Raw genomic sequence first — 125,162 nt, 5'->3', positions numbered from 1 at the left:
TAGTCAGTTTGTTTTCTTTGTCTGAGCTAACAAATTACTACAGAAGAGTGGCTTGCTGTTGCTGCTGCTAAGTCCCCTCAGTCATGTCCGACTGTACGACCCCGTAGACGGCAGCCCACCAGGCTCCTCCATCCCTGGGATTTTCCAGGCAAGAATACTGGAGTGGGTTGCCATTTCCTTCTCCAGTGCATGAAAGTGAAGTGAAAGTGAAGTCGCTCAGTCATATCCGACTCCTCGTGACCCCATGGACTGTAGCCCACCAAGCTCCTCCGTCCATGGGATTTCCCAGGCAAGAGTACTGGAGTGAGTTGCCGTTGTCTTCTCCGAATAGTGGCTTAACACCAATTTATTAGCTTACATTCTGTAAGTCAGAAGTCTGACAGTCTCAAACTGGACCAAAATCCAGGTGTTGGCTGGGCTGCCTTTATGGGGGCTCTTGCAAAGTGTTTCCTTTTCCAACTTCCAGAGGCTGCTTGCATTCCTTGGCTTCTGAGGCCCTTCTTTTTATCTCAAGGCAGAAATGACAGTTTGTTATTTCTCATGTTACATCAGACCAACTGTTAACCCTTTAAGGAGCCCTGTGATTACAACAGGGCCACTCAGATAATCTAGGATAATCTTCCTATTTTAAAATCAACTGATTAGTAACCTTTAGCTCACCCGCAACCTTAATTCCCCCTTGTCTGTAACCTAATATATTCAGGTGGCAGTAGTGGTAAAGAACCCGCCTGCCAATACAGTAGATGCAAGAGACGCGGGTTTGATCCCTGGGTGGGGAAGATCCCCTGGAGAAGGAAATGGCAACCCACTCCGGTATTCTTGCCTGGAGAATCTCATGGACAGAGGAGCCTGGCAGGCTACAGTCCATGGCGTCACAAAGAGCCAGACATGACTGAGCATGCATGCTCATAGTTGATCACATTCTATTTAATTTATTCACATGTTTCGTGGATATCCTTGGGGGGATAGCATTATTCTGCCCCCCTCCCCATTCTGTCCTAGAACTTTTGATATACAACTCTAATCTTTCATCTATGACTTTCACATTAAAGTTCAGTTTTTTCCAATCTAATAGTCTTGCGTTCTTTTTTTTTTTTTTTCTGGCCTCATTGGACAACTTGTGGGATCCCAGTTCCTGACCAGGGATTGAACTCTGGCCCCTGAAATGGAAGTGCTAAGTCCTGATCACTGATCATTTCTGTGGTATTCTTGCTGAATGTATAATCTCATTCAATCACGAAAAAAAAAATTAGGCAAATTGAAATTGGGGGATGTTCCAAATAATTTCTCAATACTCTTCGAAACTGTCAAGATCATGAAAGACAAGGATCTCAGGGCAATTATAGACTGCTAGGGACTAGGAAGAAATAACAACTAAATGTAATATGGTATCCTGTAAAGAAAAAAGGACATTGGTGGGAAAACTGGTGACACGTGTATAAGGTCTCTAATTTAGCTCCTAATGTACTAATGTTCATTCCCTTGTTTTGATTACTGTGCTAAGGTTCAGTTCAGTTCAGTTGCTCAGTAGTGTCCAGCTCTTTGTGACCCCATGGACTGCAGCAACACCAGGCCTCCCTGTCCATCAGTAACTCCCAGAGTTTACTCAAACTCTTGTCCATTGAGTTGGTGATGCCATCCAATCATCTCATCCTCTGTCATCCCCTTCTCTTCCTGCCTTCAATCGTTCCCAGCATCAGGGTCTTTTCAAATGAGTCAGTTCTTCACATCAGGTGGCCAAAGTATTGGAGTTTCAACTTTAACATCAGTCCTTCCAATGCATATTCAGGGCTGATTTCCTTTAGGATGGACTGGTTGGATCTCCTTGCAGTCCAAGGGACTCTCAAGAGTCTTCTCCAACACCACAATTCAAAAGCATCAATTCTTTGGCGCTCAGCTTTCTTTATAGTCCAACTCTCACATCCATACATGACTACCGGAAAAACCATGGCCTTGACTAGATGGACCTTTGTTGGCAAAGTAATGTCTCTGCTTTTTAATATGCTGTCTAGGTTGGTCATAACTTTTCTTCCAAGGGGTGTCTTTTAATTTCATGGCTGCCATCACCATCTGCAGTGATTTTGGAGCCCCAAAAAATAAAGTCTGACACTGTTTCCCCATCTATTTGCCATGAAGTGATGGGACCAGATGCCATGATCTTAGTTTTCTGAATGTTGAGTTTGAAGCCAACTTTTTCACTCTCCTCTTTCACTTTCATCAACAGGCCCTTTAGTTCTTCACTTTCTGCCATAAGGGTGGTGTCATCTGCATATCTGAGGTTATTGATATTTCTCCCGGCAATCTTGATTCCAGCTTGTGCTTCATCCAGCCCAGCGTTTCTCATGATGTACTCTGCATATAAGTTAAATAAGCAGGGTGACAATATACAGCCTTGACGTACTCCTTTTCCTATTTGGAACCAGTCTGTTGTTCCATGTCTAGTTCTAACTGTTGCTGTAAGATGTTAACATTGGGGAAGTTGAGTGAAGAAAATACAGAAAATCTTTTTTCCACATTCTCTGTAAGCCTAACATTAGTTCAAAGTAAAAGTTAAATACTTTTTAATTCCATTTAACTTTTCAACTATATTCATCTCCGTTATTGAAATATAGTCTTCCGTTGACTTTGGAATCACAATGGTCTGGTTTTCTTTTTCACTTTGGAGAGTTTTTTTTTTTTTTAATAACTGTAGCAATTAGTCCACTAGTTCATAGATTCCAATCTTGACAAAATTAGGGATATGCAGGAACTTACATGAGAGTACAAAACTATTTTAAGACACACTCTGGACTGTAGTCCAGTGGTTAAGAATCCACCTGCCAACACAGGGGACGGGTTCAATTCCTGGTTTGATAAGATTCCACATGCCATGGGGCACCTAAGCCCTTAGGCCACAACTACTGAACCCTGTGCTCTAGAGCCTGTGCTCCACAACAAGAGAAGCCACCGCAATGAGAAGCCCGCTCAGGGCAACTCGAGAGCATAACCCACCCCCCCACTCTCCAAAACTAACAAAGCCCACTTGCAGCAATGAAGACCCAGTGCAGCCAAAAATTAATTAATTTTTAAAAATAGACATACTCTTTTCAAATTCATTACCTAACTTGAAATCACAGGAGACACAGAGGGACTTCACTTGGGAGGAGCTGGAAGTCTAAACTCAACCTCTTCTCAGATGTAGCAGAAAAAGAAAGGCAAGCATATGAGCAATAATAACCATGAAACTGCCCCCACCAAGCATCAGCTCCATCCAGAAAAGGGATACTTCACACCATGCTGACTGCTAACAAGAATTCCAGGGAAAACAGTGAAGTGAACAACAAGGGCATCCTGCCTGGTATCTGTAACGTACACACTTGAAACATTAAAGCAAGGGCCAGAAACTGATGGTTATTGGCCATAACTGGTTTGTCGTAGCTTTTCTTCCAAGGAGCAAGCATCTTTTAATTTCATGGCTGCAGTCACTATCTGCGGTGATTGGTAGTGAACACTTAGAAATATTTGATGCAGGAACTATCCCAGATGAAATAGTGAAATGAGTTTTATCACACGGTAAGCATGGAGCAGCCAAAATCATACTGGAAGAGAGTTGTTCAGAGTGGAGAATGAAATGTTCTGACAGTTGTAGAATGAACGTCAGCAGGAAACTCAAGTCTTCTGAGAAGGAAAACAAAGCAGTTGTTGGAGGATCTTTGAGAAGTGTAAAGAATTAATTACAGAAGCTTGTTACTAAAGATACTTTCTTTCTAGAAAGGCAATCTGGCCAAGTTGAAGGAAACAGCAAATAACTACTAACTGTAAATAGTATCTTTCACAGCAAGTTTCTCAGCATTTAATATCTACAGATGAGACATGTATAGCTAAACTGATTAAGAAACCTCCACATATATCTGGTATTAATGTTATATATTCCATTCACATTCATCATCTCATATGATACTGTAAAGGTGATAGTATGAACATTTCCATTTTACGAATGAAAAAAAGAACCTCAAGGAGATTAAGTCTAAAATCACAAATCCAGTCAATTAGGAAATCCAGGATTTGACTCAAGACATTTGAAAGAAATCCACAGCATTGTGGTGAAAAGCTCTGAGGTACAATGCAGAAGATTTTTATCTCCTTAGGGCATGCTGGAATTTTAAGATATATGTCAAAGTACCAAACAAATTCAATATATTTAATGATAATGACAACAGATCCCTTTTAAGTTGGTGCTAGAGGGACTTAGCAGCAGCAGCAGCAGAGTCAGCAGCATGGCAAGAAGGAGGATGTAAAAAGGAATAAATAAATTTAGCCATGAGTGATAAAACATGGCCTATAGGAAATTTTATAAATAGCATTATATGTTTAGCTTCTTTTCTTCTTTGTGGTTATTTTATAATAGGGAAGATGTAACAGGGAGAGTTAGATTGTTATGAGGATATATTTAAATATCTATAGAAAGATAATTTTTAATATTGCCTTAAAGGTAGGTGAAATAGATAGTTCTAATGCCAATAATATATTTCAGGTGGCTTGTGCTTTCAAATATCTTATATGATGTGATAGTCTGAGTTTCTACCTTGAAGTTGGAAGACTATGAAAACCACCATGTGGGTAGGTGAGTGGAACACTAGAAATAAAGGACAAAAACAGTGTGAAATGGTGTAGCCACCGTAGAAACAGTCTGGCAGTTCTTCAAAAAGTTAAGTACATTGCTACCATTCGATCTAGCATTCCACTCCTAGGTATAGACACGTATGAAAACATATGTCCACATAAAAACTTCTATACAAATGTTCATAGCAACATTATTAATCATAGTCAAAGTATACCTAAATGTCCATTAACCAATGAAGGGGTTTACAAATGTATATTCACACAATGCAATATTATTCAGTAATAAAAAGGAATGAAGTACTGATACATGCTGCAACATGGATGAACCTTGAAAGCATTACACTGAGTAAAAGAAGTCAGTCACAAAAAACCACATATTACATGATTCTATGCATGTGAAATGTCCAGAATAGGCAAAGTTCTAGAGATAGAATGTAGACCAGTGGTTGCTTAGGGCAGAGGAGGTTGTAGGAAGAGACAATAATAGCTAAAGTATATGGGGTTTCTTTTTTGAGGTGATAAAAATATTCTAAAATTGATTGTAGGGATTTCCCTGGCAGTCCAGTGGTTAAGACTCTGCACTTCCCCTGCAGGGGGCATGGGTTCAATCTCTGGTTGGAGAATGAAGAGCCTGCAGACCATGCTACACGGCCATAAATAAATAAATAAAATAGATTGTGGTGATAATTGCATATACCTGTGAATATACTTGGAGAAGGCAATGGCACCCCACTCCAGTACTCTTGCCTGGGAAATCCCATGGGTAGAGGAGCCTGGTAGGCTGCAGTCCATGGGGTTGCTGCAAGTCGGACACGACTGAGTGGCTTCACTTTCACTTTTCACTCTTATGCATTGGAGAAGGAAATGGCAACCCACTCTAGTGTTCTTGCCTGGAGAATCCCAGGGATGGGGGAGCCTGGTGGGCTGCCGTCTATGGGGTCGCACAGAGTCGGACACGACTGAAGCAACTCAGCAGCAGCAGTGAATATACTAAAACTGCTAAATTGCACACTTTAAATTGATGAGTATGTGAACATATCTCAAGAGAGCTGTAAAATAGAAAAGGAGCAGCATGAAGAACTTAGAGACCAGATCTCGCCAGCAGCATCCTCAAAAGCCCTCTTTTTTTCCCCTAGACAATGCTTAAAGCAGAACAACAACAACAACAAGCTAGAGGTGTTCTCCATATGACCCAGCAATCCCACTCCTAGGCATATATCCTGAGGAGACCAAAATTGAAAAAGACACATGTACCCCATTGTTCATTGCAGCACTATTTACAATAGCTAGAACATGGAAGCAACCTAGATGTCCTTCAACAGATGAATGGATAAAGAAGCTGTGGTACATATGCACAATGGAATATTACTCAACCATAAAAGAACCTAGAACCTATTATACAGAGTGAAGTAAGTCAGAAAGAGAAAGAGAAATATCGTGTACTAACACATATATATGGAATCTAAAAAGGTGGTACTGATGAATTTACCTGCAAGGCAGCAATGGAGAAACAGACATAGAGAACAGACTTATGGACACAGGGAGAGAGGGGAGGAGAGGGTGAGATGTCTGGAGAGAGTAACATGGAAACTTACATTACCATACGTAAAATAGATAGGCAATGGGTATTTGCGTTATGTCTCAGGGAACTCAAACAGAGGCTCTGTATCAACCTAGACGGGTGGGATGGGGTGGGAGATAGGAGGGAGGTTCAAGAGGAAGGGGATGTATGTATAACTGTTGGCCACGGGCTGGGTTTGGGCTGGGGGTTGGGGGTCGCTGATGACAGAGGAGCGTGAAGAAACATTTGAACGATGGAAATGTTCCATATATTGATTGTGGCACTGTTTGTCAAAATTCGTAGAACTACACATTCAAAAGGGTGAATTTTACTGTGTAAATTTTATCCCAATAAATCTGACTTTTAAAAATGTTAAAAAAAAAAAAAAAAAACTATGGCTGATTCATTTTGATGTTTGACAGAAAACAAAATTCTGTAAAGCAATTGTCCTTCAGTTAAAAAATAAATTAAAAAAAACAACTAGAGGCATTCTTAATCAGATAGTGGATGTGTCCACATTTTAGCTGTTCAGAATAATCCCAGCATGGTTATGATTTGTATAATAGGACAGCCCAGAGGCCAATCTGGTTCTAACCCAAATCAAAGATCCTGTGAGGCTACAAGAGTATTCCTTAGTTGGTCCCTAACAACCCTGAGTACCTGTACATGTTCCACACCTATCCTAATCTGAATTCATACCCCATAAGTCTAGACCATATCCAGACAGATGTCAGGGACAGAATGAATAGCACTCATTATCTCTTCTCTTTGCCAGTGCAGGCAATGAATGCCTGGGGACTGTTGTGTGTCAGATCTTAAAAAAGGGAGAAACCAGTTTGACTTCATGCCAACACTAGAGGTGACATGCCTAAGAAGGCTGGAGCTGAACCATGCATGCACTCTGAAGGAGAAGAGAGGACTCTTGGGTTTTTGCTTTTTTTTTTTAATTTATTGGAGTATAGTTGATTGACAACGTTGTGTTAGGTTTAGGTATACAGCAAAGTGAATCAGTTACACATGTATATACATCTACTCTCTGCTCATTTTTTTTTAGGATTTTTTTTTTCCATGTAGGCCATTACAGAGTATTGAGTAGAGTTCCCTGTGCTATACAGCAGGTATAGTTAATCTATTTTATATGTAGTAGCGTGTACATGTCAGTCCTAATCTCCCAATTTATCCTTCCTCCACCTCTTATCCCCTGGTAACCAGAAGTTTGTTGTCTACATCTGTGACTCTGCTTCTGTTCTGTAAATAATTTCATTTGTACCCTCAAGATTTAAAGCAAGAGACAAACCCAACAGGCTCTAGGTTGTTTCTGCTGTTGCTGCAGTTGTTGAGTTGCTAAGTTGTGTGTCTGACTCTGCGACCCCATGGACTATAGCTCACCAGGCTCCTCTGCCCATGGGATTTTTCAGGCAAGAATACTGGAGAGGGTGGCCATTTCCTTCTCCAGGGGATCTTCCATACCCAGGCATCAAACCTCTCTTGCATTGGCAAGCAAATTCCTTACTGCTGAGAAGCAGGCCAGCTAGCTTGTTTCTACAACCACTATTTTCTTTCTCCATGTCAGAAGCATATTGGGCAGGGTTTAGAAGAATTTCCATGTACTTATTTCCCTTTGACGTGTGCTCAAAGCAAGTCTCAGAGAAAGCAAACCCCTTACTCCCAGAGGGGCAAATCCAGCTGGTTCTTGACAGGTTCACTCATCCTACAAAAAGCATGAAACATTCAGGCAATTTTCCAGCATCCTCTCCACCACAGTCAACTCTTAGAAGTCCTCTTTGGGTTTCAGGCTCTTCCCTCACCAGTGTTTGGTCTCACCTCACCTCAAGGAGACACTACGTTGCATTTCATCAACAACACACTTTCCACAGTACCCTTTGCCCTACCAAACTCCATTTCTGGGATTGTAAAAGCATATTGGAGCAGAGTTCAAAGAGGATAGGGACATTAACCAGAATGGAGCATCTATGTGTTCCATCTTTTCCCTAATGTCTGTGGTTTTTTGTTTTCTTTCTTCAAGATCCAGCTCGTAAATTTGAGAGAAAGTTAGTGAGAAAAAGGAGTCAGTCAATGAGAACCAAGTCTGGAGTGTGAGGCCCAGGGAGACACTGAATTCATGCCAAGGATGGGCTATCCAGGACTTCCCAGATGGTTCAGTGGTAAAGAAATCTACTTGCCAATGCAGGAGACATGGGTTTGATCCCTGGACTGGGAAGATCCCCTGGAGGAGAGCATAGCAATCCACTCCAGTATTCTTGCCTGGAGAATTCCATGGACAGAGAAGCCTGGTGGGCTACAAACCATAGGGTCACAAAGAGTCAGACACGAATGAGCAGCAGAGCACACACACACACTGGGCTATCCAGCAGACTGGGCTGCTATCCACTTTTTGGCCTTTTATGGTCTACCTTGAAACTGTCAAGGCATAAAAGGGGGAGTGATTTTTAGTATTACGATGAAGGCATAATGAGCTAAAGATCAATGACAGAAATATTCTCAGTCACTTTGGTTGCAGCCAGTTTTTATTGCATCCTAACAGCTGCACCCCTTCTTCATTTATCTATCGGTTGCGTCCAGCCACTTTCCCTCCTCTCTCAGAATCACCAAGTGGGGTCCTTTCCACTTAGGAGGGAGCTGATTTTGAGGGTTTTTAGATACACCTAGGTCCTGGTGGGAAGGAATAGCACTTGGTTACCATATTCCGTGAGAGCTTTCATGGTTTCTTCTACCTGGAAAGCATACTTGAGTTGTTCCATTCAAGGGAATTAAGGTTTGAGTCCCAATCTGAGTTACACAGTTTCAATCCCATTCAAAAGGATCATCCTTTCCTTTCAACTTTTCATATAAAGGCCTAGATATTAGACCATATTTAGGGATCCAGATGGAGAAGGCAATGGCACCCCACTCCAGTACTCTTGCCTGGAAAATCCCATGGACAGAGGAGCCTGGTAGGTTGCAGTCCATGGGGTCACTAAGAGTCAGGCACAACTGAGCAACTTCACTTTCACTTTTCACTTTCATGCATTGGAGAAGGAAATGGCAACCCACTCCAGTATTCTTGCCTGGAGAATCCCAGGGACAGAGGAGCCTAGTGGGCTGCTGTCTATGGGGTCGCACAGAGTCAGACACGACTGAATCGACTTAGCAGTAGCAGTAGGGATCCAGATGTGACAAAACCCAGCCATCCTCAAGAAACTCCTAAGCTATTTTCCAGTTTTGGGTAGGTGAGGCTGAAAATGGCTTCTTTTCTTTTCTGGGGTAGGCTTCTCTGACCTGTGAGAATGAAGCCTAGATAGGACACCCTAGTTTGTGATATTTGAGCTAAATCTGGGACAATATATGTCCAGGTTTTAGATGGACTATCACAGGACTGGCTCCTGCAGCTAGCCTACCCACACACCCATCCCTGGGCCCAAACCTCGGGATTTAATCCTAGGAGGTCCACTTGTTCTGCCTAGGTAAGGTTTTCCTCAGCCATTACCATTATCTCTTTGTGCCTTGGTCTAGGGGAACACCAATCTCCAGTTTGTTTCCCATTAGGTGGATAGTAGCCCCAATGTTTGTATGATACACAGGGGTACAGGGTGTTCAGGGACACATAGAAAGGAATGGGTGAGAATGTGTGCATGCAGTTTATATTCTAATGGTTCTGTGAATGCCCGTTCTTAGGCCTCTCCTGATATCCCCAGGCCCTTTTATCCTCTGACTTTTCCTCCTCTATATCTTGGTTATTAAACACCTGGTAGGCAACCTTGCTGAGGCGAGAGGCCGGGAGGGCTATCTGGTTCCGCTTCCACTTTCTGAAGTTTTCACCTCATGTCCAGGTCACTTTGGGAAGTTAAACAGGACCTCAGGATTGCATTCCCTTCTAATCACTCAGGACCAGTAGTAGTATAGATTTGGTGATATTCCTTGGGGCACTCCAGGAATGCTGAAAGGTTTTGTGTTGGTTTCTAATGATTTCCTTTATCTTATTATGATTGAGTTTTTTTTGTTGTTGTTTGTTTGTTTTTAATCCCTGCTGCATGGTGTGAGTTTCTCTGAAGTAGGCAGGGGAGCCCTGTGAGCCCTTTGTAAGACCGGGAACCCCAGTACCTGGAAGACCTGTGAGTTGCTGGCCAGACAAGAAACACTCACTGCCTACCTGGCCCCTCTGCTTGGCAGGCGAATCTTGGGTGATTATCAACTGAGGTTCCACAAGTTCTCCTGCTGGTCTCAGCACAGAATACCAGGTGCCTTAGTGACCTGGTAAGCACCCCATGGGACTCCCTCGTGCTTTTAGCACTCACATGGTGTGAAGTCTGAAACTCCTTCTTTTTGGTTGAAAGGAGAAAAGAGAACACCCTTGACTCAGATAGCTGTGCCACTTCCTAACAAACAAGTAGGTTAAGAACTAACGTGCCTAAATGGCTGTGGCTCTGAGGCAGTCCTGTCTAACCTGTGGGTTATTCTGACTGGGGAAGGACTGTCTTAAGCACAGGCTGTTATAAATTCAAGGGGGACCCCCAGTCACATCAGTCTGCCCCATTGGATACCGCCTATTTTGGTCTTTCGAGGAATCCATTAACAGTTCGGCATTGGTTCCAAATTTCCTGAACCAGAAATCTTATTTGGGTTGAATCTTAAGGTATTTGTGTGACTAATTTCCAACCAGGGTCCAACAAGCTGGCAGGACTTCCTTTGAGGTAGGTCCCCCATGGAAAAGGAGGCCTCATCCAGGTATCAGATCAGATCAGATCAGTCGCTCAGTCGTGTCCGACTCTTTGCGACCCCATGAATCGCAGCACGCCAGGCCTCCCTGTCCATCACCAACTCCTGGAGTTCACTAAGACTCACGTCCATCGAGTCAGCGATGCCATCCAGCCATCTCATCCTCTGTCGGCCCCTTCTCCTTCTTCCCCCAATCCCTCCCAGCATCAGAGTCTTTTCCAATGAGTCAACTCTTCGCATGAGGTGGCCAAAGTACTGGAGTTTCAGCTTTAGCATCATTCCTTCCAAAGAAATCCCAGGGCTGATCTCCTTCAGAATGGACTGGTTGGATCTCCTTGCAGTCCAAGGGACTCTCAAGAGTCTTCTCCAACACCACAGTTCAAAAGCAGCAATTCTTCGGTGTTCAGCCTTCTTCACAGTCCAACTCTCACATCCATACACGACCACAGGAAAAATCATAGCCTTGACTAGATGAACCTTTGTTGGCAAAGTAATGTCTCTGCTTTTGAGTATGCTATCTAGGTTGGTCATAACTTTCCTTTCAAGGAGTAAGCGTCTTTTAATTTCATGGCTGCAGTCACCATCTGTAGTGATTTTGGAGCCCAGAAAAACAAAGTCTGACACTGTTTCCACTGTTTCCCCATCTATTTCCCATGAAGTGATGGGACATTTATGAAGACATGTGGCAACCTATGAGTGAGACTAGACTAAGCACAAAGAGGAAAAAAAAGATTTTATTTTATTATCCAGATCCTATTTTTATTCCCTGGGAATTGTTACTGGGATTTGCCAGTGACAGTATTTAAGACAAAAAAGCAAGCTATAACACTGAAGGCATGCCCTCAAACACACACACAGCCCTTTGAAAAAGTCTGAATTATAGGTTCAAGGCATGTAAAATTTTCTCTGCTCATAACTTGACTATTAAGCTAAGAGGAAGTATCAGACAAAAAAAATTAGGTTGTTTCTATATCTTGACTATTATGAATAATGCCACAATGAACATGGGAATGCAGGTATCTCTTCAAGATCTCATTTTCATTTTCTTTGGGAATACTCAGAAGTGGGATTACTGATAATACAGTAATTCTACTTTGAAGTGTTTGAAGCTCCTTCATAGTGGCAGTACCAATTTCTAATCCCACCAATAGTGCATAAATATTCCCTTTTCTCCACATCCTCACCAGGACTTGTTAGCTCTTGTCTTTTTTATAATAATCATTTTAACATATAAAATGATGATTTTGATTTATATTTTCCTGATGATTATTGATGATTAGCACCTTTTCATGAACCTATTGATCATTTGTATGTCTTCTTTGGAATAATGTCTATTCAGCTCCTCTGCCCACTTTTAATATCAGATTATTTGTTTTGATCTGTTACAAGGCAAGGGTCAAGGTTCATTTTTTTTTAACATATGGATTTCCAATTGTTTCCACAATATTATAGATCCTTTGTTTTTTCATATAAATTTTAGAATCAGCTTACCAATTTATATCTGAAAAGGCTACTGGGACCCTGATAATATTTATGTTGAATCCACAGATAAACTTGAGAAGCATTAACAGCTTAACAATATTGACTCTTCCAATACATAAACAAAGTATGTCTGTCCATTTGTTTGTCTTCTTTATGTCATCAATTGTAATTTCAAAATATTAATACCAATCTTGTACATATTTTCTTAGTTTCACCCCTAAGTATTTCATGGGTTTTTTGCTCTTGTAAATGATATTTTTAGCATTTTAATTTCTGGTTGCTTGTTGCTATTTTATAGAAATATGATAGGTTTTTATACATAAATCTTATCTTCCTACAACACTGTAATATTCACTTACAGATCTAGTAGCTTTTTGGTAGATTCTTTGGGATTTTCTACATAGATAATCATGTTGTCTTTGAATAAAGATATATCACAGGGAAATATTCAGGCAAGTGTCCTCAATATATGATGTTCAAGCTGGCTGGTGAAAGTTTGAAGAAGAAGATATTTTGTTGTTGTTTAGTTGCTAAGTCAGATTCTTTACACAGTCTCAAAATATCTTCCTACAAAATACTTATTAACTAAAAAGGTAAAAACTTCATAGTGGAAAAGCCTGGGAATCATCACCTTAACCAACTGATCAAAGCTAACAAAGTTAATATCACTGGTAATAATACTAATTGAAAGCATGTGCCTTCTGCTATGATGCACTTCTGTGGAACTATGGATAAAGTAGTGTAACCCTAATCTAATCATGAAAGGGTATCAGAGAAACTCAAACAGAGAAACCCTGATCTTGGACCTTCTGCCTCCAGAACTGTGAGAAATAAATTTCTGTTGTTTATAGTTTATAAGCCACTCAGTCTATGGTGTTTTGTTATGGAAGCACAAATGTGCTAAGACAATCACTGTCTGATGTTCTAAATATATAAAGAGGAAATACAAGAAACAACAATGCTAGAAGTTCAAGAAATGCAAAAAGGCAAGAAAATAAAAGTCATTCCAACTGGAAAGAAAGACATAAAATTGTCCCATTTGGAGATGACATGACTATCTACAAAGAAAAATCAAAGAATTTACTAAAAAAAAAAAAGAAAAAGAAATCTAAGAACCAACATGTGAGGTCATCAAGGTCTCCAGATGCAAGATAACCATAAAAAAATCAATTGCATTTTTATATACTAGCAATAAACATGTGGACACTGACATTAAAATACAACACCATTTATTATTTTTTTTTACAGTTTTTACAAATATTTTGTTTATTTTAATGAAGCTGGTACAGACACTGTCCATTTAAAACCCATATCCCAGGCCAAAAAGTACAAATAAAGTCAAAAAGAGCAGTGTTCTGTTGTATACACTTCTGCATGAATAAGTTTAACTGCTAATGAAAATTAGATCTTTTCTGGGATATTCTGACAAGATTTTTCTTTCATCTTAAAATGCTTTCTCTTCAGTGAAGCCATCTTTGGAGTTAGTCATTATTCTCTGTCATTTTGACTTCAAATGGATATTCCTCTTCTTTTGGTCCAGACCCTCAGATTTTAAAAGTAGCTTCAAGTTAAGGAAGGGTCATTTTTCCACAGTTCTGTTTTCCGAAAAACTTCCACCTCCCACTGAAAGTCATAGTCCAGGAGTGAAGCAATCACATGCTAGAACGTCAGGGCCAATTGGAAAGTCATTAGGAACATTCGCATTAGTTGATCTTATTTATCACAAGCCTGCAAATGCACAGTCCTGGAAAAGGCGGGCTCTCTATGCACACATGTAATTTTTAAAAAGGAGAGAGTGATATGAAGGGGGCTGAGGTTTGATCACCAAAAATCAGCACAATGAAAAGAAACAATAATGAATAATGGGCACTAGAATTCAAATTACCAGATGTTTTAAAGAGATGGGGTGCCAGTTTCAATTATGTTTTGAACACCACATTACAAAAGAACTATTTTTAAAAATAAAAAAGGATTAAGGGGAAAGAAAAAAAAATAAAAAGAATATCTAAACCGTTGAATGACCCCGTTTGTTCCTGATAAACTTCAATCACATCTTCTTCCTCCATTCCCAGTTCTTTTGGAGTGTGATTATCAGCAATTCTCTGACCTTCAAAGAGAAACCTGAGTGAATTCATGGGAACTCCCTGTCTTTGACAGTATGATTCTTTGAGTTTCTTGAGATGTGTCGTCATTTTCACTTTGAATTGACTCTCACTGCTATCCTGTCTAATGACTTTGAGTTTAATATACTCTTCTTCCTTCTTATCTCCCAAGTCCTCGGTTGAAGGTTTTGCTTCCTGGTCAGACATGGTGACAGTGGTTCCCCCCGGGGTCTCCGCACACCAGCAGCCTCGGGTAGGTAGAACCTCGATCCGGGGTTTACAAATCCATCTCTCTACCGGACAGCACAACACCGCGGCTGGAGGGACTTCCATTTCTCCTTGCGTTACTTCCTTACAACACCATTTAAGTCACTCAAAAAAAAAAAAAGAGAGAGAAATACTTGGGTGTAAATCTAGCATTGTATCCTATAATGCACAAAGGATACTAATTTGTATAAAGTTCAATTACTACATATTTTTTCTTTCGTTGCTTGTGCTTTTGGAGTGATACCTGGGCAAGCATTGCCTAATTCAAGATCACAGACTCCAACTGAATTGCAAAAGCAAATCAATGGAAGAAGAAACCTTTTCAACAAGTGGTGTTGCAGTTAACTAGACATTCACAGGTAGAAAAACGGGCCTTGACCTAAGTTTCACGTCACATGAAGAATTAACATAAAGTCCATCCATCATGGACTCAAATGTAAAGTGTAAAACTAAACAACTTTTAGGAAAAATATAGCAGACAATCTTTGGGATAGAAAATAAAGCAAAGAATTTTTAGACTTTAAAATTGTTATCCCTAAAATTAAAAAAAAAAAAAAAAAGTATCCCTAAAATAAACTGATAAATTTTACTTCATCAGAATGAAAACGTTTTGCTTTATGAAAGACCCTGTCAGGAGGACGAAAAGACATGCTACACTGGAAGAAAATACTTACAAAGCACATATCCAACAAATACAAGTATCTAGAACATATAACAAATTCTCAAAACTGACCTTTTGCCTTGTCGCATCCATGAAAACAAGATGTGTTGGCAGCAATTCTACTGAAGTCACACATGAAAATTCAGTCAAGGTTCTCACTCTTGCTGCCACGCTCCCTAAACCTATACCCTTGATCCAGAAATGCATGCCACTGGTGTCTGCATCAGTATGCAAAGGATTGGGGTTTCATTCACATTGTAATAAGTGCTCTTCCTTGACTGGCTCATCCTAAACATCTACCAGTCAAAAGTAAACAATGCTAGCTCTTCCTACAACAAAAGCAAACTCCACAGTAATAAGGAAAACAATCCAAAAGCAAACTATCCATGGACAAAAGACGTGAAGAGATGTTTCACCCAAGAAGATAAATGGCAAATGAACACATGAAACGATCTTCACCATCATTAGCCATTAGGGAAGTGCAAAATAAAATCACAATGAAGTACCACCTTACCCTACTCACACTCTAAAAGAAAAAATTACAGACAGTATGTACAAAGTGTTATTGGTGATTTGGATTACTCATACATTGCTGCTGGAATGCAAAATGGTACAGCCACTTTAGAAAACAATCTGGTAGTTCTTCAAAAACTAAACATGTAATTGCCATGTGACCCAGCAGTTTCTCTCCTGGGCATTTATCCCAGAGAAATAAAGACTTACATTCATGTAAAAACCTGAACACGAATGTTTAGAGCACCTTTATTCGTAACAGTGAAAAAACTGGAAACAACCCAGATGTCTGTCAACAGGTGAATGATTGAATACACCATAGTATATCCACACCATGGATGAATCTCCAGAGAACTATGGTGAAAGAAAAAAGCCCATTAGTAAGTAGTTCTCTTTATCTAACCTCATTGAAATGACGAAATTATGGAAATGGAGAACAGATTACTGCTTATCAGGGTTAAGGAGGGGTAGGGATGGGAGGGAAATGGGGGAGGCTCTAAAAGAGCAACATGAGGGATCTTTCTGGAGATGGAAATGTTCTGAATCTTGACTTATCAGTGTCAGTATATTGGTTCTGATATTGTGCTGTAGTTTGGCAAGATGTTACCATTGGAGAAGATGGGTGAAGGATATATGAGATCTCTTTGTATTATGCTTTACAAGTGCATGCAACTCTAGAATTATCTCAAAATAAAAACCTAATTTAAAAAATAACTTGCCTATATTCTTCAAAATGTCATTGTCATGAAATATGAAGAAAGATTTGGGAATTGTTCCAGAATAAAGAAGACTAGAAAGACATGATAGTGAGTGCAACAGACATTTTTAGATTTTCTCATGCTAATCAGGATATTATTGGAACAGCTGGCAAAATCTGAACACAGTCTTTAGCTTATAAAATAGTGCTATATCACTCTCATCTCCTGATTTTGTTAAATGTACTCTGGTTATATGAGAGAATTTCTTTTTTGTTATTAGGTGATATACACTGAAGTATTCCAGAGTAAAGGGATGATATGTCTGCAACTCAACATGATTGAGAAAAGAAGTAGAGAGAGTGAGAGAGACGATAAAACAAGTGTAGGTAAATGCTAACACTCAGAGAACCTGAATGAAGGATATCTAGAATTCTTTAAGCTATTCTTGTAACTTTTCTATCATCTGACATTATGTATAATTGAATAAAAAACATTCAAACAAAAAAAATAAGCTATTGTATAAACATAGAATGAAATGCTATTCTTCAACAAAAAAGACCAAACTATATGGGACAACAAGGATAAATCTCAAAAACATTACACTAAATGAAAGAGGCATTACAGAAAAGAGTACATGCTGTATGATATGCTTACATGAGGTTCTAGGATAGGCAAAACTATGACAGAAAAAATCAAAACAGATGTTGCTTCCAGAGGGTGGAGGAGAGAAAATTCCTACTGGAATGGTGGCATTAGATGATTGGTTAGGATGCTACCTGGTGGTTAATAGGATGAGTACGTGTGTGCTAAGTCACTTCAGTCATATCTGATTCTTTGAGACTCCGTGGACTCCACCAGGCTCCTCTGTCCATGGGATTCTCCAGGCAAGAATACTAGAGTAGGTTGCCACACCCTCTTCCAGGGGATCTTCCCCACCCAGGGGTCAAACCTGCATCCCTTAAGTCTCCTGCATTGGCAGACATGCTCTTTACCCCTAGCACCTAATATGGAGTCAGGGCCACACTTTATATTATGGGTGTTCAAGTGTTTGGGGTGAAGTGTTCTGTTATGTTTAACTTCCTCTGAAAACCATCAAAAAATAAGGTGACACCAATTGTAGAATCTGGGTATGGATGTAGTGTGTGTATGAAAGTCACTCAGTTGTGTCCCACTCTTTGCGACCCCATGGACTGTCCATGGAATTCTCCAGGCCAGAATACTGGAGTGGGTAGCCTTTCCCTTCTCCAGGGGAATCTTCCCAACCCAGGGATCGAACCCAGGTCTTCTACACTACAGGCAGATTCTTTACCAGCTGAGCCACAAGGGAAGTCCAAGAACACTGGAGTGGGTAGCCTATCCCTTCTCCAAGGGATCTTTCTGACCCAGAAATCAAACCGGGATCTCTCCCACGTTGCAAGCAGATTCTTTACCAACTGAGCTATTTGTGCACATATAGTAAGATTATGTTACAGGAGAAGGGGAAACAAGATGATGGTCACTTCCCAGGTCTGGGGTTAGCTCCTGGGATGGGCTGCCAAGTGAGGGTCCTTGACTTTATGTAGGAAAGAATTCAAGAGCAAGCCAGAGTAAAGTGAAAGCAAGTTTATTTAGAGAGATACACATTCTATAGGCAGAATGCAATCTCTCTTAGTGAGAGCAAGCCTTGGCATTTGGGGTTGTTAGTTCTTATGGGTTGGGTAATTTCATACAGTAATGAGTGGGAGGATTATTCCAACTATTTCAGAGAAGGGATGGTAATTTCCAGGAACTGGACACCACCTACATTTTTGGCCTTTTATAGACAGCCTTGAAACTGTCATGGCACCTTTGGGTGAGTCATTTAGCATGCTAATGTATTACAATGAACATATAATGAGGCTCAAGGGCCACTGGAAGTCAAATCTTCTGCCATCTTGGGCCTATTTGGTGCTAACCAATTTTTGTCGTATCCTCAATAGCTGTGTCATTCTTTTAACTGTTGTGCCCTGCTCCCTTCTTTCCTGTCTCTATACCAGGAAAAAAAGTCACTAAAATAAAATAGTATATATTCAGAAATTGTTATTGAACACAAGTTTGTGTCACACAGTGAAGCCAAATAAACATTCCAAAGAATTTGGAGCAAAGAAAATTTTATTGCAGGACCAAGCAAGGAGAACGGGTGGCTCAGGTTCAAAAAACCCAGACTCCTCAATAATTTTCAGGCAAGAGTTTTTATGGGCAAAATTTGAGGGCTGCAGGGTGTGTCTATGTGGCTTTCTTCTGATTGTTTAGAGGTGACGTAACAGGGCGGTGTTATCATCCTCCATCTGGATGGGGGCCTCAGCTCCTGCAAAACTCAAACACATTATTATGTATATTCCTTCCTGAGGAACCACGACCTTGCCCTAAATTGAAGTGTAGTTGATTTATGCTATTGAGTTTGAGAATTCCTTATATATCCTAGAAGCAAGTCCTTTGTCAGTTTTGTGGTTGCTTAAATTTTAACATAACTTCTCCAGAAGAAGAAACAAGTAAAATTTGCTGAGTCTTCTTACATGGTAAGTCACTGACTTAATTTGCGTTCTTATGTGTTCCATTAAGAGAATTAAGATATATGAAGTAAACACACCTAGTAGAAGGATCCTGGATCGAGTAAATACTGGAAAATATTTGTTGTAAAAGCAAAGCCAAGAATCACTTTGGGACATATGCCTGCCTAAAGGCCAATACTAATATGAGTAAGAGAAAGTGTGGGTACAAATGACCATGTTCATTGACAGTAGTGACATATAATATCACTTGACATTTTCCCCATTTCTCCCACTAAAGTGGGTGGGAGTTTGTCCTTTCTGTCATCTCTCTTTTTTTTTAAGCCTACTGACTCTTACAGGACTTGTCCCATTGCAATGACAAGAATTACAGGACTTCCGGCTGTGCAGCTTGCAGTTATGAAGCAGCATATTAGAATTATGCAATTATGAAGCAGCATATTAGAACACTGTTGTGATGACCTGGATAAAGTACCAAGGGGGAAGGGGGGCAAATTATGTTGCTGAAATCTCAGCCTGTTCTGTTAATGTTTCAGCTACTATAAACCCAAAAGGATTTTTACCCTCTTTTGATTCCCTGTACGAATTCTTGGACTTCCCAGGTGGCTCAGTGGTAAAGAATATGCCTGCCAATGAAGGAGACATGGGTTCCATCCCTGGGTCAGGAAGATCCCATGGAGAAGGAAATGGCAACCCACTCCAGTATTCTCGCCTAGGAAATCCCATGGACAGAGTCTGAGCCTGGTGGGTAATAGTCCCTGGGGTCACAAAGAGTTGGACAGGATTTAGCCAGTGAGCACACATTGTTTCTTGGCTGCTCCTCCTTTGTTTCTGCATTCCTTCACTTCCCTGATTAGCAACTGTTTAAATTTGCCCTCTGGAACTCAGGGAAGGTCTAGGGGGCTGAAGCCTATTCCCTACAAACAAGAAATGGGGAACACAGAGAGGATATGTACCCAGGAGGGCTCCCCAAAGGTTCCAGCTTGGTTTCAGATTTTTGAAAAAAATCTAGGATTCCATTGCATACAAATAGTGAAAATAACTGTCACTAGGCTACAATTTTGATGAATTGCTTACATAATCTGAATCATGAGAAGGGATACAGATGTGACCTTGTTAACTTAGACCAGTAAGTTTCATTTTTCATACTGACCATTGATTTCTCAAACTCTTTTCAAATTCTCACTCCTCCATGAAACTTTTGTTTCCCCCTACTCTCTTGTTAACTCATCCAATTGGATCTATACCTGTCTTATGCAGAAATTGCACTCTTTCATGAACTGCTTCCTGCTTGTTCCAGCCCCTGTCTCAGACATCTGCAGGCACTGAGAGCGTGCTCTTGCAGATATTGTCCCACCAGCTCCAATGAAGACCTCGCCTGGCACGATTTCTGTTTCTTTTCTTCTAATGAGGACGTGTCTTCTGCCCTCAGCCTGGCGTGAACAGTCTTGGATGTCTGCAGGAACACTGAGTTGAGTCTTCTTGTTTACCCCTCCAAGGGCAGTCCAGACGAAGACGTCTGGCCTGGGTTGTTGGTTCTCACGCCGGTTTCCTTCCAGGATTGCAGCCTGCCCCTGGAGCCTATTTCTCAGCCAAAGCCCTGACCCCTTACACAGTTTCAAACCACCCTTTCTTGCAGTATTGCTTATCCTGATTCAAATGACTCTCTTTTCTACTTGTTGGCCAGTCTCTGCACTTGATCTCAGGTGGCCTCAGCCTTCAGCAGCCTGAAATGGGTCTTTGGTTCCCAGCCAGAGATTGAGGCTGGATTGAAGTGGTGAAAGCACCAGATCCTAGTCACTAGACTAGTCACTAGACCAGTGGTCAGTGACAAGGCCCTGGCCCTTCAGCTTTGCAGAAAAGAATTTCCACAAAGACAGAAAGTAGTGAAACAAAGTATTTATTAGGAGGAAAAATAGTATAGTATGTGTGGATAAAGAAAAGGGAAAAGAAAAGAAGAAAGGCACCAAAAGACAGATGAATATCTTTTGGCCAGATTCAAAGGTGATGATGTGAAATACAAGGCCAAGCTAACTGGCATTGATGATGTGCCAGTTGCAAGAGAGGATAAAATGAGCCAAGATTCTGTGATGAAACTAAAGGTAACAGAGGAAAGCATAATTTATCACTATGTTAAGCAAATCTCCAACAGAGGAAGTTAATATTAGAAGTTTGTATTTACCTATGGCTACCTATGGTAGCTCAGTGATAAAGAATCTGCCTGCCAATGCAGAAGACTGGGGTTCAGTCCCTGGGTTGGGAAGATTCGCTGGAGGAGAGCATGGCAACCCACTCCAGTATTCTTGCCTGGAGAATCCCCATAGACTGAGGAACCTTGCAGGCTACAGTCCATGGGGTTGCAAAAGAGTCAGACACGACTTAGAGACTAAGCATCATGTGTGGATAGACACAAGGGCAGACTCAGGGAGGACCCCTGAATTGTGCTCGCATGGTAATTCAAATTACTTTTATGGGGCATTTCTTCTGGGTCTCCTTGGCCAATCAATTTGATTTGCCTGGTTCAGAGGCCATATTTGGTATACATCTGGATCCTCCCATGTGTGCACACACATCTCTTAGCCAAGATGGATTCTACTGAAAAGGCCTAAGGGTAGAGCATCCCTTAGCATCACTCTCCTTTGACCTCTAAGGAGCCTTTCTGCACATGTGTGGTTGGGGAGGTTTCCTGACTTTGAGAATGAGAAATATGTGGTTTGGGCAGGGCTCAGCCTCCTGTCTTAACTGTCCTGCAAATCTCCAATCACTTTGGGGTGGGGGTGGGGGTCCATCTACCTCCTGCTTCACACTGATGAGAAATCCTGCAACCATGTCCTGACCCCTCACTTTGGGACCGTCAGAAACCAACCCCCAAATTATGTTCTTTAGACTCAATGATGGGGCTTCACCCCAGCACCCACTGCTGGATCCTGATCTCCCCTGTTCTGAGGTCCTTATTAGAAGGTCCCAGTGAATATGAGAGCTGTGCCACTGCAACAATTATTTTCACACATCTTTTTTTTCTAACTATAGGAGTGTTAAGCATAAAAGCTATGTCTAATTTCTCACAATACTCAGCACACTGCACAGAGTGGCCAAAATATATAACCAATTGGAGATTTCTAAGACTATTTTCATCAATCGCTGGAGAAAAAAATTCTCAATCTCAGTCAAACTGGACACCTAGGTATGTCCAAATAGATTCTATGCTTGCTGGGCTTACACCTACTTTTTAAGTACATGTATTCTCAGGATTCACCCTAAACTTACTGAACACAGATCTCTAAGGGTAAAGTCCCAGTGTCTGTTGTATGGGTAGGAGCGTCACACACAGTTTTGCACAACAAATTATTACAGAGGGTTCAGATTCTAGCACTCAATCACCTACTCCAGAGGACCCTCACTTTAGGATACCACCTGGGGAGCTATTCAAAGGCAGCTTCGTTGAACCCAGTACCAGAAACTAGAAGCACTTGAGAGGAGGCCCAGAAATCTGTATTATAAATCAGCACACAGGGGTTGTGATGTTGGCAGCCCTGTGACTGTGAAAACACTGGCTTGAGAAACTATCTTTCCACCATAGAAATCCCTGTCATTCCCTCTTGGCAGGTATCATCAAAGGGGAGGCTTTCCCAGTGTGCCATTTGGTCTGTCCGAGAGTCTCACCTCTAAAATCTGATACACATTCCCTTAACTCCCCAGTGTGACCACCTGCCAAATCCCCTCTCTGAATATCCTGTCACATCCTATTCCACTCTCACCAGCCTGCCATCTAGTACAAACTCTTCATTATTCATGCATTCACTCCCCATTTATTCATCAAACATACCAAATACTAACCATTCACGTGATGACTGGGTATAAAGTTGAGCAAAGCCTGATTCTCCCTTAAAGAGTATAGCTTGATAAAGACAGTCTCCAAAACCAATCATTATGACTCAATGCAGTGGATAGAAAGATAGTGGTAAGTATGGGGAGCTAAGTGACATACCTAACTCAGTCTGGGGTGGGTGGTGGGACAGAGTTTTCCTAAAGGACAGAATACCTGAGCAAGAGTTGAAGGATGAGTAGGAGTTATGAGTTCTCTCTCTTCCTCAGGGAAATCACTTAAAAAAAAAAAAAATTCTGTAAGACTATACCACTCCCACTCAAGAACTACCTCAGTCAGTTCTATCAACTCAGATATATGAGACATACCAGCCTGAAAAACATTATCAACTCAGCCATCACAAACATCCTAAATGTAGAAGATAACAGCTGCAATTCCAATCCAGAGGTCTCTGGCACATACTCAACAACGACTTGAGAACTCCTTCTTGGAATGTAATCAAATGGGGAACTAAGAACACATACTTGACATTATACCCTTCCTTTCAGCTTTTAACACTATCTACCTTCAAGATACATGATTTTTTTTTCAGTACACACTGCTCTTTTTCATGTTCAAAGAGTATTACTATGTGTTCATTACAGGAAATTAGATAAAGACCTTAAAATCATGGGATTTCCCTGGTGGTTCAGTAGTTCCCTGGTGATTCTGAGCTTCAGCTCTAAGCTCATGGGTTCAGTCCCTGGCCAAGGAAGTCCCTGGCCATGGAACTAGGATCTCAGATGCCACAATGCACAGCCCCCTCCCCCTCAAAAACCCACAATTTTGCAATACAGAGATGACCACTGATAGTATTTGGGTGCATCGTCTTCCTATCTTGTTTTACTCTAGATTTTTTAAAATAACTTTATTTATTTACTTTTGGCTGTGCTGAAGCTCCAGTACTTTGGCCACCTGATACGAAGAACTGACTCATTGGAAAAGACCATGATGCTGGGAAAGACTGAAGGCAGGAGGAGAAGGGGGCAACAGAGGTTGGACGGCATCACTGACTCAATGGACATGAGTTTGAGCAAGCTCTGGGATTTGGTGAAGGACAGAGAACCCTGCATGCTGCAGTCCATGAGGTTGCAGAGTCAGACACAACTGAAAGACTGAACTGAACTAAACTGTGCTGGGTCTTTGTTGTTGTGGAGGCTTTTTCTCTAGTTGTGGCAAGCAGGGGCTACTCTATGGTTGCAGTGTGCTGGCTTCTCATTGCAGTGGCTTCTCTTGTTGCAGAGCATGGGATCTTGGGTGTACAGGCTTCAGTAGTTGTGGTACATGGGCTCAGTAGTTGCAGTTCCTGGAGTCTGGAGCACAGGCTCAATAGTTGTGTCACACGGGCTTAGCTGTTCTGAGGCATGTGGGATCTTCCTGGACCAGGGATCAAACCCAGGTCTCCTGCACTGGCAGGCAGATCCTTTACCATTGAGTCACCAGGGAAGCCCTACTATAGATTTTTTAAAACAATTTGATTTATAATTCTGATCATTGCTTTCTAAAACATAATGTAGTATATGTATTTTTCCACATTGTTAAAAATTCTTCAAAAATATTTTAATGATGCATCATGTAGGTTTGCTGCTGCTGCTGCTGCTAAGTCTCTTCAGTCGTGTCCGACTCTGTGCGACCCCATAGACGGCAGCCCACCAGGCTCCCCCGTCCCTGGGATTCTCCAGGCAAGAACACTGGAGTGGGTTGCCATTTCCTTCTCCAATGCATGAAAGTGAAAAGTGAAAGTGAAGTTGCTCAGTCATGTCTAACTCTTCGCAACCCCATGGACTGCAGCCTACCAGGCTCCTCTGTCCATGGGATTTTCCAGGCAAGAGTACTGGAGTGGGTTGTCATTGCCTTCTCCATCATGTAGGTTTATCATAACTTATTTAACTCTTTTGGATAAGGATACAATAGCACAGTTACACAGGTAGTTGTAGAAGTCCCGGAGAAGGCAATGGCAACCCACTCCAGTACTCTTCCCTGGAAAATCCCATGGACAGAGGTGCCTGGTGGGCTGCAGTCCCTGGGGTCGAGAAGAGTCCGATGTGACTGAGCAACTTCACTTTCACTTTTCACTTTCATGCACTAGAGAAGGAAATGGCAACCCACTCCAGTACTCTTGCCTGGAGAATCCCAGGGATGGAGGAGCCTGGTAGGCTGCCGTCTATGGGGTCGCACAGAGTCGGACATGACTGAAGCGACTTAGCAGTAGCAGCAGCAGTAGAAGTCCCAATAGGGGATTACGGATAGAGAGGGAAACCTAGGAAACTTTGGGAGACCACTGTAAGTTAATGAGAGTTCAAGAAAGCTACTGGAATGTCCTGGAATGAAGTAGGCTTGCTTAACTATAAAGCTATAAGTAAAAGCCCAAGATATGTCCTAGGCCATTAGGAAGTCCAGACATCAGGTGAGTTATTCTAATTAAAAGGTTGTGGATTGAGTCACAAGCAGGATTTTGGCCAAGTCTGAGTTCCAGGCACATGGGTTCAAGTCCCAGTCTGAGTTTTGGCTGGATTCAAGTCCCAGAACATGGGTTCAAGCCCAATAAGATAAACGGTTTCAGCCCCATAATGCCTAGGCTATTTCTAAATATTTTCACTGTTAAAATAACACTGTGGTTAACATATGTGTCTACACTTCATTTTTAATTTTTAGAATTGATTTTTAAAAGTAGGATTACAGAATCAAAGGGCTCAAACATCTTTATACCCCTTATATTACCATTGACTTCTCACATGTTTCCACTGAAGCTGTTTCATCTTACTCTCCTTTGTGAACCCCTTTTAAAAATTCTAGATATACTTTATATACAAAATTTACCCTTGTGCAATGTATAATTCAATGAGCTTTAGTGTAGTCACAAGGTTGTGCAATCATCACCACTATCTAAATACTGAACATTTTCATTACCTGCCAAAGAAACTCTGTGTCCAGTATTGGTCACTCTCATTCTTCTTCCCTCTAGCCCCTGGCAACTATTAATCTACTTGTGGTCTCTATCCATCTACCTATTCATTTATTCAACAAACATTTATGGAGTACCTCTTATACATCACACAATCTTCTAGATATAAAAGATATGTAAGACTTCTACGGGAAAAAGTATAAAAGAGAGAGGTGTTAAAACAATCTAAATAAATAGAGAAATATGCCAAGTTCATGGTTTAGAGTTCATTATTTAGTAACAATGTCAATTCTCCCTAAAGCAATTTATAGATTCAATGCAATCCTAGTCAACACTCTTAAAAATTTTGTGGTACTTACAAGCTTAACATTTTTAGGGATATACAAAAAGCCAAAGAGAGCGAAGGTTCTTTTGAAGAAGAAAAAGGAGTTGTTCTGGAAAACCAACATCTATTATAAAGCTATAATAATTAAGATAGTGTGTTATTGACATATACCCAATCAAGAAAAGAGAGAACTCTGCAGCAGATATTGACACTGGATGCCAGAGTGTATCAACGCTGGATATCTGATAATAGGAGTGAAATGGGAGGGAAGAGTACAGGGTACAACCTTTAAAAGAATGACATAGCCATATGACACGATAAAAACTGGTTAGAACTGGGGCTTCTCTGGTGACTCAGTGATAAAGAATCCACCTGCCAATGCAGGACACATGGGTTCGATCCCTGATCCAGGAAGATCCCACCTGCCGTGGAGCAACTAAACCTGTGAGCCACAACTATTGAGCTCATGTGCTGCAACTACTGAAGCCATGCACCCTACGGCCCATGCTCTGCAACAAGAAAAACCACGGCAAGGAGAAGCCCACCCATCATAACCAGAGAGTAGCTCCCACTGACCGCAATTAGGTAGAAGACCATGCAGCATCCTCAAAAATAAATAAATAAAATTACTTTAAAAAACACTGGTTAGAACCAACTAGGTCCAAGATGGCAGAATATTTGACTTCCAGTGGACCTTGAGCCTCATACATTCACTGTAATACCCTGACACACCCACCAGCACCATGACAGCTCTGAGGCTGACCATCAAAGAGGAAAAAATGGGCATTGGCCCAATCCCTGGAAATCTCCGCTCCTTTCCCCAAATAATTAAAATAATTCTCCCACTAATTAGCCTGTGAAAAACTAACCATGCCATATTTGGGGGCCTCCTGCCTTCTGAGATGGCCCACACTCTATGGAGTGTGTTTCTCTCTAAACAAGTCCACTTCTTACCTATCACTTTGTCTCTCACTGAATTCTTTCTGTGATGAGACATCAAGAACCTGAGCTTCATTAAATCCTGAGACCAGGTATGTGATCTCAATTAAAATACCATGGGTTCAAGTCCCAATCTGAGTTGTATGGTTTCAGCAGTAATGCAATTTATCAATAAATAGTGCCAAACAATCAGGAATCTGTATAGAGAAATCAGTAAAACTGGATCCACACTCATATTTAAAAGTCAATCCCGGGTGTATTATAGACTTAAATGTGAGTGGCAAAACAAAAAGAACATAGCAATGGCGATATCTTTAGAAATTTGGAGTATAAATGTTCTTAAACATGAGAAAGAAGCATAACTGCAAGAAAATTTTATATTGGACATCACCAAATTTAAAAATTTCTACTCATCAAAGGATACCTTGATAAGTGAAAAAGGAAACAACAGAGTAGGAGAAAAATGGGCAAAAGATCTGAATAGCCATTTTAAAAATTCCTAGTCAATTAGTGTGTAAAGCAGTGTTCAATCTCTTTGATATCTGGAAAACACAAATTAAAATCACAATGAGCTATAACCATTTACTCACCAGAATATGTTACCTAAAATTCAAAACCTTTCGCCTATAGTTAGTGAGGATGTGGCACATTTGGAACTCTTATACACTGTTGGTTGGTATGTAAAACCATTTTGAAAAACAGGCATGTGTAGTAAAGTTGAAAATACACATCTAGGGGCTTCCCTGGTGTCCAGTGGCTAACACCCTGTGCCCCCAGTGCGGGGGGCCTGGGTTTGATCCCTGGTCAGGGAACTCCATACCCCATGGCGCCACCAAGTGTTCACATACCACAACTGAGATTCTGCATACTGCAACTAAAGATTCTGCATGCCACAACTAAAAAGGACAATAAATGCTGGAGAGGGTGTGGAGAAAAGGGAACCCTCTTACACTGTTGGTGGGAATGCAAACTAGTACAGCCACTATGGAGAACAGTGTGGAGATTCCTTCAAAAACTGGAAATAGAACTGCCTTATGATCCAGCAATCCCACTGCTGGGCATACACACTGAGGAAACCAGAAGGGAAAGAGACACGTGTACCCCAATGTTCATCGCAGCACTGTTTATAATAGCCAGGACATGGAAGCCACCTAGATGTCCATCAGCAGATGAATGGATAAGAAAGCTATGGTACATATACACAATGGAGTATTACTCAGCCATTAAAAAGAATACATTTGAATCAGTTCTAATGAGGTGGATGAAACTGGAGCCTATTATACAGAGTGAAGTAAGCCAGAAGGAAAAACACCAATACAGTATACTAACGCATATATATGGAATTTAGAAAGATGGTAACAACAACCTGGTGTACAAGACAGCAAAAGAGACACTGATGTATAGAACAGTCTTATGGACTCTGTGGGAGAGGGAGAGGGTGGGAAGATTTGGGAGAATGACATTGAAACATGTAAAATATCATGTAAGAAACGAGTTGCCAGTCCAGGTTCGATGCACGATACTGGATGCTTGGGGCTGGTGCACTGGGACGACCCAGAGGGATGGTATGGGGAGGGAGGAGAGAGGAGGGTTCAGGGTGGGGAACGCATGTATACCTGTGGCGGATTCATTCTGATATTTGGCAAAACTAATACAATATTGTAAAGTTTAAAAATAAAATAAAATTTAAAAAAAATTTAAAAAAATAAAAAGGATCCCACATGCCACCAACTAAGATCTGGTGCTACCAAAATAAATAAATATTAGGGTTAAGGCATATACCCAGAGAAAAACATGGTCCAAAAGGATACATTCACCCCAATGTTCACTGCAGTACTGTTTACACTAGCCAAGACATGGAAGCAACCTACATGCTCATTGACAGAGAAATGGATAAAGAAGATGTAGTACATTTATCGGAGAAGGCAATGGCACCCCACTCCAGTACTCTTGCCTGGAAGATCCCATGAACGGAGGAGCCTGGTAGGCCGCAGTCCATGGGGTCGCTAAGAGTCAGACACGACTGAGCGACTTCACTTTCACTTTTCTCTTTCATGCATTGGAGAGGGAAATGGCAACCCACTCCAGTGTTCTTGCTTGGAGAATCCTGGGGACGGTAGCCTGGTGGGCTTCTGTCTGTGGGCTTCCGTCTATGGGATTGCACAGAGTGGGACACAACTGAAGCGACTTAGCAGCAGCAGCAGCAGCAGCAGCAGCAGCACATTTATATCATGGAATATAACTCAGTCATTTACAAAAAATGAAATAATGCCATTTGCTGCAATGTGGATGGACCTAGAGATTGTCATAGTGAGAGAAGTAAGTCAGAGGAGAAATATCATGTGATATTTACATGCAGAATCTAAAAAGAAATAATACAAATGAACTTAATTTACAAAACAGAAACAGACTCAGGGACTTAGAGAACAAGATTATGGTTTCCAGAGCAGGATTGGGGGAAAGGATAGTTAGGGAGTTTGGGATCAACGTGCTATACTTAAAATGGATAACCAACAAGGTCTAGTGTCTAGCACAGGGAACTCTGCTCAATGATATGTGACAGCCTGGATAGGAAGGGAGTTTGGAGGAGAGTGGATATATGTATATGTATGATTGACTGAGTCCTTTTGTTGACCACTTGAAACTATTAGAACATTCTTAATTGACTATACTACAGTATAAAATAAAAAGTTAAAAAAATACACTTAACTAGCAATTCCATTCCTGAAGAAATTCATGCTCAATTGTACAAGGCTACATATACAAGGAAACTCACAGTAAGACGGTTTGTGATAACCAGATATAAGAACATTGATAGTGGTGATGAATTATACCATATTTCCTATTTAGAAAACTATACATCTTTCCCCACCATGTGACCTCCATGCCTCCTGTAGAAGGGTTATGCATACCACCTAATTAGCTTTTGGTTTGGACATGAGATATGCTTTGGCCAATAAACTATGGGCAGAGTAGACATGTATTAGACTCGTGAGTTTCTTTCAGAGCTATTGCTTTTATCTCTTCCACAAAAAGGCATGTCCTAAACAGAGTTTGCTGCTTTATTCTGTGTCTTGGAATGAAAAAACACATAGAAAAGAACCAAAGCTGATACAGTTTACAATATCAAGAGCATGAAACAAGAGTTTGTTATTGTAAGCCAGTGAAATTAAAGGGTTGTTTACTACAACAAAATTAATACACAACAATGGGATAGCTAAATTCTGGTATATACCAAAATGGGATATCATATAGCAATGAAAATGAGACATACACTCACACAATATAACAACAAAATAATATTGAATAAAAAGAAGCCAGATACATGGGAGTTTCCTGGTAATCTAGTAGTTCGGATTCAGTGCTTTCACTGCAGTGACCTGGGGTTTAGTCCCTGGTTAGTAAACTGAGATCCCACAGCCCCCTCCCCCCCAGAAAAAATATACAAAAGAATATATCCAATGTGATTTCATATATATAAAGTTCAAAAACAGGCAAAGCTACTTGCCTGCTAGAGAATTCATAGGTAGAGGGCGACACTGTCAAGAAAAGCAAGGACATGATTGCCATAAAATTCAGAATAGTAGTTATCTCTGGGGATGGGGAGTTGTAATGGGAAATGGAAACAAGGTAAGGTTCTATGCTACTGGCAATGGGCTAATTCTTGACCTGGGTGATCATTTCAGATTTTTCTTTAAACAATGCATTTCTATTATATAAATGCTTATTTCACAATAAAAAAAATTGTAAAAAATTCCCTGCCATTGCTCATTAATTCCTCTAAACCTTCTTTTAAAGTTTCCAGTTATCACTCTCACCTGGAAATCACTATAAATTAATTTCGTAATTGAGATTTCATAAGATGCTAGCTTAAAATGCTTTACTGACTGCCCAATCTAGAATATCTAGTACTTCTTTTCTTTTTGTTCCTGGAATTTAAAATCCAAAAACCCCCCAGAAAACCACTCACGCCAATCTGGCAATGTCCACTATTTATAATTAATCACTGCTGTTGATTAGTCAGAATTCCTTCATCCTTTAAAGGCTTGCACATTTTTTCTTTTTAAATATTTATTCCACTATTTTATTTAAGGTTGAGATCATTGTTGCATGATGATTTCCAGGAACATTTTTTGAAATTCATGTATTTATTCCTCATTCTTCCCTAATTCCTATTACTTATTTAGCACCTGCACTACAGATGGAAATGAAAGAAAATAAAATGATACACTGTTGAGATTTTAGAAAAATTACAATAAAGAGAATATTTAACCCATGTAATATAATGAGAAGCACTATTTATTAATGGGCAATGCTTTGATTTCCATGTTGTTTTTTAAACATTTTCAGTGAGTCATATGATAGTACTGCTGTTTACAGTTCAACATGACTGGGCCTTTTTCCCTCCTTACTGAAGGGAAATTTTCAATGGACATTCAGCTTTTTAGTCATCTGCTTGACTTTAATTTTCTAATCCCTCCTTGGTTATAAAGTTTTGTCTAATTTTATTAGATATCACTCCAAAGACCACTTCCCCTCCTAAAGTTATAATTCATTAATATATTCAATACCATTTTCTTGGTATTGCAACATCCTTGCAAATTATCCTCATATAATTCCAACTGCATCTCTGAAAACAAGTTTCTCTTATACCTCCAGGCATTACATGGGTGGCAGGACACAGATATGACCACACAAATCCATGAAATATAATTTCCTGTCTCTGGGAGAAAGCATAGATGATTGCAGTAAGCACTACATGTACCCTCTTAGAATATATTTCAAAAACTATGTGGTATACCCCTATAGCAGTCAGGATCTAACCAGAAAAGCAGAAAGCACTCTAAGTATATGAAACAGAGGGCATTTAATATAGGAAATTTATTACATAGCTAATGGAGATAAGCCAAGAGTGGATGGTGAGGCAGTCCCGGAGATTATTAACAGCAGGAAGACTCTACTACACCTAGACTGGAGGAACAAAAAGCAGCAGCAGTGGGCTTCCCTAGTGGCTCAGCGGTAAAGAATCCACCTGCCAACACAGGAGACATGGGTTAACCCCTGATCTGGGAAGATCACACATGCCACACAGCAACTAAGCCTGTGTGCCACAATTACTGAGCCTGTGCTTTAAAGCCTGGGAACCACAACTCCTGAGCCCAGATGCCACAACTACTGAAGCCTGTGTGCCCTAGAGCCTGTGCTCCGCAGCAAGAGAAGCCACTGCAGTAAGAAGTCCATACACTGCAACTAAAGAAAAGCCCACACAGCAACAAAGACCTAGCACAGCCAAAAATAAATAAATAAATACAATTATATATATATATATATTTATATTTATATTTTAATGAAGAAGTGGTATTACTGGGGCCAGGATCACCTTGTAGAAGTTGAAACTATGGCAGGCCTGTCAGGCTGGTAAAGAAGCCATGGAATAGATGCAGTCAATGTTGGAGATACCACCCAGGGCAGAAAGATAGAGATATGAATAGCTTTGCTTCTCACCCTACAACCTTCTACTAGAGCTTCCCATCAGCCATAGCTAGCTGAGAAACAACAGAGCAGGAGAATAAGGAAAGGGCAAGAAATGGACTTGGGTGACAGGGGGATTCAAAGAAGTCTTACCACTTGTCTCCAACTAGTCAAAGGGCTACCACTTCGGAAAGGGAACAGATTTATTCACCATGGCATGATGGGAGGATCGACAGATGGAAAATTCAATAAAATGAATTTCAATTCAAAATAAGAATATGTCACAATGGTGTGATCACTCACCTAGAGCCAGACATCCTGGAATGTGAAATCAAGTGGGCCTTAGAAAGCATCACCACAAACAAAGCTAGTGGAGGTGATGGAATTCCAGTTGAGCTATTTCAAATCCTGAAAGATGATGCTGTGAAAGTGGTGCACTCAATATGCCAGCAAATTTGGAAAACTCAGCAGAGGCCACAGGACTGGAAAAGTCAGTTTTCATTCCAGTCCCAAAGAAAGGCAATGCCAAAGAATGCTCAAACTACCACACAATTGCACTCAGCTCACACACTGGTAAAGTAATGCTCAAAATTCTCCAAGCCAGGCTTCAGCAATACGTGAACCGTGAAATTCCAGATGTTCAAGCTGGTTTTAGAAAAGGCAGAGGAACCGGAGATCAAATTGCCAACATCTGCTGGATCATCGAAAAAGCAAGAGAGTTCCAGAAAAATATCTATTTCTGCTTTATTGACTATCCCAAAGCCTTTGACTGTGGGGATCACAATAAACTGTGGAAAATTCTGAAAGAGATGGGCATACCAGATCAACTGACCGGCCTCGTGAGAAATCTGTATGCAGGTCAGGAAGCAACAGTTAGAACTGGACATGAACAACAGACTGGTTCCAAATAGGAAAAGAAGTACATCAAGGCTGTATATTGTCACCCTGCTTATTTAACTTATATGCAGAGTACATCATGAGAAGTGCTGGGCTGGAAGAAGCACAAGCTGGAATCAAGATTGCCAGGAGAAATATCAATAACCTCAGATATACAGATGACACCACCCTTATGGCAGAAAGTGAAGAGGAACTAAAAAGCTTCTTGATGAAAGTGAAAGAGGAGAGTGAAAAAGTTGGCTTAAAGCTCAACATTCAGAAAATGAAGATCATGGCATCTGGTCCCATCAGTTCATGGGAAATAGATGGGGAAACAGTGGGAACAATATCAGACTTTATTTTGGGGGCTCCAAAATCACTGCAGATGGTGATTGCAGCCATGAAATTAAAAGACGCTTACTCCTTGGAAGAAAAGTTATGACCAACCTAGATAGCATATTCAAAAGCAGAGACATTACTTTGCCAACAAAGGTCCATCTCATCAAGGCTATGGTTTTTTCAGTGCTAATGTATCGATATGAGAGTTGGACTGTGAAGAAAGCTGAACGCGAAAAATTGATGCTTTTGAACTGTGGTGTTGGATAAGACTCTTGAGAGTCCCTTGGACTGCAAGGAGATCCAACCAGTCCATTCTAAAGGAGATCAGTCCTGGGTGTTCTCTGGAAGGACTGATGCTAAAGATGAAACTCCAATACTTTGGCCACCTCATGTGAAGAGTTGACTCTGGAAAAGACTCTGATGCTGGGAGGGATTGGCGGCAGGAGGAGAAGGGGACGACAGAGGATGAGATGGCTGGATGGCATCACCGACTCGATGGACATGAGTCTGAGTGAACACCAGGAGTTGGTGATGGACAGGGAGGCCTGGCGTGCTGCCATTCGTAGGGTCACAAAGAGTCGGACACGACTGAGCGACTAAACTGAACTGAAATAAAAAGAAATACTTAATATGAGGAACATTTTGCCTTGGAAAGTGGTGGTCCTGGAGTCCATAATTTTGTAAACATTTTGAAATATTACTAACAGACTGTCATTAAAAGTCACAGGAAAACAGTGATAAAATCTATGTGGTGGGTATAGGTGTTCTCTATAAAATCTTTTGATTTTGCTGTATGTTTGAAATTTTCTTTAATAAAATGTTGGAGAAACATCACTGAGCTCAGTAAGAGAGCTAGGCCCACAAAGTGGGATCATTTGTTCATAATTGTATTTGTTATTTCTTACTGAGTAAAAAAATATCCCCAAAATTACTTGCCTCAAGCAGCAAATATTTGTTATCTCATAGTTTTTGAGGATTGGGAATCCAGGATCAGTTTAGGTGAATGGTGATGGTTCAGAGTTTCTCATGAGGTTGCAATCAATTGGCTGGCAGGGGCTGAGGTCACCTGAATGCCTGACTGGGGAAGATGCACTTCCAAACTCACTCATGTGATTGTTCGCAGGACATAGTCTCTCACAGGCTACTGACTGGAGTTTTCCGTTTGTTGCCAGGTTGACCTCTCTCTGAGACTGCCTGAGTGTTCTCCCAACATGGCAGCTGACTTTCCTCAGAACAAGTGATCTGAGAGAATCCCCAAGGAAGCCACAGGATTAGACTTCTCAGTGGAAATACACATATATATCTAGATTCTGGGACGATGGCAACAGTGATTATAGTGGCATAGTTTCTGTTTATTTGTTTAATGTTTTTCTAATTTATTTATATTTATTTTTGGCTGCACGAGGTCTTCCTTACGATGAACAGGCTCTTCGTTGTTGGGCTCGGGCTTTCTCTAGTTGCAGCAAGTGGGGGCTACTCTCTAGTTGCAGTAGGCGGGCTTCTCATTGTGGTGGCTTCTCCTGTTGTTAAGCATGGACTCTAGGGCTCCTAGGTTTCAGAAGTTGTCGCACACAGGCTTAGCTGTCTTTGCAGTATGTGGGATCTTAGTTCCTGGACCAGGGATTAAAACCGTGTCCCCTGCTTTGGCAGGCAGATTCTTGACTACTGGACCACCAGGGAAATCTCAGTGGCTCAGTTTTTATATCTTCCCCAATTCCCATACAAAAACAGAATAATTAGACAACAAAACCCAAGGCCTTTGAAAAGTATTTACAACAAAATTTATAGCAAAGTATCCAACTGTGGACCTAGCTGTCTTGTTGAGTTCAGTGATGTTTCTCTGACATTTTATTAAACTAAATTTCAAACATACAGCAGGTGAAACTACAAGCAGATGGGCCCAAATCACTAAGAGCCACTAGCATTCATATAAGAGAAAAAAGAGGGAAACAATGGAGCATCTGACAGACTTAAGAAGAAACCCCTAGAATAGCCAATAGGTATTCACTTGAAAGTGGTAAGGGCCAATTTGAAAACAATGTCTGAAACCCAGAAGGGTTTTGCCCATTACAACAGCAAGTGAGTGTAAGGACCTCACAGTATGAAGTCGATATAGGCTGGAGAAGTTCAGACTCCCATATTCTAGAAAATAAACAACCATGGCTACTTCCTAGCACAAAGTCCCAACTGAACCAAGCCTCCTAAAATTTTAGGAAAACTAATTTTACATAAATAAGGGCAACAGAAAAGTGTGCCACTCAAATCCCGTACAAGTTTATTGTAAAAAAAAAAAAAAAAGAGAGAAAGAGAGAGAGAGAAGAAGCAGAATAACATACCAATGAAATCATGCCAGAAAGACACAGTCAAAAAACAGATCAATACTCTAATGGACTAATGCATAAAATGATAAAAGACATTAAACATATATGAAAAAACACAAGAATTATAAATATTCAAAAACAAAGTGATATAAGCCCCCCAAAAGAAATACCATTAAAAAAATAATTTAAAAAATGACTAAACTAGATGCAACACAGGAAAAAATCAACACAAGTGATATTTTAAGAAAAGCAGGATGAAAAGATGGTACATTATTTAAATAAAAAAGGAAGAAATTTAAAAGATTTGAGAGAAGACAAATATTGAAGACAGGCAAATAAAATCCAACACATGGGTAAAAGAAGTCTTCAAAGAATAAAAACCAAACAAGGGAAGAGAGTAAATACGAACAATGTTACTCAAGGTAGCATTTCTGTTCTGGGCTCTTGTCTAACACTAGGAAATGAACTGTCTGAGGAGACACATGTGCTGACAAAGCAAGAGATTTTACTGGGAAAGGGCACCCGGGTGGAGAGCAGTAGGGGTAAGGGAACCCAGGAGAACAGCTCTGCCACATGGCTTGCAGTCTCCGGTTTTATGGTGATGGGACTGGTTTCTGGGTTGTCCTTAGCCAATCATTCTGACTCAGAGTCCTTCCTGGTGGTGCACACCTTGTTCAGCCAAGATGGATGCCAAAGAGAAGGATTCTGGGAGGTGGTCAGACAGGTGGTGTCTCCTTTTGACCTTTCCCGAACTCTTCTGGTTGGTGGAGGCTTATTAGTTCCTTGTTCCTTACCAGGACCTCCTGTCGTAAAAAACTCATGCAAATAGTTACTATGGTGCCTGGCCAGGGTGGGCGGTTTCAGTCAGTGTGCTTCCCCTAACATTTCTAGAATAAAAAATAAATGAATTAACTTAAAACTACACATTGGAAAAGCATACAGTGTACCTGAAAATGATGATCCAGAGTGACCAACACCAAGATATAATCTAGTAAAACTATTTGGCTTTAAAGAAAAAGAAAAAAAAAATACTTTGGGCATCTAGGCAAGAACACCACATGACATAAACTTCGAAATATTAGACTAGTATAATTGACTTCAATAGCAACATTTTGTGCCAGAAGAAAATGGAGTATATATTTAAGACACTCAAGAAAAGAATATATGAATCAAGGATTTTATATCCAGAAAAACTGATTTTTTACATCATCAGGAGACCCAGAAATGAGAGTTCGATCCCTGGGTCAAGGAAGATCCGCTGGAGAAAGAGGTGGCAGCCCACTCTAGTATTGTTGCCAAGAAAATGCTACAGACAGAGGAGCTTGGTGGGCTACAGTCCATGGGGTTCCAAAGAATCAGACACAACTTAGAAACTAAGTAACAACAGGAACTCAGGCATTATTGTTCCCATGAGTCTTTGCTAATGATTCTACTAGAGGAAGAGCTTCAGACAGTCAAAATGACTAGAGTCACTGACAAAAGAACCAGTGGTAAACATTAATTACATAGCTCCTTGTAGAAACTAAGACTAAATGAAGATAAGAGATAGACTGTAGTATGTAACAGCTATATGATCTGACAATGTAGATATAACATGATAATCAAAAAATGTGCAGAGGATGAGGACAACACAGGCAGAAAATATTTTCAGTAATCATAATTTGGTGGTGGTAGTGGTTCTAGGATCACTATTATGAAACTTCTGTATGTATAATACAATTATCAGAATGGTGCTATTTTTAGAGAGAAGCTAGGAACTGTGATGGATTTGGGGCATCTGAAGGATATACTAAGATGGCTGGCAAAGTCCTATTGCGTGACCTGGGTGATTTCTACAAGGGTGTTCATCTTATTTCAGTAAGCTATTGAAATGCCTATCTCCTAAAAGTACTTATAAATCCAAAGTATTAACTAAAGAAATCTTTAAGATAATTTGTGGTTAATGGTGCAGTCACTTTGAAAAAACAGCTTGGCAGTTCCTCAAAAAGTCAAATGTATAGTTACCATGGATGGATGGATGGTGTGTGTGGATTCAACCCATGTCTCTTGGGTCTCCTGCATTGGCAGGTGGATTCTTTACCACTGGAACCACTGGGAGCCCCTTAGTTACCATATGATACAGCAATACCACTCCTAGGTAATGAAAACATGTCCATACAAAAACTTAAACATGAAAGTTCATAGCAGTTTTATTCTTAATAGCCAAAAAGTAGAAAAAAACCCTAAAAGTCCATCAACTGATGAATAGACAAAACATGGGATATCTATATAACACAGGGTTATTCAGCAACAAAAAGGAATGATGGACTGGTACATGCTACAACATGAATGACCCTTGAAAATTTATGCTAAGTGAAAGAAGCCAGCCACAAAATTACACATGGTATATGATAGCATTTATACGAATAGACTGTTGGTTGCTTAGGTCTGAGGAGAGGTGTGAGGGAGGTGAGGAGTAACAACTAACAGGTATGGTGTTTCTTTTAGGGGAGAGAAGATGTTCTAAAATTAGATGTGGTAGTGGTTACAGAACCCTGAGGATATACTAAAAAACTGAACTGCATACTTTCGTTTTTTAAATATTTATTTATTTATTTTTGGTTGTGCTAGGTCTTCACTGCTGCGCACTGGCTTTCTCTAGTTTCCATGCACAGGCTTCTCATTGTGGTGGCTTCTCTCATTGTGGATCATCGGCTCTAGTGTGCACAGGCTTCAGTCATTACATCTTGCTGGCTCTGGAGTGTGGGCTCAGTAGCTGGAGCAGATGGACTTAATTGCCCCATGCATATTGAGTCTTCCTGGACCAGGGATCGAACCAGGTCCCCTGCATTAGCAGGCAGATTCTTAACTACTGGACCACCAGGGATGTCCTAAATTGTACACTTTAAATGGGTGAATTGTATGGTATGTCAATTATATCTTGCTGCTGCTGCTAAGTCACTTCAGTCGTGTCCGACTCTGTGTGACCCCATAAACGGCAGCCCACCAGGCTCCCCCGTCCCTGGGATTCTCCAGGCAAGAACACTGGAGTGGGCTGCCATTTCCTTCTTAGAAACAGTTTGTGATTGATATGTTTATAGTAAGGGTTCATCAAACCACAAGTGAATTATTTTCTGGTTTACATGAATTTTCTTCCTATTTGTCTTCTCCTTCTTGGTATCTGTGAGTATCTTGTTCTCCTTACCCTCCTTTTAAAATGTGACTCTCATTCCTTTTCTTTTATATTCCATACTCAAAACCTAGAAAATATGGTACATGTCCGATAACTTCAAAGACAATTTATATAGTAATACCCTCCAAAGCTCTCTAGCATAGATCTTTTTCCTGCTCTCTATCCCCATATATTCAACTACCTATTAGATATAACAATTTCAAAATTCCAATGTATCCTAAATGGGACACATGTAAAAACCAACTTACTATGGAAGCTCTATTCCTCTGACTGCCCTCTCAATGGATTCTGTCTATAAATGACATCAACTTTCAAATAGATATTCAGAACAGAAACCTGGGAATCAACCAAGACTCTTCTTGTTTACCACCCATATTCAATTGGTCTTTCAGTTTACTCTACTTACTAAATATCTTTCAAAAGCATATTCCTCATTAGCTTACCAACTTCTATATCCCTATCAAATGCAAACATTCAACATTTCCCCCAATCAATGCTAGAGTTTTTGTACAAGTCTCCCTCATACTATTCTTGCCCCTTTTCAGTCCATCCTCAAACCAGAATGATCTAAAATCTACATTTCTGATCATCTTAGTTTCTTGTTCATAATTTTTCAGTGATCTCCTTTAGTCTACAGGATAAAATATAAACTCAACAATACAAATCCTCAGGGCCCTCACATTCTTTTTGCAAATTACCTTTTCCCCACGGTGGACAATGTTGGCAAAAAAATAAATCAAGGTGCCCTGGATGGATGGATTTATGACATAAAGTCAGTTATACCCTCTCAGGATTTTGAGTCCTGAATCAAATTACACAGAGATAGAAAAAAATGTATTGGCACCCACTCACTCTGACAGACAGTTGAGTAGTTCCTGCTGCCTAGAATTTGCAGCTGCCCCTGATTCTATTTCCAAGCCTAGTTTCCAGCTTTCCCGTCAATACTATGAGCCACTCATCTTTCCAATAAATCCTTTTTGTTTACATTAGCCCAGTCAGTTCTTTTGCTTATGACCAAAAAACCCTAACAGAGGCATGGACCCTATTTCCCAGCCTTACCTCTCACCATTACACCCTATATGTTTTTCTCTTTTATAATAGTGAACTCCTTGTAGTTTTCTTAGCCAAAATGTACCCTGCCCCCATCTCTTATGAAGCCCTTTGACACACAACACAATTGCAAGGGCAAGTGCTATCTCCTATCCAAGGCTACTCTGCCTCCTCCAACCCAAACCCCACCAATTCACTGGTATACCTTAAACATAACTATTATTTCAATTATAATATTCTCTTACTAGACTCTAGGTTCTTTGGGAGTGGGGACTGTGTCTTTATCTCTGATTCCCCAGCACCAGCCCAGTGCCTGGCTCCAAAACGAATGCACAAATGAAGCCTACTATGTGAGACACTACACAGAGGAAGCTTTACAGCAATGGTTCAGTGTTATCTCTTTTTTAAAGCCAAGTATGAGTACATGCTATTCATGCATGCAATATCTTCATTTTACTTCTTTTAAGTTCTCCTTCTCAGAAAGAAGGATTAAGCACGAGTTTCCTTTCCTCTATCAAGATTTTGCTATTACATTGGCTTCTTAAAAAGCAAACTGTGGATGGCATCCCAACAAGTTACACAATAATGAAGAGAGTTTCTTTCCCTTTTCTCCCTCATTCCTGGAACTTGCCATTTTGGCTCTTCCTAAGGAATGTTTTCTTTAGAATGTGTTTCTATTACAAAGCTTTTATTTAGCCATCAGGTGGCTTTCAAGTTATAAACAGTAATGCTCTTTGGGGAATTTGAGAACTCCAGAATGTGGAAGTATCTCATACGAACCAGAGAGGCTATACTGTTGCTTTGTGGAGCGATCAGTAGCACTGCGCTTAAGTTACTGGCTCTTCTGGTTTGCATTACAATTAAATGCTTTTTATCCATTGTTCTATATGTACCAGTTTACACTCTAGTTCATTGAAGAAAACAGAGGAAAATAAAATATTTAAAGCATTGGGACTTTCCTCATTGTCCAGTGGTTAGGACTCCATGCTTTTACTGCTGGGGCCTGGGTTCAATCCCTGGTCGGGGAACTAAGAAAGATCCCAGAGCTGTGCAGTGTGGCAAAAAAAAAAAAAAAAAATCTTAAATGGCAAGAATACACAGAAGAACTATACCAGAAAGATCTTAATGACCTGGATAACCACGATGACAACACCAAAAAATGTTCGAACTACTACACAATTGCACTCATTTCACATGATAGCAAAGTAATGCTCAAAATTCTTCAAGCTAGTCTTCAACAGTGTGTAAACCTAGAACTTTCAGATGTACAAGCCAACATCTGCTGGATCATAGAAAAATTGCCAACATCTGCTGGATCATGGAAAAAGCTAGAGAATTCTAGAAAAAAAAACATCTGCTTCACTGACTACACTAAAGCCTTTGACCGTGTAGATCACAACAAACTGTGGAAAATTCTTAAAGAGATGGGAATACCAGACCACTTTACCTGCCTCCTGAGAAACCTGTATGCAGGTCAAGAAGCAACAGTTAGAATCAGACATGGAACAATGGACTGTTCCAAACTGGGAAAGGAGAATGTCAAGGCTATATACCGTCACCTTGCTTATTTAACTTATATGCAGAGTACATCATGAGAAATACCACGCTGTATGAAGCGTAAGTTGGAATCAATACTGCCAGGAGAAATATCAATAACTTCAGATATGCAGATGACACCACCCTTCTATGGCAGAAAGCGAAGCGAAATTATAGAGGGCTTCCCTGGTGGCTCAAACGTTAAAGCGTCTGCCTGCAATGCAGGAGACCTGGGTTCGATCCCTGGGTCAGGAAGATTCCCCTGGAGAAGGAAATGGCAACCCACTCCAGTATTCTTGCCTGGAGAATCCCACGGACGAAGGAGCCTGGTGAGCTACAGTCCACGGGGTCGCAAAGAGTCAGACACAACTGAGCGACTTCACTTTAACTTGATGAAGGTGAAAGAGGAGAGTGAAAAAGTTTGGTTAAAATTCAACACTCAAAACTTAAGATCATGGCATCTGGTCCCATCACTTCATGGCAAATAGATGGGGAAACAATGGGAACAGTGAAAGACTTAATATTTTTGGTAAAAGGTAAGGCCACTCTTACCTTCTGAGATGGCCTACACTCTGTCTGTGGAGTATGTTTCTCTCTAAATAAATCCACTTCTTACCTATCACTCTGTCTCTCACTAAATTCTTTCTGTGATGAGACATCAAGAACCTGAGCTTCATTAAATCCTGAGACCAGATGTGTGATCCCAATTAAAAGAGTGGGTTCAAGTCCCAATCTGAGTTGCATGGTTTCATGGCCATATAAATTTTGGAATCATCCTGTCAATTTCTATGGGGCTTCCCAGGTGGCGCTAGTGATAAAAAAAAAATCCACCTGCCAATGCAAGAGATACAAGACACAAGTGTTCTATCCCTGGGTTGGGAAGATTCCCTGGAAGAAGAGATGGCAACCCATTCCAGTATTTCTTGCCTGGAAAATTCCATGGACAGAGGAGCCTGGCAGGCTACAGTCCATAGGGTCACAAAGAGTCAGACATAACTGAGTGTGTCAATTTCTATATAAAGCCTGCTTGGATTTTGACTGTGATTGTAATAAATCTATGGATTTGGAATAAATAAATAAATATATTAGAATTTGGGAATAATTTACATCTTAACAGTACTGAGCCTTCAGTGGTATTTTTCATTTATTTATGTCTTCTTTAACTTCTTTCAGAAATATCTTGTAGTTTTCAATACACATCTTGCACATGTTTTATTAAACCTATCCTTAAAGGTATCATGTTTTTGTACATGATTGTAAATGGTATTTTTTAAAATTTCAGTTACTAATTGACCATTGCTAATATTTTTTTATACTCACAATTTTTTTTATATTGGCAGTATACCTTGTAATATTGCTAAATTCACTTATGGATTCTAGTAGCATTTTGTACATTTCTTAGGATTTTATGTGCACATGATCATGTCTTGCAAAAATAAATTTTACCTTTAAAATTTCTAATCTATAAGCTTTTTCTTGCCTTATTGTACTAGTTAGTACTTACAGTACAATTTTAAATTGAACTAGTGAAAGCAAATGTCCTTTCTCGTTCTCCATTATATGGGGAATACATTCAGACTTTCATCACTGTAAGTGTGATGTTAGTTTTTCTCCCCAATTTTAAAAAATGTGCTAAAGCATATATAAAATTTACCATCTCATTCATTTTTATGTGTACTGTTCACTGGTATTAAGTACATTCATATCATTGTGCAACCATCACAACCATCAATCTCCATAAATCTTTTCAACTTGCAAAACTGAAACTCTATAGCCTTTAAATAATAACTTATAATTTCTTCCTTCCCCCAGCCCCAAAAACCACCATTCTACTTTCTGTCACTATCATTTTGATTACTCTAGACACTTCATAGTTACTTTTTGTGACTGGCTTATTTCATTGACCATAATGTTCTCAAGTTTTATCCATGTCATAGAACATTGCAGAATTTCCTTCCCTTTTAAGGCTGAATAATATTTCATAATATGTATATACCACATTTTGCTTATCCACTCATCTATTGACAGACACTTAGGTTCACCCTTTGGCTATGTTCATAATGCTGCTATGAACATGTGAAACAAATATCTCTTCAAGACTCTGTTTTCAGTTCTTTTGGGTATACATCCAGAAGTGGAATTGCTGGATGATATGGTAATTATGTTTTTAACTTTTTGAGCAACCACCATGCTATTTTCTGCAGTAGCCGCATTTTTATACCACCATCAGTGGTGCACAAGAGTTCCAATTTGTCCACAACCTTGCAAACACTTACTTTCTGTTTTTGCATAGTAGCCATCCTAGTGGGTGTGAGATGGTATCTCACTGTAGTTCTGATTTGCATTTCTCTAATGATTAGTGATGTTGAACATTTTTTCATGTACCTGTTGGCATTTTGTATGTCTTCTTTGGAGGGATGTCCATTCAAGCCTGTTGTCCATTTTTTAATCATTTTTTGTTGTTGTTGAATTTTAGGATTTCTCTATATATTTTGGCTTTGATTCCCCTATCAGATACATGCTATATATATATATATATATATAACTACATACTATATATGTATATACTATATATATATATAAAAAACTATGCAGGGGGGGAAACCTAAGTATAAACACTGATATTAATAAAAATATTACCTGCTTTTTCAATGTGGTTAGAGAAATAATATATTTTTTCTTCAGTTCAGTAGCTTATTCATGTCCGACTCTTTGCGATCCCATGGACTGCAGCAAGCCAGGCTTCCCTGTCCATCACCAGCTCCCAGAGCTTGCTCAAACTCATGTCCATTGAGTCAGTGATGCCATCTGACTAAATTTAGGGGAAGCCAAATTTTTTCTTAGTTTCCCATTTTCCGAATTCTATTTAATAGCACATTAATTTTAAAATGAAACATGCTTAAAATGTTGGTTGTAAAAAAAATAATAAAATGTTGGTTGTTAGGATTATAAAATGGAAAAAGATATAAAAACACAATAAATGTATTTATGGTATGGTTATGACTGTGTGTGTGTAGAGATAGAGAATGAGAGAAAAAATTGACAGAAAAGTGCCAAAATGTTAGGAAGGGTTGTTTAATATGGGATGATTGTTGAGTAGTTTTTTTCTCTTTATTTTCTAAATTTTCTGTAAGGTGTTTATTGATGTTACCTTTATAAAAAATATAAGTATACCAGGATAATCATCCTCAGGTCCCCAAGTTTGCACTAGGTCTTATCTTGGCTTTCTGCTGAGACTTGCTTCACATCAAAACAATGATAGGCCTATATATAGTGCATTAAAATTCTACTGTGTAATATTAGCATTTACCAAGCCCATAGCCAGATCCCAGGCAAAGCTGCTTCAATGATTTTTCACACTATAGTTGAAAGAACACTGAATGGACCAAGAAGCAAGAAACATTGTTTCTATTCTCAGAGCAGGATCCTTCTTCAGGGAACTATGAACTCAACTCTGTTTCCTAATTCCTAAGGCAAAAGGATAGATTGCTTGTGAGACTCTGTAACTGCAGATCACATATAGAAAGGTCAGCTCATAAAGGTGAGATCTGAGTAGGACAGATGTAGAAACTTGGTGCAGAATGAAGCAAGACTCCAAGAGAGTTTGGGAAAGCAGGCAGTATGATTTATGAACTCTCACCTAGAAAAATACTGAGTAAGAACTCAACGAGTTGGGTCAAGAACCAAAGATTTCCCAAAATTCTGAGCAAACTTTAGACATCTGAGTAATGGCAGAGAGCATTAACAACAGGGCTTGAATCACCCAAGGATTTTTGTACATTCTATCCAGGAAAGGACAGAGTTTCATGGTAGGATCTGACCGTGTGGAATTTAAGTAGGGACCCCAGGCTAGAAGGGAGAAATGTATGGAGAAAAATGCAGTTCCAGTTATATAAGCGTTTCACTAAGAAAATACTATGCTGAAACCCAAAAGTTTCCTTTAGTTCTGGGAGTGAAAGTACTTCTCAAAATAGCACTGTCCAATAGCACTTGTTGAAATGATGGAAATGTTCTGTATTTGTGATATTTAATACAGCTACCCAGGTAGCTCCTGATTATATGGAACTACTGAGTAGCAAGTAGTAGTCACTGGGTTTATGGAAACATATAGCAAGTGCAACTGAATTTTTAATTTTATTTCATTTAATCAATTTAATTTAATTTTAAATGTAAATAGCCACATATAGCTAGTGGCTACCATATTGAGCAATACAACAAAGGTCCAACAGAATCCTGTTGTTCTTTACAGTCATAGAACATAAATAATGAAAAAATTCTTTTTTTAGATATGAAGAACATTACATTTTTCTTTGTAGCCTGTATACAAACATGTATAAATGTGTGTGGTATGGTTCCATAGGTGCTAAATCAGTTCTACATATTTCACAGAAATCCATGCCCTTCCCAGAGTAAACCTAGATTAACCACTTTCTGGGATCAACCTGAAAATGCATTCATCCAAGATGAACCAGAAATCACCTTTGCTCCAAATGAGCTTCTAAACTATGGATAAAGTGAGACACAGCACCCACAGGGCTGAATTGACAGCTCTTAGGCCTGCCGTCATCTTAAGCTCAGGCCAGATCTGGGCTCTGGGGTTTGGAAGGCACAGCTGGACGTTCATTCAGTGGTACTCACGACAGAATCAATGAGCACAGACAAGGATGTTCCTAACTGAAGACTGTCTCTAAGTGCAATAAATAATAGAGGCCTGTATAGTAGTCAAATTAGCAAATTTCTAGGGAATTCCCTGGTGAACCAGTGGTCAGGGCTAGGCACTTTCACTGTTGGGGCCCAGATTTGATTCCTGGTCAAGGAACTAGAATTCTACAAGCTATGTAGTGTGGAAAAAAAAAAAAAAACAGATTTCTACCCCAGATTCTAGACTTAGAAATGCAGAAACATTCTAATTTATTCCTACCCTGACACAATGAAGAAAAGTGAAAGATAACCTAATGCCAAAACAGGTTTATTGCTTATTATACACAAAAGAATGTGAGCAACTTGCAAGTATTCAATATAAAAAGACTCAGGACAACTTGCCTTTTTTTCACCCTAAGAAAGCACACCATCTCCAGGCAAACACAGTGCAATCAAACTTAAAGTTTACATAAAAGACAATACTTTAAAGAAGTCCCTGCTTTTTAGGAAAAAGGATAAAATTGTCTAAAAGTAAATGAAATGAAATGAAACTAGAACAGTTATACTGATTCCTGTAGTAACATTAACTATTGTTTGTCTATAACATAAGACAGACTGAAAATTTAAATTGAAAAATAAAGTTGGATTTTTCAGCTTTATTGAAGTATACCTGATAAACTTACTTATTAGTATTTTAAAAAGGAAAAAAGTTCTGATAAACTTGTTGGGTATCATTTTTTTTAAACTTCTGGCTAAGAGTTTTACCAACCCCCTTCAAACCAAAAAATACAACAAAAAAATTTAAAGTATAGGTTCTTCCAGACACTAAGTCCAAAATTTTTCCCTTCTTCAAATCTTTTAAAGCCAAATTATGAGAAATACTTTAGTCTGGCCACAGGGAACATTTCTACAGAATGACATAATCAGAAAATCTACTTCTTCCATTATTTAACTTATTCGTTCCCATCCTAATCAAATTCCAGGAATACAGAAAGTAAGAGGATATAATTTTCCCTGAAGACTGTGACTGAGACAAAACTGAATTTACAACATGAGAAACTTAAGCACTGAGGAAGGCCCTGATAACAGTGGAAATAAACCACCTTAATGGCCTCAAAAACAAACTGCATATCTCTAAGGCAGATTGGGAGAATCTGGATTTAACCAGGAATCAGTCTTTTCCAAAGCTGGGCAGGGAGGAAGTGTGGGAAGCACAGCTTTCCTAAAAGGATGAAAAATGTCACTTGGAGACACTCTGGTTTCCTGAGGAAGGGAAGGAGACACTGAAACATCTTGTTTTGTACCTTTTAGATCTTCCTTATTTTCCGCCATCAATAACTGTTCTATCTCCTCTTTCAAAGATAAACTTGTCTGAAACTCTTGTTTAGGTATCTTGAGGTGTCTTTTTTGAGTTATTCTCTGGTCTTTAACCCCCTCTGACTCAGGGTAATTTAGGTTGTAACTGGAATCCTCGCTGGCATCTTCCTTTGTGAGGGGTAGATATTGAGGCTCTACTGTGGTTTGTCTACTCTTAGATTCTTCTTTCAGTAAATCTACATCCTCACGAGATGTAATATTTGGGGCTTTATCTTGTGTAGAATTTTTACAAAGTAAGAAACCTCGTACCTTTCCCTCTTTCCCTGCTGTCTCTGTCACCGATTTCTTTGGATGTAGTACTGTTCTTATTAGGAGTCCCTGCGCATTTACTCTATATTCTTTTGCTGCTCGCTCTCTGCGCTGCTTCTGGAAGTCCTGGAGTTGAAGCAGTTCCTCCGGGAGCTCCATACATGTAGGCTAAGAAAAGAAAATGAACACAAGTCTACTATAACTAAACTTCTAAACATAGTCCTTAAAATCACTTCTACTAAACAGTATTTGGCAAGCAAGCATCTACTCAAATGTGTTCTTATGGCACCCTCTAGTGTCTTCAACTATAGCAGTATTCTTTTTCGAGTAATTTAAATATGTTGAATCCAGTTTTGCATGTTGTGCATGTGTGTATACATAAAGATTATAGGAAAAAAGTAAGGGTCCATTCCAATCTTGCCCCAACTGCCTTAGCAGGTATACCCTGTAAAAAGCCTTTGCATATTTGATTTCTTACTAAATATCTTTTCATTGGATTATATTTTTCAATTTTTATTTTCCTCCAACTTTTTATTTTGATAACTCTAAAAATATTTTATACAATTGGTAATATTATATTTTTTCCATCTTGATTTTTCCAACTAAAAAAATCTGTCTTAAGAAATTTTTCCATGTTGGCAATTTTAATGGCTGTATGGATATACCATAATTTGTTTAACCAACTGTTATGGATGGATATTTGGGTTGTTTCCAGTATCTTGTCATCACATAAATGCTACAATAAAGGATATATTAAGAAAATGTGCTCTCTGTTACGAGGCAAATACTTTTTCCCGGGTTGCTTGCCCTTTGACTTTGTTCACAGTATTTTCACTATACAAAATTTTTGAAGTCAAATATCTTTTTTGAATTCTGAGTATTTCTGTTGCATAGAGAAGCATTCTCTCATACAATTCAATAGGAAAAAAATAAATAATCTAATTTAAAAGTGAGCAAAGGACTTGAATAGACAATTTTCCAAAGAAGATATTTAGATGGCTAACAGGTACATGAAAAGGTGCTCAATATCACTATTCATCAGGGAAATGCAAATCAAAGCCACAATGAGATATTATTAACATTTCTTAAGATGCCTATTATCAAAAATACAGAAAACAAGTATTGGTGAGAATGTGGAACAAAGGGAACTCTCATACACTGTTGAGAGGAATGTAAACTGGCACAGCTACTATGGGATGCAGTATGGAGGTTCCTCAAAAAATTAAAAATACAACTATTATATGGTCCAGCAATCCTATGTCTGGGTACATATTTGAAGGATTATGAAAACAGGATCGCAAAGAGACAGGTACATTCCTTGTTCACTGTGTCATTATTAACAATGGTCAAGATATGTAAACAACCTGTGTCTATCAACAGACAAATGAATAAAGATGTATACACACACAATAGAATATAATCCAGCCATTAAAAAGAAGGAAGTCCTGCCATTTGCAATAATATATTTGAACCTGGAGGGTTATGCTAAGTGAAATAAGCCAGAGAGATAAAGACAAATGATGCATGGAATCACTGATAGATGAAATCTTAAAAAAAAAAGCACCAAACATGTTACTTCTTAAAAACAGAAAATAGAATGGTGGTTCCCAGGGGTTGAAGGAAAGGGAAATGGGAAGATATAAGTCAGAGGGTAAAAACTTTCAGTTTTAAGAAGAATAAGTTCTGGGGATCTAATGTACAGCATGGTTACTATAGTTTCTATTTGAAAGTTGCTGAGAGTGTATCTTAAGCATTCTCAGCACACACATAGAAAAAAGGTAGCCATGAGGTGATAGATGTGTTAATTATCTTAATCTTGGTAATGATTTCACAATGTATGTTGTATAATAATGATGTACACTTTGAGTTCAGTTTAGTCCCTCAGACGCGTCCATCACCAACTCCTGAGTTTACTCAAACTCATGTCCATTGAGTTGGTGATGCCATCCAACCATCTCATCCTCTGTTGTGCCCTTCTCCTCCTGCCTTCAATCTTTCCCAGCATCAGGGTCTTTTCAAATGAGTCAGTTCTTCGCATCAGGTGGCCAAAGTATTGGAGTTTCAGCTTCAACATCAGTCCTTCCAATTAATATTCAGAACTGATTTCCTTTAGGAGGGACTGGTAAGGGACTCTCAAGAGTCTTCTCCAACACCACAGTTCAAAAGCATCAATTCTTTGGTGCTCAGCTTTCTCTATAGTCCAACTCTCACATCCACATATGACTACTGGAAAAACTATAGCTTTGACTAGACGGACCTTTGTTGGCAAAGTAATGTCTCTGCTTTTAATATGGTGTCTAGGTTGGTCATAACTTTTCTTCCGAGGAGTAAGCGTCTTTTTATTTCATGGCTGCAGTCACCATCTGCAGTGATTCTGGAGTCCAAAAAATTAAAGCCTACTACTGTTTCCCCACTTATTTGCCATGAAGTGAGAGGACCAGATATCATGATCTTAGTTTTCTCAATGTTGAGTTTTAAGCCAACTTTTTCACTCTCCTCTATCACTTTCATCAAGAGGCTCTTTAGTTCTTCACCTTCTGCCATAAGGGTGGTGTCATCTGCATATGACATTATTGATATTTCTCCCGGGAATCTTGATTCCAGCTTGTGCTTCTTCCGGGCCAGCGTTTCTCATGATGTACTATGCATATAAGTTAAATAAGCAGAGTGGCAATATACAGCCTTGATGTACTCCTTTTCCTATTTGAAACCAGTCTGTTGTTCCACATCCAGTTTTAACTGTTGCTTCTTGACCTGCATACAGATTTCTCAAGAGTCAGGTCAGGTGGTCTGGTATTCCCTCTTTCAGACGGAATTCTCTTTCAGAATTTTCCAGTTTGTGGTGATCCACACAAAAGCTTTGGCAAAGTCAATAAAGCAGAAATAGATGTTTTTTCTGGAACTGTTTTGCTTTTTCAATGATCCAGCAGATGTTGGCAATTTGACCTCTGGTTCCTCTGCCTTTTCTAAAACCAGCTTGAACATCTGGAAGTTCATGGTTCACATATTGCTGAAGCTTGGCTTAGAGAATTTTCAGCATTACTTTACTAGGGTGTGCTGCTGCTACTGCTGCTAAGTCGCTTCAGTCGTGTTCGACTCTGTGCGACCCCACAGATGGCAGCCCACCAGGCTCCCCTGTCCCTGGGATTCTCCAGGCAAGAACACTGGAGTGGGTTGCCATTTCCTTCTCCAATGCATGAAAGTGGAAAGTGAAAGTGAAGTCGTTCAGCCGTGTCCGACTCAGCGACCTCATGGACTGTAGCCTACCAGGCTCCTCCATCCATGGGATTTTCCAGGCAAGAGTACTGGAGTGGGCTGCCACTGCCTTCTGTGAGATGAGTGCAATTGTGCGGTAGTTTGAGCATTCTTTGGCATTGCCTTTCTTTGGGACTGGAATGAAAACTGACCTTTTCCAGTCCTGTGGCCACTGCTGAGTTTTCCAAATTTGCTGGCACATTGAGTACAGCACGTTCACAGCATCGTCTTTCAGGATTTTGAAATAGCTCAACTGGAATTCCATCACCTCCACTAGCTTTGTTCGTGGTGATGCTTCCTAAGGCCCACCTGACTTCACATTCCAGGATGTCTGACTCTTAGGTGAGTGATCACACCATCGTTGATCATCTGGTCATGAAGATCTTTTTTGTAAGTTCTTCTGTGTATTCTTGCCCCCTCTTCTTAACATCTTCTGCTTCTGTTAGGTCCATACCATTTCTGTCCTTTATTGTGCCCATCTTTGCATGATATGTGCCCATCTTTGCATGATATTTCCCTTGTATCTCTAATTTTCTTGAAGAGACCTCTACTCTTTCCCATTCTATTGTTTTCCTCTATTTCTTTGTACTGATCACTGAGGAAGGCTTTCTTATCTCTCCTTGATATTCTTTAGAACTCTGCATTCAGATGGGTATATCTTTCCTTTTCTCCTTTGCTTTTCACTTCTCTTCTTTTCATAGCTATTTGTGTAAGGCCTCCTCAGACAGCCATTTTGATTTTTTGCAGTTTTTCTTGCGGATGGTCTTGATCCCTGTCTCCTGAACAATGTCACGAACCTCCATCCATAGTTCTTCAGGCACTCTATCAGATCTAGTCCCTTGAATCTATTTGTCACTTCCACTGTATAATCATAAGGGATTTGATTTAGGTCATACCTGAATGGTCTAGTGGTTTTCCCTACTTTCTTCAATGTAAGTCTGAATTTGGCAATAAGGAGTTCATGATCTGAGCCACAGTCAGCTCCCGGTTTTATTTTTGCTGACTGTATAGAGCTTCTCCATCTTTGGCTGCAAAGAATATAATCAATCTGATTTTGGGGTTGACCATCTGGTGATGTCCTTGTGTAGAGTCTTCTCTTGTGTTGTTAGAAGAGGGTGTTTGTTATGACCAGAGTATTCTCTTGGCAAAACTCTATTAGCCTTTGTCCTGCTTCATTCTGTATTCCAAGGCCAAATTTGTCTGTTACTCCAGGTGTTTCTTGACTTCCTACTCTTGCATTCCAGTCCCCTATAATGAAAAGGACATCTTTTTTGGGTGTTAGTTCTAGAAGGTCTTGTAGGTCTTCATGTAATCGTTCAACTTCAGTTTCTTCAGCATTACTGGTTGGGGCATAGACTTAGATTACCGTGATATTGAGTGGTTTGCCTTGGAAACGAACAGAGATCATTCTATTGTTTTTGAGATTGCATTCAAGTACTGCATTTCGGACTCTTTTGTTGACTTTAAGTATACATAATTTTGTCAACTCTTCCTTGATAAAGTTGGCGAAGACATTTTCCTGCTGTGAGATAATTTTCTTTTAATACTTTTTGCCAATAATTTCATAATTCCATTTTTATATAAATGCTTGATCTGTGGGATTTACTTTGGTGTAGCAAAAGATGTAATAATACAACTCTGATTCTCCTTCTTCCACAATGATTAGTCAATTGTCTAAAGCCATTTACTAAATAATCTTTTTCTCACTGATTGGAAATTCTACCTTTATCCCAATCATTACTGATATATACGAGATCTATGTTGGGGTTCTCTCCTCTCTTCCACTGATCTGCCTATACATGTATCGCTGACATTTAACATAGACATATAATATGTTTTAATATCTGACAGGACTATTCTTCTTTATGCTTATCTATCCCTATAAACATTATAATCACAGTTTACCAAAATAATTACAGTTTTAATATTTTTCCTAGAATAAAGTTAAATTTAAAAGTTAATTCAGGAATAATTGATAGACAAAAATACTTAATGTCCCCATGCATTTAAATCCTCTTTTACACCATTCAGTAATACTTTTTCTTTAAATACTTTAAAACATTTTCATTTCTATATAATCTACTTTTTGTTACAATTATAAATGAATGTTTTTCTCCCATTATATTCTCTAGCTGTATAAATGGTATATTCTCTAGCTGTATAAATTATAAATGGGTATATTAATTTTATGTTATATTTGTACCCTTTACCAAATTGCCTTTTTGTTTGTGGCAGTCTTTTCCAATCGATTCTCTTTAGTATTTGAATGTATCATGAGCAAGTCCTAATTCCTGTTCCTCTTGTTCAATTTTTATAGTTCATTTTTTTTCCTAATCCCACTGGCTAATAGCTTCAGAAACTACTAAAGTATTGGTTACAGTCACCAATTTTGTATTTTTTTTATATTAATGTTCCCAATCAAATATTATGTAGTCTTCTTGCTTGAGATATGTTTTATCATGTTAAAGTATCTATTCCAACTTTAATCAACAATGTACATAGAAAATTATCAAATTTTTTCAGCAAATAACAGTGAGGGTAAAATATTAAAAAGATAAAAAACTGTCCTTTACAGTGATAAATGAAAAACATTAAAATTCTCCAATCAAACTAACTATGCAAGGACTTTTATGTTGTTCTTTTCTTGTTAAACAGTGAGAGAAAAATACATAAAAGTTACAAAATAACCTTCTCAGCATTTATGAGATAATCATAAGACATTCTTGGCCCTAGTAAAATACAGAATTTAACATAATATTGTCGCTCAGTCATGTCCGACTCTTTGCAAACCCATGAACTGTAGCCTGCCAGGCTTCTCTGTCCATCGGGATTCTCCAGGCAAGAATACTGGAATAGGTTGCCATGCCTTCCTCCAGAGGATCTTTCCAACTCAGGTATCAAACCCAGGTCTTCCACGTTGCAAGCAGATTCTTTACTGTCTGAGCCACCAAGGAAGCCCACAATATTTTCTATCAATACTAAATATTATGAACATAATATTAAAGCATGCTTGTAACTATAATCCATAAACATATTAATAGAAGAGAAAAGTATAGGGGTTTCCATGGTGACTCAGTGGTAAAGAATCCACCTGTCAATGCAGGAGACATGAGTTCTATCCCTGATCCAGGAAGATTCCATATGTGGCAGAGTAACTAGGCCTGTGCACTACTATTACTGAGCCTGTGCTCTAGAGACCAGGACCCCGCAACTACTGAGCCCATGTGCCATAACTACTGAAGCTCACATACCCTAGAACCTGTGTTCCGCAACAAGAGAAGCCACAAGAAGTCCAGATACCACAGTGAAGAGAAGCCCTTGTTCTCCGCAACTAGAGAAAAGCCTGTGCAGCAACAAAGATCGAGGACAGCCAAAATAAAATAAATATTTGTAAAAATTAAAAAGCGCAATACATTAAATGGAGTTTGTATCAAAAATGCTATTATTTTATTTAGGACTTTGCATCAATACTCCTAAATAAGAATGGTTTAAAGCAGCAGCCTGTGAACTTTTTATGTAAGGAGCCAAATAGCAAATATTTCAGGCTTTGTAAGCCACAAACATGGCTTCTGCACTTTTTTTTTTCTTTATGGTAAAAATTTTATTTACTATTTATAAATACATTGCAAGACAAACTTTTCAAAAATACTTTTTTTTTCTCAAAAACACTTTTTTTTTTCTCAAAAACTTAATTAAAAAAATAAAGGAAAGCTAATAGGTAGGCGGAACATCTTTGAGATCCCTTTGTGGGGGAGGGCTGTGTGCAGCATGGATCCAACCAGAGGCTGTAGAGGGGTGGCCAGGGACCCCTCCCTGCTCTCCTGCAGACTTGAGAGGGTGCCCCCGGGAGAGTGGCCGAGCCCCGTGCACAAGCCCCCTCCCTGCACACTTTTTTTTAAACAATCCTTTGAATTCAGTTCAGTTCAGTCACTCAGTCATGTCCGACTCTTTGCGACCCCATGAACTGCAGCACATCAGGCCTCCCTGTCCATCACCAACTCCCAGAGTTCACTCAAACTCACATCCATCGAGTCAGTGATGCCATCCCGCCATCTCATCCTCTGTTGTCCCCTTTTCCTCCTGCCCCCAATCCCTCCCAGCATCAGAGTCTTTTCCAATGAGTCAACTCTTCGCATGAGGTGGCCAAAGTACTGGAGTTTCAGCTTTACCATCATTCCTTCCAATGAACACCAAGGACTGATCTCCTTTAGAATGGACTGGTTGGATCTCCTTGCAGTCCAAGGGACTCTCAAGAATCTTCTCCAACACCACAGTTCAAAAGCATCAATTCTTCGGCGCTCAGCCTTCTTCACAGTCCAACTCTCACATCCATACATGACCACAGGAAAAACCATAGCCTTGACGAGACGGACCTTTGTTGGCAATGTCTCTGCTTTTGAATATGCTATCTAGGTTGGTCATAACTTTCCTTCCAAGGAGTAAGCGTCTTTTAATTTCATGGCTGCAATCACCAACTGCAGTGATTTTGGAGCCCCAAAAATAAAGTCTGACACTGTTTCCACTGTTTCTCCATCTATTTCCCATGAAGTGATGGGACCAGATGCCATGATCTTCGTTTTCTGAGTGTTGAGCTTTAAGCCAACTTTTTCCCTCTCTCACTTTCATCAAGAGGCTTTTTAGTTCCTCTTCACTTTCTGCCATAAGGGTAGTGTCATCTGCATATCTGAGGTTATTGATATTTCTCCTGGCAATCTTGATTCCAGCTTGTGCGTCTTCCAGCCCAGCGCGTCTCATGATGTACTCTGCATGTAAGTTAAATAAGCAGGGTGACAATATACAGCCTTGATGTACTCCTTTTCCTATTTGGAACCAGTCTGTTGTTCCATGTCCAGTTCAAACTGTCACTTCCTGACCTGCATATAGGTTTCTCAAGAGGTAGGTCAGGTGGTCTGGTATTCCCATCTCTTTCAGAATTTTCCACAGTTTATTGTGATCCACACAATCAAAGGCTTTGGGATAGTCAATAAAGCAGAAATAGATATTTTTCTGGAACTCTCTTGCTTTTTCGATGATCCAGCGGATGTTGGCAATTTGATCTCTGGTTCCTCTGCCTATTCTAAAACCAGCTTGAACATCTGGAAGTTCATGGTTCACATATTTCTGAAGCCTGGCTTGGAGAATTTTGAGCATTACTTTACTAGCGTGTGAGATGAGTGTAATTGTGCGGTAGTTTAAGCATTCTTTGGCATTGCCTTTCTTTGGGATTGGAATGAAAACTGACCTTTTCCAGTCCTGTGGCCACTGCTGAGTTTTCCAAATTTGCTGACATATCAAGTGCAGCACTTTCACAATATCATCTTTCAGTATTTGAAATAGCTCAACTGGAATTCCTTAAGACTCTACAAATCATTTTTAGCTTGTGAGCTGTATAAAAATGGGCAAGATTTGGCCTTAATGCAATAGTCTATCAACAATATAAGCTTTCTTATATTGTGTTGGGTTCATAAAAATAACTAACGAAATATTAAATTTACCCTTTCTTTGAAAGATATATTTACTGGAAATATAATTTAATATTGTGAAAAAGTTTTTACAAAATTTAACAAAGGAATTAGGACTTCTAGCACATCAACTTTTAGTTTTATTGAAATGCATGTCACCAGTTGTATCATATAAAATAAGTGTCAGTGATCATAAAATATATATATATATATTTATACATATATAAATACATATATATATACATATATATATGGTGTAAAAAAAAAAAAAGTGCTCAAGTAGCTGCATTAAGCCCTTCAAGAATATTTCTCATCAAGTCTGCTGAAAAAAACCTGGTGCAGCTGTGAAGAGTGCGTATCACTGTGTGTCCCCATGAGAAAGCAGAAGTCTTTAAAACAAAGCCACAGAGTGGTACCTACCTCCATGCCTCCCAGTCGGTCTGCAGACCCTTCTCGGTAGGTGTTTAGGTATCCATCCACCAGGGTAGTTAGGTCAGACATCATTTCATCCAAGAGTACCAAGCGAAGAGGGAGCAGGTAGGTAGCTTCCAAAGCCAAAATTTTCAGCAAAGAAGGTGAAAGAGGTCGTGTGAACCACAGTTCTGGGTTTTCCTAGAGATATCAAAACAATTTTCTCAGAATCTTAAAACTTTAAAGAATGGTTTATTTAAGTGTTGCTTAACTCCAATCCCCATTACTGTCATTTTCTTCAGTTATTACCTTCTACTTTCACACTATGGGTAGCCTTCTGATAATATACACACATACACAAACATACTGTGTGTATACATTTGAGTGTCAGTATGTAATGGGGGAAAAATGTGGGGGAGGGAGGGAGGGTATATGGTGGACAGGGGGAGAGAGAGGGCTTGAGAGAGAGATCAGGGCTTCTCACGCAAAACTGGAAGCAGCAGGACTGATTATATGACCAAAACTGCAGCCAATATGATCATGACTTAAGTTTACATGCAAGGCTGTTAGAAGCTGAAGAAAATCTATCTAACTTTGGGAGAAGTAATTGGCATGATTTTTGTTCCAGTGCCTTAAGCCAAATTCCCAATAAAATCCCCTCTTATCCAACTTGAAAATTTATTTTAAAGTACTTTAACCAACAAATCTGGATGCTGGTCTTTTCCCACTTGAGACCACAAACTGCTCCCATTTGAAACAACTAAGATTTTGGCAATGTCCATATGAACACTCTGATGCTGGGAGGGGTTGGGGGCAGGAGGAGAAGGGGACGACAGAGGATGAGATGGCTGGATGGCATCACTGACTTGATGGACGTGAGTCTGAGTGAACTCTGGGAGTTGGTGAGGGACAGGGAGGCCTGGTGTGCTGCGGTTCATGGGGTCGCAAAGAGTCAGACTTGACTGAGCGACTGATCTGATCTGATCTGATATGCTTTTCATAGAAGCTGTCATTTTTCTATATAAAATGCTAATAATCCCACTCACAAAGCACTTGAAAATATTAATGTCATATGAGACATACTTTAATACTCACTCGAATCCATTTTTGTCTCACTTCCAGAAAGGAGAGATGTTTAGGGGCTATTTTAAGGTGTCTGATTAAACTTTCCTGTAAAGTACTAATGCAGTTTGGAAGAAAGCCTCCCGTTTCCACGGAAAATTGAAGGACATCTGCTACCTGTGGCATTCAAAAAGAACAAACAGACCAATTCATAGAATATATTATAGAGAGCTATCTCATGACAGAAATATATTTGGAGAAATGTCATTAAATACCATTTTTCCCAAGGACCCATGTGATAGACAATGCCATCAGAAAATTTTAAGTTGTTAGGTTAACTTATTCTTAGAAATTAGAAACAAAAAAAGGACCACGCAACTTTAATGTGTCCCTATTTTCTCTTCCACTTCTTTTAATTGCCTGCGTTATGGTTATTTATTACTCTTTGGTGCCTTCAATGAATGGGGAAAGGAAAATAAAATTAAAGGATCACTTATACTTATTAGCAACTCTAGTAAAGTTTTGGTAAGGAAAGCTAATAAAATTAAGAATTATAATCATTATTTATCTGTGTGTGGTATGCTAAATAATGGCCCCTGAAGATATCTACATCCTAATTTCTAGACCTGTGAATATTATCATAAATGGCAAAATGGACTTTGCATCTGTGATTAGTTAAGGATACTGAGATAGGGAGATGAATTTGAATTATCTGGGTGGGCCCTAAACATAATCACAAATGTTCTTCTTATAAGATGAGGCAGAGGGAGATTTTATTACAGGCAGAGGAGAAGGTGGCGTGATGACGAAAGAGGAGATTTGAGTGATATACTTGGAAGATGGAAAGAGTCACAAACCAAAGTACAGGCGAAAGCTGAAAAGGCAAGGAAACAGATTGTTCTCTCAGAGCCTCCAGAAGAAACCAACCCTGAGGACACCTTGGCTTTCACCTGGTGAAAATGATTTCAGATGTCTGACCTCCAGAACTGTAGGAGAGTAAATTTATGTTTTAAGCCACAAAGTTTATGGTGATTAGTTACAATAGCAACAGAAAACTAATACACTGTGTTAAAGGAAGACAAATTGAAATAATTCTGAATTCTTGCTTCTTGAACTATGAAAATCTGGAAAGAAAAATATGGAAAGACATGCTAGGGATTTTCTGGTGGTCCAGTGGTTAAGACTTCGTCTTCCAATGCAGGGGATGAGGGTTTAATCCCCGGTTGGGGAACTAAGATCCCACATGCCTCATGACCAAAAAAAAAAAAAAAAAACACTCCAAAACAGAAAATAGAAGCAATATTGTAACAAATTCAATAAAGACTTTTAAAAATAATAATTAAAAAAAAGACATGACAATGTCTTCATTAGACAACATATATGGGCTCTAATCAAGAAGCTGAATGGCCTCAAGAGAATGATAAGCAATTTTTTTACATTCTGGAGTTAGCAAAGAAGCAATCTCTATACAGTGAATGCTCTTGAAAGAAGGTCCTCTGGTACAAAGTTCATTATAAGCAGATACATAAGAGTAAACTTCAACCACATACAATAACATAAAATTGAACTTTTAGGAATTTGTTTAAAAATAATTGGCTAACTCATTATTTTAACCCCCCTCAAAGGTTCTAGGTTTATATATTCAAGATCTTCCTTTCATGGTATTAATCTAGAAGATTAGAAGAATTTAAAGAATACATAATGAAAATTAGTAGTTTTATGGCTCTCATAGACAAATCAGAAACCCAGATAAGCTCTAAATCTAGTATAGTCTAGGAATTTCTCTAGGTCCTTTATACCAGAGAAAAATCACTTATCTTCAGGCTATTTGGGGCCAGAATAGGCTTTGGGGGCACATCTAGGACAACCTGTATCCCTGAGCTAGAAGCCCATTAACCATTAGCCTTAACTGATACCCGGTAGCTTAGATGGTAAAGAATCTGCCTGCAATGCAGGAGACCCAGGTTCAATCCCTGGGATGGGAAGATCCCCTGGAGAAGGGAATGGCTACCCACTCCAGTATTCTTGCCTTGAGAATTCCATGGACAGAGGAGACCGACAGGCTATAGCTCATGGGGTCGCAAAGAGTTAAGACACAACTGAGCAACTGTCACTTTAACTGATACATGTGTGGTAAAGGCATAGACATGACTGTTCACCTCACAGTAAGAGTCCGTGTCAGATTTCCAAATGACCCCCAAATTGTTCAAGTTTCTGAATGTTATAGAGCTTAGAGCTTGCTTCTTACTTGAAAAATTCTGGAGCAAAATGAAGGGAAAAAAACCCTAAATACTTACAAATAACTTTTCTGCAGTGCTTCTACAGTTCACCAAATGTTCTCACATATTGTACAAACATATTACAGGATAAGTGGGCAGGAATGAGGCACACACAAAAAGACTTCAATAATTCATCAGACAATGCTTATTTTCTAAAGAAACCATATGTACAATGGATTGATTCTAGCATTTCCCTGCATGTACCTGGGTGTCAAAGACATTATTCAGCAAAATTCCATACTGATGAGAGAGGCAATCAGAAAGCCAACGACAATCATGAATAACCTAAGGAAATCAGAAGACAGAGTTATTAGAACCTTGTTATTACTCTTACTAGCAGATGAATCAGCTGACACACTCACCTTCAAAATTCTCTTGTCTTCTAATACCATCTGAAGTCCATTGTTGAAAGCACGACTTCCCAGAAGGAAAATGTCAAACAAGTAAACCCGGCTATTTGTGGCCACCTGCAATAGACCATCCAGACACATATTATAGGACAGAACTAGGGAAGAGGAAGACATGAAAGAAGGGGTCAAGAAAGACCTGAAAATAACATTTAATATCCACATTTTTAAAGTAAACAATACATACTCATTGACTCTTAGGGAAATAGGTTTAAATTTATCTTAAGTTAAAGAAAAAAACCCACACTGGGATCAACAAGTCCACATTGCTATTTTTCTTTCACACTGCTATATTTAAAATGGATAACAAACAAGGTCCTACTGCATAGCACAGGGAACTCTGCTCAATATTATATGGCAGCCTGGATGGGAGAGGAGTCTGGGAAGGAATGGAAACGTATATGTAGGACTGAGTCCCTTTGCTGTGCACCTGAAAATATAACATTGTTAATCAGCTACACTCCAATATAAAATTAAAAAGTTTTTTAAAAACCCACAAATACACTATCTCTGTGATCTTTCAAAAGAAAGAAAAGGACAAGTTGGTGGTTTGGCCTTTAGCTTTTTTCTTTTTTAATGTTTTATGTTTCACCTGTGGCATCCTAATATTCCGGAATATAGGTTTAAGGGGAACTAACATCAATAACACAAAATGCTATTTCTCTGAATTCCATAACATGCATGGTCATGTTAGGTGTTACATAAAATTACTCAGAAGATCCTTGTCCTCTAGCAGTTTAAAACAGGCTGGAACAAACGGTAGGATGTGAAATACTGTCACTTTGATCAATTTTATACAATTTTAAGAATTATAGGTTGTTTCTGATCATAAAAGTCACAAAGGTTATATAGATGTATAATGTACTGAGTCAAATAATAAAGGTAAGAACAGATCCAAATAGGTCTTGAGAGCCAGTTATGGGACAGGTGGACGGCATCTTTGTCATTTCAGGAGCTACTCTTGGTACAGTTACAATTACCAGGCCAACCAGGCACCCATTCTCAAATCTTTCACGTTGTTGCTAGAATGTGACACCTGAAATAGTCAATCTCTGCTCTTTCTCTACCTCTTTAATTATAAAAATTGAATAGATACATTATAGAAGCTTGGAAAATAATTCTTTGCTAGACTGTAAACTCTGTGAGAGAAGAGATTGTGTCCAACTCACTACTTGTAACTGAAGCAACAACTAGAACAGAGCCAGGCCCACGGACGGCTGTTATCCATCTTTTCAGTGAATCAGTGCATCATGCAGTACAATACTCCCTTCCTTTTTTTCATATAAAAATGTATATGACTCTAATAATATGCATTCAGATCTATACCCTGCTTTTTTCTCTCATAAACTTTCAAACATTTTTCTATACTATATTTGTCAACTTTTGGCAGCCACATAAAATCTATCAAATATACTGTATTATCTCCTACTGTTAATTATTTAAGTGGCTTCTGACTTTTCATCACTATAAATGCTGTCAAGATGAACAGGTTCACACAGAATTTTTTCTCCATGTTTTGAATTATTTAGGATAGATTCCCAGAAACAAACATGAGAAGTGTGCCAAATGATAAAAAAAAAAAAAAAAACACCTTTATGACTCTAAACAAATATTTGCTACCTTCACCTTAGGACACAATGTTATATTTGAAAATATTTGACCACAGATGAAGGTTAAATATTTAAATAATTTAAAGAAAAGCAGTGGGAAATACTGACAGAAAGAAAGCAGATTAGGAAAAACAAAACAGAACAGACAAAGAAACACAAAATGAAAATAAAGGTTTAGGAACTGAAGGTGCCAGATACTAAGAAAAGTGAGGAGCTAGAAATAAGGCGATGGGCTGAAGGTCTGTATAAGTAAGTCTCTAAGTTACCCCTTTCCATTCCCACGGAGGACAGAAGATATATTCTCTGGATAAATCCAACGAGAGAGGCTCTAGGGTTGGGAATATAAGATATAGAAGAGGGCAGGGGGTTGGTAATGGAGTCAGAAATGAGTCTGCACACTGAATTCTGAGCCTCCAGGCCTCTTCCCTTGTAGCTTCCAGCTTTACATCACCAGCTGGCATTGGAACAAGAGGATAGAGGGCTCCAGGGAAGATGGCTTCAAGACAAAAATGCAGCCCAGGTTATCAGAATAGATGTAAGCAGCATATTGAAAAGCAGAGACATTACTTTGCCAACTAAGGTCCGTCTAGTCAAGGCTATGGTTTTTCCAGTGGTCATGTATGGATGTGAGAGTTGGACTGTGAAGAAAACTGAGCCCTGAAGAATTGATGCTTTTGAACTGTGGTGTTGGAGAAGACTCTTGAGAGTCCCTTGGACTGCAAGGAGATCCAACCAGTCCATCCTAAAGGAGATGGGCCCTGGGTGTTCTTTGGAAGGAATGATGGTAAAACTGAAACTCCAGTACTTTGGCCACCTCATGCGAAGAGTTGACTCATTGGAAAAGACTCTGATGCTGGGAGGGATTGGGGGCAGGAGGAGAAGGGGACGACAGAGGATGAGATGGCTGGATGGCATCACTGACTCAATGGACGTGAGTCTCAGTGAACTCCGGGAGATGGTGATAGACAGGGAGGCCTGGCACGCTGCAATTCATGGGGTCGCAAAGAGTCGGACACGACTGAGCGACTGAACTGAATTGAACTGAACTGAAGATGGCAATTATCAATTCTATGAAAAACAAAAAGTTGGGCAAGAAAAGAATAATCTTACTGGCTCAACAGGGAGCAATGGTTACATAGTCATAATCACATACAGCCTGAATCCTGTCTTAGTCAAAAATTGGGATATAAATTCCCCCACCAAAAAAAAAAAAACACTCCACCAGAAACACTACTTTAAAAAGACACACAACCCAATGTTCAAAGCAGCATTATTTACAACAGGTTATTACCTGGAAATAACCTAAGTGTTCATCAACAGGTGAAAGGAAAAAAAAGTGGTGGGAGACACACCCATACACACACAATGGAATACTACTCAGTTATAAAAAAGAACACACTTTTGTTATTCACAGCAACATGGAGGGGCCTGGAAGGCATTAACAGACACAGAAAGAGAAATACTGTAGGATATCACTTACATGTGGAACCTAAAAAATACAACAAACTAGTGAATATAACAACAAAAAAAGTCAACTCACAAATACAGAGAGCAAACTAGTGGGGGAATATAGGGGTAGAGGAGGAGAAGGTACAAACTATTGGGTGTAATATAGGCTTAAGAACATATTGTACAACATGGGGAATACAGCCAACAATTTTGTAATAACTGTAAGTAGAAAGTAACCTTTAAAAATTATATAAAAATATGGGTTTCTCTGGTGGCTCAGTGGTAAAGAATTCGCCTGCCAATATAGGAGACACAGGTTCAGTCCCTGATCCAGGAAGATTCCACAAACTGAGGAGCAACTAAGACTGTACATCACAATTATTGAGCCTGTGCTCTAGAGTTTGGGAGCCGCAATGACTTAGCCCACTTGCGTTAGCCCAGGCTCCATAAGAAGAAAAAGCACCACGGAAAAAAAAGCCTATGCACCACAACTAGAGCGTAGTCCCTGCTTGCCACAACGAAAGAAAAGCCCATGCAGCAGTGAGGCCCCAATACAGCCAAATTAAATAAATTAATCAAATTATTTTTAAAAAATCAGTTGTATTATTATAAAAAGTTATATGCTGCTGCTGCTAAGTTGCTTCAGTCGTGTCCGACTCTGTGTGACCCCATAGATGGCAGCCCATCAGGCTCTGCCATCCCAGGGATTCTCCAGGCAAGAACACTGGAGTGGGTTGCCATTTCCTTCTCCAATGCATGAAAGCGAAAAGTGAAAGTGAAGTCACTCAGTCGTGTCCGACTCTTCGAGACCCCATGGATGGCAGCCCACCTGGCTCCTCTGTCTATGGGATTCTCCAGGAAAGAGTACTGGAGTGGGTTGCCATTGCCTTTTCTGGAAAAAGTTATATAAAAATAAAAATTCTTAAAATTGGGATATAGCTACATTGGTAGGCTCTATGGAATGTGGGTGTTATAGAGAGCAAAATCTTTATTTCACATAATAAAAGTTAATAATTTGTAAAACTAATAAAGAGAACAATGACAAATTATTAGAAAAAGGAAAACAGAAATATTTCAATATGTTAAAAGTCGCTGCCTCTGTATTTGTGTGTCTGGTTCCCTGGTTTTTGAGGCTGCTACCAGAGGATGCCCCTGGATGGCATGGCTCTGGTGCTGGGGTGGCTTGTATTTGTGGGTCCTACAGGACTGTGGCAACTGGAGGGCCAGTTCTTGGCAGGCTACCACAACCCCCACCCAGGGCACTGCACAGACAGTGAATGGGGGCACATGCTCCAGTCCTTCTGTGAAGGAGAGCTCTTTGCCTGTCCTGGAGCTTCAGCCTGAGGGGCAGGTTCCAGGGTTGGTACACTTTAGTGGACTATGGAGCTGCTCTCAAGGAACATAAGCTGGGGACTCCATCTCTACACTTTCCTTCACTCCAGCTTGCCGATGTCACCCAGAAAAGTGCTAATACACTCATCCAGAACCCTGATTTCTGTAACTGCCATGCAGGGGACATCTCCAGATTTTCCAGCTCTACTGGCCAGCAAGGTTTATGCCTGTGGTCCCATCAGTTCAGTTCAGTTGCTCAGTTGGGTCCGACTCTTTGCGACCCCACGAACCTCAGCACACCAGGCCTCCCTGTCCATCACGAACTCCCAGAGTCTACCCAAACCCATGTCCATTGAGTCGGTGATGCCATCCAACCATCTTATCCTCTGTCGTCTCCTTCTTCTCCTGCCCTCAATCTTCCCCAGCATCAGGGTCTTTTCAAATGAGTCAGCTCTTCACATCAGGTGGCCAAAGTATTGGAGTTTCAGCTTCAACATCATTCCTTCCGATGAACACCCAGGACTGATCTCTTTTAGGATGGACTGGTTGGATCTCCTTGCAGTCCAAGGGACTCTCAAGAGTCTTCTCCTACACCATAGTTCAAAAGCATCAATTCTTCGGTGCTCGATTTTTTTTATAGTCCAACTCTCACATCCATACATGACCACTGGAAAAACCATAGCCTTGACTAGATGGACCTTTGTTGACAAAGTAACGTCTCTGCTTTTTAATATGCTGTCTATATCTGTCATAACTTTTCTCCCAAGGAGTAAGCGTCTTTTAATTTCATGGCTGCAATCACCATCTGCAGTGATTTTGGAGCCCCCAGAAATAAAGTCTGACACTGTTTCCACTGTTTTCCCATCTATTTGCGATGAAGTGATGGGACCAGACGACATGATCTTCGTTTTCTGAATGTTGAGCTTTAAGCCAACTTTTTCACTCTCCACTTTCACTTTCATCAAGAGGCTCTTTAGTTCTTCTTCGCTTTCTGCCATAAGGGTGGTGTCATCTGCATATCTGAGGTTATTGATATTTCTCTCAGCAATCTTGATTCCAGCTTGTGCTCCATCCAGCCCAGCGTTTCTCATGATGTGGTCCCATAGGACTGTATATATTTGCATACTTTAAAAAGCTGATGGCCAAGTGTCTCACTTCCAGTTGCCCTGAGTCAGTGTGCTGAGATCATCTCCATGGGGACACTGACAGGTCTTGGGATATCCTCAACTACTGGGAGTTATTAAAAGTATAACAGGCTGCTTAGACAGCAAAGAGGTTTGAAAGACAACTAGAAGCTGAGGCAGAGTTGAATAACAAGGTAGGCTGATGAAAGTCTTCATTCAAAAGATGGAGGACATTGGTTGGGAATTCAGCTGGCTTTTTTGGTCCATTCCCCCTTTAAATACCAACCCATGGGGCCTGAGTGGTGAAGAACCCACCTGCCAATGCAGGAAACTAAGAGATAAGGCTTCAATTCTTGGTTCAGGAAAATCTCCTGGAGGAGGGCATGGCAACCCACTCCAGTATTCTTGCCTGGAGAATCCCATGGACAGGAGAGCCTGGCAGGTTACAGTTCATAGGGTCACAAAGAGTCAGACACGACTGAAGCGATTTAGCACACACACCCCTTAAATACTGATGCTGCTGAGTTTGATCCAAACATGGTTACCCATCCTCTAGCTATTCAAGGCTCAGTACAAACCTCTTTGGATACAATAGAGACCCTCATCTGACATCTCCTTGATTCAGGAAAATGAAAATAATGTGGCAGAAATCTACTGTGGAAAGTTACCAACCAGAAGGAAAGATAAGAAATTCTCTATATATCTAAGGCAAGAGAACAAAGCTGAGAAAGAAGACCTTAAGTAGAGTCTATGAGACATCACCGATGATTATAAAGCTCTTTCCTTTTGAAAATAATAAACTGAGTACGAGGAAACTGAAAAACATTCCAAACTAGTTACAGGACAGCAACACTGGAGTGACATGAAAAGACAATCACAATAAATTTACTGGTGAATCTACAATTATTTCAAAAGTTTGAAGAACTCTCTCACCTGAAGCCAACATAGTTTCCCATGACGACACACATTAGCTCCTTCTGCTGCCACACTCAGGACACTTTGCTTCTTGATGTGGAGCATCTGGTGAGAAAAGGAAGAAAATAAAAATCTCCAGGAAATAAATGCTACAATTATGACATCATGAATGGCACAAGTAAAATTGCTATAAATAAACAAATTGGATCATACTTTTTAAACTTACAAAATCCCAAACACATTTGCTTCATGCACACACACACACACACACACACACACACACACGTCATACTGAATACCTCTGATCTTTTCAGTGTTCACAGTTATTCCACAACTGGAAAATAAATCATTCCTATCGCAAATGCTAATAAGAGTTGAAAACTCAGATACCTTTTGTCACCACTGATGTTACAGTAAACAATTTCTAGTCCTTATGGCAAGATTCTTCATGCAAAAAACAGCAAACTAATACAGGGCAACTTACTGTACCAAAAGGGAACTCAAACGGTGGCTGAGTCTCACAGTATCTACTGCTCAGAATGAGAAAAACACAGACTCAACAGATCCTTTAAAGTCTTGGATTCATTAAATTACTCAAAACTGAAATAAGAGTATCCCCAAAACACACATGGGTCCTCTTATTAAATCTACAATCTTATATTTCAAAACATTATACAATTCTAAAATCCCTACTCCATAATCCATGAAAATATCTATATGGCACAAGATTCTCCCCATTTTACAGGTAGAAAATTAGTCAAGAATAGAAGGGCAAAGCAATGTACACTAGCACAATATCTTTCTTTTTAGAGCATAAAGTTTTCTATACTCTGAGTATCTTTCATCAATGATTAAAAAAGGGGACTGAATTTCAGTTCCATTCTCAATCAACAAGAAGGCTGCAAAACCAGGAACAAAGGCTGTATTTCCCTATTGATAAGAATTTCCAACCAGCTCTTTAAATTTCCAGAGCAATAAGGTTCTCATCTTATTTTTTGCTGCTGTCATGTATCCTTTAAAGCATCTGTTGATATATTAAAAAATTCTTATAACAATTAAAATGACAACAGAATAGATATTTCTCTAAAGAAAATATACAATGGGAAAAGAATCTCAAAAAAAAAAAAACAAGTAGATATATGTAGAACTGATTTACTTTATTGTACACCTGAAATTAACACAACATTGTAAGTCAACTATACTCCAGTAAAAATTTGTTAAAAATAGCCAATAAGCACATGAAAATATGGTTAATGCTATTAGCCTTTGCTGCTGCTGCTATGTCACTTCAGTCATGTCCGACTCTGTGCTACCCCATAGATGGCAGCCCACCAGGCTCCCCCGTCCCTGGGATTCTCCAGGCAAGAACACTGGAGTGGGTTGCCGTTTCCTTCTCCAATCCATGAAAGTGAAAAGTCAAAGTGAAGTCGCTCAGTCGTGTCCGACTCTTAGCGACCCCATGGACTGCAGCCCACCAGGCTCCTCCATCCATGGGATTTTCCAGGCAAGAGTACTGGAGTGGGTTGCCATTGCCTTCTCTACTAGCCTTTAGGGAAATGCAAATCAAAACCAGAAAGATGTATTATTACTTCATACCACTAGGATGGCTATAATTAAAATGACAGATAATAAGTGTAGGTGAGCATGTGGAGAAACTGGAACCCCCATGTCCTGCTGGTAGGAAAGTAAAATGGTGCAGCAGCTTTGCAAAACAGTACTGGCCAATCCTCAAAGAGTTAAACACAGAATCATTATATGAACCAGCAACTCCACTTTAATTATCTATCCAGGAGAAATGGAAACATATGCCCACACAAAGACTTGTACAATGTGTGTTCACAGCAGCATTATTCATAACAGCCAAAAAAGTAAAAACAACCCAAGTGTCCCTCAAATGGTGAAAGGATAAATGAAATCTGGTATATCTATACAAAGGAATATTATTTGGCAACAAAAATAAATGAAATACCAATATGTGCTATAACACAGAATTTGAAAGTATTATTCTAGGTGAAAGAAGCCAAACCAATCACAAATAACCATACATTGTATGATCTCATTTATATGAAGTATCCTAAACAAGCAAATTCACAGAGGCAGAAAATAGATGAGTGGTTGCCAGGGGCTAGGGGACTGAGGAGGGATTGGAGGTATTGGTTAGGAATATGGGGTTTCCTTTTGGGATATTAAAAATGTTCTAAAATTCATTTTGGTAATGGATGTACAATTCTGTGAATATGCTAAGAGCTGGTGAAGCATACATTTTAAATTGTCAAATTTTATGGCATGTGAATTATATCTCAATAAAGCTGTTAAAAAAAAAGAATCTAGTTGAAAGTTAACGCTCCATTAAAAAATATACCTGGGCATACATGAGCATAAGCTTGCATCTAAACAGAAAAACCTAATGACTTCCCTGACGTCTGTCTGTGAATCATAACCTAGGCTGAATAGTTACTGCCATATGTCAAATTAATGAATCGTAAAGAAATTGCCTAAACAGAGATCCAGTCTTTTTAAAATATAAGTAAAAAATTTTATGACTCTCCTCTAAAACTGCCAATGACTCTCTATCTTACTCAAGTCAAACTTGAAATCCTTATGTCTAAAAATCCCTACCTGATCTGCTTCCTGCCCACTTCCATTTCTTAACACTCTTTCACTGTGGTCCTGCCACAAGGACCTCCCTGCAGCCTCTGCATACAAGTCAAGTGTGTTTCAGCTACAGGGCCTTAGCTCTTGCTAATCATCCCTTCTTTAACTTTTTTACCTATTTATCCGCATGATTAGCTCCCTTACTTCTTTTAAGGTTTCTGCTTCACTGTCACCTCTTCACAGAGGTTTTCTGTCTACCCTAAATAAAATAGGAGCTCCTTAACATTCTATTCACCCTACTATACTTTTGTTTTCTTTATAGCATTTATCATCAATTGACATATAATTATTTATTTTCTTGCATTAAAATAAGCTCCTTCAGGGCTGGAACTTTTTGTTTTTTTCTGTTTTTCATATAGAATTCTTAAAATTAATTTTTGGTCACGCTGAGTCTTCACTGCTGCCTTTGGGCTTTCTCTAGCTGCAGTGCTTGGGCTTCTCACTGCATGGGCTTCTCTTGCACAGGCTCTAGGTGAGCAGAATTCAGCAGTTGCTGCACACAGGCTCAGTAGTTGCGGCTCTCGGGCCCTACAGGGTATGCTCAGTATTGTGGCGAATGGGCTTACTCTAACACACTTAGAATCTTCCTGGACCAGGGATCAAACATTGGGACCATGTCCCAACATTGGCAGGCAGATTTTCATCTGCTGCACCACTGGGAAAGTCCTGGAATTTTATCATTATTTTATCCCAGACCTCAGAACAATGCCTGGCACAAAGCAGGCACTCAGATATTCTGTTAAATTATTAGGGAAAACAGTTATCTTACAATAAGAGAAAAATGTATGAGACATAGACATGATACCCATTTGCAGACAATACTGAGGATGACTAAGGGCAATACTTACTGCAGCACCAAACTTCTGCTGGAACTGATCAATGACTGTGTATGTCACCTCCTCTTCCTCTACAGGAGAACAATATTATATATATTTGTCTTCCTTAGCAACCGAATAGCCCTCCCACTAATTTTAGCCATACTCCTAAACTCCAACTCAACTGCAACTCAAATGTCTAGAACTACTGAGACTATGTCTAGAATACTGAGAACTATTTCATTATCACCTGTATCAGTCCATCCCACTATTAGCATCTGACTTGTCAACTGAGAATAAACAAAAGCCCCAGTGATCATAATCTCATGAAGTGAAATATTTACTCGTTTCCTGTGATAATCCATGTTTCCCTCATCGTTTATGTTTTGAATATTTCAAGACAAGTACTTCCTTTTTTAAAAAAATTTTATACAATTGTTAAAGGTTACACTCCATTTAAAGTTATTACAAAATAGTGACTGTATTCCCCAGTGTTGTACATATATCCTTATAGCCTATCTTACACACAATAATTAGTACCTCCCATTCCCCCACCCATATATCACTCCCTAAACTGGTAACCATTAGTTTGTGTTCTGTATCCATGAATCCGCTTCTTTTTTGTTATATTCACTAGTTTGCTGTAATTTTTAGATTCCACATATGTGATATCATACAGTATTTAAGGTGTTCCTATATTGGGCACATATATATTTATATTATATCTTCTTCCTAGATTGATCCCTTGACCATTATGTAGTGCCCTTTTTTGTCTCTTAAAACAGTGTTTGTTTTAAAGTCTACTTTGTCTCATATGAGTATTGCTATTCCAACTTTCTTTTGATTTTCATTGTTGTGTAATACTGTCTTCCATCCCCCCATACAGTATTTAAGACATATGCTTTCTAAAAGCACATTCATAATAAAAAGTAGCATTTTAAAATAAATTAGTTCTGGTAATGGGCCAATGTCCACATATTTGGAATTCTTTGGATCCTGAAAATTATTTTTCTAATTATATAATTTAAAATATTAGAGGTATAGCATAACATATACTAATGTATATGTTACATTAGTAACACATACACAGGAGGAAATCTTTGTGACTTTGAGTTAGGAAAGATTTCTTAGATATGACATCAATAGCACAATCCATAAAAGAAAGAAAATGGATAAACTGTACATCAAAGTTTAAAATGTCTTCTCTTCAAGAGAATGAAAAGGCAAAGCGTAGACTTGTAGAAAATATTTGCAAAGCATGTATTTGAGAAAAGACTTGTATCCAGAATATACATAAAAAAAAAACCTTCCAGCACTGAATAATAACAATCAAATAATAAAATAAACAAGATATGAATAGACATTCACCAAAAATGTTCAGATGTCAAATAAGCATATTAAAAAATCCTCAACATCCTTAGTCATTAGGGAAATGAAAAAAACAACCAACCAACTTCCAATGGTTTCTCTTCTCACTGCAGAGTAAAAACCAAGTCCTTTTAATGATCAACAAAATCTTCCATGATCCACTCACCCCACCTCATCCCAAATTGTTCTCCTTACTCCAGCCATACTCATTTCCTTACTGTCCCTTCAAATCGTGGGATAGTCCTCTTTCAGGCCTTTGCATTTATTCATTATTTATGCCTAAAAACCAGTTCCTCCGATATTCATACATTTTGATCCCTCACTTCCTTCAAGATTTTACTTTAAATGTCACCATTTCATTGAGACCTTTTCTGGACACCCCAAAATTGTAAAAGCACCCTTTTCACACATTTCTTCTCTTTCATTTTTTTTCTACTTAACATGTGGCACCAGCAAACTAAAAAGTATACTAATTTATCTTATTTAGTGTGTTTCATGAACCATAACTCAAGGAGTGTAGAGATACCAAACTTTAGTATCCCCAGTGTCTGGCAGATAGTGTGCACGCAAATATTAAATAAACAAATGAATCGTGATCTTTTATCTTAATTTGGACCCTAGAAACAATGTCCTAGCTGAGAGTTCCATATAGGACTCTGATATTGGTTTATATACCAACTCTGAAGAACTCTGAATCACAAAAAAAGGGCTAGAAAATTCAGAGCCCTAGTACTCACCAGATGGGCTGTACTTGAAGTCATTCAGAAGAGAGGTTATTGGCACCTCAGGGGCAGGAGAAGCAGGCTTACGTACATTTAGGTCTTCATCTTTTACTGTATCCATCTTGGTTCTTTCTGTATTTAGACTATACTTACAAAAAACAACACTTAGGTGAACTTGTTCTTTGTTGTTAATGCCATACACACATCAGTGGTAAGGACTCTGGACCTTTCATAGAGAACCCATTTATCCACTGCTTACACTGATTTGAAGATACCATCTACCTGTTTCTTCATTTTAGGAACTACACAACTAGTGAATTAGAGTTAAGGTTTCCTACCCTAATGTGTATATTTGGGTAACATCATAATTAAGAAAATCATTCCATCATACCTAACAGACGAAGCCTTTTCTCTTACTGCACCTTGTTCCACTTCATCCAGCAGTTCCACTGTAAAATAACCAGATGGATTTCAACAGGGCTTCCAACCTGAAAGCAGTTACTACTCCTCTCACGCACACCCACAGTTTGATTATGTAACACAGACAGTAATTGGGAATGAAATGTTAGTCCATAGAGGACTTCACTGACCAGTAACAAATAGAGCAGAAAAGACTAACCAAAGTACTGAAGACCCCTAATCTTATATCTCTACATAGCTTTCTTGGTCATTTAGCAGGATTAGGAAACTCTCTACATGTCCACTTTACCCTTTCTGTTCCAGGGCACAGTTGTGGTCAAGCAGATTGGTTCTAAAGACATCTTTTCTTTCCTTTTTATTCCCATCCTAATGCATCTTCCCTCATACTATGTACTGTTTGGTGTTTTACTCTTAAATCATTCACACTGACTCTTTCACAGGCTGGTACACTAAAGGTCAGAAACAAAAGGTAACAAAAGCTAGACTGGAAATCACAAAAGAAATATGAGAGAGACATTCCACAGAGACTCTGAAACCACTTTTTTTTTTTAACCTAATGGTTCACGGAATACAGGGAAATATTATATTGATATATCATTGATTCTAAGATGCACATTTTAAACAGCTCTGAAATTGGAAATGACTTAAAGTAAATACACATGATAATTAAACTGGCAGCTTTTTTCTTTCTTAAGAGTGGAATAAGAAATAATGCACTTTATCACTGATGGCATCTAAGATTCAATTAAGTATACTTGGGTACTATTCAGTGGGGGGAGAAGCTTCTCAGGGGTCACTATGTTTCAAAATGTCTCTTTTTCCTACATTCTAAAAGCAATGAGTTTTGGTCAGAGAAAGCAAAATTCACTGATAACACGTATTAGTCAATTATTATCCTTCATCTTGATAGTTCTTATTTGAGGTGCTTTCAGGACCTTGGAGACCCCTCCATGGCTAAGCCACAGAGCAAAGAAAGAAGGAGATGACCATTCTCTGATCTTAAAATTATTAACAAAGTCCAAATCGTGAGAATGAATTTAGGAGGAAATGAATCCATCTGTACAGATTCCAGAGCTTGTCGGTCAGCCTTCTCCTGAGTTAGGAGATGGTAGGAGTGATTCCTTCATTTATTTTTACAAACTCATCTACAGCCTAGCTTTGTTCCAGTCCAGAACTCTGCTCTATTGCAAAGTCTAACAGTCAAAACACAATTAAGAATCGCTCTACTACCACAACCATCACCGGCATTTTGAAAAGGTGTTCAAGGGACAAAAAGTGTTTCCAGCAGCATTCAGTTAGGTTCAGTCGCTCAGTTGTGTCCAACTCTTTGTGACCCCATGGACTGCAGCATGCCAGGCCTCCCTGTCCATCACCAACTCCCAGAGTTCACTCAAACTCATGTCCATTGAGTCAGTGATGACATCCAACCATCTCATCCTCTGTCGTGCCCTTCTCCTCCTGCCTTCAATCTTTCCCAGCATCAGGGTCTTTTCCAAGGAATCAGTTCTTTGCATCAGGTGGCCAAAGTACTGGAGTTTCAGCTTCAGCATCAGTCCTTCCAATGAATATTCAGGACTGATTTCTTTTAGGATGGACTGGTTGGATCTCCTTGCAGTCCAAGGGACTCTTAAGATCTTGTCTTCTCTAACACCACAGTTCAAAAGCATTAATTCTTCGGTGCTCAGCTTTCTTTATAGTCCAACTCTCACATCCACACATTGCTACTGGGAAAACCATAGCTTTGATTAGACGGACCTTTGTTGGCAAACTAATGTCTCTGCTTTTTAATATGCTGTCTATGTTTGTCATAGCTTTTCTTCCAAGGAGCAAGTATCTTAATTTCATGGCTGCAGTCACCATCTGCAGTGATTTTGGAGCCCAAAATAATAAAGTCTCTCATTGTTTCTATTGTTTCCCCATCTATTTGCCATAAAGTGATGGGACCAGATGCCATGATCTTAGTTTTCTAAATGTTGAGTTTTAAGCCAATTTTTTCACTCTGCTTTTTCACTTTCATCAAGAGGCTCTTTAGTTCTTCTTCACTTTCTGCCATAAGGGTGGTGTTATCTGCATATCTGAGGTTATTGATATTTCTCCCGGCAATCTTGATTCCAGCTTGTGCTTCATCCAGCCCAGCGTTTCTCATAATGTACTCTGCATATGAACTCAGTAAACAGGGTAACAATACACAGCCTTGATGTACTGCTTTCCTAATTTGGAACCAGTCTGTTTTCTATGTCCACTTCTAACTGTTGCTTCCTGACCTGCATACAGATTTCTCAGGAGGCAGGTCAGATGGTCTGGTATGACCATCTCTCAGAATTTTCCAATTTGTGGTGATCCACACAATCAAAGGCTTTGGCATAGTCATTAAAGCAGAAATAGATGTTTTTCTGGAACTCTCTTGCGTTTTCGATGATCCAGCGGATGTTGCCAATTTGATCTCTGGTTTCTCTGCCTTTTCTAAAAGCAGCTTTAACATCTGGAAGTTCATGGTTCATATATTGTTGAAGCCTGGCTTGGAGAATTTTGAGCATTACTTTACTATGGTGTGAGATGAGTGCAATTGTGCGGTAGTTTGAGCATTCTTTGGCACTGCCTTTCTTTGGGATTGGAATGAAAACTGACCTTTTCCAATCCTGTGGCCACTGCTGAGTTTTCCAAATTTGCTGGCATATTGAATGCAGCACTTTCACAGCATCATCTTTTAGGGTTTGAAATAGCGCAACTGGAATTATATCACCTCCACTAGCTTTGTTTGTGGTGATGCTTCCTAAGGCCCACTTGACTTCACATTCCAGGATGTCTGGCTCTAGGTGAGTGATCGCACCATAGTGATTATCTGGGTCGTGAAGATCTTTTTTGTATAATTCTTCTGTGTATTCTTGCCACCTCTTAATATCTTCTGCTTCTGTTAGGTCCATACCATTCCTGACCTCTATTGTGCCCATCTTTGCATGAAATGTTTCCTTGGTATCTCTAATTTTCTTGAAGAGACCTCTACTCTTTCCCATTCTATTGTTTTCCTCTATTTCTTTGCACTGATTACTGAGGAAGGCTTTCTTATCTCTCCTTGCTATTCTTTAGAACTCTGCATTCAAATGGGTATATCTTTCTTTTTCTCCTTTGCTTTTCACTTCTCTTCTTTTCACAGCTATTTGTAAGGCATCCTCAACCAGCCATTTTGCTTTTTTGCATTTTTTTTCTTGCAAATGGTCTTGATCCCTGTCTCCTGAACAATGTCACGAACCTCCATCCATAGTTCTTCAGGCACTCTATCAGATCTAGTCCCTTGAATCTATTTGTCACTTCCACTGTATAATCGTATGGGATTTGACTTAGGTCATACCTGAATGGTCTAGTGGTTTTCCCTACTTTCTTCAATGTAGGTCTGAATTTGGCAATAAGGAGTTCATGATCTGAGCCACAGTCAGCTCCTGGTCTTGTTTTTGCTGACTGTATAGAGCTTCTCCATCTTTGGCTACAAAGAATACAATCAATTTGATTTTGGTATTGACCATCTGGTGATATCCATGTGTACAGTCTTCTCTTGCGTTGAAGAGGGTGTTCGCTATGACCAGTGTGGTCTCAGCAAAACTCTGTTAGCCTTTGCTCCACTTCATTTTGTACTCCAAGTCCAAATATTTCTGTTACTCCAGGTGTTTCTTGACTTCCTACTTATGTTTTCCAATCCCCTATAGTGAAAAGGACAGCTTTTTGGGGAGTTAGTCCTAGAAGGTCATGTAGGTCTTCACAGAATTGTTCAACTACAGCTTCTTCAGCGTTATTGGTTGGGGCATAGAGTTGGATTACTGTGATATTGAATGGTTTGCCTTGGAAATGAACAGAAATCATTCTGTCATTTTTGAGATTGCGTCCAAGCACTGCATTTTGGACTCTTTTGTTAACTATGATGGCTACTCCATTTCTTCTAAGGGATTCTTGCCGACAGTAGTAGATATAACAGTCATCTGAGTTAAATTCACCCATTTCAGTCCATTTTAGTTCACTGATTCCTAAAATGTTGACGTTCACTCTTGCCATCTGTTTGACCCCTTCCAATTTACCTTGATTCATGGACCTAACATTCCAGGTTCCTATGCAATATTACTCTTTACAGCATCGGACTTTGCTTCTATCACCAGTCACATCCACAACTGGGTGTTGTTTTTGCTTTGGCTCCATCTCTTCATTGTTTCTGGAGTTAGTTCTCCACTAATCTCCAGTAGCATATTGAGCACATACTGACCTGGGGAGTTCATCTTTCAGTGTCCTATCTTTTTGCCTTTTCATACTGTTCACGGGGTTCTCAAGTAGCATACTCCAGTAGCATACTGAGTGAGAAAGGGCAGCTAGGTAAGCTGGCTGGACTTGTCTGCTTTAAAGTAGGTCTGGACTGGCAGTCATTAATTTGGTGAGATTGTCATCTCTCCCTAAATTCTATTTAGCTCACAAAACAATCTTTCAAGACGTAGTAATCTCTCATTTACAGGAGTCCTTTTCCTTCCTTGTATCTGCCTCAATGATCAGAAATGCAGTTCTATGAAGTCCTAGGTCTTCTATTCCCAAACTCCCTTCCACCCAATACTGATATTTACTCCTCCCTTGGAGGGCTTTTTGCTTTTGTGTTCTTGAAACCAAGGACAGTTCTTGTTTGCAACCTTTTTCCTCGTTTCATTTGGCTTATCTGAAGCACACTGACGAGTGTCTATATTCCTTTAGGCAAATAATTGGATCTATTTTTGATAAATGGTTTTTGCTGACAGAAATAAAGAGCGGGGCCACTTCCTGTAATTGCAAAACCCCAAAAGGTCTGAAAACCAGAAATTTTGTGTAACTCTTTTGGGAGCAAAACCTGAACTGTCATACTACTTATAGTCCTATTTTAACCTTCTTAGTATGATTATCCACCCATTTTTCTGCAGAAATGTGTTATTAGAGTGCTGACCAGACCCACTTGAAGTGTTATGTAATATGACCAGTATATATCCTTTGTTATTGTTTAGTTGCTAAGTACTGTCTGACTCTTTTGCAACCCCATGGGCTCTATAGGAGCCCACAAGGCTCCTATGTCCATGGAATTCTTCAGGCAAGAATTCTGGAGTGAGTTGCCATTTTCTTCCCCAAGAGATCTTCCCGACCCAGGGATCATACCAGGGTCTCCCTCATTCCAGGCGGAGTCTTTACTGTCTGAGCCACCAGGGAAGCTCCCATACCCTTTGTTAAATTTTCAAAAATCCAGAACTAGACTTGGGTTCTGGAACATTTGGGCCCAAGGTTTCAAATAATGTACTGTGGATGTACTGTGAACGTGTGGTGTTAAACTCACTTGCTGAACAAGATAACTCCTCTCTGTTCAGACTGATAACTCTGCCTGCAAACTGACCTCTAATATTGAGAACCAGCTGTCCTCACATTGTAAAACCAAGATGATTAAAATTCTTTAAGATAGTTCTGTTCACAGTACCTACTGCAACAGTAAGATAAGGGACAATTCTCAAATACCAACTTTAAGAGTTCATTAATGCAAGACATCTTGCGCCACCCCCTCACCACCAAATATTGGAATGAGGCAGAGCAGTGAGCTTCCTGCTACTGCAAATCCCGATACCAGCAAGTAGGAAACATGAAGCTCTCACCATTCACAATCTCATGTCCAAAAAACATCTTCACTCCTGGGACACTGAGACCAGTCTCTACATTCTTCACTGTTATAGAAAACAATTCATTTGATTAATTAAAAAGTAATAGTCCCTAAAACTTTAAGAAAATATGATACCTCTCAAAATTGCCCAAATCTGAATTTTATAAAAATCACCAAATTCTCTTCCCCAAGGAATGAAGAGTCAAAGCTAAAATACAGCTAAATTATAAAGCTATAACCTTGAAACAAGTAGTATAAAGAACAGAGGGAACCCCAGAATGATCAAAGATACACTGAAAAGGCAGAAGTAATACACCAAATTTAAACTTCTGCCAAGAATATCCTAAGGCTTCTGGGGCTAAAGACTATCTATTTATTATATTTCTACTGATTTTCATTCCACCTAACTCCAGAAAAAAATTTAAGGCATCTGACTACTTCTAGAGTCCATACCCTTTTCATGCTACATGCCTGATCTATGAATTTTCAGAGACAACAGCCCAACCCCTGGCCCAATTACAGGCTCTTCGGTGAGTAGGTAGAGGATTTAGAAGTTTAGATGTCATGTTTACAACACAGTGTCATTTTTTCTAGATGGAAATGCTCACAGCATCTGTATATCTCCACATCTCTCAGCAACTGAAAACAGTGGAGTTTCACTCTCACTAGTCCATTGAATATATTCTTTGCTGTTATTGCTGTTCAGTCACTAAGTCATGTCTGACTCTTTGCAACCCCACTGATTGTAGCACACCACGCTTTCCTGTTCTTCACTATCTTCCAGAGTTTGCTCAAATTCATGTCCATTGAGTTGGTGATACTATTTAACCTTCTCATCCTCTGCTGCCCTCTTCTCCTTTTGTCTTCAACCTTCCTCAGCAGCAGGGTCTTTTCCAATGATTCAGCTCTTCAAATCAGGTGGCCAAAGTATAGGAGTTTCAGCTTCAGTATCAGTCCTTCCAATGAATATTCAGGGTTGATTTCCTTTAGGATTGACTGATTTGATCTCTGTGCAGTACAAACTCTGCAGACTCCCAAAAGGCTTCTCCAGCACAATTCGAAAGCATCAATTCTCTGATGCTTAGCCTTCTTTATGGTCCAACTCTCACATCTGTACATGACTACAGGAAAAACCATAGCTTTGACTATATGGACTGTCTAGGTTTGTCATAGCTTTCCTTCCAAGGAGCAAGTATTTCTTAATTTCATTGCTGCAGTCACCATCTGCAATGATTCTGGAGTCCAAGAAAACAAAATCTGTCACTGCTTCCACTTTTTCCCTATCTATTTGCCATGAAGCAATGGGACAGATGCCATGATCTTAAGTTTTTTGAATGCTGAGTTTTAAGCCAGCTTTCTCACTCTCCTCTTTCACCCTCATCAGGAGGTTCTTCAGTTACTATTCACTTTCTGCCATTAAAGTGGTATTATCTGTATATCTGAGGTTGTTGGTATTTCTCCTGGCAATCTTGATTCCAGCTTATAATTCATCCAGTCTGGGATTTTACATGATGTACTCTGCATATAAGTTAAATAGACAGTTACAATATACAGCCTTGTCATACTCCTTTCCCAAAGTTTAACCAGTCTGTTGTTCCATGTAAAGTTCTGACTGTTGTTTCTTGATCTGCATACAGGTCTCTCAAAAGACAGGTAATTGATGTCTGATATTGGTTGTCTGATATTTCCATCTCTAAGTGTTTTCCACAGTTTGTTGTGATCCGCACAGTCAAAGGCTTTATTATAGTCATTGAAGCAGATGTGTTTTTTTTTTTAGAATTCCTTTGCTTCCTCTATGATTCAACAAATGTTGGCAATTTGATCTCTTGTTCCTCTGCCTTTTCTAAACCCAGCCTGTACATGTGGAAGTTCTCAGTTCATGTACTGCTGAAGCCTAGCTTGAAGGATTTTGAGCATAACCTTACTAGATGCAAAATGAGCACAATTGTACGGTAGTTTGAACATCCTTTGGCACTGCCCTTCTTTGGGATTGGAATGAAATGACTTTTTCCTGTCCTGTGGTCACTGCTAAGTTTTCCAAACTTGCTGATATATTGAGTGCAGCACTTCAGCAGCAGCATCTTTTAGGATTTTAAATAGCTCAGCTGGAATATATCCTATGGTCAAAGATCACCAACTGCCTATTTGTAAAGTCCCCTGGAAGTTTACTATCTTATACTTGGCTCTCATGCATCCTTTGACAATACTGTTCTCTACTTTCTTGACTTACAAGACATTCTTAGTGTTTATTTCCTTTCCTACTAATTATCCAGAGTCATCATACTAAGCACCTAAGCTAGGCACCATGCTAATTAATTGCCTATGTTTAATTATCCAGTAACATAATGAGACAGGCATTTCATTATCTTCTTTATGGAGGAATCTGAGGCTCAGAAAGGTTGAATAACTTGCTCAAGGTCACACTACTAGTAAGAGAGTCAGGATTCAAACCCAGGCCTCAGTGATTTTAATATGCATCTTATAACCAGCATTTCAGCGTCTCCCTGATTTGCTCCTTCTGGTCTCCTCAGCTGCCTCTACCACCACTGCTTGCCACTTACACACTGACAGTCCCTAGGTTATGTTCTTCATCCTTCTATCTTCTCCTTGAGTGATCATATCCACTTCCTAGTCATCCTAATCCCTCATTTCTCCAATATGGATTATTTCTCTGAGGTCTACTCGAATTTTCAACTAATGGCAGACTTACTGCAAGATTTTTCAAACTGATCATTACCTTCTTGCAGTAACCAACAAACCTGTTCCTCTTCCCATTTCTATCAATAACAGTATTATATGTCAAATCTCAGTCATAAATGTAGGAGTCATTTTCCATTGCACTTTGACTATCTAATTGATTACTAAATTACTAATTCCCTCCATTCCTTGACAAGATTAAGCTCTGACTCCCATTACTTCCTCTTTACTGGGTACCTTGATTGCCTGAATAGTTCCCTGTCTATTCTCCTTGTCTCTTGTTTCTCCCTACTTCAAAGTTTCCTTCACACTGCTATCATAGTGATGTCACTCCCTGCTTTACCCAAATAGTACATAAAATAAGTAATTCAGTTCAGTTCATTCATTTAGTCATGTCCAACTCTTTGAAACCCCATGGACTGCAGCACACCAGGTTTCCCCGTCCATCATCAACTCCTGGAGCTTGCTCAAACTCATGTCCATTGAGTCACTGATGCCATCCAACCATCTCATCCTCTGTCATCCCCTTCTCCTCCTGCCTTCAATCTTTCCCAGAATCAGGGTCTTTCCCAAGGAGTCAGTTCTTTGCATCAGGTGGCCAAAGGACTGGAGTTTCAGCTTCAACATTAGTCCTTTCAATGAATATTCAGGACTGATTTCCTGAATCAATGTATCTCCTTGCAGTCCAAGGGACTCTCAAGAGTCCTCTCCAACACCACAGTACAAAAGCATCAATTCTTCAGCATTCAGCTTTCTTTATGGTCTAACTCTCACATCCATACATGACTAATGGAAAAACCATAGCTTTAAGTAAATAGGTATAAAGAAATACATTCAACTTCTTTAGGAATATTTTTTAAAACATGCCAAAATAAAATATCACTCTTTGCCTATAATACTAACAAACTCTGAGAAAAGATACACATTTGCATTTCTTAAAAACTCAAGGCTAGGTTATTTACTGAAATTCACTCACACATTACTAGTAGCAAAGTAAAAACATATAACCTTTTGAAAAACTATTTAGAAACATGCATCAGAAACATTTAAAATATCTGTAACTCTCACCCAGTATTTTCACTTCTAGGAACTATTCCTAAGACAATAATTATAAAATATAACAAATATCAAAATGTATTTTATAATTATAATTTATTATAACTCATAATTATAAAATATACAATTATATTTTAATTGTAACTTACTATAATTTATAATTATAAAATATTACAAATTTTTTAAGGTTTTTAAGCTTTTCATTTTAAAATGTTTAGCCATTAAACTGAAGTTTCAAATAATATAAGAAAATGTTACACTGTTAACTAAAAAAATGCATATATGATATACCCAATTTCTTATGTCAACTACATTAAGACTATATAATTAAACACTAGAGAGAAATATTCCAAAAATTTCATCAGAATTGAACACTGTTGAACGAGCATGTGGCATTTACTGACTATTATCTACTTAGGGCCATTTATTCAGGCTACCAATGTGCTCATTCTCCCCAGACAGCAGTGTCTATTAAATTTCCAAGACATCTCTTTAAGATGAGAAACAACCCCCTACCCTATCTTTCCTCTTCCTCCTGTGTTTACTCCACCAGCTACTACCATATCCCCTTGAGGTTTGAAGCCATATGGTGAAGATGGTACTATAGAAAGACAAAGAACAACTTTGGGGAGAGTCACAGTAGCTCTGGGATACGTGCCTTCTTTTACATGATTTGTTTAGGCCACTAGAAGTGAATCTGTTTCTAGCAGCTGAGCACAGTTCCTAACTGACACAGCATTAAACATTTCAGGCAAGTAATTTGAAAATCTATATGACTCCGATTTAAAAGATATTTCAGATTGTTTCTCTTTGCTTTCAGAAGTTCCAAATGTTATGACATATGGAGGTCCTTCTGATCTGCCCCATGCTTATTTCTCTCTCCAGCCTTATCTCTCACCACATCCTCACACTGAAATTTACTTAGATTGTCTTTTGGGGTTTTTTTGGCTGCACCATAAGGCATGAAGATTCTCAGTTCTTTGACCAGGGATAGAACCCCTGTCTTGGGCAGTGGAAGTGAGGAGTCTTCACCACTGGACCTCAGGCAAGTCCCATACTTAACATTTTCTGAATGCACCAAGTTTTCAGTTCTCTACTTTTATATATGCTGCTACTTCTTCCTAAAACAATGGTCCTCTCAAAGAGTGTTCTCCAGCACAGAATCAGCATCACCTGGAAACTTCTTGGAAACACAAATTCTTGAACTCCACTTAAGACCATAAGAATCAGAAACTCTTTGAGGGAGTGGGAGGCATCAATCTGTGTTTGAACAAGTCTTTCAAGTGATTCTGAAATATAGATGAAGTCTGAGAATCATTGGCTTAAAACAACCTTCCCCGCTTTTCCCAACCAGTTAACTCTTGTGAAGTTACATCTAATTCCAAATACAGTTCTGACATCAATTCCTCCTTTGAGAAGCCTTCCCCACTGTCTTAGATCTAAATTAGAAACTTTGTGTTTCCATAGAGTCCTGTGTCTCCTTCTATCAGAGGATATCACACTGCATTATATCTTTCTACTTATTTATCTGTCTCCTTCAGTTCAGTTCAGTTCAGTCGCTCAGTCATGTCTGACTCTTTGCGACCCCATGAATTGCAGCACGCCAGGCCTTCCTGTCCATCACCAACTCCTGGAGTTCACCCAAACTCATGTCCATCGAGTCAGTGATGCCACCCAGCCATCTCATCCTCTGTCGTCCCCTTCTCCTCCTGTCCCCCATCCCTCCCAGCATCAGGGTCTTTTCCAATGTGTCAACTCTTCATATGAGGTGGCCAAAGTATTGGAGTTTCAGCTTCAGCATCAGTCCTTCCAATGAACACCCAGGACTGATCTCCTTTAGGATGGACTGGTTGGATCTCCTTGCAGTCCAAGGGACTCTCAAGAGTCTTCTCCTACACCACAGTTCAAAAGCATCAATTCTTCGGCGCTCAGCTTTCTTCACAGTCCAACTCTCACATCCATACATGACCACTGGAAAAACCATAGACTTGACTAGATAGACCTTTGTTGGCAAAGTAATGTCTCTGATTTTTAATACGCTGTCTTGGTTGGTCGTAACTTTCCTTCCAAGGAGTAAGCGTCTTTTAATTTCATGGCTGCAATCACCATCTGCAGTGATTTTGGAGCCCCCAAAATAAAGTCTGACACTGTTTCCACTGTTTCTCCATCTATTTCCCATGAAGTTATGGGACCAGATGCCATGATCTTCGTTTTCTGAATGTTGAGCTTTAAGCCAACTTTTTCACTCAGGTCCTCTTTCACTTTTATCAAGAGGCTTTTTAGTTCCTCTTCACTTTCTGCCATAAGGGTAGTGTCATCTGCATATCTGAGGTTACTGATATTTCTCCTTACTAGTGTAAGTTTTTCAAGGACAGAGACCATATTATTCTTATCCATATCCCTGGTACCCAGCACTGTACCTGGGATATAAAACTCAATAAATGATTACCAAATGAATTAATATTGTAAAAGCCTGATATAGTCCCATCCTAGCCCACAAAAGTTTAACTAATAATATGGCTTAACAATAATACTAATCTCTCAAATGTCATTTACACCTTTCAATTGTGAACTTGAAACTTACTGTGCCAGGAAAACAACTACTCTAAGAAGTCAATATTCTAGCTGAATAAAAACTCTACATTGAGGCTTCAAGGTGAACACATGGAAGAGGCTAAAAGGGTGGCATGCTTAGAGACAGTAGAAACTCTGAGCCCGTTCCCACAAACCTTGCCCTATAAATCTCCTCCATCTGGCTGTTCCTGAATTATATCCTCCGTAAAGGAACTGGAATTGAAACTGGGAGGTGTAAAGGCTACACTGTGACCGTGAGGATAACAGGCGATCACTGAAGCGGCAGAGTAGGAGCACAAGATGCCTCATCTCTCCTGGAATCTTTCAGCCACTGCACTCTTCCTCAGCAGTCTACCTCCGGGCTTCTTTGTGCATGACAAAAATTAGACCCTTACCGTCTTTGGAATTCGTCTGTTGAAGCCAAAAGCAATTCTATCTAATACAGTTTTCATTTTTAATTTCAAGGTGCATATGGAGAGAAATTAAAAGATGTACCCAATTTTAAAAAAACCTATATACTGAAATTTTCCACTATCATGTCAATAGAAGTACAGAGGTGGACAAGCCAGCATACACAGTCATATTGCTCCATTAGGGAAAATAACATTCTAATCTTCCTCCCACCTCTCCCCTAAAATAGGATTAATGCCACTCTTCCAGTTGCTAAGAGAGCCCAGAATCATCACCCAAACACACTTATTAGTCTCCTAGAAGGCAGGAGATTATGAGAAATAAAATGAGACCTTTCTTCAGAACAACAATCTTGTCAGGGTCCACATGCTGCAGCACTCCTTCAAAAATGCCACAAACTAATGTGAGTCTCACTCTTCTCCACAAAATCTGGTTGAGGAAATGGTAGTCACTGCTGAGATCCATGCTATTTGATTCCAAGGGGAGTCTTCAAATAACCTTCTTTAATATCTAAACCCTTGAAAATAAAAGAGATCTATGATTTTTTAAATATTTTGGGAAAAATGAGGTTATTTTTCCTTTCATCATACTTGGGACAAGAAAAATAAAAATATTCGAGTAATTCTGCTTATCATTTAGAATTATAATGAGAAAAAGATCATTGCAAGTATCAACTCTAACTTATACATGGGAAACTGAAAACTATAAGACTTCAGGCAAAGAGGGTTTGATTTCTTTGTCTATAAAATGGCCTAATATCACCTATCCTTCCATAGCTAAATGGAGCAAGAAGAACATTTAGAGGCCTTTCAAAAGCATATACATACACCATTTTAACATCAGCCAAAAAACTAAAAGATCAAATGAAAAAAAAATGATATTGGCAAACACTTGACAACACATGTTGCAATGAATTGTTTACCCAGAAATGTCCAGGATCTAATCTCTTCTGGATATAACCTCTTCTAGATTAATAACACTTCCAGAGTTTCACACTGTTAACAACCAAAGAATAAGTGAGTTAGAATTATCACAATTTCTGCATTACCAATCCAGTTGCCGTGTCACTCTGAGGGCCATTCCACCCCACCTTAGCCACAGCTCAGGGACTGGGCTGCTGTGATGTCACCAACCAGTCACCAACCAGTCATGTGCAGCCTGACAGATTAAACCACCACACGCCACGCAACGGTTTTCTAAAATTCAACTGTTTTTGTAAAAATGATGTATGCTCATTATAAAAAGGATAACAATGCAGAAATGCACAAAAACTCTATCTTGCAGAAATAACTGTCATTCACAGTAGATACTCTTATATTCCTTAGTGTAATACTGTAATTTAAAAGATGAATTCTTTTTTAAAAAAAGATCTTTTAGAACAATCCTGTTATTTGGATGTCTTTGTATTTTGAACCTCAGCTAAGTGTTCCTCCACAGTGGTTTAAATTTAAAAGTGGCTTGCCTTCACCACACTTGGAATAGTCAACTAGTGAATTTTGCAACTTAGTTTAACTACAAAAGATTGACCAAATAACTAAGGCCCAATTCATCCAGGAAGAAGGTGAGAAGTTACATAGTGTTTTTAACCAGATAAATAACTTACACTTTAATATTTTAAGGTCTAGCAAGTGTTTTCACAACTGTTGTTTGTTGCCCACAACAACTGCCTGATTTACATATGTAGAAACTGAGGCTTAAATTAAGATTTAAGACACCTGCCCAAGGTTACACAGCTAGAAAGTAGTGGAACCTGAACTAAAACCAGGCCTCTAGGGGAGATGAGTGCAGCACCGAGTGTTATGCTTCCAGAGGGAACACAGAACAAAGTCACCAGAGTGCCTGGAAAAATCATTCTTCCTTGTTCCAGTCAATTCAACAAGCAAAAGGGGAATTTTTACAGAAATAAAAGAGAATATAAAAATGGAAAAACCAGCCCTTACTAGAGATAAAAATTAACTTACATTTTTAAAAGATACATAAGAAATAAGCTTGTGAAATGCTTGGGGAAAAAAGGAAATTTAAGAAATGTTAAAGTAAATCAGAAAAACATTAACACAAAGCAAAGATAGCTCTACTGCGGACGACTGCAAAAGGTAAGATTCAAGATTAGTAAGGAGCAAGGTTAGGATCCAGAGATGGGCTTCACGGCATACTCAGAAAACGGACACTCAAGTTGCTGACAACACAGATTTTTCTACCGTACTTATTTATACTCTTAAGATAAAAAGAAGCTCCTGTGGCCGAGATGGGCATATCCAACATGTCACCCTTTGCTGATGAAGGCAGACATCATTAAGTCAGAGGAGAGCAAGTCAATCATGAAAATAACTCAGTGTAACTAGAACCTCCGTAACCTAAGTTGACTACCAGCCCTCTAAGACAGTCTTCTAGGGCTTAGGTACTAAGTGAGATCTGTCAGAATTTGGTTCTTCTGTAAGTGAAACCAGTTTTGTATAAAATAACAGGGGTGGCGAAGGGGTGTAAAGGCATTGAAGCCACAGCAAATGAACTGGTTCTCCTGAGAAGGTGTACTAATTCGATAGGTGGCTTTAAACGTTTTCAAGAAAACAAACAAAAATATGCCATGAGAACAAAATGCAAATTTCCTCATTTTTAAGGCAAAATAAGAAACTTAAACGGCGGCCATACGTTAAAATCTGTACTCCGCCGTTAGGTTGTTTTTTTTTTTTTTTCTCCAACGGAAATTTGTGCCTGTTTCAGCCAAACGGTGAATTCCTAGAGCTTCAATCTTGAACTGAAAAGAGAAGGACTTCTTCTAAGGAAGAAATCTCGGAACGTTCCAAACCCTCGATAGCAGTTACCAGAGGGCAATCCCGAAATCCACTAGAGAAAGTACGCAGCTAGGGTGCTGACACGCTGGAGCCGACGCCTACCGGCTGTTTCCCGAGGAGCCAATCGGCGCGCGGTCCCGAGACTGGCTCGCGAGCTCCCCCTGCGGCTTGGAGGAGAGAGAGCCTCCAGGAAAAAATGCAGAGGTGCAATGCAACTCCCAGCATGCAGTTCCCAGGAGACACACCCTAGCGTTCAACCGAGCCACGTTTTGCCGCTCTGTTTTTTGTTTCTCTTCGCAATCCATACTAACTGTAGGGTGGGATTTCTAGGGTTAGAGTTCTGTGAGAAACAGGTTGGCTACACTGACTGCCACAGGTCAGTGTGTTGTAAAACAGTGGGTCAATGGCGTTGCCCTTTTAGTTGCGGGCGCTAGGCACAGTGTGGCATTGCCCCTTTAAGACCGGTGGCATCATGGTTCCGGGGGCGTGGTCTGTTTTTAGTTAGACCCGGCCCGGCGCTGGGCTAATTCATTCGGGGCTGGAGCTAGGAACGTCGACGTAGGCTCCAGCGCTGAGCGCAGCTTCACTCCCAATTGGCTGGGCCTCCGGCCTGCCTATCGCCGCGCACCACCCCTGGGTTCCCTTCCCAGTCCGCAGTAGAAATACTGCCTTCTCCCTTCTTTGACCCCGGCCCTTCCTCCCCTTCGTCCCTCCCTCTTACCGCCTCTGTCGCTTCAGGCGCCCCTGCTCCCAGCGGAGCTCCCGGCTTGGTGATGGGGTCCCGGGCCTCCACGTTACTGCGGGACGAAGAGCTCGAGGAGATCAAGAAGGAAACTGGCTGTGAGTTCGGGTAGGGGTTGGGAACGCGGCCGGGCGCCTCTGGCTGGCCTCACGACCGAGGGTGACTGTCGCTGAGATCTGGAGCTGGGGTGCTGAGAGTTTGGGGGTTCCTAGGCATCCTCCAGCGCTGGAGCTTCGGGGATGATGGAGGACCTGTTCTTACAGCTAAGGCTACCCGCGGTAGGACTCTGGCTCTTGTGCGGCTCCCCTTCTCATCAAAGACAGGGGTCGCGATCACCCGTAAATCACTGATCCCGCTCTTTTCTCCTTCCCCTGCTCTTGAAAGTCCCCGAACTCTTTTCCTTTGTCTTTCCTCGTACCAAACTTAAATTCAGGAACTCTGGATAGGTCTTGTAGAAAACATTGTCTTCTTTCCTGTGACGTTTCTAGACAAGGACTTAAAACCACTGACAACTGTGGGAAATCAGACAAATTCTTGCCGCAACTGGAAAAATAAATCTAGAAAGTGAGATCGTGTAGTAAGGTTTTTGAAGACGTGACCTGGTGATGGAACACCGTAAAGAGTCAGGAGTCTGAGAGTATGAGACTTCTTTCATTCTGAGCTTGTGGAGAAAAAGTGCAGATGTTGTGACTATCAGTTTTTTATTTACACCGAGGATGCTAGCTGTCCTAATTTCAGATATATTGATTTCTACTATGCTGGTGTATTTCATGCAGTCGCCATGGAAATTGGATGTGCTCCAAAAATCTCAGTGAATTTGTAGAGGAACTGATTTTTGTGGTCTAATCTCTTCCTCTGAATCTGAAAGAGGCAACAGGGTTTTGTGAATTCAGAAGCCCTGTAAAACACCATGGTACATTTGTGTAGCCCTTGATAATGGATACAATATTTCTCAGTAATCCATTATGACTCTTGTATTTTACATGAGTTATGTAAGCATCTGGGCTCTGAGTCTTCATAATTTCTGTTTTTGATAATGAGATGGCCACAAAGTAACTCAGTGATTCATTTGCAGAAAATATTGAATGCTGGGGGAACCTCAGAATCACTCAGGCAAGGGTGGCCTGAGACCAATTAAATAAATACTTTCTGATAGCCCATGCTTTCTGATAGCCCAGCTTTCTAGAATCTTCAAGTTGGAAGGGATGTTATTTAGCCTCATCCCTTGTCATATTGGTTTACTGTTTTCAGCATCTCCTAACTTAGTCATTAAGCTTCTCTATAAAGATTTTAAGGAGCTCACCACCTACCAATGAGTCCTTTTTATGATTTTGAATGAAGACAAGAAAGTAGGTAGATGTTTATAATGTGCAGTACTTGTTTAGCCACTTGACCTTGTGGTCATTTTATTACTTACTCTGATTCCAAGAGTAGAAACATAGATGGTTTGGATTCAGCAAGCATTTTATTACATCTTGTGGCTATGACCTCTGGCCACACTTGTAAACATAAGAACTACTTTAGGTCTAAGGTGACACCAGAATTAAAGCATTCTTTCTTAAAATAAAGAGTCACATAATGAGGGAGTATAAACCAGAGTGCTGGTGGGAAAAAGCTGTTTTTCCCTCAAGAGGAAGGGAGCAGTAATCCCATTCTTGTTTTATTATGTTTCACCAAATGAAAGTGGCCTTGATTGCCTTGGGACTCTAGGTTTTTTCACTGTGTGACTGTGAGAATGGAGTACTCCTGCAGAGCTATTTTCCTAGTTGCCGAAAAGAGAATCCAGCCTGAGGGAGAGTCTCAGCCGCACCAGGACAAATGTACATATTGAGCCAGAAAGTGTAATGAAACAAGTACTTATTGAATTTTTGCAGCATCTATACTCAGTACGGGGAGAAGGAAATGGCAACCCACTCCAGTTTTCTTGCCTTGAGAATCCTGTGGACAGAGGAGCTTGGAGGGCTGCTGTCCATAGGGTTGCACAGAGTCGGACACAACTGAAGCAACTTAGCATGCATGCATGCATTGGAGAAGGAAATTGCAACCCACTCCAGTATTCTTGCCTGGAGATTCCCAGGGACAGAGGAGCCTGATGGGCTGCCATCTATGGGGTCGCACAGAGTCGGACACGACTGAAGCAACTTAGCAGCAGCAGCATTCTCAGTACAATACTGGGTATTTAAAATAGGTAGTGACAAAAGATGCCCACAAGAGTTAGGATTAGCATCAAACATGCTGCTGCTGCTAAGTCACTTCAGTCATGTCCCACTCTGTGTGACCCCATAGACATCAGTCCACCAGGCTCTCCTGCCCCTGGGATTCTCCAGGCAAGAACACTGGAGTGGGTTGCCATTTCCTTCTCCAGTGCATGAAAGGGAAAAGTGAAAGTGAAGTCGCTGAGTCGTGTCCGACTCTTAGCGACCCCATGGACTGCAGCCTACCAGGCTCCTCCATCCATGGGATTTTCCAGGCAAGAGTACTGGAGTGGGGTGCCAAGCATCAAACATAAGATACCTGAAATTATGTAGCATCCCTTCCAGAACTCAGGGAACAGTCATTGTGAACTGGCCTTGAGGAGGAATTGGGCCATGATATATGCATCAATTGATTAGATTTGGATAAATTAAGCTAAAGCATTTTGAGTGGCTTCCAGGCATCTCCCCTGACCTGCTACGCTGTCATTCTGCTGTGGGAGTTGAGCTGTCAGTTTCTCCAGTTAGTGCCCATCAGCAGAATTGATTTTTAAAGCAATAGTTTTAGCATGATGCAAAAGGTTTAGAAGAATAAAAACAGCAAACACCTGAGGGTGGTGTAGAGTGATGAAATTAGCCCTGTTTTCCTCTGCTTCTTGTTCTATAAAGAGTTTGGGGAACTGTCATTCCGAAACACTTCAAGTTAAGAACAAGTACAAGACATTTCACTACTCCCTTTGCCAGAAGAAAACGTACCATAAATAAGTAAAATTGACTGTATATGCAGTATGAAAGCTTTGTTATTTGTAAGTCTAAATTGGTTAGAATTCATGTATGACTAGTTTATCCGGTATTTGAAATGTAATCTCTTAAGTGTTTAGAAAAGTACTTCTAAGTAAGAATTCCTTGTACACCTTTAGTTTCATCATCTGTAAATGAAAATAAAAATAGTACAACTTTTTGAATTCCTAGTGAGGATTAAATGAGAAAAATTATGTAAACTATGTAGAATAGTGTCTGGGTATGTAATAAGCACCAGGTGTTAGCTATTTTCATTTTGATCTATAGATAACAATCATCTTATCGTGAAAACACCATTAGCATATGCTAGTTATAGAAACCACGTCTAGTATATAACTGGAGAGGTGACAGTATTTTGCACTTTTTCTGTTTTCCGGAGACATTGGACTAGGAATCACGTTTTCCCAACTTGAAGAAATAAAACTTTGGAAGGAATAGAAATCCTGATATATCCAAGAGTTTAAAAAAAAATACTGTCTAAAGACACGAGTTGGCATAAAACATTTGCTATATTGTCTTAGTTGTGTTATGTTCTTTCACACTTCAGCATTTCCATAAGTTAAAATCATTTGAGTAAAAGCTGTCAGTAGGGGAAAGGTCAGAGTGTCTTGGGAGTTTCTGAAACCTCCACCCTTAGTTCACTTAACTATATGGCAATAACCTGGGTGTGAATGACTTAAAACCTTTACAACAGAAAATAGCCACATAATCCTTGAGGAACAATTCACACCAGCTGAGTAGTGATAAATTCCAATTGATTTATTTTTAGTCTCTGTCTTCTGGTATGTGTCACGTGATATGGCAAAGGTGCTGAACAGGTTTGGGAAGTAAGTTCTACAGGCCAGTGAAGTTCTGTTTGTTTGAAAGGGTGTAGTGATGATGGCATTAGTGTGGATTTCTCTGTAATTGTAACAAAGAGCACAAGCCTGGCAAAGGCAACTGCTTGAGAATAATTTCCTGAGCTAGAATGTAAGTGGAAGTTCAACTGAAGGCTGTTCCTGCCTCATGACACAGGACACATTCATGGCCCTCAGCTGCCTTGCCATGGTGCCTGAGGGTTCTGCCACTGCAGAAGACCCTGCTGTCTCCAGCTCCTACTGAAAGAGCATTGCACATATTACTAACATCTTCAGCTGATTTTGGATTAAGTGATTTGCAAAACTCTGTACCTCCCCCACCCTACCCCCCACCTTTTTATGATGAAAAATTTCAAACATACAGAAAAGTTAAAATAGTATAATGAACATCCATATAATTCAACATTTTAATTCAACGGTTGTTAACATTTTGCTATATTTGTCTATTTGTATATGTGTGTGTGTGTGTGTGTATATATATATATATTCTTTTTGATGAACCATTTTAAAGTTGCAGATAGCCAAACTTTTCACCCCTTAAGCTTTAAGCATATATTCCTGAGGACAGGGATTTGTTTCCTGCATAACCACAATACTATTATCACACCTAAGAAAGTTTGACTCTGGCTAGGAAGACTGAGGAATTCGGGTGCTGGGGAGACTTTTCATTATGTACACTTTTTGTACTATTTTTACCATGTGGATAGATTGTTTTCTCAAACTAAAAAAAACAACCTAGTATAAAAAGAAATACAAGTTGAATGTGATCATTGTTTAAGAAAAGTAACCTGAAGTATAATACTGTAAGTATTAAAAACTGACCCCATGGGCTAAATATTATGAAGTTTTTAAAAAGCACTCCAAAGCAATATAGAAAAATTATGAATTAATAAATGAAAAATAAGCTATTATAACTATGTAAAGTGCACAAGTGACATATTAGGTAATATATGAAGACATGAAAACAGTGGCATTGATATTGTAAACAAATTTTGTCTTTTCAAAAAGTCTTTTGAGAAAGTTAGTCATTCTTGAACCAACTTATTTTGTGAAAACTAAAAAACTAGTTCTAGAGCAACATTTGAGGCCTGAGGCCATAGCCTGTTCAGGTTCCTGAAGAAGACAGTTGTGGCTGGCAGAATCAAGAGAAAGGTGGAGACTAATTAGTACAGCAGTAAAATTGTACCTGCAGGCTCACAGTATAAGGATAATGATGATAATAGCTAACCTGGCATGCTTACCAGGTGCCAGACCTTGGCCAAGCACTTTTCTCTCCTGGACTGAGTTAGTTCACTGCACAACCCCATTCACTCAGCCCTCATTCGTGAGCTGTGGTGCCATGTTTGGAATCAGACTGTCAGCCTGACTCTCAGAGGAGTGTTTACTGAGCTGCGCACACCTGCCTATCGGGCAGAAAGGTCCCCACCGGCTTCCTCAGTGTCTGGGCTCCTGCTGGCTCTGCCCTGGCAGGGGTGGTTCTGCCTCTTCTTCTGCTCCCTGCTCTCCTTGAGAGCTAGTACAGAACAGAGCCCAGGCTGGCTTGAAACCTGAGGCTGAAGAATTTACTGCTTGGCCCGGGGTGTCCTCTCATACTAGCTTTGGGCCACTCACTTCCTGTTTCTCCTGCGTGTGCCTGTGTTAATTTTGTCCCATTGTTCCCAAAACTGCGAGTGGGTTTTTGTTGCATGAGCTGGGGGAGGAGGACAACTATCAGAACTCCCTGAGCCACCCCTTTACCCCTGAAGGTACAGCCTAGGACAAAGTCCACACTTGTCACACCCTTTTTGGCTGTTGTCTTTTCTCCTTTGATAACTATTTTTTTCCCTCCTATCTCCAGTCTACCTCGAGATTAAACTATTTCCCAGGAATTCCTTTTTTGCATTTTCAGTTTCATTGTCTACCTGTGGTTAGTCCCTCATTTTAATTGTCAGCTTGTACCTGAGTTAGTGCAAAATGAGGAACAAAGTAACTTCCTTGTAGATGTCATCTGAAGATAGCACAACCGTTTTACAGATTGCCTAATCTTCTTTCTTGGAACCCATTCCTTTACTGGGAACTCAGTGGAGCTCATGCAGTTGCAGAGAAAGAGGCTGACCCAAGGCTGTAGTGATTTTTTACCCAAAGATCAGCCCTGAGGGAAAAGATAAAAGTCACTGATGCTTGAGGAAAAGTAAACTAGATTTTAAAAATACTGTCTGTTTCACATGCCCTAGTCCTTAATTCAGCACATGTTACCTACCCAACTGCACAAGTCTGAAACACCAAACTGATTAATAGGGATGTGTTTTTGATCAAAGCTGGAATTTTCATAGCTTCTAAGTCAGGGTACTGAAAGGTGAAAGTTTCACACTTTCCTTTTAAACTAAATTTAGCTTTGTTTTGTTAAATCTTAACCAACTGACATTTAACACAGAGTCTTAATTAACCCTAGACTTCACTCTTGAGAGTCAATTTTGTTTACTCTTGATTTATTTTCTAACTCCTTTCATTCTTTCTGTTTTGACACACTAGAGGTGAGTTAGTTGAGACATCGCACCACTTTACTGACTTTGAAGCATTTAACGGTGAGCTGGGACCAGAAAGGCAGCTGGTTTCCAAAGGGCCACTCACATTCAGGTTGAATTTGACCAGAGGACAACTTCTCTAACTGCAACTAATTCTGTGTTCTTCAGTTTCTCACAGTCAGATCACGCGCCTCTACAGCCGGTTCACCAGCCTGGACAAAGGAGAGAATGGGACTCTCAGGTAGGCATTTCCTTTCTTTATTTCCTGCTAGTGGCTGAATAGCTGCTTTTATCCAGAGTGCTTACATCTGGCAGGCAGAGAGCAGGGACCATTTCTTCACGCATCTTTAAGTGTTATTGATCCACAAGGGACTTAAACAGAACAATGGATTTACATTTATCACTAGGTGCTCGCTGCTTTACCCCCTGCTCCCCTTAGTTTGATTGGCCATTACTCGGACACAACTGAGCGACTGATCTGATCTGATCTGATCTGGTCCTGGAAATGTACCTTCGGGAATTTCAGCTCTCTCTGCTTGGATTTTCCCACAGCCCTTCCCCAAACATGGTAGCTTTTCAGGAGACTGATCATAGCAAGCCAAGGTGGTCTAAGTTGCTTTGTCCTCTTTTCTCTAATTTCTCAACTCAACCCAATCCCTAGGGTACATCAGTTTATATGTATTAATGTTAGATAAGGTGGTCAGTATATTTATCTAGAGCAGTGTTTCTCAACTAAGGGCTATTTTCCTGAGTGGCCAAATACCTGGAGACATTTTGGATTGTCACAGCTGGGGAATGCTACTGATGTCTAGCGGGTCAAGGCCAGGAATGTGGCTGACCATCCTACAATGCACAGGACAATCCTTCCTAAATGTCAGTAGTGCCAACGTTGAGAAACTGGTCTAGAGTAAGTATATGACTTCAGATTTACTGTGAAGCTCTATCATTTTATATTTGAAAATGTCTTGTCATAGTCAAATGAAATATCTCCTGAGCACCACCTCCCAACCTAATTCTTAAGTAACACCTAACTCTTGTTACTGTTGTTTCTCAGCTTTGATTGACTGGTAGAACAAAGCTGTTTGCCTTTCTGGTGGATGGCAAGAAATAATGTAGGCTTCTAGCACAGGTGTGGGGTTAGCATAAAAGGGGAAAGAATATAGTTGCTAAGCCTTTGTGTATAATCCTCAGGCAGAACAGCTTAGAAATCTATAGGGCTGTGTTTGTTTAGAGCCATGTCTGGTTTCGCTGGAAGCTGGAGTTGACCAAGATCATGCTGTCCAGTCATTAAAGTCAACGACTATGGAGTACCTATCATATGCAAAGACCACACTTGTACTTTGTCTTTTTAATTTAATTTTACTTTTGAGGCAAAAGACACATTACATAAAATTTACCATTAAAAAGTGTGCTTTTTAGTGGCATTAAACACATTCACAACACAGTTTAATACGTTCACGTGTTACCACAGTCTAGTTCTAGAACATTTTCATCAGCTCAGATGGAAACCTCATGCTCATTGAGTAGTCACTTCCCATTCCTCTTTCTATGGACATTTCATACAAGTGGAATCATACAGTGTGTGGCCTTTTGTTCACTCGCTCTTTTGTTCACTAACTCTTTCATTTTACATGGTGTTTTCAAAGTTCTTTCATGGTGTGTATCAGTACTTCTTTCCTTTTTACGGCTGAGTAACATTCCCTTTTGGGCTTCTCTGGTGACTCAGTAGTAAAGAATCCAACTGCCAATGCAGGAAATTTGGATTTGATCCCTGGGTGGAGAAGATCCCCTAGAGAAGGAAATGACAAGCCCACTGCTATTCTTGCCTGGGAAATCCCATGGACAGAGGAGCCAGGTGGGTTACAGTCCATGAGATCACAAAAGAATTGGACAGGACTTAGCAACTAAACAGCAACAACAGTATTCCACTGTATGCATAGACTATATTTTGTTTGTTCATTCATCATTTGGTGGGGATTTGAGCTATTAACATCTTTTGCCTATTATGAACATTTTTGTGTGGACTTATGTTTTAAGGATATAAACTTAAGCATATGTACTTGAGCATATACCTAAGAGTAGAATTATGGGTCCTATGATAATTTTATGCTTAATTTATTGCAGACCCACCAAACTATTTTCCACAGCTCTGTACTATTTTACATTCCCACCAGCAATGAAACGCAAGTTCAAATTTCTCCTCATCAGCACTTTTTTTTAATTTATTTTTTAAATTGAAGGATATTTGCTTTATAGAATTTTGTGGTTTTCTGTCATACATCAATAAGAATCAGCCATAGGTACACCCATGTCCCCTCCCTCCCCAACCTCCTTCCCATCTCCCTCCCCACCCCACCCTTCTAGATTGTCACAGAGCTTCTGTTTGAGTTCCCTTAGTCATACAGCAAGTTCCCATTGTCTATCTATTTTACATATGGTAGTGTAAGTTTCGATGTTACTCTCTCCATGCATCTCACCCTCTTCTCCCCTCTCCCCGTGTCTATAAGTCTATTCTCTATGTCTCTTTCTCCATTACTGCCCTGAAAATAAATTCATTGGTACCACCTTTCTAGATTCCATATATATGTGTTAGTATAAGATATTTATATTTCTCTTCCTGACTTACTTCACTCTGTAAAATAGGCTCTATGTTTGTCCACCTCATTAGAACTGACTCAAATGTGTTCCTTTTTATGGCTGAGTAATATCCCATTGTATATACATACCACAGCTTCTTTATCCATTCTTCTGTTGATGGACATCTAAGTTGCTTCCATGTTCTAGCTATTGTAAATAGTGCTGCAATGAACATCGGGGTACATGTGGTTTTTCAATTTTGGTTTCCTCAGGTCATATGCCTAGGAGTGGGATTGCTGGGTCGTATGGTGGTTTTATTCCTAGCTTTTTAAGGAATCTCCATACCATCTTTCATAGTGGCTGTATCAATTTACATTCCCACCAGCAATGCAAGAGGGTCCCCTTTTCTCCACACCCTGTCCAGCATTTATTGTTTGTAGACTTTGCTCATTAGCACTTATTGTCTCTCTTTTAATTTTAATAGATGTGAGTGGTAGACCATTTTGGTTTTGATTGCACTTCCCTAGTGGCTAATGATGTTGAGCATCTTTGTGCTGCTTGACCATTTGTATGTCTTCTTTGGGGAAATGCATATTCAAGTCCTTTGCCTGTTTTTCAATTGGAGTTTGTCTTTTTTGTTGTTAAGAGTTCTTTTTATATCTGAGATACCAGACACGATCTGCAGATATTTTTTCTTATTCTCTGAATTGTCTTTTCACTCTCTTTCTAGTGTTTTTTGAAACACATAGCTTTAAGCTTTGAAGTCCAGCTTACCTAACTTCTTTTGGTGTGCATGCTTTTCATGTTGATTCTGTGAAACCATTGCCAAGTCCATGGTCATGAAGATTGCCCCTATGTTTTCTTCTAAAGAGTTTTATAATTTTAGCTTTTATATTTAGGTCTTTGATTCATTCTTCATCACACCATGCGGATTGTGAAATCTGAGTTCCCCTACCAGGATTTGGACCTGGGCCCTGGCAGTGAAAGGGCCAAGTCTTAACCACTGGACCACCAAGGAATTCCCTCATTTTTGACTTTCTTATGTGTATATACACACAGAATTTTTTGGTATATTTATACAAAATGGAAAAAAAGAAAGAGGGCGGGGTGGAAGGGGGGCTTCCCTGGCAGTCCTGTGGTTAAGACTCCTTGCTTCCACTGCAGGGGATGTAGGTTCAGTCCCTGGTGGTCGAACTAGATCACACACGCTGTGCAGTGTGGCAAAAAAAAAAAAACAACAACACAAGACACAATAACAAAGCAGTGTTGTGTGTGTAGCAATAGAAAGAAATATAAGAGTCAAACTTTATTTTTTGACCTGTGGATATCTAGCTGTTCCAGCAACATTTGCTGAAGAGACTATATATATTTGTACTTGAAAAATCAGATTAGAATATCTATATTTCCGTAAGCCCAAATACTTGAATAATTTACTAGAGTTTGGGATTATGTCTTTCTCATAAATTAAGATTTAACCATTAAGTGAAGATATAGAATTCACATTAGTTTTGTGTCCTTTTCTTTTTTCTAGAAAGTAGGTATTTATAAATGTGTATATTTTAATCACTTTCATGGTTTGCTGGGAAAAAAATGGAACATCTTTTGTAAAAGGAGCTGTTTTTCCTCAGAAAAGGTAAAACTTTTCACGTGTCAGCTAGTGTTACCTGCTCCTTAAAATGTAGGCAATATTTGCTCAGCCCCTAAAATGTAATTTCACACTCTCTGAAAAGCCAGTGAACTGACTCACTCATTTGATGCCTATCTATTAAATACCTGTAATGCAGTAGACACTGTTTCTCTTCTGGTTTCTACAAATTCTTGGTAGAGGAAAAGCTGGTAGGAAGTGATGGGGTAATTTTTTATTTCGTGGTTACCTAGATCTAGCTGACTTTTTTGTATTCAGCTTTACAAAGTGCTTGGTCTAAATTCTGTGCTTTGATCTCTGTCATGGATGTGGATCAAAATGTGAGGAAAACCCCAAGCCACCATGAGTGCAAGAGAAAATTACCCTGTTGTACTACATGGTAGACAACTGGCATGTTTCAGTCAACCCTTGAACAAGGCAGAGTTAGAGATGGTGGCCCTCTGCACAGTCAAATCTGAGAATAACTTGTAGTCTGCCCTTCGTGTACGCAGTTCCACATCCACAGAGGCATCCAATGACGGACCTGTAATACTATGATACTTACTATTGAAAAAATCCGCACAGAGATGGAACCATGTTCAAGGGGCAACTAAGTGTGTAAATCATTTTGTTGTACCCGCCCATTGTCAGGAATTTCACACTGGCTGTGCCTCCTGACAATGGCCATCTCAGCCTCTGGCCATCTTGTTAGATTGTCTTCCCCTTTCTCTCATTCTAGCCTTAGAGAATACCTGGTAAACTCAAAATTCTTTTTTTTTTTTTCCAGATTCTTTTATGGTAATAGAGTGATGTAGCTGCCTCCTTTACTGCCTTTAGTGCCAGACTCAGCTCACGTTCTGTCTTGACCTTTCAATAACCCATCAGGGTACTCAGCTGAATACAAGTTACCTCCAGTCTTTTGTTACCTGTAACAGGTCCCACTTTCCTAAGAAAGTTATTAGGAGAAATTTTTTTCTTCCATATTTTCTTCACTTTCTTCTCCCAAGATGCTCTATGTCTGGGGCTTGAAGCCAAATTCTCCAGAGTGAGAGACTATAGTGTACTGTCCAAGACATTCTGTACTCCTTTTTTAAAAGTGTCAGTCTGTGGGAACATGAAGCAGAAACTATGGAAGGCTTTGGTTAGAAATGGAGCTTCAGCAAAGTGCTTTCAAAGGTTCAACTCCAAAGTATGTTTTATAAAATACTACATCCATGGCCTACCCATAGGTATTAAGTTAAAATGATTGGTAATCTTCAGATTGATATTTCATATACTGTAACTTCACAAATCTTACTTTCTTCAGGTGTCATTATTTTGAGTGAAATATTTCTCTCTCTGCCATTGAAATTGGTCTTTGAAAAGGCAACTGGGTCTTACAAGGTGCCCTGAAATGGTCCTTTGTAGGTCAGGTCAAGCTGAGAGCCTGGTCATTATCTGAATACAAAGAAGGCTTCTTTTGTTTAAATATCCTTGAAAAAGTGGAAGTGACCTTTGAAAAGGCAACTGGATCCATAAGATGCCCTGAAATGGTCCTTTGTAGGACAGATCAAGGTGAGAGCCTGGCCATTTTCTGAATACAAAGAAGATATCTTTTGTTTAAATATCCTTGGTACTGATCTAATCTGTGGGGTTAGATGTCAGGATAATGACTACCCTTTGGGTTGGGGAGCAGATAGACACAAAGGGAGCATGAAGGAAGGAAGGACAATATCTGGGTCCTGATTGTGATTGAATCCTTGATTTGGGTGCTGGTTATAATCTGCACTGGTGAAACGTCATCATACTGAATGCTTGTGATTTGTACTCTTCCCTATATGTATGTTATACCTCTTTAAAAGTTTACTTTAAAAATATCCTGTGCATTGAGCAAGTTTAACATTGGATCTTCGTCATATATTTTCTTTGATGTAATACCATGATGAAAAATATTCCTGGGTATTAAGTCATGCAGGTTAAATTGACTCTAGGGAGAAGTACAGACCAGTTAAACTCTGCAAGGAAGTTATTACTGAAACTACTAGCTGGCCGTGTTGTTATATATCACTTTTAAAAAGATTACCTGTAATTTTTAAGAGATTGTGTCCTAAGTGGTAGCCATTTATCTGCTTAAAAACTGAGTGCCTTTGAGATTCATTTTCTTGTTTGACTTTATCCAGAGGATAGATGATTTCAGTATCCTGGATAAGCTCTTGCTTTGTACAGAGTGCTCTCAGTCATTCCATAATGGAGTTTCACAGATGAGAACCATGATGCCAATCTAATTCTCATTTTTTTATTACAGTAGGTAATCTTTTTTTTTTTACTCTCTTGAAAGCTTCAAATATATTTTCCTGATGTTCTGAAATTTCACAAAATTATATCTTTTTGTGGGTTATTTTTCATTATTCATTGCTTGGTATCAGGTGAACTTTCTCAATCTAAAAATACCCCTTTGAATGGAAAGTTTTCTTCTGTTATTTATTTCCTCCCCCTCTTCTTTCTTATTGATTTTTATGCCTTTATTAGTTGGCTATTGGACCATCATGACTCAGTTTTCTCATGTTTTCTGACTGGTTTTTTTCCTTTGCTTTCTGGAGGATATCCTCAAATTTATGTTATAGACCTTTTGATGAACTTGGCTACAATCACATTTTTAATTTCCAAGAAACTTTCTTGTTCTCTGACCTCTGCTCTATCATAGTAGCTTATATTTGTTTTATAGTTGCCAAAACTTATCAAATGTCTATTGGGTTACTTATTAGAATATTTCAAACTCTCTTTTGTTCCCTGAATTATCATTACATCTATTCATCTTGGGGCTTCCCAGGTACTCAGTGGTAAAGAATCTGCCTGCCAATGCAGGAGACGCATGTTCAATCCTGGGATGGGGAGGATCCCCTGGAGGAGGAAATGGCAACCCACTCCAGTATTCTTGCCTAGAAAATCTCATAGACAGAGGAGCCTGGCAGGCTACAGTCCATGGAGTTGCAAAGAGTCAAACACAACTGAGCATACACACACGCTTTTCATCTTGATCTTACTCTTTTATGTTATTGATTTTTCCAAAATGCTGGTGAGCCTTAATTGTCCATTCCTATTTATGAAAAAGCCTGGATGGGGTAATGTAGAAAATGGGCATAGGTTTGTTTGTGGTTGGTTTCTCACAGGGCTTTCCCTGGATGGAAGGACTGACAACAAGCCGTCTATACTCTGAGCAGGACCAGTAAGTTGGTAGACCTTTCTTTAGGGCGTGTGGTTAGGGAGCAAGGGGACAGATTTGCAGTTCTCTTCCCCCAGTGAAAGGACTGTGGTCCTGGGGAGCCAGCCTCCCATACTTGGCCAAAACCCTGCCCAGGTGGCTCTTCCAGTTTCTTTCCGTAGCAGCTCCCCATTTTTATCCTGGGGACAAATGGTTTTATGTTCCTGGGATGGGTGCTGGCAGCAGTGGGCAGCTGGCCCATTCTTTAAAAGTTCTGGTAATTAATTTCCCTGAATGCTGTTAATACTTCCCTCGCCTGGCAATTCTGAGTGTGGTGCCTTGCTGAGGCTGCAGGGCAGAATGGCTATCAACTCTTCTACTTTGACTTATCACTACATTTGTGTCTGTTTTCTAACTTCCAGAATTTGTCAGAATTCCTTGTCTACTAACATATTTCCTCCCACCCTGATTGTTTATGTCATGGCTGTATTCCCATGTGTAAAATTTTACTGACATTTCAGAGGGGTTTAGAGAATGAGAGGAGGTAAACGTGTGTGTGATCACTTTCTCAACCAAAAGTCAGATGCAGCTTTGCAAATAAGTGACTGGCCCTAGAATACTAAAATAAGTAGCAAAGACTAGATTTAGAACTTTGGCACTTTATATGAAAAATTCTATTATAAAACAGAAAACCAAGATCGTTTTATCAAGAACAGTCAACAATAATAAACTGTATATTGTTTAATAGTTTATAAACTGTTTCTTAATACTCTTATTTTTGTATTGATATTTTCAACAGTATTCCCCTTGATCTTAGAGACGTCATTGTATATACAATCTAAATTCTAAGAGTAGAGTTAAAAAATGTCAAAAGACAGGGTTTAGAACTTTACTGATGTTGGAAATCCACGACTAGATTCCTCATGGAGACTGACAGAGTTAGGCTAGATTGTGAACTCACCACTTGACACTAGACCTGGTATTTTAAACTGTCTTTTTGCAACTAAAATTACTTAAGCTTGTTAGACAATTACTTAAGCTTGCCGTCTATGGGGTCTCACAGAGTCGGACATGACTGAAGCGACTTAGCAGCAGCAGCAGCAGTTAGACATTAAACTGAGGTATGTGGCCTTGCAATTCACATTAGCCTTAATCTTCTTTTAAAAGGAAGTAGTTATTGTTTCTTAACCACTGTCAAACAAGAGGAGCTTACATTGTGTTGATAGTGTGGACTTTGTATTACAGAACATATTATGTAATAAGAGCTTAGTACATGTTTGTTGAATTATATAATCACGACCTCCATAATTTTCTTTAATAATTTTAAGCAACCCAGTTATCTTATGAATGTCTTCTTCTAGTTCATTTATTGATGTAAAAATTATTACTTTGAATGATGGAAGATTAGAATCCAGAGTTATTATACCAGAGCTTTGCGCTTAGTCCCCTAGGTCATTTCTTACCTTTGTCGCCACCAGATGTGGTGTTGTTTAATTACTTAATTAAGCACCCTGTAAATGTTAAACCACAAGAGGATCAGAGAGAGCGAGCTGAAGGCACCTGGGTAAAATATGAACATTTTGTTAGCATCTTGTACAGAGAATGTAGAGGAATGTTTTATCTCTTCTGTTAGTAAATGTCTTGAAAGCAGGAGTCATCTTTTTGAGTTTAGATCCTTTTTACCCGCTTCTTATCTGGAAATAATTGCAAACCTACAGAAAAGTTACAAAAATAATGCCAAGAACTTCCTATAACCAGTACCCAGATTTACCACTTGTTAACACTTTGCCACATACTTTAGTGTGTATTCCCTATAACTAGGAGATTCTCATAGCAAAATCAAGAAATTTAGCATTTTCTATGCATTGTATAAAATTCTGTGTTCTATATGGCCCATATTCCACATTGATCTATTGACTCAGTAATGTCCTTCACAAGTTGTTTTTTTTTCCCCTAGTCTAGGATCATGCATTGAGTTCTGTTGTATTTCTCTTTAGTCAGTTCTCTTTGATCTCAAACAAGCCTCTGCCTTTCTCTGTCCTTCATGACATTGATATTTTATAGATATATTGTCTCTGTTGTAGATAGCTTTATATTTCTGGCATAGGATATCAACCCAGGAATTTTTTTTTTTTTTTTTTTTAAGAAAATTGTTCCTAAACATTTTTGGGGAGAGCACCTTTCTTTCAAAAAGTTTATTTAATATGGGAAAGAAGTGTAGGCTTTTTAGGAAAAACAGCATATGTTGTGAGTTACAGCTGTTATTTAGTCCCAGACTTAGTTTTAAATTGCAGTTCTTCTACTTTTTACCTTTGTAGCACTGGACAGGTTACTTTGTGTCACTGACTCACAACTTCCTCAGCTTTGAAAGGGTACAGATAAAGTGTTGACATGAAAAAATGAGATAAAGTGTATTGACAGAGTAGCACATGATGTGTATAGGGTGAATGGAAATTAACAATACTCACTTTAACAGACTTTAAGTTGTAGAGGATGACTGCTCTTGCCATGTTCAAGGGTTAAATACTTCTCTAGCTCTAGTCTGTAGAAGGCACTGGAGAAAAGTCCAATCAGAGCAAGGAAGCATGGAATCAGTTATCACATTTTGTTCTGTACTGAGAACGCTTTACCGTCTGAGCCACCAGGGAAGTCCAAGACGTAAATATCATCTAAGAATTCCTTGCATTTCTTAAGTGCTGTATATCTTCTTACCAAGGGTACGGAGGCCCCTCTGAATTTTTCCTCCCATGTTCCAGCTCTTTGGTGTTTGATACTTTGCAGTTGCTGTTCATTCTACAAACTTAATAACTAAGTGCAAAATGGTCATGTTCAAAGAATCATTTACAAGGACAGCTTAGTATTTGCTCGTTACTGACATAACCTGTGTGCTGAATTCATTGGAATGTGACATAGTCAAATCTGGCTTCTTCCACTCTTGAGCTGGTGCAAGAAACACTTGGCAGCTATTAAAGTGCTATTCTTTGCAGTTATTTGGTATAATTTGCCACAGAAGTAAATTCCAGGAGGTAATATTCTTGCTCGGTTGTACTCTTGCATGACAGAAGGAGTTCATGCAAGGGCCAATGGTCTCTAACCCAAGGTGATTCTATTGGCAGCCGGGAAGACTTTCAGCGGATTCCAGAACTTGCCATCAACCCATTGGGGGACCGGATCATCAACGCCTTCTTTCCAGAGGGGTGAGTCCTTGCAGGTGCTGGACTTCCTTTTGGAGGCTAATCTGGAGTATTGATATTGGTTGGGTCATCTCAGACCATGATCTTCCTCCTATTGGACATTCCTAACTCAATCATATCTACAATATCTCTACCCTCTCCCTGTTTTAAACTTCAAATAGGTATGTTAGCCCATTTTCACAGTTCTGTCTTTAATCTCTCTTTATCTTTGATGTAAAACTAAACATTTAAAAAACTATAGAGATAATTTCAAATTTATAGAAAAGTTGCAGAATTTGCAAATAGTATGACAGACACTTTTATGTCTTTTATCCAGATGCATCTGTTGTTGTATTGTTAATATTTTGCCTCATTTGTGAGTGCTCTCTGTCTCAGTCCTAGCCAATAAAAACATCATTCAAGCCACATACATAGTTACTACAAATTTTCTAGTAGTCACATTTTAAAAAGTAAAAATAAACAAGTTAAATTAATTTTGGATAAACAAGCTAAATTAACTTTGGCAATATATATTTTATTTAACCCCAATATATCCAAAATGTGTAAATCAGTATTTTAAAATTATTGTACTATATATTCTTTTTCATAAGAAGTCTGGCATCTATTGTATAATTTATACTTAACCATACCTATCAAGTGCTGCTGCTGCTAAGTCGCTTCAGTCGTGTCCGACTCTGTGCGACCCCATAGACGGCAGCCCACCAGGCTCCCCCGTCCCTGGGATTCTCCAGGCAAGAACACTGGAGTGGGTTGCCATTTCCTTCTCCAATGCATGAAAGTGAAAAGTGAAAGTGAAGTCGCTCAGTCGTGTCAAGTGCTATAATAATATAAAATATGTTTCTTCCAGCTTTATTGAAATGTGACTGACATGTAACATTGTATAAATTTAAGGTGTACAACATAGTGATTTTATATATGTATATATTGAAAAATGATAACCATAATAATATTAATGAACACATTCATCATCACATATAGTTATTTTTCTTGTAATAAGAGCTTTTAAGATCTCTCAGCAGCTTTCAAAGATACAATTCAGTGTTGTTATCTATAATCACTAGGGTATATATTTTCACCCTCAGAATATATTTATCTTATAATTAGAATCTGATACCTTTTGACCACCTTCATTCACTTCCCCTATAGTGTATTTTATTCTAATATATTATTGATATTCCAGTTTTCTCAGTTGATCCAACAATCTCCTTCCTCCACTATAGGATCCAGTCTGGCTCAGTTGTTGTCATATATTCTTAGCCTCCTTTAATCCAGAACATTACTTTTCTTTTCTGACACTGGCTAAGGATATAGTTCCCCTACCACACACACACTTCGTCAAACAGATTTAGCTTTGTGTAATTAAAACTAGGCATTTGATATGCTTTACTTAACCTAATATACTGCCTTCAAAGTACTGAGTCAATATTTACTGAATCGATTAGGTACCTTTTGCTGAATAAAGCTTATCATATAATCTTGTTTTAAGTAACAATCTCTTTAACAATCTCTTCCTGGTTCCTTGTGACTTGTTTATATGACCCAGAGGACTTTTAAAATGTTACATGGTTGCCAGTTCTTAAAGTGTCAGTGAAAACACTCAGGTAAAATAAGTGGAGAGGAAATTGTAGAACTCTGAATTGAAAGCAAAGGAATTTGCAAGTTGAGAAGTTGGTCCCTCAGTAAACCTGAGTCACAGAGAAGACTAGCAGCCAGTTCCTGTGAAGACAGCACTCAGTGAGACCGAGACCTGCACTTCTCAGGTTCATGTTGACCATGAGTGATCGTCTGTTCTTCCTCATTTTCTGATTTTTTGTCTCCCTGAAGCACCCTGTTTGTTTCAGCTGTGGTTTTAGTGCTGAATTCTTGTCTTTTTTAAACTTCTTTTGTTTAGCCCTTGCAGAGAATTGAACTGTGTCCAGGGATGACTTTCACTGCTGTGTTTTGTTTCCAAACCTTTTGCAGTGCAAAGTAAATCCTGTAGAGTCATTTTGCCAACCTTTTTTTTTTAGTGTTGCCTAGTCACATTGATCATTTGACAAAGCAGCTGTGGAAAGCTGTTTTATAAAGGCCAGACCACCTTTGTTGTGACTGTAGTGGTGCCTGTCATCTTATTAATTGATCTCTTGTTAAGGACACAGTGAGTGCGGATGTACTCGAGGTATGTATGAGGAGGCTGAGGGTGACACTGAGTTACACTGCGAGGCAAGCCCCCCTCTGCTTCTTGCTCTGTCACAAATAGATATTTGACTTCTAGGTCGTATGCAGGTTCAATTTGGTTTTGTTTTTTTATTTCATTTATTTATTTTTCACTGCACTGAGTCTTTGTTGCTGCACTCGGTCTTTCTCTAGTTGTGGCAAACGGGGGCTAGTCTTTAGTTGTGGCGCACGGGCTTCTCACTGTGGTGATTTCTTTTGTGGGGGAGCATGGGCTCTAGGGCTTAAGAACCTCAGTAGTTGCAGCACGTGGGCTCAGTAATTGCAGAGCATGGGCTCTAAAGTATGGGCTAAGTTGCCCTGTGGCATGTGGCATCCTCCTGGGATTGAACCTGTGTCCCCTGCATTGGCAGGTGGTTTCTTAAGCACTGGATCACCAGGAAAGTCTCTGTTTTTTTTTTTTTTTTTAATAGAATGAGATTTGAAAGTAGGACATTGGTATTTAGTTTCCTTTTACTCAGAGATACTATGTCAGTGATATATATTTACCTATTCTGGCATATGACTCCGGTCTTATTACACATTCCATGATTCCTCAACTCTTATTCATATTTTTTAGAGGTAATGAAAGGTCATTCTTTTGAGTACAGAGGGTTCATGACCTAGCATTTGAACTCTACCTTTAGAAGGTGTCTGATCTGTATGTCTGCTCGTGCTTGAGACCCGATATACAACATTTATTCAATGGGGACAAACAAAGACTAGGATTTATTTTTAGGTAGCCACAGGAACCAGGCAATCTGTTCTCTCCATGACTGCCTTAGATAAATAACTATTCACATGGGACATTCTTTTTCAATATTAAAAAGCATTCTTTATTCATTCAAGTTTTAGAATTGTTTCTTATAAGGTTGCTGATTAACTGTGGCACAATAAAAAGATTTTCTCTAACCTTCAGTACCCAAAAAGCTTTATACATAAAGAGGTCTTTCAAAGCACTATGAGGAAAATATCTATCCAACTATGAGGGAATAATAAAATCATGATACAGCCACACAATTATGCAGATGGTTAAAATGTTTTGAAATGTTTATATTGGTTAGAGACATGCCTAAAAGTTTTTAAAAAGCAAGCTACTGTAAATTACATATGCAGTATGTTCACAATTCTCCAAAAAGCACAGAAGAATTACTGGAAGATATATTAACAATGATTCTAACTGATTGGTAGAACTAGAAGTGGTATTTTTCTACTTTTTATCGAATTTTCAAAATGTACTTATTGATTCTGTGACAATTTTATTTCAGAAGCAGTTGTTACATAATATGCCTTAACTTTAAAATATCACTAGGTATATGTGACTGCAGGGAAGATATGCGAGGTGGATAGGGAGACACTTGGATGAAATGGCTAACTTGCTGTTCACTTCAGAGCCTGAAGCAGTGAGTTCAAGTGTTGGCTTGTTTGATAGCACAGCCCAGCTGCTACTTATAGTCCTCTTTGGGGAAAGAAATATAAGTAAATTTAATAGGTAACTGACTCTGGTAAGTCCTGTTACCTTTCTAAGTCTGGTTAATCATTTATAAAGTAAGAATAATAATACCTACCTCAAAGGGTTGTGGCAAGACTTAGCTGAAAATATTTTATGAACTCTAAAGTACCATGCATATGGAAAGAGACTTCATTAAATGGACCTTCAGGCCACTCTAGCTATAACTGTTAATATATTAAATTAATAAGAAATAATCACCTTGATTGACATGTTCTTTTTGTTATCTTTCTTGATCAGAGAGGACCAGGTAAACTTCCGGGGATTCATGAGAACCTTGGCTCATTTCCGACCCATTGAGGATAATGAAAAGAGCAAAGATATGAATGGACCAGAACCACTCAACAGCCGAAGCAACAAACTGCACTGTAAGGAGATAGTCTTCTGGCTTAAAATATTTGCTTTTCATTTCTTACAAATCATTTATTTATTCATTCATTTACTAAGGAATTATTTATTCGAACACAGTGGTTAAGAGCTCAGACCCTGGAGCTAAACTGGCTGGATTTGAATCCCAGCACTGCCACTTTTTGGCCCTATGACTTTGGGCAGGTTACTTCAGATCTTTGGGCTGCAGTTTCCTTTTCTGTAGAATGGGATATTAAGAGGTTTCACATAGGAAGGTTGTAAAGATTTGATGACAGATCTTCATCTTCATCAAGTGCTAGAGTGACAGCAGTGAAAAAGATCCAGCCCACCTTAAAATTTGACAGATGTTGGGATGTCACTTAAGAGGGGTGGACAGCCAGGTTAGTGAAAGATTTCATTTTTCTCCCCATGCCTCTCGCCTCCTTTCTTTGGATACTTCTTAGATTTCCCTCTGTCCTTTGTTGGTTTGTGTAGGATATTGCCTAATCCCTTATAATACTTCTCCAAGAAATTAAAATTGATTTCTCTTTTCATTTAACACAAGTTGAAGTTGAAATTGTATTGAATTGATTTTGCCCAAGCTTCTGTTACTGGGGTGGGTGCCCACCAAATTTTTACTAGATGTTTTAAAGAAAAATTAAAAGGCTTTATAACATTGAAACAAATATGGATAAACTATAGGATATAATGCTAAATTTACATACGTTGAAAGATGGTACATGAAACTTAAAGTTTTAATTTGTAGCCTTGGCCCAGATCTCCCTTGCCATAGGAGTATGAGTTCACTCCGCCTCTATTTCAGGTAGAGCTTGAGAAGTACTGAAATAAATATTGTTGTGTAAGACAAGAAAGGTTTTTGAACCCAAATAATAAAACACTGCTCTTCTTCACTACAAAATCATATACCTTAGTGAACAGCAAAAAACTTGAATACAAACAAAATTGAATATAGAAGAAAACAGAATTCTGATGAATTGTTCTCAAATTTATTGGATACTCTATGTTTATTAGTGAATTTCCCTTTCTTCTTTCAAGACTAAGAACTGTTTGAAACAAAGCCTTGTGTCTTAATGTTTTATGAGGTTTAGTGTATATTTAGTACAAATTTGCCTGATGCTGGCATTAGTGTAGGAGATTATTTTCTTATTCAGTGTTGTCAGACCAGGAGTTGATCAATAATTGAAAAAGTTGGCTTTAGCATGGGATCATAGAAAAGGATACATGGCTTAACATTTTAATTTACCTTAAAATATTTAAAAACAGATTCATTGGCCAACCTTTGGATGTAGGACCAAGAGTTGTTTTGGTTTGTTTTTTTTAGAATTATTTATTTCTTTTTATTTATTTAGTTTTTAATTGGAGGATAATTGGTTTACAATGTTTTATTGGTTTCTGCCATACAACAGCGCAAATCAGTCTTAAGTATATATTGTTTTGTTTTAATAAAGTTCTGTTGATGGGAGTTGTGTGACATTTTTTGCACAGAACCTATCTGTAATGTATGGTCTAAGGTTTCTGGTTGCAGTTTCTTTTCAGTGGAAAGAGAACTTAAAGGTATTCGGAAAGCATTCTGAGAATAGAATTTTCCAGGTGTTTACATTTCTTCCTTCATCTTACATTTGTCCTGCCACACTTTTCACAACAGTTTGGGTTTTTGGTGTTTTTTTTTTTTTTTTTTTCTCTTCAGTGACTTGATTTTGAGCCTTTCAAAAGCTGTCAGACTAATTTTCATTTAAAAAATAGCTTTCTTTTCACATTTCATTTCCTATTAAGTTATACAGCTTTATGAAAAGTACAGATAGCACAATTCTAGGATAGTTGACACACCTGCCTCTTGGTAAGAACCAGCTCAGCAGGTGGAGTAGACACTCCAGAGTCGCCCATTGGCTGCAAGCGTGCTGTGTGCTGTCAGCTGGAACGATTGCAGAGGGGAGGGGAGTGTCTGTGGATCAGTAAGTTGGTTAAGGAGAAAACAGTTAAGAGACATTCTGTGCTCTACAAAACTATGCTTGCTTTTCTAATCCAGGATGAGAGGAGGCTCTAAAGGTTATCAGATGTAATACCAACCCGTTACCTGAATTCCCATAACAGCGTGGGCTCTACCTTTTTCTTTCTTTTTTTTTTTTTTTTTTACCTTTTTCAAGTCATGAATTCCCTTAGCAGTCTGGTGAATACTATCAATCTCATCTCAGAATGTTTGTGAAAGTATAAAATGAAACACATACAATTATAAAGAAAACCAATTATATTGAAATACAATTAACAAAATGTTAAAACAACTTTGTGATGCAGTGATACTTCCTTATTCTATGCTAAATAATAGGATGTGACTTGGAGCCTTTGGCTGTAGAGCAGCTCTGTGTCTTGATTGTGGTGGTGGCTACATGAAACTACACAGGTGATAGAGCTGCATAGAACCACACACACATGCACATGTACACATGGTGAGGCCTGGATAAACTCTGCGTTGTACCACTGTCGGTTTCCTGGTTTTGATGGTATGTTATAGTTATGCAGGATGTTACCTGCAGAGAGCCTGGAGTGAAGGGTATATGTAGAGGCTCAGAGAGAGATTTGTACATCCACATTTGTGGTTATTCATAAGAGCTAAAATGAGAAAGCAACCTGTATTCATCAGTGAATGAATGGATAAGCAAATTCATTAATTTGCATTGACCCTAAAGAAAATACTCCAAGTAGCATTAGTGGATGTAGTAGTATCCACTAATTAGTATCCACTAATAGTATTAGTGTATCAGCTAGGATACCTTCAGCTGAGTCAGCTGACTTCAACAGTAAGGAGCTGTATTATCTCACTTTGCAAGTGAAGTAGGGCACGTGACAGGGTTGATTGTGTTGTCAAGGACCCAAGTTTTTCCTGCTTCTCTGCTCTGCCATCCTTAGGGTCTGCTTCATCCAAAGTGTGGCTTCTCATGGACACATGATGGCTTTAGTGGCATTTAGGCTATGTGCTTCTCTGTCCATATCTGACAGTCGGGAGACAGCGACAGACAGGATGCCCCCTAAGTCGTGGATGAGCTTCTGTTAGGAAGGGAGAAGTCCAGAGTGCCACAGAAATGGCAGTTTAGGGTGAGGTAGAATAACAAATGCAAGTTATGCATAGTTTTTACCATTACTTTAGTCTTGGCTTTCAGATCAACTTTTACATAAAGCTGGACATGAATTAGAATTCGGTTTAGGATCACATTCATGTAAGGAGACCAGTGAAACCAAAGCTACAGGAGGAGTCCTTGATGTCTGCTTCTCTGTCTATATATTGGTTTTTCTGAATTTACCACAGAGCTGTGGAAGCAGCAAGAAGGTGCTTCTTGTTGTAGACTGAAGAGAACAGCTGAACATCATATACCTAGCAACACATTTGCTACTAAGGCAAATTTGTTTACAGTCCATCTTCCATCAGAGAATAGTCTCTTTAGGAACTCTGAGAGTATGCTTTGTCCTATCTGTTTTTCATGCCACAGTGAAAGAATGTCAAGGACAATTAACAAGGCTGAGCTGTACCTATGTAGGCACAGGCCCACGCACACATAGTACTGCTATTCTGTCTGTCTCCAGGAATGGTTCCTTATTATTCTCTTCAGGTCAGTGAGGTTATAATGTCTTACATGGAAGGTACAACCCATCTTAGAATGCTCCAGAGCATGGTAAGCAAGGGAGGGGTTGATAAGCTTCCATTTTGGTATTCTATTTGTCCTCTGAAGTAATTTGTTTTTTATAACACATAATGAGTAATGCGGGAAATGAGTCTGCATGAAGACATTTTATTTGGATGATGAAGAGTATTGGTGAAGTGGAGTTTGGGAGAGTAGCCAAAAAGAAACTGAGCAGCATTATTCACAATGGCTAAAAGGTCAGAACAATCCAGGTGTCCGTCAGCAAATGAATGGATACATCAGCAAATGATGGATACAGTCTGACTCTGACTCAGCAGAGCCAGAGTCTTAACCACTGTGCTGTATTGCTCTGATGTCAACATCCGGAGCTCAGAGGAGGGATCCAAGCTGGAGATGCCCATTCGGGAGCCATCAGCATTAGATGGCATGTAAAGCCCTGAGGCTAGAGGTGAGAAACTACACTTCTGGAGACAGGAGAATCCCAAGTCACAGACCAAAAATGGGGGAAAGGGACAGGAAGAGAGGAAAGAGAGAAGCTAACAAAATGGCTCAGTCATTTGGCATTTGACCGTTAGTTATCTCAGGGAAAATGCTGGTTCTACTGGTTCAGGACCAGAGCTGATTGACGGGAATACAAATCAGTTAATAAATTACTGTTAACTGCAGTTTTTTCTAGAAGATTGTATCACATGATTCTCTAGTTACCCCTCTGCTGCTGTCTAGTCTGTTCAAGCTGCTTTAACAGAATACCATAGACTAGGTGACCTAAGCAGACAGTTGTCCCAGTTCTGTAGACTGGACTCAGATTAGGTTGCCAACACGGTCGGGTTCTTGGTGAGGGCCCCTCTTCTGGTTCACAGTCTTCTTGCTGTCTTCTCCCATGGGGAGGGAGGTGGAGACAGAAAGAGAGAGGGATAAAGAGATCTCCTGTCTCCTATTTTTATAAGGGCATTAATCTCATCATGAGGGCCCCCCCCTTCATGAGCCAGTCTAACCCTAATTACTTCCCAAAGGTTCTACATTCTAATAACATCACCTTGGGGTTAATGGTTCCAACACAAGAATTTGAAACATTCAGTCCATGGCAACTAGGTTTCAAAAATTAGCTTTTCATGTTTCTCTAAATACTTGGTCAGAAAGAAATGTGTTTATTCCAGTACCCAATTAAGAAATTCAGAAGCGTATTTATGGGTTATATAGCAAGCAGATTTCTATCCCTAAATCACCCTGAACATTCCTTAGTAAATAACACATTTTATGGTATTTTAGAATGATAACAGCATATGCAGAAGAGAGGGTGTGTGCATGTGTTTAAATTTGTATTCCATATTGAACTATAGTTGATTTACAATGTAGTGTTAGTTTCAGGTGTATGGCAAAGTGATACACTTATGCGTGTACGTTACATTTGTTCTTTTTAAAGTTGGTAATACTGTATTAAACACCCATTCATTGTGGAACGCTTATGATCCTGTCCCTTCCCTGGGAGTCAGAAACTTCCTAATCATATAAATCTCAAATTTGGTAAACATAGTCACTCAACTAACCAAATCAAAGAAAACTGACAAACATCAGGGAAAGTCTCTCTTGTTTACTCCCCCTTTGAGAATTGTAATATGTACCTTACAAAAAGTAAATTGGATTTTTCTAAAATTTTTACTTGGACTTTTAGTGGACTCACCACCCTCCTCCCTCTTTTTTTTTCCTTTTGGTGGAGGCACGGGGTGATGTTTAAACTTGTAGATATTCATCCGTGTTTTCATGCCTTTGCTCTCAGTGTTAGCTCTTCCTAGAATCCATCCTTTATCAGATTTCTGTTTATCTTTCAATACCTTGTTCAAATGTTACTTGAACCAGAAAGACACATCTGCAGTGTGCTGTGTTCCCTGGTATTTCGTATGTATGATAGCATTTAGAATGTATTAAAGTGCATAGTGTGTGTTGTTCTCTACTGGATTGTGAATTCCAAGGACCAGATCTAAATCTGTGTATCCTGATAACTATAAAGCAATGGATATGGGCCTTTTAGTATTTTCAGTAACTTCAGTACCTTTTGGTTTTCAGTACTGAAAACCAAAAATCTTAGCAGCATACTTGAAGTGATTGAAAGCCTCAGAAGTACAACATTCAGCTGTTGTATGGTAGTCATGTCCTCAGTGTGATGTCTCACAGTGCCTACAAAAGCATCCAGTGTTACCACACTATTCACTTGGTAGCCCTTTAGGAACATGACACTGTCTGAGTGATTTCTGCTGTTCTGAATTCTCTCTCTCAAATACCCTAGTTTCTAAAAGATCTATCTATTATGTTAAAGAGAAAGAACCATGAAGAGGCCAGGACACCACCAAATGCTTGGTCTTTCTGTTGGAGACAAGTTCTTTACCTTCAGGACTCCCAAGTGGAAGAGGATTATGTCAAGTCTTATTTGAGGCAAAATGAAGACTGTAGCCTGGGACACAGCATTTCAGATAGCTCTGAGAAACTGCTCCAGAGAGGCAGCGGGGAAAACCAGTATATATGTGATTTGGGTGAAGGGGCAGTACTTGCAGTCAGGCACATATATTTTGCAGAAAGTTTCTGCTAGTCTTGTGAAGGTTAATGCTCATCATGAGGAGCAGACATCACCATGAAGGATTTCAGTGCTTCTCTAGATATGAGAAGATGCAAGAATTGGTCTCATAAAATCGGCTCCTGAAAATATATGACTATCTGAAGACCTGTCCTGCCAGTTTTTCCCAGAGCACAGAGTACCTCATTTCTGCTCTCCACCCTGAACTTTCACAGGGTGTTGAAAATCAGCAGCTGCAGAAGCACATGATTTAATCTTGTAGAGGTAGATGGCAAGTGCCAATTTGTAGTTGACAGTTATTTGAAATTTTACACGAGTTTGCCGAAATGGTCATTTTCCCACAGTAATATGTCCTGTAGTCTGCTGTTTGGTGCCTGTACGGCTCCTCTGTTGACTCTCCCTGATGGTGGTGCACAGAAGACTTGATGGGCTTGTGTAGAGACGGCCTAACTGACAGAATCTCTGATGGGATTTGGGTTTTATGTGTGTGTGGGGGGGGGGGGGGGCAGGGTTAACATTCTAAGTTAAGAAAAAGGACATTCGATTTATTAAGTTTTTTTATCTGTCCAATGAAAGGCTATGTTTCATCCATGCTAAGATGCCATCATTTATGAGATGCATCCCAATTCCTTAAAGTGTCTAAAAATCAGTTACAGTGTCTTTAAATCTCTACAAGTAAGAGCAGTTGCTCTTGGAAAAACTATTAATTCATTGTCAGTTTTCTGCCTGGTGTCCTTTATAAACTTGGTTCCTTGAGAAGGGACAAAACATTATTGCTGCTGCTAAGTTGCTTCAGTCGTGTCCGACTCTGTGCAACCCCATAGACGGCAGCCCACCAGGCTCCTCCGTCCCTGGGATTCTCCAGGCAAGAACACTGGAGTGGGTTGCCATTTCCTTCTCCAATGCATGAAAGTGAAGAGTGAAAGTGAAGTCGCTCAGTCGTGTCCGACTCTTAGCGACCCCATGGACTGCAGCCTACCAGGCTCCTCCATCCATGGGATTTTCCAGGCAAGAGTACTGGAGTGGGTTGCCATTGCCTTCTCTGCAAAACATTATTGAATTTCCACTAAATTCTTGTTTTTTCCTACCAGTTGCTTTTCGACTGTATGACTTGGATAAAGATGACAAGATCTCCCGTGATGAGCTGTTACAGGTTTGTGGGACAATTCCAATGCACACAGCTAGCTTGTGTTTGGGCCCTGCTGACTTAGTGATGTGGACAGGAATTGTTCTTTCCTTCAGTAAGCCTTTATTTAACACCTGCTGTATGCAGCATCCTGTCCTGCATATATAGGATAAAGCAGAACAGATGACCTGGGGAAACTTGAAATGCCTCCATTGAGTTCTCACAGATGTTGCCACTGTTTAAAAGCTAAGCGCCAAAGAATTGATGCTTTTGAACTGTGGTGTTGGAGAAGACTCTTGAGAGTCCCTTGGACTGCAAGGAGATCAAACCAGTCCATTCTAAAGGAGATCAGTCCTGGGTGTTCATTGGAAGGACTGATGTTGAAGCTGAAACTCCTGTACTTTGGCCACCTGATGTGAAGAGATGACTGATTTGAAAAGACCCTGATGCTGGGAATGATTGGGGGCGGGAGGAGAAGGGCACAACAGAGGATGAGATGATTGGATGGCATCACCAGCTCGATGGACATGGGTTTGGGAGGACTCCAGGAGTTGGTGATGGACAGGGAAGCCTGGTGTGCTGTGGTTCATGGGGTCGCAGAGTCGGACACGACTGAGTGACTGAACTGAAATATCTTTTAAGTTCAGGCTGGAACTAAAATACGTGAGATGGTTTAGATCAGATAGTTCAGTTATTGTCAAATCAGCTTACTGGTAATTCTGATGACAGTTAGGTAAATGGAGCTCTTTCGTATGTCCTTAGGCCTGATGTAAATAAGAGTCAAAGAACTGCTGCTGGGACAGTGTCCACGGGACAGTGTCCACAGAGCCATGGTTCACTGTTCTTTGTTGCTCCCAATAGACAATTCCCTGTCCTAATGGCAACGACTGGTGTTTCATCCTGTTAGTGTTGCCCTTCTCTGTCCCTGCTCCCCGTTTCCTAAACACAAGTTTAGGAGGAGAGAAAATTCTACTTTTTCCTTTTTTTAATATTTATGAATCATGGGACTTCCCTGGAGGTCCAGAGGTTAGGACTTCGCCTTCCAGTGCAGGGGGTGCTGGCTTGATCTCTGGTCAGGGAGCTAAGATCCTACATGCTTTGTGGCCAAAAAACCAAAACATAAAACACAAGCTGTATTGTAATAAATTCAATTAAGATTTTATAAATGGTCCACATCAAACGAAAAAACTGTAAAAAATCTTACGTATCTTTAGGATCCTAGGGGGCTAACACATTCAGGAATTTCCATGGGGAGATTTCTCTATTTCAAGATAAAACTAAAAAGTAAAGTGCTTTCTAGTCACCTTGAAGTGAGTCTGAACTCATTGCTTTGAGAAATCTTCTCAGTTGAAATTAAGGACCAACCCAGGGTATTCCTATTAATACATTTCTGTGTCATAGTAAAAACCAGTCTGCAGGTCAATGATTGTGTCCTTTGGTTTTGAATTGGGGACGTCTTTTTTTGTAAGAAGATTTCACTTTATTTAAAATTGCTACGTATGGGCTTCTGAGTTCTGAAGAGAAAAATAGAGGCAATCACTCTATAGTTGCAAGTTTTTATCCTCTGGTCCAGATCTAGCTGCCAGAAAGATCTATTTTGGAATGGAAGGTTGATTTTTTCTTTTTTCCTATTATTAAGATAAAAGAGGCTGCGGCAGGGTATGAGGAGGAGATCATGTGGCCAGAATGCCAGTCAGTGACTAAAGTGTTCCTCAGGCCTGAAATGACTTTGGAACAAATGTGCTTATGGATTATTGAGGTGTCAGAGGACTAATGTTATCCAAGCAAGAAGAGAATTTGAACATTTTACCAAAGTTTACAAAATTTACTTTTCTAAACTCTGCCATTTCTAAAACATTTGATAATATGAAGTTCTTAATTACTCGGTGGATATTAAAAATTTTTTTTGTTGTTTGTCGTAAGGAAAGTCTGACTGTTCATATTTTCCTAGTTTGATTTTTATAAAAAGTTCTGACTGGACTTTTTTTTTTTTTTCTGACTGGACTTTTAAGGGTGATGGATATGTTTATTATCTTGATTGGGATGATGATTTCACAAGTATGTGTACATATGTCAGAACTTATCAGGTTGTACATTTTAAATGTGTACAGTTTACTGCATACCAGCTATACTTCAATAAAGATAGTTGCTATACTCATTTTATGAGAGTAGCATAATTTAGACATGAAAATATTGTAAAGACTATAATAGGAAAATTACAGTGCAATCCCTTTTACTCACATGGATATATAAATCCAAAACAAAATATTAACACATCAAATCCAGCAGTATATAAAAGGAATACTATATTGTAGCCAAGGTGGCTTTATACCAGGAATTTGAAGTTGGTGTAAAAGTAGAAAACCTACCAGTAATATTTCTCCATGTTAACAGATTAAAGAAGAAAAATCGAATGTTCTTTTTCATAGAATTTTTATAAAATTCATCATCCAGTCATGATTTTTTATGGTAGGAATATTGACTTTACATACTTTTTGTAATTTTTAAATTTTTATTGGAGTGTAGTTGATTTACAATGTGATGTTAGTTTCTGCTGTACAGCAAAGTGAATCAGTTATATGCGTATGTCCTCTCTTTTTTAGATTCTTTTCCCATATAGGGAAAAGATTTTAGTAGGGTTCCCTGAGCTATACAGTAGGTTCTTATTTGTTATCTATTTTATATAGAGTAGCATGTATATGTCAATCCCAACCTCCCAATTTTTTCCTCTCCTTCCCCCAATCCCAATTCATGATTTTTTTATGTCTTAAACAGAGAGAAGGGAGCTTTCTTAAACTAATAAAAAATATATACAGAAAACCTCATCACTCATTTGAAAAACAGTAATAATAAAAGCTCCATTTGCTAATAAACTTCTGACTGGAACTGAAAGTGACACTGTAGAGAGGTGGAAAGGGCACTGGCCATGTGTGGAGGCTGGGTAGACAGCTTGGGCCACTGGCTGCTGGGACCCGTGTCCAGGCACCTCTGGACCTGTCTGTCCTCACTGACAGACGGGGTGAGTGGTTTTTACTGCACCCCCACTCCTATACCCACCCCACTGTACACATAGAGCACACACACAGTTCAGTTCTATAATTCTAAAAATAAAACACTTCACAGAATAATTGGACTGGGACCTGAAGAAACTGCTGTTTCAGGATGGATTTGTCTAGTCGGCCACACACAGTCACTGCGTGCATGCTTAGTTGCTAAGTCCTGTCTGACTCTTTATGACCCCATGGACTGTAGCCTGCCAGGCTTCTCTGTCCTTGGGATTTCTCAGGCAGAAATACTGGACTGGCTCCAGGGGATCTTCCTGACCTAGGGATTGAACCCATATCTCCTGCATTGGCAGGTGTCATGTTTACCATTGAGCCACCTGGGAATCTCAATCACAATGAAGATGACAAATGGCTTGGCCAGTTAAAGTTTTTGCTAGCATTGCCTCTTTTTATTTATCCTTTAATTTGTATATATTTCTCCCCAAATGTACAACTTCCAATTTTCAAGAATTGATTTGGGGATCAGGGTGTATTGATACAAATCAGTATTTCAGTTCTTTTTTTTTTTTTCCCAGAATATCCCATAACATACTTTTAAAAATCAATTTTAATAGATTGGGGAAGGGTATAAAGGAATGGGGCAAAGGGAGTCCCGTGAGTCCCGTCCTAGGGGAAAGCTCAGCTCTTACCTGTTGAAGACAGAGGTGGTGGACTAGGGCAATGCAAGGCATCATAAAAGCACCCTGTCCCCCATTTCTTGTTGTTTTAAAAGTCATGTTATTAAGAGTTGTTTGTTTCATTTAAGGTAGCAATTTTCAATGTATATTCACACCCTAAAAATGTTAGCAGAATAAGTGGGGAGCTGGTGGTTTTTTTGGTACATTTGGGAATAAATTTGGTGAAAGTGTTTTTTAATTCTCTTTATCACAGTTCTCACAGCCCTTTAACTATGCTTGTCATTTTTCTAAAAGAAGGGATTTAGTATTTAACCCTTCAAGGATCTTTATGTTCCTTGCCATACTTTAGGAATAGCTGAGCTAATGCACTGCCAAAGCAAACTGTATTCTGGTAAGATTCCAGAAAGTCTTACCAAACTGAATTAAACCTATAAGTGACTAGTTTGCCTCATGCAACAAGAGAGCCTGGGAATATATTGTCCAGGTTCATACAATACCTAAATGATGTCCAGGAACCAGGCTGCTTCTTACTCTGGCATCCACAGTACATTTGACTTTCACCTAATGGTCCCAGGAAAACTGTTGTTCGGCATCATGTCTACATCCCGGGCAGGAAGAATGGAGAAGACCAAAATGCAAAGGACTGTCCCTGAAGTGAAGGTCTGCCTTCCTATTCAATAACTTTGCCAAAGAGTTCTGCTCATATTATTGTCTAAAATGGCCTAGATGAGAAGATATGTGTTGAGGCTTTTTGGCTGTTAAATTCAGTTCAGTTCAGTTCAGTCTCTCAGTTGTGTCCGACTCTCTGCACCCCATGAATCGCAGCACGCCAGGCCTCCCTGTCCATCACCAACTCCCGGAGTTCACTCAAACTCATGTCCATCGAGTCAGTGATGCCATCCAGCCATCTCATCCTCTGTCATCCCCTTCTCCTCCTACCCCAAATCCCTCCCAGCACTAGAGTCTTTTCCAGTGAGTCAGCTCTTTGCATGAGGTGGCCAAAGTATTGGAGTTTCAGCTTCAGCATCAGACCTTCCAATGAACACCCAGGACTGATCTTCTTTAGGATGGACTGGCTGGATCTCCTTGCAGTCCAAGGGACTCTCAAGAGTCTTCTCCAACACCACAGTTCAAAAGCATCAATTCTTCAGCGCTCAGCTTTCTTCACAGTCCAACTCTCACATCCATACATGAAGGACATCAAAGGAAGAGAGGGTGGGGGTGGCTTTTTATTTTTTAAATTTTAGTAAGAGAGTCTGCGCAACCCCTAAGTCTCTCGTAATTCCTGGTTCTTGGTCCTGCAGGTGCTACGCATGATGGTCGGAGTGAATATCTCAGATGAGCAGCTGGGCAGCATTGCAGACAGGACCATCCAGGAGGCTGATCAGGATGGGGACAGCGCCATCTCTTTCACAGAATTTGTTAAGGTTAGTCACTTACCTCTTCACTTGAAGAGCTTAAATCCTACTATGCAGGAGAGAGGGAGAAAAACATTAGAGAGGAGCTTGACACAGCATCTCCTGTTGTAACCTTCATAACTGTAGCTGGTTTTTTTTTTTTTTTTTAAACAGGTTTTGGAGAAGGTGGACGTAGAACAGAAAATGAGCATCCGATTTCTTCACTAAAGGACTGAGACCAAACTATTCCTTGCTTTCTAGTATTTAAGAACTGGAACTTGAAAGCCCTCCTATCCACCAGCCCCACCTCCACCCCATCATTCCCCTTCTCCCAAAGTACTACTGCTGTTGCATGACAACCCCAAATATGTTCCGTCAACGCAAACCTGCCTTTGGTGTATAAATAGGGCATTACAGAATGGTACACCCAGTCTAATTCTGTTCAGTGTTGTTAGCCGGATATCTCCATTTCTAAATGTCACCTTCCCTTGTTCTACTGCTGAATGCCACACGTCCATCCAGTCTGAGAAGGTGAGAGGGAATCAACCCAAGAACCAGCCAGCAAAGCTCTTTGACTGGATGTGAACCGTAGCCAGGCTGCCTTCCCACCAGCTTGGCTTTGGCATGCTCCTTCATCCTTTTTTATATGTCCTTTGCTTCCACTTCTCTTGCCCAACCTACCACTCTCTTAGTCTTTCAGTATCCCTGGTTTTTATTAAGTTTCCAATCTCCCTGTTCTACCTGGCATCCCCAGTTAGGCCTGTTAAATATATTTCAGACTTGGCAGTATAGTTCAGTGGTCTGGCAGTTTTTAATGTACCTTTACTCTTAAATGGGTATCTGGGATGTTGCCTCCCCAGGAGCTTTTCAATAACCAACACTTCTCTCAGAAAATGTCTTGACCATCTCTTGGTCCCCTCTGCTCTGTCACCAAAGGGCTGTTGGTTAGAGATGCTCTTGAAAGACAAGAGAGATAAGAGGTGTAGAGCCAAGTCTTCTAGGTGGCTTGCCCAGGTCACTCTACCTCTGGCCTCTGATTCTCAACATACATACCTACATGGCTGCTCTTGTTAGTACAGTGTTGATTCTCTGGAAATTAGCCGCATGCCTGCAGCTTGCTTCGTCTGAGGATAATGTCACCACCAGAATGGCTGCTCTGACCATTTGCTTGGTGTCTTTCTCATGGCTTTTTGAACAAGGAGGCTGGGCACCCTAAAAATATTCCCACCTCTACAGCATGGTTTATGCCTTGGTGTGATGTGCCCTGGAATACTTTTCACTTCACATTTCTAAGTAGAAAGATAAGTGCCTAACTTATCCCAGTCCATAAGATTTAAAAATTGTCCTCAGTGTCTTGAAGTTTTGCACAAAATTCTCTCTGAATTTTACACCTGGCACAAGTTAATGCTGGACGCCATAGTCAGCTCTTAATACAGGTCCAAAATACTGAATGTATCGTATCATTAGCTGCCTGGTTACATTGACTTCCTAGCTCCTCTTGTACACTACTGCAAATCCCTTAGGAATGAGAGCTCTGGGATTGGTGACACAACCTGAAGTGGCATTACAAGCCTTTGCTTGAACCAGAGCAACTCCTCTGCCCCAAGGAAGCTTAGTATAGATGTCACTGAAGCAGGCTGTGGTCATCCTAAGATCTGTCCTATGCATCTCTTCATCCATATATCTGTCCTTGGCTGATTCTGACTCATTGCTTGCTTGCTTCTTTCCTTGCTTTGGAAGGCTATCCAAGATGTATACACACTACTTTAGGAAGGGAATTGCTTTAAAAAAAAAAACTGCAAAGGGTTTGGGAAGAGTGCTTAAGAAAGAGTAGCCAGGCTGGATGACTCAAGTATAAATGAGAGAGGATTTCATAGAGAAGTATCAGTGTGACTTTGTGATCAAGTGATATAGGAATTTTATAAAAGGGAAGAACTGTCCAACACTGGTCTATTAGTGAGGTACTTAGAGGCTCCTTGACCTGCATATTTAAAGTTCCTAAGATGATGGCTTTTTCCTCCTTTTGGCTGTGTAGCAAACTGTTTTAATCCACAGTTGTGCCTTATTGTTCCATTAAAATTGTATTCTTCAATCCATCAATAAATATTTGTGGTTAAAACAAAACAACATGGTTGATTTTTGGCCTCATGTTTTAAAAGAATTTTTCATGACTCAGTCCCTGTCTTCAGGTTTGAAATCCTGTGTCTTCTTTACTCGGCTTTATGTCTGTGCTATCAAATGCATTTATTTGAACATAACTGAGCATGACATGAGATTCTGTCAGGATTTATATCTGCTGCTGCCTGGACATACAAGGCAGAAGTGTTTGTCTAGTGGCCAGCACTGAATGCC

General features: G+C 39.5%; 3 protein-coding genes across 3 annotated transcripts; 1 reads left to right on the top strand and 2 right to left on the bottom strand.

The window, feature by feature from the left end:
* Positions 1 to 13,617: 13,617 nt before the first annotated feature.
* On the bottom strand, positions 13,618 to 14,811 carry LOC102278737 (small ubiquitin-related modifier 1-like). Its single transcript, XM_070378529.1, has one exon. It carries the CDS (start codon positions 14,794 to 14,796, stop codon positions 14,317 to 14,319), a length of 480 nt encoding a protein of 159 aa, XP_070234630.1. The 5' UTR covers positions 14,797 to 14,811; the 3' UTR covers positions 13,618 to 14,316.
* Positions 14,812 to 46,209: 31,398 nt separating this feature from the next.
* EXD1 (exonuclease 3'-5' domain containing 1) lies at positions 46,210 to 88,747 on the bottom strand. Its single transcript, XM_014480879.2, has 13 exons — positions 88,515 to 88,747; positions 86,788 to 86,860; positions 86,198 to 86,382; positions 79,123 to 79,191; positions 73,455 to 73,512; positions 73,079 to 73,206; positions 71,007 to 71,065; positions 67,522 to 67,608; positions 61,029 to 61,133; positions 60,871 to 60,951; positions 58,421 to 58,564; positions 57,335 to 57,526; positions 46,210 to 48,365 (listed from the first exon to the last, which is right to left on the bottom strand). The coding sequence occupies exons 3-13, from the start codon at positions 86,328 to 86,330 to the stop codon at positions 47,706 to 47,708; spliced, it is 1,716 nt and encodes a 571-aa protein (XP_014336365.2). The 5' UTR covers positions 86,331 to 86,382; positions 86,788 to 86,860; positions 88,515 to 88,747; the 3' UTR covers positions 46,210 to 47,705.
* Positions 88,748 to 89,176: 429 nt separating this feature from the next.
* CHP1 (calcineurin like EF-hand protein 1) lies at positions 89,177 to 124,945 on the top strand. The gene is made up of 7 exons (XM_014480884.2): positions 89,177 to 89,497; positions 95,922 to 95,994; positions 106,252 to 106,332; positions 110,273 to 110,400; positions 117,697 to 117,758; positions 122,718 to 122,840; positions 122,985 to 124,945. The coding sequence occupies exons 1-7, from the start codon at positions 89,431 to 89,433 to the stop codon at positions 123,036 to 123,038; spliced, it is 588 nt and encodes a 195-aa protein (XP_014336370.1). The 5' UTR covers positions 89,177 to 89,430; the 3' UTR covers positions 123,039 to 124,945.
* The last annotated feature ends 217 nt before the right edge of the window (positions 124,946 to 125,162 follow it).

The sequence above is a fragment of the Bos mutus genome, chromosome 10, assembly GCF_027580195.1.
Source record: "Bos mutus isolate GX-2022 chromosome 10, NWIPB_WYAK_1.1, whole genome shotgun sequence".
Lineage (NCBI taxonomy): Eukaryota > Metazoa > Chordata > Mammalia > Artiodactyla > Bovidae > Bos > Bos mutus.
This window is presented reverse-complemented; position numbering and strand designations above follow the sequence as displayed.

Bases quoted from the DNA above. Each gene is read 5' to 3' on its own strand.
- LOC102278737 (XM_070378529.1), bottom strand. From the start codon at position 14,796: ATGGAAGTCCCTCCAGCCGCGGTGTTGTGCTGTCCGGTAGAGAGATGG.
- CHP1 (XM_014480884.2), top strand. From the start codon at position 89,431: ATGGGGTCCCGGGCCTCCACGTTACTGCGGGACGAAGAGCTCGAGGAG. The intron at 89,498-95,921 runs GTGAGTTCGGGT...TGTGTTCTTCAG, and splicing joins GATCAAGAAGGAAACTGGCT to TTTCTCACAGTCAGATCACG. The intron at 95,995-106,251 runs GTAGGCATTTCC...TTCTATTGGCAG, and splicing joins GGAGAGAATGGGACTCTCAG to CCGGGAAGACTTTCAGCGGA.
- EXD1 (XM_014480879.2), bottom strand. From the start codon at position 86,330: ATGGATCTCAGCAGTGACTACCATTTCCTCAACCAGATTTTGTGGAGA. The intron at 79,192-86,197 runs GTCTCATTTTAT...TTTCTATAACAG, and splicing joins GATTGTTGTTCTGAAGAAAG to TGAAGAATGTAGAGACTGGT. The intron at 60,952-61,028 runs GTGAGTGTGTCA...TGATTTCCTTAG, and splicing joins AAGACAAGAGAATTTTGAAG to GTTATTCATGATTGTCGTTG.